Consider the following 138625-nt stretch of genomic DNA (forward strand, 5'->3'; position numbering starts at 1 on the left):
TGGCATTCATTCTAAGTGTAACAGCACTTCTGTGCTACCCTCATTCCCATTTAGGGCCTGATCCAAAACCTGGTGGAGTTAATGGAAATGTGGACTTGAGCACAGTACAAACCAATGTTCATTAGGGTCTTTTCTAGCATGTCTGTTCTCACAGCTCGTAAATATGCAAGAGTTCTGGTTTCCAGCCACCACTGGCTGAATAAAGATGTAGCCTCGAGACAGAGGAGAGATAGGGAGATACGCTCACACTCCTCCCTGAGCTGGTAGGTCTAATTTTAGGTTTATCAGCCTTGATGAAGCCCTTTAAAGGACTGACCCAGGAGGGAAAAGCTAACTATGCAGCTGTGTGGAGGCCACATACAAGGATCACAAGCCTCTTTGATTCCCCTGGCCTTCAGCTTTGTAATCCAGAGATTGCTACGGCAGCCTCAGAAGGGAAACTTGAGATAGATACAAGGTTGATAGGTCTCCCTGGATTAAGGTCACTTGTTTTAAAAATTACTTATTTCCACATTTAACATTTTATATCTAAGTGGCTGGGAGTCACTGCCGTCATCTCAAGGGAAACTGGGGCAGAAAAACATATTCTCTAGGGACATGAATCCTGAAAGACAGCCTTTGTGCTGCCAGATATATAACAAATTATAGTTCCAATTTATGCCATTTTGTATCCTTCTATATTATTTAACTGACTCGGACCATAAGTCCAAGCGCTTTGAAATCCATTTGAAATTATGTGAGCTGCAGAAGGAACTTAGCATTAGAGCATTGCCGTGAATAGTGCTCTATGAGAGACATCACTCTGTTTCAAAGGCAAGATCCAAAACCTTACAGTAGATTATTATAGGAGATTCCTTGTGTATCCATAAGCAGTCTGCTTGTGGAATGACACACGGGACTGTATTTTCCCAATTCTTTTCCTGTGCCTGACAAAAAGTCTCTGCACAACCAAGATGGAAAAAAAGCTACTGCTCCAGCACTGCTACCTCTGTAACGTGTGGGAGTTTTGCGTTTGCCATGGGCATGATCAAGGCTATTGATGGAGGTAGAACAGAGCTACTCAAATCTCCAGAAGAAAAACTAAAATGCACTGCTAGTGAACTCCACCCTGTGTTGCTGCATTACTGCTCGAGAAGCTATGTGCCTTTTCCCTCATTCTATGTTTGTCATATATTTGGTGGGCAGTGTGCTGCTTGGTGCTAGCTTGTGTGATAGAGCAAGGGCTCCAGCCTTTGCCTGTGGGCAAAGGCAATCCTAGGGTTGTGCTGAGTGCAGATGCACGTTCCCACTGTCCGTGCAGGGCTGCTATTTGTCTCCAACTTGTGAGCCCTGTGCCAGACACAAGCAACCCACTGCTTGCTCTTCCCGGTGTACGGGACCATGGCACAGAAGGAAACCCCACTGGAAACCTAAGCCATGGCCATAGGGTCTATAATGGAAGATATCAGTATTTAGCAGGTCGCTGGGAGAGCTGTATCATCTGGCAAATGCTCCACTGAAACTTACAGGCATGTTCTAGCCTGGGCTGAGACCGAGCAACTCTCCACAGCCTTCCCTAAAGCACCATGGGGGCTACCTGCTGCTGTCCCAGGAAAGGTGATGTGAGGGCAGACAGACACAGCAGCTTCTGCCCAGGTTTGTGGCAGCTCTGAGAACAGGAAACTCTCTAGACAATTGTTCAGAGAGGTGTAGGCAGGGAACCATTTGTGGGCAGAGACTGAAAAGCAAATCTTTTCCAGTCCAAAGTGACCCTGAACCCTTTTCATTGTGCACAAGGTATCTACCTTCTCTCTGACTTGAACGATGCTTCTTTTTCACAGGAAGACTTATTTGGGTACTCAGTTGTGAAAATCAAGTACTCATACAGTGACGAAGCCACATACTCAAAAGGCAGGAAATGCTGCTGAGAAAGATGTTCGCTGAGTCTATTCGGACATTTATGTGCCCTTGTGTGACAATGTTTTCTACTATATGACTATACACAGTTTTCCTCGTAGGGCTCCTGTCTCTTTCCATGTACAAACTTGCCTAGTGAACCATTATTCAACCTCCTGTTCTTCCTTGTTGTGCAATGTGTGGTCCCGTGCCTTATTTACTGCGCACTAGTCAAATCCTGCTATGAAGACAGGATTATTCATTTCCTTATGAGCTCTCTCAGGGCACTGATGACAAGCGTTAGCAAATTCATTTTTCACCGTTCACCTGTGAGATGTAGGGGTTGTGTTATCCTTGGTTTCTAGATGACACTTGAGGCAGAGAGAAATCAAGTTCAGAAGCATTCCCTAATTCTGTTTCTAGGCATGATTCATCTGCGATCATACTCACACGCACCACTGCAGCTTCTCAAAGCCCAGCTGTCTACAGATCCAGTCAGGAACTTTAGGATGAGAGGAAATGGCCTCAAGTTGCACCAGGGGAGGTTTAGATTAGATATTAGGAAAAATTTGTTTACCGAAAGAGTGATGAAGTGTTGGAAGAGGCTGCCCAGTGATGGAGTCTCCATCCCTGGAGTGGTTCAAAAAAACATATAGATGAGGCACTTCAGGACATGGTTTAGGAGGATGTTCGTGGTTGAACATCATGATCTTAGAAGTCTTTTCCAACCCTAACAATTCTATGATTCTGTAAATGAAGAATGTATATTTAGTGACAATCTGGGAATATTTTGCTTAAGTTACTTGTCTAATTCTGCCCAACATTTCAGTGGCAGAGGCAAGGATTTTACAGACATTTTTTCTAGGTCAGTTTTCAGCTGCATTAACTAATTCTCTTTCTAATTTCCTCCTTAATTAATTACCTGCTTCCTGTCTCCTGCAACAAATGGAGCAGGGGCCCATCAGGTTATAGCCTCCATCACCTTGCAGTCCTAATTCATCCTTTAAGAGGGTCTTGCCTGTATGCTCATAGAAAATAAGGACATGCTAATGTAATTTATAATAAATGGTTTTGTTGGGGCCACAGTAGGATGGCACACACAGATCATCAAGTCTGTGTCTTCTCTGATTCTTCCCACAACTCCTGCTCATTTCCAGTTCTCTCTCGTCATTCCCCTTCTGCATGTATCTCCTTTTCCATCTTCTAATGCACAGCTAAGATTTCTGCCCTCTCTTCTCTCCTGCACTGGCATCCATTCAGCGTTTCATTGACAAAACTTTCCAGCTCCTCTCCATGTGCAGCGCACAAAGCTGTTGGGCCTCGCTGCTGACAGCACCTGCAAGCTGCAGTGGCAAAACCAGGTCTGCTGAGCCTCCCTGAGTGCTGGGCTAGTGCCTGCTTTGCCTAACCAAGCCACCCACGGAGCACAAGATGACATCCAGCAGGTCCCTTCTGAGCACTTCCAAACTGCGGTTCTTTGTACTCTTGTAACTTGGGCAACCTTGAGTTTTTTTTACCCGAAAATACTCCCCATCCTTTGCCAAATTTCAGGATTCTCTTCTGGGCAGTAAGGATGTTTCTCAGAGGAAAAGTCAACAGAGTTATTGTGAAAAAGGCAAAATAACCTATTTTATTCTGTCCTCATTTCAGAAAGGGCTGAATGGTTTCACTTGATTTAATTTAAATAAAAAGAGCAAATAAAACCTCAAGGCAAACCAGACCAAGGCAGGCCTTTGACATGAAATTTTCCAGTCAAGCGATGAGAGTTTAGCCAAGATTTCAGCCAGTCTTAGCATCAAGGCAGAGCTATAGCATCAACTGGAATAGCTGTGTTTTATTCAAGGAGATTGTAGTGACCTCATACAGTTTTGCAACTAAGGAAACTGAGACAAGACAGTGATATTAAAGGTATTAAGTCATTAAAGACTGCAGAGAGGGGTAATCTGGTTCAAAGAGTTTGAAGGTTCTTGTGCTGCCAGGCAGAGATGGTGGGAGGTAGGGCTGAGGGCTGCATCCATCAGCAGGGACACCACCATACCCGGTACAGGAGCTGTGCTGAGATTCCCAGAGAGGAAGCTGGACCAAGTCTTTGTAGCTCTTTCATTTCCTATGATGGATTTCTAGGCATGGAAAATACTTTATAACAAAACCTGAATCATTCCTATCTATCTTTTAAAACTAAAAAAGCTTTAAAGGGAAAAGCTCTTCTTTTGCAAAAGAAGGGCTGACAAGTCAAGGACCCATGTGATGTGATCACTGAAGCAAGGGGTTAGTAAAGGAAATGCAGAACAAGTTCTGTCTTGAAAAAGGCAACGGAAGTCAGGGAAGAGGGTACATTTTATACAAAGTTTAACCTGGTGTATGGAGCCATGGCAAGGAGAGCATTCCAATAAAGTAAGATTTATCTGGCTCAGCCAGGAGACCATTTCTGAAATGAGTCTTAGACATCCGGAGGGGAGGGGTGCTTGCCTTCCTCAAAACTCTCATAGTGACCTGCTTGCTGGTTAAAAGACTGCCAGCAACGCGCTATATGCTCCTACATGAACCGGAGATCAACTGGGAAGCAAAAATGAGGTGTGATAAGCAGGCAAACAGTCTCTAGCTTCAGGATTTATTGGCATGGGTCTAAATTCATTACAAAGGGCAAAAACAATGGTTCTGTTTCTGGTGGCAGATACCAATCACAGAAGTACTGGCTCCTGCAGGGTCAAAAAGAATGCAATAAACCTCTCAAGGCTATTCTGTCCTCTCCTTTTGACGCTGCTTTGTTCAGCTTCACACCAGCACAATTCTTCCACCATGCACATACTTGGTACAGGTAACGTTAGCGCCCAGCAATTGTTTTTAGTTACTATGTGGTTAAGGATGTTTTCACAAGCAGGTGCATATTTCTCATAAACTTTTCCTCTAAAAAGTCTTCTGTTTGGAGAACAGAGTAACAACCATCCACTGATATAATATATTTAAACATCATGATAAAAATCCTTTCTGGAGAATCTGACAACACACTATTCCACCAACATTATAATGGATGGTTTTCTTCTTTTAAATGCCTTGCCATTAAAATTTAACAAGCAACACTTACTTTCATTCGAAACTTATTTTTCTCCTTGACAGATTGGATACTTAGTTTGGATTTGTTAACACAGCTAGTCATAAAAATGTCTGCTTCAAAGAAACTGATAGATACTGTCTTCAGGAAATTGGGCTTTGATGCCTTATTTGATTTCCACGGTAAAATAAGTTCATATTTTCTTGTTTGGAAGAAATGAACATGGAGTGCTGTACAGAGCGAGTTAATAAGCTCCTGTCCCTTTTTATTTGCCTAGAATTTAGGTTTCTATGAAGCATAACAGAGCGTGTAACTCAGAAATGTCCTAACTCAGGACTGTCCTTTTAGCACCAAGGGGGATCATTTGTGGAATTTTTGATCTAGCTTTAAATGTTTGCAGGACTTTCCACCTTCTAATCCTTTATTTTAAAAATATGCAGTGGTACAAGGAGTAACCAGAAATGAAACTGTGACTAAGGCTCGCACCTTTGTGTAGAGGTTATTTATGGCATCACACATCTTCACCAAGTGTCTGATAAATGTCCTTTGTAGTGTTTCCAGTTCTCACAGTTTTACTTTGAATATCACAATACAAATATCTCTCTCAACCTTTCAGTTTCCTCCCAAAAATTATTCCTGTCCTTAAATTTGGAAAGGGAAGACTGAACATGTGAATTCTCATCCTTCAAGACAAGTATACATTTTTTTTGAACCATAAATAAAAAGAAGCTTCAAGGAAGGAGGAATGGGCCTGACTCATGATTTTTCTTACATTCAATTTGTCCTTCCTCTGATATACTCGGGCTCTCTAAGAATAGGCTCTGTGATCTTGCCAAGCTTTGTGCTTCAAGAACAAACACTTAAGGAGAATCTCCTTGACCCCCTTCAGGCTGCAGTGCCTAATGGGTTAGTCTGTTGTTAAGAGTTACAGCAGAGAAACAGAGTGGTTCAAAGACTTGCTAGATATATTCACAGGGAAAATAGTGCTGAGCAAGGACATTCAGAGTTTCTTTAACATCATTTCCTTACAACAGCTGCTGTTGTTACCCTCCGCCCCAAAGCTGAGCTACAGCACCTACTGATGAGCCTTTTCCTAGCTCAGACGAGGCAACGGGCAACCGCTTGATATTTGAAGACACTAAGATCCACTGGAAAAGAAAAAAGCAGACCACAAATAGGTGGTAGAAACCCATAGAACATCACAGCAAACATTTCCTAATTTACTGCAATGCCAGAAGATGATTCACCCCAGTGTTCCTGTTGCATAATCTTAGCGACAGCTCAGGAGAGTGAAACTAGAAAACCAAAGGTCTCATTGGGCTTTCGGTGACATTTGTGTTTAGACTGAACTTTCAGTTAGGAAAGTGTGAGTTTTTTCTGATGACAAAGGAGGGGAACTGATATAGTAAGGTGTTGTTTCAGAATATATAAACTACTGAGTGTACCAGATTGTTGTCTCACTTGGCCCAACATAAACCCTGAACCAGACCACAGGCTTCATTTGCCCCTCCTGGCTTTCACATGGGTCTCGTTGCAATGATGTTCTGTCCCATTCAGTCTGCCAGGTCTCAGCTGGACCCTGGGAGCTGTGAAGCCCCTTCAGATAAACCATCCCAGGGTCCCTCAAGGCTTGGTTATTGGGATGGAAGGCACAATAGGGGCTCCCCACACATGACCTTTCAGCAGGGGAAGATCTGAAAACACCAGGCACTTTTAGTCTGCCTAAGCATCATGCACATGGTAGGGCCAATGCTTTCCAGAGGCACCAGGCTCCCTGCATGCCTGCAGGATCTCCCAGGCATGCAGGGAGATCCAGGCATAAGCACAGCTGCCAAACTGCCTGTGTAGTCACCATAGAAGTTCTACCCAGGCAGCCACTTGCCAGAGAGAGCGGGGAGAAGGGAGTAGGAAAGCAGCACCAGTCAGCAAGGTGAGCCTCTGAAAGGTGTCATATATATACATATATATAAAAAACCAAGCATTTTAGGGGTCCAATCGACTATTTCATTCCTTAAAATCAAATCAAGTGAATTCATGAACGTTGCACACCTCCAAAGGAATGTCCAGCTGAAAACTACATTCTTGTTTGGCTGAATTATGTTGGGTTGGTGATTGGTGCCAGGCATTTTTCTGTGCTGATTTGGTGAATGCTGTTTCAGAAGAGCCTATGTGAGCAGCACACGAATCCTTCACACCTCAGCAACTTTCTGCTCTCGTTACACCAGAGTGAACCAGGTTAGTTCCTCCTTTAGGGCAGCATTACTACAGGCAGTGTAATTTCTTACACTCTCCATTGAGAGTATAAAACTGTCCTTTATTCAGAGAAGAAAAAAAAGCTAAATGTTCTGAGGGTAGCTTTGTTTTCCTCAGTGTCTGTTTCTGTGGGATTTCCAGTGTTTCTGTATTTCACGTCCCCTCCTTCCAGCTGATATGCAGCATCATCTAAATGAGCTGCCACCTGGCAGTCTGTGGGACAGATGAGACATTTGCTGGGCAGTTGTCTCAAATAAATGCTTTTTTGGGTAGGGATGGGTGCTCTTCAGCTGAGCCTTGGCTCTGCAGGTGCGTGGCCATGACTCATGAGGCAGAGCTGTCTCTATCCTGCAGCAGGGAAATTTTCCTGCTGGCTCTGTGCCCCGTGCTCTGCCCTCTCGCCAGGTCTGGATGTGCTGTCTGCATCTGAGGCTGTACCAAAAGCATACATGGGCCTCAAGGGGGGAAGTGGGTGATCCCCAGATGATCAGCAACAGCTGCTGTCAAAAGCTATAGGGAGTCCTGAAACTAAAGAGGCTTTAGGCTTTGAAAACAAAAGGACGGACTGAGAGCAACCTCAGTCAAATGGAGAACACCGTAAGCCTTGTGTTAAGGTTAGTGAAATGAAGGTTCCTCGTCTTTTGCCAGTGGAGACCACAAACCCAACAGGCAGCTGCCTGTGGGTGAGAAAGGGCTGCCTGACTCACCACCTCTGAACACTTCTTCATGCCACCATGGGATGAGAGCGGAGAGCTGAAGTAGAGCTTTATCCCTGTGAGTTAGCGTGAAGCTGAAAGGGAACAGAAAGGGAACAAAAAATCATCAACTCAACCACAGCTGCGGCTAGAGAAAGGAAGATGGGGTTTCACAGCCTCTCTTCTCTCACATGAGGACTGCATGCCACAGGGAAGGAAGGCTAACCCATATTGCTCCCACCCAAGCACCATCTCTCCGTGGCTTGGAGAGAGAGTCTTGCATCATGATTCCCCCATCCCACTACAATCGCTGCCCTTAGCAATAATGTAGCCAAATAGTTGCATCATTTGGATGAGGATGCGATGAAGAGCCCTGCCAGAAGGCAAAGACATCAAGGTGTAGGTGCCTCCTAGCATCCCTAAAACTGTTACATTAAAAGGAAAGCCATCTGTGAGTGGTAAGAAGAAAAAGAACAAACTGGGAGCATTGGTGGAAATGCAGGTCTTAGCTGATAGGCTGAACAGAGAGAGAAAAAGCTGGGCCTGTGTTGGTTAAGATGATGCTAAGAGAGCACACAGGGCTTACAGATCACACTGAGCTCCTGAGGTGCATGACAGAGCAAGAGGGAAAATACAAATATTCACATATTTAGAAGCTACTTGAGAGGCCATAACTCATACCATGAATGACTCGTCACCTGAAGAGTGCAGCTTTCCCTTGCACTCAGGAGCGGGGTAGTGTCACAGTTCACTCACAGATATGAAGTTGTTTTCAAATGATGACAATACCTACAAAAAGGAAAACTTATAAATCATAGATACTCTGTATTAAAATACTTGTGGAATTTTCAAGACTCAGGAGAAGGGAAATACCTTCAGAATTGCTGAAGGACTGATAATTTTTGATGCCAAGTCTCAGCTTGAAGCAAGTATTTGTAGCCGAGTCATTAAATGGTGTCTGTAAGGTTTCTAATGGAAAGGCTGGCACCACCTTAACTGTAGTTAACTCTGGAAGGGGCTGCTATGACTCTGATACCAACATCAGCTGTGGCTACAGAAATGGGAAACGGTCTCTTGTTTCTTCCTCATTCTGAAGCAAGAGGGGCATGTGTGCCTCTCGTGCAGAACCCCTTCTTCCTCTTGTATCCTCCAGGCTATAATCTTTAATATCTTGTTTTAACTGGAAGTTAAATTTTAGCTTCATAATGCAGCCCCCACCCTAGGAGTATGTATGCAACTGAAGCATGGCATTGGCTGCACGTTAAGTTCAAAGTCCTGCAAAACAAATACGTGTTTAAGTATTCACTTAAATCCATTTGAAATCAGGAGAAAAATATAAAGATCATAGAATGGATTGGGTTGGGACAGACCTTAAAGCCCATCCAGTTCCAACAACTCTGCCAGGGGCAGGGACACCTCCCACTGGATCAGGCCGCTCAAAGCCCCATCCAACCTGGTCTTGAACATCTCCAGGGATGGGGCAGCCATGACGTCCCCGGGCAACCTGTGCCAGGGCCTCCTCACCCTCATCATGAAGAATGTCCTCATGAAGAATTTCATCATGAAGAATGCCTAATCTAAATCTTCCCCCTTCCAATTTAAAGCCATTCCCCCTCATTCTGTCACTCCATGCCCTTGTAAAAAGTCCCTTCTCAGCTTTCCTGTAGTCCCTTTCCATACTGGGAGCTGCTCTGAGGTCTCCTCTGAGCCCTCTGTTCTCTTCTCTAGGCTGAACAACCCCCACCCCATTCATTACAGGGTAGACTTTGTCTCTCCCGTTAATGCAGAACCATCCCTTCACATTGAGCTGAAAACAGCTAGAAGTAAAAATCTAATTTAACTCTTAAAATGAAAAGACTGTTTGGAAGTATCCGTTACCACAGCGAGTAGGCTCTGCAGTGCTTGTTTTCTATTTTAGCTGTTAACTGCAGTAGCATTCAGGCCTGTGACACACATTGTTCACTGGAAGTGAAATCGCACACTGTCATAACAGTCTATTAACAGCACTGAGTTTCTGCAGAACTTTACCTCTTTTTCTAGAAGATAACATCTCTCTTTCCTTCCAAGGATAAAATAGCTTCCTTTCTTGCAGCGGTACATATAATGGTGCTATTGCTTGATGGGGATGTCACGTTTGCTTGACTATTAGGGAGAGAGGAAATGTCTTTGTTACACATTTCTGTTCTCCTTTTATCCTCTTCAGAGAGGCCCCCAGCTCAATCTAAACAAAATAAAGCCGGGGTATCATTTAAAACCAAAACCATTTTGAAAACTCTTTGATCTCCCTAACTTCCTGTTAAATATACAACCAACTGTTTCTCTACATCCTTGACCACTACAGATCTGATTTTCTCTACGGTTTATATTGTCCTTGGCACTAGACACCATTAACATAGCATTGGCTATAAATCTCTTAAAGGCAAAGAAATCCAGCCTCTCTTCAGCTTCACCTTTGCCTTTCTGTGTCATCTCCTGTTCAGCCCTGCCACCCACCTTTCTGCTGATGAACAAGGAACCTTCAGTTGGTCTGTCTATTTTGTTGAACTCCTATTTTTCCAACTTTTCTGTCAGTCCATCTTCCTCTTTCCCCTGTCCAGTGAAGATCCCTTATACATGCTAGCCCTGGAAAAACCTCAGGACCTCTTCACTCACTATCTCTTTTCCTTTTGTGTCTACACACAGGTTGTTCCCTGAGAAGCTTCTCCTGCCCTGCTCCACCAGCTCTTCTACCGGCTCACTGTTGACTTTGGTCTTCTCCACCGTGGTGACTTTCTTCTCCACTCCTGCCCAAGGCTTGCACCATCCTCTGGGTGGGGAAGAGCATCGTTTACCCCTCCCCATGCCTCACCACCAGACCTGCACAGTAAGGCCTTGACTTCCTTTGTCCTTCCCTTTCTCCTCACCTCTTACTCTTTGTGTAGCTCAGCATTTAGCTGTGTCTCAGCCTTGCCATTCCAAATTTTTAAGTTTTAAAGTTTTCAAGTCTATTGATGATGATGCTTGTTCTCTCTCAAATAATTTATACCTTCATCCTCTCTCCACTGTAATTGGAATAATTGCCTTTTTTCTTTTATTATTCTTTTTTATTTTTCTTTTGAGGGGGTAAGAATGGGTGGATGGGAATGAGACAGTTCACTCTCTCAACTTTCTACTCCCTAAGCTTAACTTTAAATTGTCCAGTGTCCATCAGTTCTGGTGTATTAATGACTCAGGCAATATATATTAATTATTTAGGGTGAGAGGGGAGTTATATCTGATATAGATGAGTACATAATAAGGTATTCAGGTCTTACTGTATTTGTGCAAAGCAGCGCACATAATTTATTGGGCTATACAAGTAGCTACAGGATTCTAATCCTCTATACTAGCAAACTGTTGATCTGGTCTCTTCCAGATTTTAATTACTTTTAAGTAAAACAAGACATTGTCACTTTAAGGACTAACTGCTCCATTAAGTGCAACATTTTAAGCAAGAGAAATGTTCACAGACAATGGAAAGACACATAATGTTGCTCCATGCGCAAATCAGATAGATTGTTCTCTAGCTTCAGTGACAGCAGAGACAAAAGACTCTGTCTCCCACATCACAGCAACATCTGGCCTTCAAATTTCTTGCCTTACTTAAGGGCTCTCTGTGCTCAAATAGCAGGAGGGAAGAACATTGCTTCACATACCTCAGGTAGCATCAAAATCATCCAAGGCCTGAAACAGGCTGTGAAAGCATGATGGATGCAAGTTTTAACACGACAGTGCAAAAGCAGGAATTGAGTTTGCATGTATCATGAGGAGATTTGCTGTCAGAAAAATAGATCTCATGGGGCTTTGAGTGCTGATCAGAGAATTATTGTGCAACTTGCTTGGTTTCCCTTCTTGCCTCAGAGGTATTTTATAAAATTAAGCCAATATTTCATAAAATAAAGGGACCGGAGTATCCAAACAAATTGTATGTAGCCCAGTCACACAGGTTACCAAGTACCAACCAAATATTGAGCGAAGGCCAAATTCTCAGCTTCCCTAAATCCATTTAAATTCTGCCTCGCACTGTGACAGCTTTGTGTTCATCCCGCCTTGCAGAGCTCTCATAATCCCAGTAGCAATGACCCTTTTCAGTATTTTTCTCCCACAGAAACACAAACCAATGATGAAGAAATGGCATTGATATTGGAGTGTCTTCCTCCCTGCTCACGTAGCCTCCTTCCCTTGCTCTCTACCCCTCATTTCAATAGCCAATGGGAACTATTGGCAACCGGGCACCATGGAAAAGCTATTGTCCACACTATGCCAGGCTCCAGACACAAGAAATTCCCAGGTTACTCAATACTCTTTGAGGATAACTCATAATTCTCAGAATTGTCAGAAGAAATAAAAAAAATGAGCTGACTAATTTCAAATGTGCATCAATCTCCACTTTAGCAATCGTGGTTAAGTTTGTAAAAAAACAAGCCAAAAAAAGACAAGCAAAACCAAACCCAGAAATTAGAGTTGAAAAAGACCATCTTTGTACCCTTTCATTGTAAATTTATCTTCTAGCCTGGCTTCCTTGCTTTTAGGAATCATGCATCTCTTTGGATGCAATCAGTTCTGTGAACCTTTGTACCTCTGGTTTGTCATTACCACATCTGGTCAGAAAGAATGATGGTACAGGAGGGGAGTTAACCATTTCTCATTTACTGAGTCAGCTTCACTAAAAGGAAGGTCAGCCAGGAGGTCAGGCCCTATGGACTGGAGAAGAGATATAGGCCCATTTACTAAACATATGCTTTACCCAGCAGCACATTCAATATCCTGAAAGCATACAACATAGCAAAATATCTGCCTAAAGTGATTGTTACTAATATTTTCTGTACGCTCTTGTTACAAAAATATTCTTGCTTTCAGCAGTTTGCCTACATGACTAAAGATCAAATACTCTGGGCTTTGGCCATGGCAATTTATTTATGCAGTATTACAAGAGATACTGAAATGTGTATGCATTTTTTGTGTCAATGTGTATGAGAAAGCAAGGAATCAACAGACATTTAATAACCGAGTTATAACATTCTGGCTTTTTTAAACCAGGACTCTTCAAACTCTTTACAAACCCTGATTTCTTGCCTGTGATGGGTTTTGAATCAGGGCCCCCCAAAATAAAAACGCCAGTTCTCTTTTACCCAGCTCCTTCCTTGCACTGTAGGCGTAAATTCCATGTTACTTTCTCTAAGTGGGGAGCTGCAAACAACTCTGGGGTAGGCGGGGAAAAGAAGTACGGCTGATTCTAAATAAAAGTCACTTGTCAGATCAACCTTGATAGCAGAGATAATGAGGGTGATCACATAAGAATATAGATTCAGGGTTTAGTTTAATCATCATTCTGTATCAGCTGCACTGATCCAGTTCTGCATGACTAAGTCAAATAAATGTTAGGTAACTGAAATTATCTGTAGACTCTTTACTTTTTGCTCCCCCCTCCAGTACCCACAGGATTTGTTTCAGTGACTTTAAAATATGTAAGTTTAAAAAGGACATATATAAGTGCCATATAAGTAAAGAGAGGACAGAGTTTTCATGAAGAGGTAACTGAAGTTAGGCTATGAAAGAGATTTCTAAAGGCAAAAAGTACTACTAAAGTCATAAAAATCACATGTGCCTTCGGAAACCTCCATCAAGGCTTTAGCCAGGTGCCTAAATTGGCTTCCATTAACTTCACAAGGACTCTAAGTGCTGAAGCATGTGATTTTCAACTCTACTCCCAGCTCCAGGGTCAGGGAAAAATTGTTCTTTGATACATTACAGAAAGCCTTGTAACTAGTTATGTGGTATTACCAGAAAAGAAAATTCCCTAAACATCATATCAAAACCAACAAGGAGCCTTATGTAGGCAGCTTTGGTTTGAAATCTTGATACAGATCCAAGTTATACCAGTTAGTTCATCCTAAAAGAAAGAACGAATAGTGAATGATCCCAATGTGCTACAATAAAGCAGCGTTTGAGGTTTCCTTAATTTGTTCAGTATCTCAGGTAAATCTACAATTAATTGCATTTTCTCCACAGCTCTGGTTTCTTTTGCCCAGCCTCTACTCTCACAGGTTTATTGCGAGCCTCACATGGGTGATGTTTCTTAAAGCCCCTTAGCTCCTTGAAACCTATAATTGTATCAGAACCTCAGCCTTCAGTTCATTTCATCTCATATCTTACATGGGCCGAGACGTGGTAGAAACCATGAACCCTTTGAGATGCAGAAAAATGAATATAATGTTATTATTTTAATTAAATTGCTACAATTTCAAGTGCATTTGACGATATGCTAGGGCCTTGACTTGGGAGTTTTGAATGCTTGAGTTGGTAATTCTGCCTTTAGCCTCCATGTCAAGCACTACGCTGTGTGCTTAAGTTGAATTTGATTTGAGTTTAGTTTTAATCTAGGGCAGCCTGCCCAGACTGCCTTCCCCTCTTCTGACAGACTTGGCAATGCTGTGAGCCTTTCAGCTTCACTAGCAAAGAGCCCTCACACAAAGCACTGTATTTCCCCCCCAGAACAAATAAACAAGGAGTAAACATCCCTCCTCTCACACACGCAGATCAGGAGCAGTTCTTTGTGATTCTCTTCCCCTTCTGTGCTGTTTCCAGGGCCCAAGTAGGACTTGAGGTTTATGAAAAAGCAGAGCTACATTTTTGTGGTAGTGAGCACTCAGAAGAAGACTAAAGAAAAAGGTAAACCCCAGGTTTACGTACATGTAAAGCCTGTGGACTCGCTCAGGTTTGGCTGCATTTGAGGATCTCTATATTAATGTGACTGTGCTCTCTTCAAACTATAGTGAAATCCCCAGCAGAAAAGGAGAGTAGGCAGATTGTAGTGGTTGGATTTTACTTTTTTTACACTCTTTTTTTCTTTTTCTTTTTTTTTTGATGCTAAAGAATGCACTTTCTTGGGTTACACATTAAACTGTCAGGAGGCAAAATCAACACTTGGAACTCTACACAGAGCTTGAAAAGTTACTCCACAAAGCGTGGCCATAGAGAGCTTCTCTCATAAATCTTCAAGTTGTTTTTCTTATCTAAGCAAGCCATGTATAAATATTAACATATTATTCATGGACAAATAATTCCATGCCACTCCTTACTGCTGCTGCCTTAACAAAGGTTCTTGATTCAGATGAGGATGGCGGTCCCTTTGTGGGTCCTGAACCGCATTTCAGGTTAAAAGAAATAAAACAAAAAAAGAGGGTAATGGCACTTCTTAATTAAGTAAACCTCAAAAATGAAAAAGCACTAACCTTTAACCATCGGTTTTAATATAGAGGAGCCACCACATAAAAACTAGTGGCTAAACTCTATAGTAATTTAAATTAGTGAACTCACACTTGACTTTGGTGAGGTAGGGCTGAGATCCAAAGCATTTGTTCTCTGGTGTGTTTGTATGTATGCTACAAGCAGCACCAAGCTCTGCCCAGATTAAATACAAATGCTACAGCAGGCAGACGGTGTCTGAGCTGCACAGTTTGAATCTGGATCAGGATATGCTTGTGGCGCTGAGCGAGTCAGTTCCAGCACATTGGCCAGGGTGGTTTCTGCTACCCAGGACTGCAGTGCAATAGTGGGATTTCCTCATGCAGCACAGGTGATGTTTTTTTCATTTAAAATGTCTTTGAGAATCTCCCTTGTGCACAACGAGGAGAAGTGTATTCCTCCAGAAGTGTATTCTTCCAGTAGAGGGTTGACATGTCAGCAGTTGTGGACAAGAGGCCATTGCAAGTGGAACATGTGAAAACAGGAGCCTATTCATAAAAGTAATATATTTATATTTACTTGTTAAAGGCCTTTGCTCAGGATCTTTTTAAAAGTCCAGCTGGATATAAAATGCCCACTTCAAAAGCCAAAATGAAGACTTTAACAGATGTGCCCTGGCAAAGAAAAGGGTTTAGACACAGCAAGGAATTCAGAAGGGACAGACAGTCATATATGGACATAGGAAAAGAATCTCAAATAAAATGCTTGTGGCTGGGAGCTGGAGGTTTTGCCTTACCTGTAATGAGCCTCTGTGTTTGGGGCCTGGCCTATTCCTTTCTTTTTTCCTGGCTGCATCTTTTTTACTGGTGCTTTTTGTGCCACAAGAGACTATTTGTGTCATTTTACATGGACGTCCGGTCATTCTAGCAACCAGAGGAGGGAAATGTCTTATAAGAGAAACTTCCCTATAACAGAGAGCTTGGGTCTTATTTGAACCACATGGCATACTTTAAAAAGTATGAAATTTCAGGTTGCAAGACTTGGAAGGGGTAAGCATTTGTGTTTGTATGTGTGTGTATGTGTGCAATTGCACCAGGAACAGCCTGACAGCAGCTACTTGTATGCAAAGTCTTGGCAGTGCTGAGCGTTTGCAGGTGCTGCTACGTCACCGAGCCGAGTGTTGAAAATAGTCCGCTCCCTGCCATCAGGATATCTGCGTGGCCTAGTGGATGTCTGTACTAGTAGACGGTTTTATCTCTAGGTTAATTGAAAGCATATTAATTTCAGGCTGTTAACACATTTGTAAAGATTAGATCAGGCCTTATCCAAGTGATTGTGGTTCAACCCAGGGCTCAGCCTCAGGCGGCTTTTGTGTCCCTGCATGCACCTCTCCTGTCCTTCAAGAGCTGTGCAGGGAAAGATGCTGTGGTGTCCCCGGCAAAATGATTTATTGTTTCTCATGAAACAAAAGAATATCAAACCAAAGAACTATTCTCTACACTATTGGCTGCCATTTCCTGTCACTGGACACACGTAAAGCATGTTGAGAATTATCCTATCGGGTATATTAAGATATCGAAGCTAAGCCTTCAATGACTAGGGAAAAACAGAATTGGGATTGACATTTTCAGAACTGTTAGATGTGTGTTTTTAAGGAGGTCCATCAGGACCCTGACCACCAGCACGTCCCGCTTTACTGAAGCAGAGCTCTCAGCAGCGTCCCTTGCAGCTGTGTGCCCTGCTGCAGACCAGTCACCCGAGCAGCAGCCACACCTCCCAAGAGTGAGATGTTTACAATAAACCCACACCATTTTGGTTGAAGTTGCCTCATATCACACAGGAATGGTGCCACAGAAGGGAAAACTCCATTTTCCCAGGAAAGCACTCACCTGCCCTAACCACAGCATTGCCCTTTCTCCTCCTGGATGCTCAACCAGTACTGCCCAGTTTGTAAAATAAGTACTGAAGAAATCTTACAGCCAACATATTTTTATTGGACAATTTCAATCTTTAAAATAGCTCTACGCTGTATCCCAGATGGGATCTGGTGAAGGCCACGTGCATATTTAAGTTGGAAGCAGAGAGGTCTTTGTAGGAATGGCCTATTTGGGCTCCCTGGAGAGTTCAGCTCCGGTGCAGGAGTGAACAAATAATTGCCAAAAATTGGGAGAGCAATTTAGGAGAAGGGTCACTCTGGACATGCTGCTGCCTTGTATTTTTTCCTTAGGCAGAAGGTACTTTTGTAGTCACAGACCGGGTTCTGGCTTAACCGGACCGTTGGTCAAAGGTGGTTATGTGACTTTTACACTACCGAGCCTCTTGGAACATGCAGGTGAATTAACCTGTGTGGACAACGTTTTATGAATTTCCAACTTCTTATTGTATATGTTTTCTCCTATGTAGAGAATAATAACTGCTGTACCCTGAAAGGATTTGTGTAAGCTGTTTCACAACGTTGAAGTTAACTCTGAAGAAATTAACTTAGAATGACCTTGCTTTTTTTTCATGACTCACCTCAAAAGTTATTTTCCTGTAGGTTTGTTCTGAGTGATTAAGATGCATTTGCTTGCATATGAACGCTGTTATATATATATATATATTACCTTAACCAAGGAAAGCTCCCACACTTTCCCTTGTTTATGCATATTATATGTGACATAGATTCAAAGTTAAATGTCATAGCCCTCATTTACAAGTTAGCATACGAATATAACCCAATTTAAAACTCTCTTCACATTTTCACAGCTGCCTATCTAGCCCGTCAGTGTGGCTGCTACTTAGGTAACGTGGAGCAAATGGAGTTGAGGAGGTCATGGCTCTCTTAGGTGCTCTAGTAAATCCCCGTCTCCTCTGAACTTCACAGGTTGTCTGCTTACTTCTCAGCAGTTTTAGTCAGTGCCACTGTAAAATTCCCTTCCACATACAGGTAATGCCCACATAGGAAATTATATTTAATATTTCAGACAGTGAGTGAAAGAGAGATGGGGGCAGTACATTAGAAGCTGATTTTCAGGCACTCCTCAATTTTCAAACTAGCCACAACTGCATGTTAAGACAACCTGGGAGCTGTTTCAGCAGGCACCAGGCTCCCCTAAGAACTGTCTCTGGGCTGAGCGCAGCCAGAGAACAGTGTGCTCTGGCCATGCTTCCTCCAACCAGCCTGTTCCAGCACGCCGCTGCACATGGGGTGCTGGGGAGAGCAGTGGGAGCTGATGGAACTGGCTTCATGTCTGCCCAAAAATCTCTCCTTTCTTACTACTTGAAGGATATAAAGTGAAGATGGAGCAAAGCACAGAAGCTATTCTTCAGCCTCAGAAGCTGTTAAAAATATTCCTTATAAAGGCACATATGCATGTGCGTGAGCTTCAGAGGACACCTCCTTATTTCTCATGCTAATTTTATATTGTTCCTGAAACAAAGCCCAATTTTTCTCTTTGTGAAAGTGAAGTTTAAACTCTTCCTAGTCATTGATTGATCCTATTAATGAAGAAGGTATGTAGAGATTAGTTCTCAGTAGTTCTTAAGGCGCTAGCATATTATTAAAAACTTAAGAAACACAACATAGCCTTAAAGGGCATGGCTCTTATCTTCAAGTGTATGAACCAAGTATATGGTTTTGTCATATTATGGTAGACTATATATATGTGTGTGTCTAAATCTATATATTTATTTTTCAGTAAGAGCAAACTGCAGTAAGTGAAGTCCCTGAACCTGTACTATGCCACAAACATACAAAGATAATGATTTTTAAAAAGCAAAGAAAAAAATGTATCACAAATGAAGGCACAAACTTCTCCTGCCTAGTGGTGGCTTCCAAGAGCTCAGACATTTTGTAAACCAGCAAATGGATCCAGCCCATGCAAAACTGGGATTGTCCCTTCTTTCCCTGCTTATTTTTTCCATAGCGAGAGTGTCCAAAACTCCCTGAAATAAAGGATTACTGTCTAGAGCTTCAGAAAGTCATATTTTCATAGAACAGTTCATTCTGACAGCAGTCACACAAGCTGCTCCATAAAATGTCATGTCTCCCATCTTAAAAATTAATTTCACATGCCAAAACCAAATGTTTATTTGTTTTCAGTAGTGTTCAGGGTAGTACTGTGGCTCAACGTTTAGATCAGTGATTTAACTGCCTACACCTCATTGATGATACTGTAAGCAAGTGAGAACTGGTTGAGTTCAGTGTTTAGCAAATTCTATTCACCCTTTTACTACTAAATCACTGTACAAGTGTGAACAAACCGCTCTGCTCTTTCTCTCCTTCCCCATATTCAAATTTACCAAGTCAATCACTTGCAATTTGACTGTAATAAGTGAAAATTAGCTCATGAATATGTACAGAAAATTCTGGAAGCCCTGCTGAACTAAGGTCACAGCACAAATTCTGTGTGTAGAGTTATTGCAAACTTTCTGGATGAATAAGTACGGAATACGGAACACTTCCCTCAGTTTTCTAGCCAGAAGAGCCAGAAAGAAACTGATATGGTCCCCAGCAGAAATCTGCACTGACATCACCCTCAGATTTGCCAGATCTGAGATGGGTCCTTCAGGCTCAGTATTCTTCTGGGCTGCTTCTAGTTGCAAAATGTGCTGGGCCAAGAACTAGGAAAACAGAAAAAGTTTACTTTAAGCTTCACTGCTTTAAAAATTGTAATAAGTGTTTATTTTGACATCAAAAATGTATCTAACTTCACCACCTGTCTTTCATTTGGTTCACATCTTCAAGTTACTCTCTAAAGTTGTGGAAAAAAAAATTTAATGAAAGTTCAGGTTCTCAACTACTCACCAGCTTTCAGGAACTAGACATTTTCAGAAAATGACAAATAAGCAGCAAGCCAGTAGCACTAGCATCAGTCAGAAATTGAGGTATCCTGCTTTTTGTGTAATTAGCATCAAATATTTTTGCATTGCTTCAGAGGTATTGAGGAACTATTTCCTCAAATTATGTTGGGATCACCTACTGGGGTTCCACATCTTTGTACTTCAGGCATCTCAACCAAGGCAGCCAAAAACTGGGTCAGGGCAACGTGCCAAAATTTTAGTGGTGAGCCTCCAAAATTCAAGACACTTGGGGAATGCATGTTGGGGAATAATATGAGAATGCTGGAAGGAAAAAAAAAAGATAAAGGAGTATTTAATTTGTATCCAATATTGATATTCCAAAATTTGGTACTAGTGATTTGGACTAAAATACATTGTTTGTTTTAAACTCCTGTGAAAACCACGCCAGTTGCATCTGAGCCTCAGATATTATTGCCTGAGCCGATAGGTTCCTAACTTGCCACAAAGCAATCTGTATGGCTGGCTGCTTCAGATCTGCAGGCATGGGAAGTTTTTGGATGCTGCCTTTCAAGGAGTCCTCCCATGGGGTTGCACTGGAACCTGGAAGATGAGAATGTGGGTTAGCAAGAACCTGTGTGTCCATAAGCTGCTGAGCAGCCCCAGAGGCTTCCCAAATTTGGGCTCACCATCATCCCTTCTGACAGGATGGAGAGAACTGGGAAGCAGATCTTAGCTTGAAACCTCAGAATTTGCGAGTCGGGTCCCCTGAAACTTTTAATCCTGGGTCCTGGGCAGCTGTTGCAGGGAACTTTGAAGCAGCTGGTGTCCTGAAACGTGGATGAGCCTCAGTGGAGGCACCTGGTGACTCTGCAGGTGGCTCCCAGCCTCCTTGCTGCTTGCCAGGCTGCCATGCATGCCACTCAGCACTGTTTCAGGGTGGTTTATCAGAGAACTGAAGAGGTATGGTTTGTGTTTACATGGTTTTTAGGGCCTTGGCTCCCTTTTGGTGTGGAGGGGACTAGGGAGTGTGACAGGCCAGTCTGCTCAGCAGTGGAAAGTGAGAAACTGGAAATTTACCTGGATGTCACCCTGAGTCAGCCGGACCCAAAGCATCTCTACAAAACACCTAGGTCTGAACAAACTGCCGTCCTCTGACAAAAAGATTCCGTCTGAGTATTTCTGACCAGGTCTGGTAGTAAACGTCTGCAGGGTGTCATTTGTGCCTGATACAGGGCAAAAATTATTTGGGTACCTGGTATTTGGAATGGAAAGATGAGGGAATGGAACAGTAAATTAAAAGGGTTTGAAACAAAACCTGCTGATTGTCTGAGCACAACTGACCACGTTGTGTTTAACTATCTCTGTGTGGAAACACACCTTTCCACAGAGGAAACAGTCTTGGCTGGAGCTTCATCCACCCCACACTGCCTGAGGATCCTCCACCCCTTCCCCTCACCGAGGGGGAATTTTGTTGCTTGTGTTTATTTTTGTTGTCTCCCCTCGATGTGATTTGTCCCAGGCACTGCTCTTAGCTTGTTCCTGAGCTCTTGTGAGCTAAAGGAGCCATGGGGAGACTGAGGGAACGCGGCTCTAGTAGGCAGAGCCCCAGTGCGGGGTGGTGGGGCTCCTTCCCACCCTGCACTCTCAGGAGGATCCATGGGTTTCCGTGCAGGGTGAGAGGGCTTTGAGGGTCTCAGCGTGGAGTGAGGTGGCTCTGTGGTGGCTCCGTGGGTCTCAGTGAGGTGTACGGGGGCTCTGTGAGTCTCAGTGCAGGGTAAGGGTGCTCTGCAGGGCTCAGTGAGGTGGGGAGGGGTCTCTGTGGGTCTCAGAGCAGGGTCAAGGGTCTCTGTGGGTCTCGGTGCAGGGTGAATTATCTCTGTGGGTCTCAGCGCAGGGTCAAGGGTCTCTGTGGGTCTTGGTGCAGAGTAAGAGGAGGGTCTGTGGGTCTCAGTGCAGGGTTAAAGGTCTCCTCTGTGGGTGTCGGTGCAGAGTGAGAGGAGGCTCAGTGGGTCTCGGTGCAGGGTGAGTGGTCTCTGTGGGTCTCAGTGCACGGTGAGAGGAGGCACTGTGGGTCTCAGTGTAGGGTGAATGGTCTCCTCTGTGGGTCTCCGTGCAGGGTCAAAGGTCTCTGTGGGTCTCAGCGTGGGGGCTCCGGGTGTCAGCGCGGGGTGAGGGGTCTCTGAGGGTCTCGGTGCGGGGCTCCTTGCCCCCCTCTCGGTGGGGCTGAGGCTGATCCCCGGGGGAAGCTCGGGGGCTGCCGGCAAGGAGGAAAGGGGGGAGCGGAGCTGCCCGCGGGCTGCCCGCCTCCCCGCCCTCCCTTTGCGGCGTAAGTGAGCGTGTTTGGGAGGGAAGGAGGGGGTGGAAGCCGGGCCGGGGCGGCCAGCGAGCGATTTGCATGAGAGACAGACTGGGAATGAGCTGGAGTGGGCGCCTCTCCGCGCGCACAGAGAGGGGGTGGAGGAGGAGGAGGAGGGAGCTGCCGCCGCCGGCGAGGAGCGGCGAACTCCGGGCAAAGTTTGGTGCCGAGGTCCCGAGGAGCTGAAGGAAGCGGTGGGGAAGAGCCCGGGGCCGGGCTTTGTGCTGTGAGAGCGGGGGGCGAGCGCGGAGCCGGGGCGAGCCAGCATGTCCTCCATCCTGCCCTTCACTCCTCCCATCGTCAAGCGGCTGCTGGGCTGGAAGAAAGGGGAGCAGAACGGGCAGGAGGAGAAATGGTGCGAGAAGGCGGTGAAGAGCCTGGTGAAGAAGCTGAAGAAGACGGGGCAGCTGGACGAGCTGGAGAAAGCCATCACCACGCAGAACATCAACACCAAGTGCATCACCATCCCCAGGTAGCGCGGGGCGAGGAGAGAGGCAAGGCGGGGTTCCTCCCTCCCCAAGTTTGGATGCTCGTGGGGGTCCCCCCACCTTCTCGGGGGTGCCCGGTGGCCCCATCGGAGGCCCTGGTGGCCCCGCAGGAGGCTCTGCTCGCCCCGGGGACCCGGCGTGCTCGGCAGGGCTCGAGTTGGCTGCGGGGCGGTGTTTGTCCTCGCTGCGCGCTCCGACCTGGCTCTGCGGGTAGCTGAAAAAACAAACAAAAACACACACAAAAACGACGGCAGAAGGGGGTTAGTGCCTCGTAAGGAGAAGGGAAGAAAGTCTTGGGCATCCTGGTCTAGTGGGACGTGTCCCTGCCCATCGCAGGGGGGTGGAACTGGATGATCCTTAAGGTCCCTTCCAACCCAAACTATTCTATGATTCGAAAGTCGTGGGGGATGGAGGGGAGAAAATATCTTCAGCCGAGATTAAAAAAAGAAAGAAAAAAAAAAAAGTTGGAAGCGCTCTGGAGTGCAGTTATTGAGGATACTCGCATGGCCAAAAGTTTCAGCGTGTTCCTCAGTACTGTTACATTCAGATTTTCATTTGATTAATGTACCAGGAGAATGGGTTTGTTTGGGTTACTGAGGTTCTCCCGTGTTAGCTGGGCTGGTAGGGCTCTGAAGAGGGGATTTAGAGCCCTGCTGTGCCTGTGTTTTCAAATTACTTTTTAAATCGGGAATGCAAATGGCATAGCTGAAGGGGATTGTTTGGAGTGCAGAAAAAGCACGTGAGGGTGAATAGAACTGTTCTTTTCCCCCATTTTTTTGAATTAACAGATTTTATTTTTATCCTCCATTCTTAGATCAATCCATGAGATCACTACAAATAATACAGGATATATATACACAAGTAACCCATCTTAAGAAAAATTTTCCAAAGGATGTGTATATAAGTAATCCATCTAAGAAAATTTTGAAGTAACTTTCAAATAGCTGACCACAAGCAGTGTTTTCTTGCTGGAGATCTGTTGATTTCTGCGAGCTCAGCCAGATGACTGCTGGTTCTGTTACTGATTGTTGTTTGAGGGTACTTTTTTTTTTTAGCAAAGGCCAAAGTTCATCCCAAATATTTGAATGCTGCATAATTGTATGCTTCTGCGTGAGAAGATATCTGTGTGTGTGTATTCATGCTTCTCTCGCGCGCAAACAAATGTATGCTTTCTTGGTTGTCAGAATGATTTAATATGCAGTAGCTAATACAAAGCAGCATCTGTTGCATGAAAAAGTGAAGCAACTAGCTTAGAAATGTGGGCATTTGGAACTCCTAAAATTTTCTTCCAACAATCATAGTGTTTTCTTTAAAGGAAAAATAAAGTCCTTATCTTTTTGTTTTTGAGTGATCGTGGCTAAGACTTTGGCCAGCAATGCAAATAGATCTCTCAGCCTTTGTTAGAGTTACTCTGGCATCGCCTAGTTGAAGCAGAAATCAAAACCTGTAGAGCTGCCACCTGATACAAATGCTTTAAACCGTATATTTTCAATTTCTTGGTAAACAGAGTGCTTTCCACACAGATAATACCCTGTTTAAACCACTTCCATTAAAACTTTACGATTTCAAAAGAAGAAAATTACTTGAGCAGCCCTGCTGATGTGACCCAGGTATTGTGTCTAGCTGAGGCTGACCTGTTAGGGAGCAGAACGTGAAGCCTCTTGATACTTCTTTTACTACTAACAAAGTGGTTTAGCTAAGGGAGGAACGTTTTGATATTTTATGATTTAATGGAACCAAATAAATGGATGAAGTACTTAAATTTAGAGAGATAATTTTGAAGCTTGAAAATAAGCAACAACACAAGGAGATGTCACAAGTCATAAATATTATCACCTCCAGAGATTGTCCTGGCTGTTCCTACTGTGCCAAAGTGAATGTCTGTTTCTCCTAGACCTTATTCTGTTAAAGGAAATCTGTGCAGAAATTAAAACACTTTGTTCATTTATGACACAGAACCTGGATGCTGCAGGTCTTAAACCTTGTTATGGGGGTAGTGTCAGCATGTTTTGATGATATCTCCTTACGCCTCTGCACTCATTTCTAAACATGACACTTCATATGTACTTTTATTATTATTTAGCGTGTATCTTACAGAGCCCCAAATGAAGGTGGTTAGGTTGGTCTGTGCTGGGCCCCCTGCAGCAGCATACTGAGAGGTTAATATCCATGTATCAGAGACTGGGGAATGGCGAGGAAATGTGAAACGGCTTGTGTAGAAGTCAGTGGCAGAGCTTGAACTATGGCCACACCTTGTGATTTTGAAAGCTGTATCTTCTCTGGACTCTGTTTTTTGTCTGGATGTATCTGGTAATCTGATTATTCTGTCATTTGAAATTAGCATTTGCAAGACAATTTTGGTATGGTTTAGTTTGGTTTTTTTTGTTTTAAATAAGTCTACATATATCTTTTTACTGTTTAGACAAATAAGTGTATTGAGGAGAAAAAACATCATTAAGGATTAAATCTTGTCATGCATTGACTGTAATGCATCAGGAGACTGAATTACAGTGGAGCTATGCCAGTGATGACTCTGGCCCAGCAGGAGTAGGGTAAGTCCAAAATTAGCTATTGTATCCATGAGACGAAGCAAGTTTCAGATGTAAAAGTGTTTGAGCTTTGCAGAAACATTGCTCACAGGAGTCAGGGCAACACAACAAATTGCTGTAATGATCAGGTGGGATTGGTTTAAGAAAGAACAAGAAGAAAATAATTTTTGCTGTAGGGCTAATACCAAGTTTGTTCCTGCTGTCATCTTTATCGACTTGGAACTGGAGATACACATAGTACATTCTATCTCCTGGCAGATTATTAAACAATCAATAGTTTATTTGCTTGTGTGTTTGTTCAGCATGTATTACTTTTCCTCGTGACAGACACCTCAGGCCCCAGGTTTTCTATTGGGGTGACCTGTGGTGGACAGCAAAAGGCTGGAGAGACTTTAAAGGATTTCAGTGTAATATTCTGCTGGCAGGAGTTTTCCTTCTTGTTTTTTCTGCTGAAGCAGGAAGTAATTTCCACCTGAAACACCTACCAGTCTCAGACCATCTGATTGCTGCTTGTGCTGTGGTTATGGGTGCTCGGATGCTTGACTGAATGGCTGTTGAGAGAAGCAACCTTCCGCCCTCTTTGCCTGGCATGTTGCTGCCAAAGGCCACTCTCCTCCAGAAGGAAGCTGTGTTTAAACCTATTTGACCGTGCTGGTGGGCTTTGGTGTCAGGAGCTGACCTAGTAAGTGGTAGCAAGCTGGATCTGCATGGCAGTTTCCACACGCTGTTGGGTGATAAAGCTGAAGACATACATTCTTTTGACATTAAAATGTGTCCTTTGCAGTAGCGACATTGATGAAAGCCCAACTTTCAGGATGGGCATTTTTATCCCTTTTCAGACAAGCTTGACATAGTGTGCTGTTCACACATACTATGACACAGCCACGTGGTTGACTTTGCAGCCTCTCTGCTTTGCTCTGGGAGCAAACTTGGGTCTGTTCCAACTGCTACCAGAATTTTTGCATTTTTGATGGCTCTTTGCTTTAGAGACGAAGGAGTACAGTAAGCATGGAATCTGATGGCAGTGAAGTCTTCAGCTGGCATCGGTACGTTCTTCATCCATGAGTGAAGAGCAGTGAGTTTCTTGTGCTGTTCCTGTTCTGAAGAGGGATCATACTGTGCACCTGACAAACCATCAGCATTTTGCCTTGGAAGTAAAGCGCGTTAGGCTGAACCATAATGAGCATTTAACTCTTAACCTATAGAGGGGTCTGAACTGCACAAACACATGATGGGCACTTAGTGATTTCTAAAAGCGGTACAGTATGTATAGTCTTGCTGATATGGGGTGAGATAGTAAAAGCTTTGTTTTGAGAGCTTTAGAGGTACTACACATAGCAAGACATAACTCTTATGACATTTTGTGATATATTTGCATATGCTTATTTTTTTTTTAAACCTGTTACTGTGTTAATGTGTTTTTTGTATCACCAGTGGTTTTAGGGGAGCCAGGATTCTTGTACGTAAGGAACACCTTCTTTTAAGTGGTGTTTTTTTTTAATTTAGAGAATAGTTTTGTAGAGAGGTGGGTGTTATTTCTTGTGGAACTTATCAGATAAGGAGAGACTGTGCCCACTGAAATGGAGACCTGGCACATTTGCTGTTTAAAAGCAGCAGAACAAGGTGTTCTGTAAGTTATTTCCATTTTGGTGGGGAAAACCAGGAATAAGATGTAAGTGATTTTTAGGAACATCTTGGGTGTGAGTGATGAGCCAAAGCAGACGGGGGCTAGGGAGACATGAGCATACATTTCTGTTGTTTTGGTAGTTTACCACACAATGTTTACAAGAATTGCCCATGTTCTTAAGATTGCCCTGTTACCAGGAAAATATAAAACCTGTACATACAATAAGCGGCAGAGGCTGTCTGCAAGACTGTGAGGTATGTTCTTTGGAGACAGGTGCCCAGCTAGCTTCAGTAGTAAGGAAAGGGCCAGTCAGTTTTGTGTGTCCATGTGCAAGTGTGTATATTTTTTTAATGCCAATTTTAAACCACCTTCTTTTTGATTTGGCCTGTCCCTGTAGTCAGGAGCTTTAATATTGCAGAGACTTGTTTAAGAGTGTCTGAACTTCAGATGAGATAGGAGTAATTTTCCTGCTACAAAACTATGTGTAGTGACCTGTGCACTGACGTAGCTTTGTGGGCAGCTTTTACAGCCCTGTCCCAACCTTTGCGCTGCCCCAGCTGTGCTGCTGGCAGTGCCCGCATGAGCTAGCTTGTCCATGGTGGTGGAGCTGCAGGGCGGGCACTGCTCTCCCAGTCTGCTTGCAGCTAGTTTGTGTGGCATTCCTGTGACTTTGCAGATCAGGTCTGCAGGTGAAAATGCAATAAGTAAGTCGGCACAGGCCTTTCACCAGGTATAGTTTCTGCCCACAGAAAGCACTTGCCCTACTTGTCCATTAACACCTTTCTCATCTCCCCAAAGGTCAGCCCCCCCCCTCCAGGCACAGAGGTTTCTGCCCCTCCAGCTTTTCCTGCCCTTGCATCAGAGTTACTGCCTCTGGTACTAGCCTGGATAACAGCGCGTGCAGTTGACTTCTAGCCCACACTATACCATTCTAAAAACCAAAATGCTCCTGTTAAGCTAAAGCGGCAATGTTGATACAACTAGTTAGGGAGCAACTCTGCATTCAGTTGTGTTGTCCGAGACGAAGAAATTGGGGAAAGGAGGGTGGTAAGAGGAGAAAGCATTGTCCAGCATTGCAGTCCTTCCCCCCAGGTAGTTGCTGCTGGAACAGCATGTCAGACCCAGCCTTTAGTAAGGCATTTTAAATTCATAACCTCTCTGTCAACAGCCAATGCAATTCAAACCCTTTTGTCAATATACGTATATATTTTTTTTCCCCCTGAGATGTGCAGGCTAACAAACATTTTGTCTGGTAAAACTCTGACTTGAAAGACGACACAGCAGTGCTTATATAGAACACTGATAGGCTAATGGGAAAGAATGTATTTTGTTATTTGTTGAGATATTTTCAGATATTAGTATCGCTGCCTTCTTTTCTTCCCATCTTTCTCAAGAGACTAAAATAGCTCCTGAAAGGACTCATAAGATTCTCATTATATTGTGTAGTAAGTGTTGAATCTTGGTGAAATAAAACGTTTAAAATGGTTGCTTAACTTCTATAGTATTAGGAAAGGACCCTGAACATTGCAGTCATTTAAATATAATGAGAAATAAATGCAAAAAATTGATGAAATCAAGAAATGCACACTGTATGGGATTATCACATCAGGGATCCAATTAAAATGAGCTCTTCTAATAAATATTGGTTTAATAATGTAAACTTGCGATCACTATGTTGTTGCAACAAAAATAAAATTAACAAGATTTAATGGACTGAGCAGCCATTAATTTTCACTTGTTAATTTATTAGGAGCTTCTAATGCTGTTAGATGCACAATAATGCTATCATCCTGCATGGACTACTTTTTGAAATAAGTAGGGCCAAACGGTGCTTAAATTAAATTGAAATCAGATTTTATTCCCAAATTATCTTTCTCTGTTTTTTTATTGTTTTATTATTATTTTTTTTTCTGGCTTTCCTCTGTTGAGTGCAATTAAATTTTCAGAGATGGGATGCAGCACTCTCTTCCAGTAAGGTTTATGAATAGTCCTAATTAACTTTTGTCCTTGTCTGCCTCGATGTGCTGTGTAAAAAGCTTTTTCCAGTCCAAAGCTGATTGGCAGTGAAGAGACCAGGCAGAAGTGAGGGGGATAAAGACAGGGCAAAGGTTCTTGTCCAGACACTCTGGTTCTAGTAGGATGACTCCACCAAGTTTAGCAAATGTTTGCTAATTGCATTTTGTTACACGTGACTTGAGTCCAAACATAAAGACAAGGAAGTTGTTAATAACTGGGCTCCTGTCCTTATCGCTGGTGGCATAACTTTCTGCATAACTGACGGTATAATATGTCAATTGTTGCAGTCAGTACTGCTTTTAAAGATGTTTTGAAGCCTTTTACACCTGATCCTTGGGCAAGCAGGAAGGTTTGATTCCTGCTGGTAGTGACTGTAGAAACGGAATATAAAGCCAGAGCTCACTCTGTGTTCAGGTTTGATCCTTCAGAAGCATAGGTCACAAATGTGAGCAGGATGGATTTCTTGTGTGTAGAACTAGGAGCCCTGTTTAAAAAAAAAAAGAAAAAAGGGGTAACCCTTTTCATCAGAAGAGCCCAGCCAGGTAAGAACTAGTAACACCCTGCTTTTTAGAGGGTCACCCAGGAATAATGTGAGCTCCAGAATAGGAAATCTTTGTTGCCCATTAAACCTAAGCTGCTGTAGCTACACTATTTCAAGTATCTGAATTTGCTCATGTAGCGACAAAGTATGTTTCTCTGTCCTATATGGCTGTGTGGTGCAGACAGACTTTAGGCTATTCTAAACGAGTAGATCAGGAAATCTGTGGGATTGTGTCCCTCAGCAGTTGCTCCAAGTATTGAACCATCGTTTCTTTCTCTGCAGTGGAGAATGTCCACGTGAGCAGCCTTTGCTCAGCATGAGCAATAATTGCTGAGACTGGCCTTGCTTACATCGAGAACACACTTGTGAAGCAGCAGTTGACGGTAGATAGGAGCAGCACTGGGGAAAGGACTTGGGGAAACACAGGGAGAAAGTGGTAGTTGTTCCTTGTGCATGTGGTTCTTCAACCTGCTTGTGTTCAGAATCATGCTATTCCATGAGGTTTGATTGCATTTTTTAAGTATTAGGAGCTGCAGTTTATGTGGACAACATGATGAAATTATGAATCTTAATTGGTGGACCTCGTGAAAGAATTTACTTAACAATCCAGTAAAACCTACCTGTTAGAAATGTAACCTGTGTAAGCCTAGGAAAGGTGAATAGGTGATCTTGATAACTTTTTTTTTGCTAGAAATACCTTTGCAGCTTGCTTGCTGTTCAGCGCTGAGGTGATGAGGGTAAAAAAGTTGCATGTTTCAGGTAGTTGTGTGGCTGGGGTTTGTGTGTGCCCGCCTTGTCCTTGGGCACCTGCATGCTCACTGCAGATGGGCTACATGCCTGACCCTGTGAATGGGAGCAACTGCTTTTCGATCTCCAGAGGAATGTGCATCAGTTTATGGAAGGTGAGATCTGGGAATCCTGGAGACATGACTGAAGGGGACAAGGTGTTAGGTGAGTCTGTCTGTCTGGGGCCCTTAATTCCTCCAGGCTTTCTTGGGGCCTTGGGAAGGAGAGTCTCGGGGATGAGGTATTAGGTGGACCATCCTTTGCTTACTTCATAATTTGTAGTTATCTAATCTGAAAATTTCATTAAACATAAGTTTATAAGTTGTGTCGTAGGAAAGGTTGGAGATTAGCTTTGAACTGGTGATGTTCATTAACCATAACACAATCATTTGAGAAAAGGAAGTTGAAACAGAAATTTCCTCCTTTGTGGTGAAGTTGCAGCCAGCAGTGGTTCAGTGATGGATGCTGATACTGACTCTGCTTTTTCACAATAAAAGGGGAAAAACTTTGTCCTTCCTGTTCTTTTTGTTGCAACGTGAAAAGAGAAATTCTCTTACTTGTCACAGATGTAGAACAGTTAAAGTTCACAAAAATAGTGAGCTGAGGAGAAGACATCTATGGAACATGAGAATGTGTCTCATTTTTGTGTTGGATGTGTAACTGTTTTTGCTTTATCTACTTAACAGCTAGGGAACACTTTTTTCCCCAATTTCCTTTCCTCCATAACTGGATTTTAAGTGTTGCTGTGTGGGAAGACCCAAATATAAGCACCTTTAATTTTGTTGTACTCAGAAAGACCAGATGTGGGTTTTTTCCAAGAGATACAAAGTGTGTGGTTTCCATACATGTGGAACTGTACAGAAACATCCTTTTCTTCATATTATTTGTTGAACAAATTGTTGTTCCCAATGAGTTGGATTCATAGCCTATTTGTAGCATGTGTGTAACAGCATCTGAAAAATTGTATCGATGTTTTAAAAGCAGTCCTTGCCTAAAAGAAAGGTTAATAAGCTGCTGGAGTCTGAGGCTACCCCACGCATTTGCATTTGTGTAATTACCTAGATTCCGGTAAATCTACTTCTGATTTACATGCAAGTGAAAGGAGAGTCAGGCTAGCACAAGAAAGCAGTGGACTAAAAATGGAGGATAGGGGTGTCTGCATGTTGAGTATCATCTATTTTTCCCTTTTAAATTCAGGGCTTTGGGGGCCTTTGTGGGTTCTTTGCAGAACTTGAAGCTTGCCTAGCAGAGCTTGTGAGACCCAAGGGCTCCAGTCTCATGAAGGCTGGACTTAGCCCTGGGCTGCAGAATTGGCAGGAAGCCAGGCAGGATTTAGCTGGAAGTTTGTTAAAAATGAGGCTTCTTTGCAAAAGGCATTTCATTTTCAGAGGAGCTCTTGCTCATGTTTCATTGAGGGTTTTCTGGTGGGCACTAGTGTGGCTTGGCAGAGGTCCTTTGTGCTTTGTAGCCAAGATATCACTGACAGTGGGCTTGGCATTGGCAGTGGCCAACCCTCTGCCTGTGCAGAAGGCAGCAGTTGCCTGTTCTCATTGTGAGTTGTCTTTTTCTTTTATTTTTTTTTAGCCATTTTTAACCAGCTTGCATGGAAGCACTTAAAATGTTCTTGTCCGAGCGCTCCTTTCCACCTCCTATGCCACACAGCCATACTGCTACAGGTAGGAGTAGAGGTTTCCTCTGGCATGGCTGGATAAAGCCCACCTGTAATTACAGGTCTTGAACTCAGAAGAGCACAAGGTCTGCTAGTAATGTCTGTCCTTTCTTTCTTCTCCGTGGTCAGCAGCCTGTTGGAGGGAAGGTGTAGAACAGTTATTGATCTTGGCCTGGAACCTTAAAGCAAAACTCCGGTGAGCTCTGGAGATCTCTCATTAGTTACCTTTTAAGAGTTTCACTGGCTTGGAATGGTGAAACTTGCATACAGTTTTGCTAATCTTTCTCTATATCTGCTTCTTGGGCCTAAATTTACCTGACGTACTGAATATAAGCTTCCCCAGGAGTCCAAGCTGTTTTGCTGGCCTCACTCATTACCAATTTCTGTTCAAAACATTTTGATTTTTTTTTTTTTTATGTCCAGTGGAGTCTTTTCAGAAGATGGGTGTTAGAATGGTGAAAAGTGGAATCCAGCTGTTTGGAACCACTGCATTAGAAACAAGCTTTACAAAATTAATACACGTAAATTTGAAAAAAGATATAGATAATCACTGTCTGACTATCAAAGCTAATGCTACTTTGCAGTTGGTTTCTCTCACCAGTAAAAGTCTACTGGCATTCTGCAAACTGTTTTGAGCTTTGCTCTGTATTAGATGCCATATGTAACTTGGGTTGAAGCTTTTTCCCAAAGCTGGTTTTGCTTGTTTGGTAGAACTCTAGGGTGAAAGTTGACGTGTAGAGTTGCAATTGCATATTTGTTTTTCCCAGTCATAACTGAATTAAGATAGGTTTTCAGTTGTGGATTACTGCGTAATGAATGTACATTGTGGTTAGGGAAGACTGAAAACATCCCTTTTTGTTCTGTACTGTGTAACATTAAGTAAGATGTTTAACCTACTTGTACCTCGCTCTTAACTACCTAGCAAATACAATACTTGCCTTACAAGAAAGTCAGAGAATTTAATAACAGTTGGGAAGAGCGCTTAATATCTGAAGAGGCAGCTGTTTCAAACTCCAATACCCTGCTGCTCGGAAAGCTTTCTGTGGCTGTTCAGCATCTCATTCCTCAGTTTGAATGTTCATTGGAAACTTTCTGTGAAAACACGTAGGTGCTACGTCAGAGGGAATATTAGAATTCCATAGATGTTTAGTGGTAAACCTTAACTGGGTTTGCATAATGTTTATCTATTCATCTTTGTGCTGGTACCTCCTGCACACACGGAATGTTTTGACTGGTTGATACACATCATACCACAGTGGTCTGCTGCCGAGCTGAAGTTTGAAGTCTGTTAGCGCAAGTCCAGGGGAAACACTATACGTGCAGCCTCGTGTTTTCATTTAAGTGATTGTATATAAACATATGTGAATTTAATGCCATCCAAACGCAGAATGTTAAATGGAATAAATGCCTGTCTGTCACACAATTGTGCTGTTGCTAGTAGACCTTTAAAGCCATGACTCAGTGCAACACGAGCTGCAAAACCTAACCATTTCTATACCTATCACTGTGTGTTTTACGTCTTTTACTGAATGTTTTGGCAGAGACTGAGAGTACTGGGCAATCACATCTATTTGCTTTAAAACTCCTTTGCATTTGAAGACTTCTGGTGAATTGTTCCAAGAGACATGACTGAAAACTAATAGCTGGCCATCTGGCTGGAAACAACATTATTAATTAAGCTTTCTCTTTTAAATAATTCACAAGTTTGATATAAATGCTCTTTTCAAAGGTATTGAAGCAAGCTGCATTTGCTGTCTTGCTGGGGAAACAGTGTATTTAATGTATCTCTTCACTAACATTATGGTTGGACTAGTAACACTTGATATCAGGGTTACTTGGATTTCCTAAGAGCAAATCAACTTCTGGATTAGTCCATACGTGTTTTAAAAGGCTGTATTCTATGAAGAGCAGCATTTAAGCTCAGATGCTGTCAGCTACTCCCATTTAAAAATAACAAAAATCTTTCCTATGCAATATTCATTGAGTCCTTTTAAAGACCTTTTCATTATGGCCATTCCACAATCTGTTGAAGGGCCTATGCCCTGTAGAAAGGAAAGTGTTTGTGACTTCTCAAAGTCCTTTATAGCAGAAGAATTTTTACTCCCTTTTGCTGGTGAGGACAATGAAGTCCTGAGGACTTGGTTTAATTACTCGAAGTTCATGGAGGGCAGGGGCAAAGCAGCATTTAGGGTGCAACTATCCTTAGGCTTGCTGCAGTGCTCTATATACATGAAGACAGAAGGGACGTTGCTCCTGAGAGTGTATTCACATGCTCAGGGCGAAAAACAGGAGGCAATATGAAAAGTGCTCTTTCTACATTATACCAAGAATTCATAGCCTATTGTTAATAACATTTTCGTTGATAATTATTTTCATGAAACTACATTTCACTACAGAAGGAACTCTCAAGCATTTTAGAATTACAACGGTTTGGATGGGAAGGGACTCCAGTCTAGCTCCTGACATGGTCAGGGCCAGCTTTCACTGAATCAGGTTACTCAGAGCACTGTCCAGCCTGACTTTGAACACTTCCAATGATGTGGCATTCAGAACTTCCCTGGGCAACCTACACACAGAGAAGGTGTGAGAGTGCTGAGGATACACCTCTTTGGATCCTCAAGAGATGGTGTTTTGTTATGCTGGAGTATTTTCTGGACTTATGGTGGGTGCAGCTCCTTATTGTCTTGATCTTTCAGTACCTTAAGCATAGGTAGCAATTCTTATTGATGTGTTTGAGGGCCAGAAGAATAAGCTCTGATTAAAATCTGTATGTAAGTATTGTAGTTCCTGATGATTGCACTTGGAAAGTATGTATCTTAGGATATTGGAAGAACTGTATAGCTATTTAGATATGTGGTGTGGGGTACAGTCATGGAGGGAGAACCCTTAAGTAGTCTTCTGCGTTGAAAGAGCAGTTTCACTTAAGCATCCCCCAGTTCCCTCCCTTTAGTTCTCCAGTTTTTGCTAATGGTGTCTATGCTGTGAAATGCTGGTGTGCCAGACACAACTGAACCCATGTTAGCAAGCGGAGGCCTTGGAAATTATGGCTGGGCATTGAGTTTTGTAAGTCACTGCTTTGTATACCAGGCTCTACTGGTTTGAAAGCTCTGTTGAGATCGCTGCTTCTGAACAGGAATAAAAATAGAGATTTGCATGTTCTGATACTAGGGAAAAAAAACCCCGCACTTATTGGCTGCTGACTGAAGCTGGAGACAGTTTTGTATTACAGAGCTGCTCACTCTTCTTATTCTCTCAGTTCCCGTTCTCCCCACCACCACTTTTTTTTTTTCTCTTTTCTTGCTTTCTATTTTTAGGATGGCATTTCAGAGTTTCTGCTGCTGGCAAGCTAGCTATTCCAGAAGAAAAAGAAAGAGGAAAGATGGGAAGTAGAGCTAATGAGCACTAATAACCTGTTATTGATGCACTAATAGTCTGTTACTAGTTTGGCTTTTGAGTTCTTAAGTTCAGAGTTTATAATTTCAAATTTATCTTATGAAGATCTGCTTGCACTTGAAGCCATTCATTACTTGAAGCCAGTGCACTTTAGTAAAAGAGAGGTACAGTAGAAGTTTGTGACTGGAGAGAGGCTGTTAGAAGTTTTAGGGCAATTCTTTGTGCATTTTATTTTTTATTAATCTATGTGTGAAGAAATATTATTTGTTTTAATATGTGTATATAAATAAATCAAGATTTATGTCCAGTAGAATTAGATTCAAGTAGAAACTAGTACTTTAATTAACCATTCTGTGGAGACAAAAAGAAGAAAGTATTGTAGCTTAATTAAAAATATGTTAATGGTCCATTAACATTTGAACTAAATATGAGTAGCCCTTGTTTTGTGTGTCCTTGTGTCTATGTAAATGAAATGATGAGACAATAGTTTTCCCGTCAGCTCTAATGCTGATCAGAGCTTTGAGTTACTTCAAGAACATAAGAGCAGGGAGAGGGAATTCCACAGGGATGGAGTAGTTAGTGCATATGGATGAAAAATTCCTCCATCCCTCCTGGGGAAGGGGTTGTAATGCTGTGTGGCCCTGCTAAAAACCCTTTTGGGAGATGCAGCTGACCAGACTCGCCACTAATTTGTGTCTGTGTGACTTGCATTCTCCTGTGAGTGCTTGTGGTTTTGCTTGTTTAGAGGCTGGGTTGTATTTTTTTTTTGTTTGTTTAAATATTATTTTTCTTCCCTGTGCGATGTCTGACAACCATTTACAACAAGGAAAGGTGGTTAGTTGGAGGACAAGGAAATGAAGAAAAATGTTCTTTGTTTTGAAAGTAAAAGGCATTACTTAGTGGACAGTGTGTAAAACAGTCCAGGCTTAGGTGCCTTGGTTTTGGAGACTCAGTGGGATTTGGGTTTTGTTATTAGTTCCGTAAGTCACATGTTTTTTAATCTGTGTGACTTCAGGGCTGTCATTTTTGCATGTGCAGAGCAACTCTAAATTTACATCACTGTGAGAGAAAACTGAGGAAGCATAAAAAGCTTTGTTGCATGTTTGCTTTAGAGTCACATCCTGATTTTACACATCATATTGTATTTCATCCCTAATTCTGGTTTGCGGTCACTGTGCTACTTGGAGGTATAAGGAATATTTTTCTAGGTTCATTTGAGGACTGAGTGTTGTCAAAAGCTGGCTGAGGGTTGGTCCAGCGAGACTGCATATGTAATGTATTGCTATAAATTAAATCACTGAAGAATTATTTTTAGAAGACAAGGATTATTTCAAAACACTGACTATAACTTTTCTACCAGTGATCCAGTAATTTATTCCTGTCAGTTAAAAATAGCACCTTGTGTCGAGTTGGATCCAATGCAACAAGCTTGTATTTGCTTACAAGAAGTGAGGTTGTAATTGGCCTCTTTAGAATAAAATGTCTTTAGAGTAAACAGGAGGCAAACACATCTCTTGGTTCACAAATCCGATATGCATAGTGTGTTTTGTAGCTATTGTGGGGACTGAGGTCTGCTTCTTAATCTGAAGTTGGTGATCCCTTGGGAATGCGATGTACAGGCTTTCTTATAGGGTAACCCTTCTCCGGTTCCAATTCTGGTTTATCGTCTGGCACAAAAGCCCAGAAGAAGAGTAAGCAAATGAAGTATTAAGATTTGCATCTGTGTGTACCTGCTGCATTAGTTTTCAGGGGCAGAAAAGAAGGTGACTGAGAAGCTGTGCCTATGTGTGCGATGTAGCAGTCTGCATGGGTGAAACTGCTCATGCAGGCTCTGCTTTGGGTAGTTTTAAGTAGACTGAAGAAGCTGAAAGCCAATGTGGACACAGGCAGTTGGCTGGCAGTTGCATCCAAGCCAGCTCGTCATAGTAAGCAGCACGACGTTGGAGGAAGGTGTGATAACAATAACCCCCTCACGTGTTTGTCAATAATTTTTTGTCTTGTATTTTAACCCCAAATATTTTCATAATATGCCAGCAAATGGCAGAGTGGATTTGGACAGAGTAGACACCTCGAGATGTGCTTCTGTGTCCTGTTGTCATTGTTTGGAAGCCAAATAAATTTTAACAGGAATGACAACTCTGAATTCTCTTATTTCCACGCACTTATATATTGTCATATCTTTACATATTGTGATAATGATACATCAGTACCATAACATTATTTATGGTTTCCATTTCTACAAGCATAGTTCTTGTTACCTACAAACCACTGCAGAAATATTACTCACTGGGCAAACTGCTTGACTTTGAAGAACGTGAGTATGATGAAGCATTTTGTTTTCTCACATCCTATGCCAATGAGTGGTAGTTTCTTGTCACTTTTGCTGCCAGGGACCGTTCAATACACGTTTGTGGCTTTCCTAGCAAGTAAGTACGTTGAGATTCTTCGGTGAACAGGCATCTAATCACATGCAAAGCCTTCTCAGTTGGCCATTTGGTAGCTGTCCTTACAAAGTGCCTCGGAAGTGACTAGCAGGGAAGACGCAGCCTCCTTTATGCCTTTTGATGTCTCCTTCAAAGAAAAGACTGAATGATGCCTCATTGTGTAAGGTAAGTAACATGTTAGTGGTCATGTTAGTGGTCATGTCCTCCAATGAAGAAGTTGAGCCCTTGAGATATCCTCAGTGTAGCACTTTTCATCAGGGTTGAAAGCATTTTGCATGCTGGACCAAAGTGCTACAACAAAGTTAAACCTGAGTGCAAAACTGTCTGTGTGTTGCTGGACTCTGCAGGGATTTGGTGTGTGGAACGTGAGTGGCCCTTGTGCAACAAGTAAATGAGAAGCCTCTGAAATACGCCTCCATCTGCTTACCCGAGTCTGGCTCTCTGCAATTCCAGCGTTTGTTAGCACACAGATAAGTGAATTGTACAAGAAGGAACATTACCTGGCAATTACCTCATCTTCCTATGTGCAATAATCTGCTGCCCAGATATCTTGGATAATGCAGGTGTGAAGCTTTATAACTTTATGGGACTCTTTTCTTCATGCACCTCAGCTAGCTCACCACTCTGCATTTTGTCAGAGAGGAGAATATTTCCAAACAGGAATGCGTAACTGTCATTGGCAGGAATTGTGCCTGGAGAGTACTGAATGAAAATGTGCCTCTTAAAATCTTTTCCCTTTAACTTCATCAAAAGAACCTTGTATAATTTTAACGTATTGTTACCATCAAGTAGTGGTGTTCATATGCATCTCTAACCAATGCAGTATTAGTTTCCTTGTCTTTTTGCCTTCATTGAAGCCTTTTATGAGATGATTTCAGCTAAAACCACGTTCTCTGGCATTTGGTCTTTTCCTCTGCAGTGCATTAGCAGTATTTAAAGTGATAGATCAGCACCCAATAAAAGTGGGATTATCTCTCAACTGAAAATCAGTAGAAAGCTTACAGTGGAAATGACAGGTTTTGCTGGTCATTACTGGTTCATTTTGTAATATTTGTACTAACTTTCAGGGCAGTAGTCAGCAAGGTGAGGGTCTTCAGAGGACTTTGTCACTGTTTTTTACTACTTACAAACTATTTAGACTTTGCCTGTTCAGATGATCTCTCCCCAGTCATGCAAATATCACAAGCTGTTCAACTTGTTCATTTATTCTGTTGGAGAGGTAGAGGGGAAAAACAGTCTTGACTTGCACCCTGGAGGGACACTGTGCAAAACCAGTCTAAGGCTTCTGGAGTGGGAGCTGCAGAGTTTTCTATTCTTTTGTTTATTATACTTTGCTTTCTGTAATCTCTTAGCAAATAATGAATAACAGTAATAGTATGCTGCGAGACATGAAATCTGGAAGTGCTTATTACAGTGTGTGTGAACCAGTCATCACCAGAACTGACTTTCTCACAGACTGTTCTAGTAACTGCCCGCGGGAAGCAGCTCACAGCTATCTTGGTAATAAGGTCTCTGGGATGCTGGTATTTCTGCTTCCCAGGTTCCCCGTACAGAGCAATTACTGTCCACTCTACAATCAAGACCTGTCTGTAATTGCCATTAGTAATGAAGGGCTCTGCCTGCCAGAGAAAACCCTGTGCTGTTTGTGTGTAGCGCACTTTGCTTTTGCAGTCATGGGATGAGAAACACCACAAAAGCAGATAAAAGCGAAGTAAAGCAGTTGCTGCATTAGGCCTAAAACAAACATAAAAATTGGTGAGGTTTTTCCTTCCTTCCTTCCCTTGGTGGTTTGTTTGCGCCTTTATTTTTTATATGGGGGAGGGGTGCGAGTGGGGAAGATTTATCTCTAAGCGTGAACACTGAAATTTTGTTGGGGTTTGTGCACACAGTTTGGTTGGGTTTTTAATCACTTTCTCCTCCTTCAAGAGATGCTTTTGTTAAATTGAGATTTTCCTGATCTCAGTTGTGCAGGGAGCTTCCCGTGGTCAGCCCTGTGTCCATGCAGAGAGCTGTAGGAGGCCCTTTTGCCCTGTGAATGCTGAGGATGAGTAATAGTGGTCCCACCAAATTCACACATGTTTGAAGACGAACATGTTAGGAAGAGTCAGACTGAGTCTCATAGAAGTCAGTGGAACTAATCACATGTCTAAATCCAACCATATGATGGGTCTTCCTAAAATCTGCAGCTGCTGGAGCATGGCTATGATATTGCCTGAGGTGTTGTCGGTTGTCTCTGTGTCTCAGGGAGCTGTTTTGCCTGCAGGAATAGTGCTTTAACGTTATTGTTTTACTTTTCATAGCAGATCAGTTTAACAGTAGGATTGCTGCCTCTTTGCACTCAAAAGCATTTTGGAGAGAATTGCTTGTAAAGTGATTTTTTTCATCTTGCAATGACTGCAGCCTGTTAACTAAATACATATTTGATATTATTTGTGGTTTTGAGGTAAATGGAACATCAGATAATTAGTTTAGATATTTGTTTCTAGAAATTGCGTATCTACTGGCAAGCCCGTGGAAAATGAGAGATTCTTGGACTGAGTAAGGATGCAGCTTCGTGTTACTCCTCTGCTTTAGTCTCATAGTAGATTGCCATTAGAAGACGTAATCCCATTTCTGTCTCTCTGCTTGTGCAGAGTTTGCTGTAGTTCTCAGTGTCTTTTTATCTTTATGGTGACAAGATCACCCAGTCTGATATCTTGTAAATTGTACACTTTTAAATCAGACTTGCGGGAGGAGTTTTGACCTCTGTATTGAAATTGTTAAACTGTACAGGTGTGTCTTCCTGAAATGCATCCTGTCTTCATTTAAAGATACTAAGACAAAGTTTCTGCTATATTTTCTGTTTTTTAAACAGCTAATAATCTCACATTAAAAAAAAGGTACCATATTTCACTTGCAGTGGGCCTGGTGTCAGCTTACAGCGTTGCTTCCTGATAGCTCTCTTGGCTGGGCTGAGGAGTCCAGTGTTCACTTTCTTCCCTCCAGTAAACAACTCCTGCATTGCTATGATTCAGTCCTTGTTCAGTTATTGTCTTAAGAAAAACAGTCGATTTAAATGCTTCTATCTTTGTTTTAATGCATTTTCTTTATCCCTAAGCTGGTGTTGTGGATTTATTTTTACCAAGCTGTACACAGCCGATTGCTTTGCAGAAGTCTAAATGTACTGTGTCTAGAAAATTACCTTTTCTCAACCAAATTTCTCCTCTGATAAGGGAACAAAACTACATTTGATAAGACCTTAAAATCAGATTGCCAAGAGTTGTGATGATCTAATTCTGCTGAGATAAGATTTACCCTGTGCCTACCTCTACAAATCCCCCACCCCTCAGATGATGTTAAATTTTGTCTCACGATGTTGGGGGTTTTTTTTAATGTTTTTTTTTTTGTGTGCCCTTGTAGCCTGTGCACAGGAGCTTTCTGAAGAGCGTTTGTCCCCAGAAGCACAGCTTTTGGATCTGCTAGCTCCAAGAGAGCAGACACTTAAGCTGATTTATTCTGAATTAAAATCTGTGGTTTGCCTTGTGATTCGAGAGCGATGGGAGAGAGTGTGCTGGAACATGGGTGTCCCTATGGCCTGACATTGACTCTGTGGAAACAAAGCTTCATTGATTCCTCTGTGGAGGCAGCAGGAGGTGAGACAGCTTGCCGTGGGCTTGACATCTGACTCCAGAGGTTTGATTCTTTCCACCTGGAGAAGTCTTGTGGTTATTTGTAGTACTTCTGATTTCGCTTACAAATAGTTTTGAAGAGTATGGACTGCTTTAGGAAGGTGAGCAGACTGCCCAGGAAGGTGTCTGCAAAGGTTTTGTTAAATAAAAAATCACCTGTGTTAGTGTAGAAGAACAACCAGGTGGTGAATAAGCTCATGTGTGCTACACTTGTGAGCAGCAATAATGCAACTTGGGATTTGGATTTGAGTGTAATTTCCATAATTTCATGAAAAATGGAAATTTAAGGTCTCCTGTATTCTTTCTGATTTATCATTGTTTTTATTTAAGATGCTAGTATTATTACCGTTCCAGGAGGAGTGTGGGAAAGGCATATATTAACAGTACTTCAATTATTTCTTCTATGGGTAAACTCAGGACAAAAGAGTATCTTGTTGTTTCAAGCTGCACTTAGCATTTCTGCCCTGAGGAGAAGAATATGATTACACAGTGTATAAGGCTTGTTTGGACAAGTTGTAATGAATGTTAAGTAACTGTTTGGTAGTAGCACACGTGCTTTTAACTTAATAAATATATGTGTTAATGTTAGAGAAGACCTCAGGATTATAATTATTTGAAATATGCTTTACAAGTGCTTAGCAAAGCAAGCTAGTTTGTTGTCACAGTCAGGAGCACATACTCTAAGGAGACACAAGGAATTGCCCTTCACTCCATGTCGCTGAAAGCAGCAGAAGACATCTGCCTCTCTTTTGTCAGTGAGCTGCTCTGCAAAGGCTATGCATTGCACATTGCAGTTATAGTTCCTCAAACTGGGACTTGTGATGGCAGACTGGTCTTCAAGTGGCCTGGGACTCCAGAGTTGCTGAGCTTCCTGGGTCTGAAAAACTGCAACTCCAGGGGATGAGCAGAAAGAAGCATTTTAACCGATTGATGCCCTTGCAAAGCTTAGAAACGTGGTGAGGTGAATGGGTGGTGCAGGGGAGCTGTTTGTGTGTGAGCAAAGGTTGGGTAATTTAGCATTCACCTGGGCTGTTCGGAGGTTCAAACGGGCACAAGAAGCTTCTTTATTTCTGTAGCTTTTATGAAGACTAGAGGGTCCCTCTCCAGTGTTACCAGTTTGGTTAGAGAAAAAGGGCTCTTACTACTGAGCTCTGCAATAAAGGATGATTCCCATTTTGTGGAAGTTTCTCTTTGCCTCATTCTTGTCCAGAACGAACTTTTGGAGAATTAAAGTAAATAGGATTATGAACGTTGTGGTGGAAACTGTCAAAAGATGATTAATACTAGGAGGTCATCTTTTTTTTCTGATTGTGTGAGCAGTCTTCATAGTAAAGCTGTGCTGTTAGCTGTCATGCTGCAAACTCTGTAGGTAAAGCTTAAAGCTGATGTATTTCTGTTCGGATTTCTTGGAAGGAAAGTATTATCACACACACAAGTAAGTGTGCAGTTTTGGCAGGGTGCTAGACCCATTGTGTTGGGCTGCCTGCATGGTCTTGCAGTGTGTGAATTAACTCCGCAAAGTGTGCGGGAGCTGAGATTCCTCCTCAAAGTGTCAGGCTGGCTGCACGCACTCGCAGTTTGGCTGTGCACACGCAATGGACGTCTCTGGACTTGCTGGACCTACTGCAACCTATAGCTTTGACCAGGCTTCAGTAGGCCTGGAAAACATGAAGAAATGTAGAAAATCTTCAGGCTCTGCCTGAAGACCTTTTTTTCAGTTGATGTGCCTGGGGAAACTTGGAAACACATTAGCTGGAGGAAAGCTGTTTAAAATGGCAGTGGGATTAATTTCCACTTCATTTCTTTAGCTGGAGTCAATACTTGGACAAGAGTTGCACCCTGGAAACCAAGCATTCAGATGCAGGCTGAGAAGAAAGGGGATTGCTTGCCTAGCTTTTGGTTGTTTCTGCCCAAAATAGCACATACAAATGGAAATGGCTGCCCACCTTCTGCTAGATGGGCCCTGTTCTTTCTCTCAGTGCTGGGCAATTGTTAAGTGTTCCTAACTAAACCTGTGGTGTGATTTGCCTTTAGTTATCTCTCATTTCTCTAGGGAAGTTTTAGAGTTGTGTTCTTTCCATTTCCGGTCCATCAACAGAAATGAGTGCACATCCAGGGTATGACACGTGAGCGATGGGGAAGAGCTCAAGTATTTTCTGAAGCACTGAATTTCCTTGGTGTACATATGTAGTAGCTTGTGGTAGCTCCAGTGCTTTGTGGGAGCATATTTCTTCCTATTAATTCTCTGTACAGCACATGAGCTCGTTTCCTGTCGGCAGCCTGTTACCCACAGAGAAAAGATGTGGTTTAAAAGCAGCTTGCGACTGCATTCCAGGGCAGTATTCTGCCAGCTCCTAGCTGCCCTCTTCCCCAGACGCTCTTCAGATCTAAGCAGGGGCTAGGGTGCAAACTGGAGGAATTGCTTTTGTGGTAGCAATAGGCAATTTCCAGCCACCATCTTTCCTAGAGAAAGTTTGCCCTCGGCAGCATGAAAGGGAAGGAGGGTGGTGAGGATGGGGCCGGTTGGCTCTTGGTGGAGCAGCCCTGGGTGGGTGGCTCCATGTATGTGTGTTAATGTCCTCCTCAAGAAAGTGTCCAGACTCATGTGCTGTCGCCACAGTTACAGGACACTCAGATGTGCAGGTTTTTTGGGTTTTGAAAGAAGGATCAGCTTGCAAAATGTTAGATGTTGATGCCAGATGTATTTGGATGTGGTTTGCTTTGTTCTTAAACAATAGATGGTTTTAAAGAAAGAGGAATATTTCTTGTGCCCATATGTCCCATTGTTTCCAACATGGGTATAATCCTGGCTGCAGAGTTCAGCATTATCATGCTGATTCTGTTTGTAGCAACTTGTGGAACATTTGTCATCCAGTTTGTTGAATCTTTGATCTCTTTGTTTCTTTGCTGATCAAATCCCGTGCTGTAGTAACTGCATGGTTTTGTGAAGCAGTTCTGAAGGAGTAAATTCCATTGCTGCACACCTACCACATGCTTGAACTTCGCATTTAGTTAGTTCTGTATCATCACTGGTTTTCATGGCCCTAGGTTTTACCAGGAGTCATTTCAAAGGGAAATATTCTGCAGATTAAATAAAATACATTTTTATAACGGACCAACAGCATACATTTAAAATGAATATTCTGACTACTCTGTTAAAAAAGAATCAAGAATACTCTATTAAAAAAGAATCCCCAGTGACGCTTGCTTTTACTGTAAGCTAGGCATCTTTTTCTTCCATAGCTAGAAAGTATTTGGAACATGATAGGAAGCATTCAGGAGATCGTGTAGATGAGGATCTTTTCAGCTTTTATTTATTTGGAATTCTCAGATCTTAATTAATTTACCTAAGCTATCAATGAGTATCTTCCCTTTCTCTCTGACATGCAGGGCTGATAGCTGAAATTAAATAAACAGAGTCCATAACACCATTCCCTGGCTATGTAAGCGAAACTTGAAAAACTTAAGAGTGATGAAACTATAATTGGATTAAATGTATTTATTTACCCGTTGGGAATATGGATACAATTTCTGTCTTTCAGGAGCTCTGCTTTGACCATGCCAGTTAAAGATCAGAGGCTGATGGCTTGTGTTACCATGAATAGAAGATGGCCACTATGGAAGTGTAAATTAGCTCGCAGCTGACATTGCTTGGAGATCTATTGATTGTGTGGGTACCATTATAGAAGTGCTAGAAACTCAGTCAATCAATACAGGGAGAATAGAGCTTACTTGGAATAATTTCATCAGTTCGTTCTTCTGTCCAGTTACACAACAAAACTATTTTCTGTTTTTTCCCTCAATATAACTGGTTGCTTTGAAACTCAGACTCTAATTCTTTATGAAGAAAGATTCATAGGCTTTACAGTAGCAAAGACTTTTATTTGTATTTTAAACTATTTTGTGCTTATTTCCTGGACTGTTCACCTTCAGACACATGAAGGTGAGGGGAAGAAGAGGAGTGGGCCAAACATTCCTATCAGAAGAGCCTGTGGTAATCTGGTTCTCTTGAGCAATTTCTTGCTGACTTTGGAATGGTGGTGACAAGTTTTGCAGAAAGTAACATCCGCTTTCCTTGCCTAAAAGGGTACAGAATGTGATTCAAGGTTTTTCAGGGAAACAATGGATTTAGAAATGCAGGATTATCATATTGTCTCACCAGCTTGGGTACCTGCTTTGGATCATAGCTGGCATGTGATGCATCATAGGAGTTTCCAGTCCTTCCTGTAAAGATCTTGGCAGAGCTAGTGGCCAAAGAAAATAAAGTCTGTGTGCCTCGATACAGCACAGGATGATCGACTGTCTTCAACAGCAAAAAAATTACTTGTTTTTTACAGTTTTACTCAGCTACTGAGAATGACTCCCATTTTAAAATCTGTCTTTAGTATTTGATTTGTTGGGTTTCTTTTTTGCCTCACTCAAAGAATTATAAAACTTCAGTCAAGGTAAGGGATAACATGAATGAAATGAGTACAGCAGGAAACCCAAAGCACTGGTCTCTTTCCTCAGCCTAATAAATAAATAGACATGCAGCTTGTGGTACAGCCGTGTTTGGATGGTGATGCTTTACTCCATGACTGTTCCATAGCACGGAAATGTTACATTAACACCAGAGAAAAGGAGAATACAGGACTTAAGTTCAAGAGAGAGATCTGTCTGCCTGTTAAAGAGCTTCAGATCCAGCTGCTGCCAGATAGGTGACCAACCTGGGAATTACTGTTGTGTGGTGCAGAACTTCTCTACCAGGTGCTCCCTCTTCAACCTTAGGAAGTGTAGAGGGTGAGTGTTGTGTAGAGGGTGAGTGTTGTGTAGAAGATCAGCATTTACAGTACATGGAGGTGAGGCTTTTGTTACTGTCCCCATCCCTTGTCATGGGTTTGGCTGTCACACGGCTTGGCTTGCAGCCAAATGGAACGAATGGAAGTTGAGAACAGCTCTGAACTTCATGTCAGACGAAGAAGTGATTTTAAACACAAGCAATTTATCTGTGTATAGTTGAGAATTTATTTATGGCCTGATTTCATCGTTTGGAAACATTTCTGGTTGTGCTCTGGGGGGACTGGTTCCTGGGGGTGCTTTGCTTTCTTTGGTTCCATTGTCCAGAATCACTCCTGCAGCTGCCAGAGGCCGTGTGAGCTTTCTGCACTCCCCAGCCAGAGACGCTATTCCCTTCTCAGGACATTTCTCCAGTTTGAGCCTGGAGCAGCTGTGTGTGCCGCCTCCATTCCCTAGAGCCGTGTTATAGCCAGAAATGCATGGAGATCTCACTGGGGTAGATGGGCAAAGCAGGGAAAATGGGATCAGGAGCGCAGGTCCCGTGCCCTCCTGCACACAGAGCAGGGGTCCAAGCCTGGAACAGCAGACTGAGGTTTCTCCTGGGATGGCAGCCCAGAGCCAGCCCGTCCAGGGCTCGCACACTCTCTAGTATAAGGTGCCTTCTTCCTCCTGGGTGAAGAATGGAGTTCTGGGTAGGTCTGTCACTCTTTGACCAGACTAATTTTGTGTTTAACTTTTGTGTCTGAATCAGTGAGGATGTGTGTACAGCTTTGGCATAATTTTGGAACAAAATCACCCAGGAATTTATCTCAGACCTCTTTTTACTTTCAGGGATGCTGAAACAGAGCCTGGGACACAGGTGAGGGACTTGTCCTTTCATTCTGTATTTCTTCAATTTAAAAAAAAAAATAAATCGACACTTCTTTCCCCTTCTTTTAAAGTAAGAAAGCGGGGGGGCATCATGTTTTGAAGCTACAGTTAGCAAGAGCTCACACTGAATGCTTGAGGTGAGACACCAGCTACCCTTCCAGCATTGATCCTGCAGTAGTGGAAGGCCTCTCTTAAGGCTTTGAGCAGTAAGAAAGCAGAGCATGGGCTCAAAGAGGCTCCTGTTATTCAGCGCTCAGGAATGCAGCGGCGTGCTCCAGCCGGGTGTGGGCGGCTGTTTGGTTTGCGGTTCTTGCTCGGGGGTGGGTGATTTCTCAAAGCACTTGCTGAATTCGCATTTGGTTGAATAATGGCTACTTTATATACAAATGATAAATGTTAGTCACAGCGGAGCAAAAGGAGTTTCTTCTGTTGGTCATGGATTTGGCATATCAAAAAAGGGAGGGAGGGGGAAAGAAAAAAAGAGAGCAAGCCTGGGGTTTTGCTGCTTCAGAAACTGCAAAGTTAAACAGAGCTGGGTTTATGTTATGTGACATCTTTAAGCCTTTGGCTCTCTCCACTTAATGCCAGATATCTAATTTGGAAATATTTATTGTAACTGGCGTATCTTTTAGAAGCCTGTCATCATAGAAAAACTGTCATCAGACTGTCCTTGCTAGCTCCTTTCTGTTAAGTGACTTTGTTTTCAGTGCTTCAGCGTTAGATGAATAATTTCTGCTTTCCTATGGCAAGTGGTGGCTGCTACAGAAAAGCTTGCAGGATCTGAACTGGGTTTATGTGGTTGGTCGTGGTTGTTTCTTTTTTTCTTTTTCATTCCAGAGTCAAAGACTCCGTAAAATTTGATGCCTTAAGCTGTATTTTTAGATTTTTGTAAGCAACTCCCTGACTGAGCACCTTGATATTTACTTATGCCCCCAAGTGCTGGAGGCTCTCTTTGAGCCCCTCTTTGAGTCAAACTTTGCTGACCTGATTTTTAGTGCATTGTTATGGAATGAGGATGGAATGCTACATGAAAAAAGAACAGGTTAGGCATAAAACTTGCTTGAGAATGGAATTTTATTTTCCAGCTGACTTTTGTTTGTCAACACTTTATTCACTTATTTGCTATTGTGGCTTATTTTGAGAAAGCAAAGCTCAACGCTCCCCATTTGGCTGAGGTTAATCTCGGAGAGGGGGCCACTGTGATAATTCCTGAGAAATGGCGTTCTGGGTCCTATAGTTCTGCATCCCTCTGTGTTGGCCCTGTTCTCAGCCAGGTGCCTGCATTTTCCAGCTGTGGTGCCTGGTGGATCTGGTGTCAGATCCCTAAAAAAAGGTACCACACAGCAGATCCAAGGATGTAGAATCCCATAATGGACCTTGCCTTTAGGAAGAAAGTAGGCTCGAAACAAACATCCTTACAGCAACTCCCAGAAGGGTGTTTAGGTGGGTACAGATGATGTCAATTTAAAGCAGAATGTTGCAAAGCTTTGGCAGCCTGGTTTGTCCCTGCTCTGCTCCTGAGGTTAACATTGAGATGTGTTTAAAACGCTTCTTTGCTTTGCTTATTTTGAACTACTGTGTGTAATTTAAAGCACTGAGACTCGGAACCAAAAGGAACCAATTTAAAACACTCTTGATGAAGCTGAATGCTGGCTTCGTGCTCTGCTAAACTGCAAAGCCCTTCCTGGGAAGAGTGGATTATAGAAATCCTGGTTGCACTGAAGGAGAAAGGATGTCTTCTATTGACTTCTGTGCAGCGACTGGAGAGGATTGCTGAGGCAAGTTTTTAATTAATGGAGGGGGGAGGGATCCGCACATATTTCCACGCTGTCTGAAAGATGAAAAGGGAACTGTGTATCACTTTTAACGTCAATAATGTTAATAATGCAAAGCCACAAAAAGGAAATTAAACTTTTAAAAACCATGTTAAAATAACACTGAGGATTTGACTATAGCCCACAGAGGCAAGAGAGTTCAAAGGGAAGGCTGAACTTTATCTGACCCTGATATGCCTAGGAATTGCAACACAATTTCTCTGTAATACTATCCAATTTTTAGAGGCTTTACCAGAGCTGGAAGAGGAAGGTCAGTGGCACCCTTTGTAAACTTCAAGTTGTTCCCTGGGCAGTTCCTACAACACTGAAAAGAAAGACTTTAAAACTGTAGACTTCCATGCACCCAGGCTATCGGTGATTATAGATGTGTGTCTTTTTGTATGGTGCCTATCAGAAAAGTAGAACTCTCCTTAAGCATACTAATTTTCTGAGTTTTGGGTGGGTTTTTTTGGTTTTGTTTGTTTGTTTGTTTGTTTTTCTTTTTTTTCCCAGAGAAAGTATATGAGCAAAATGTCTTCCCTTTGGGATTAATACTCTGTTCTTCCTCTACACTTTTAGACTTTTAAGTTGTAAATCCCTTCACTTGATATGTGCTTCTCATTAAAAACCATTGAACTTTTGTGCTGTATCTTCCTGGCTGGTGGTTTCTTGGTTTTTGTGGTGCTACAAGAACTGCACATGCATGGGAGCTTTTTATGTCTTTTTTTTTTTGCTAGTTTGGAGCTTTGTTACTAAAGTTAGTGGGTTTTGCCCCTGCACTTGAAATACTCTCAAGAAATGTAACACTTAACAAGCTGGGAAATTCTTGTGTTAATTAGTGCTGCCTTTCTTACAGGTGTTATGACTGTTTCACTTCTGGCTTCCAGAGGAGTTTTTAATCAGAGGTTTGAGTGTTTGCTTGTGCCTTGGCAGCCCCCAGAAGTGATGTGTGCCAGCTACCTTCTTCATAACATGCTGATACAAACTGTTATTGCAAAGGGAAGATTAACTTTATGCCCTTACTACAGTTAGGGTCTAATAGGATGAGGCCGTTTGAACTAATGGTAGCAGCTGGCCCTCCATTCTTTGTTGTATTCCCCTTTGAGCTCTGAGCAGAGGTCCTGCGTCCCCACCAGAGCCTGTTTTCTGTGCCAGCAGCTTGACATCTCCTTTGTTCAGCCCGTCAGGCCAAAAGCTTCATGTCACCTTCCCTGCTGTAATTGTGTCTGCCCTGTCTGCCTCTGGAGCTCTCTGCAATTCTCTTTTGGCTAGTTTTGTCCCTCACCAGTGAGTCCATCTCTGATCTCCATTTCTTGGTTCAGCATGCCAGACACTCGGAGTGACATCCTCCTTGCCCACTGGAGGGCCAGCATTTACCTCTGCCTCATTATTTTAAACTTTTACTTTTCCATTCCACTTTGAGGGTACCATGTATTGGACGTGTAGACAGTCACTGTGTGTAAATGTTTCACTGACGTGGTGCCATGCTGTTACCTTGCACTGTGATCTGCAGATCGTTACAGATCTCCTTTAAGCTGCTGGCAAGACGCCTTCTGCTTTTGGTATCTCCTGTCGCTTACAGTGAGTATTTTGGTTTTCACCAGAATTGATAGGGGTTTCACACTAATGCTCTGAAAAGTTATGGTATGACAGCACAAGGCTTTATAGAGAAAAGCCAGCAGGTTGTGTGTACAGTTTTATGTGCTTGGCTGACTAAAAACACTCAAACCCAAGAGTAACCCGAAAGATGAGCTTCTGGAGGTGTTTGTGGCCTAGGATGAAATTTGCAAATGAGTAATATGGTGTGCAAAAGCAGTGAGAAGCTGCTCTTATGGACCCCTGACGTTATGGTTGGGTAGCTTAGAGTAACTGAATCTGAGAGGAGGGAAGTCCCCAGAAGATCCCCACTGGGGAAGCCGTGGTGAGAGAAAGTGCGGCGCAGAGCCTCACCGTCTGCCAGCTGGGTATCTGCCCAGCTGCATTCGAAGACTCGGAGTGAGGGACTCTGCTCAGGTGGGGTGAAAAGGTTGGCAAGTAGAGGTTTTTCCCTAGTCTGTCTGCTTTAATGTTGGCTGTGCAGATCTGTGAACTCCTCAGTTTCAGCAATACTATTTGGAGTGGTTTGTTAAAGCATTGTGGTTTTACTGTGTGAGTACTTCGCATGTGTGTTTTATTGATTCCTTAGAGAGTGAATTTTGTTGTCAGTGGGAGGAGGAGGGTTTTTTGGTGAAGTGAGAAGTCTGCAACGTGGGTGCTTGAATTCGGTTTTGTATTTACTTTCCTGGAGAAGCTCCAGTGAAGCTCTTCTCCTCTGAGCAACTCCGGAGGCCTCCTGCACAGACTGAGCAATGGAATTCCCACAAGAGACACTCCAAAAAAATTTTTTTTTAAATAACAGCCAATTAATAAAAGATTGCTGCTGTGTGTACTCACTCCATAGTCATCCAAAATGGATCTGATTATGCCAAACCACATAGTGTAGCTGGGACAAAGGCATTGTAATTTGCAAGGGGGGGCGCGATATTTCATTTTTACAGTGACCTGTGAGAAACCCAGAGAGGCTGACTGGTACAGGGCAATCCGCGGAATTCACAACTGAAGCAACATGGGAATGATGATGTGTAAGCCCTGGACTGTGAGAAAATGACTTTTTTTAAGGTTATGCTAAGCAAATACATCTGCAGTCACAACTGGCCTGGTCCAAGGCCCATCTGTATTGCACAGACTGCTGAGCTTTGGATTAAGTCCTAAGTCTCTGGAGAGGAACAAGGGAATTGCTTGCTGGGGTTGCATGTGTCTGTCTTTCCTGGGCTCTGATGGAGCGCGGTGACTGTTCTGTAAAGAAGAAGATGGCAAGGAGGGTGTGCGTGATAGCGAAGAGGGTGGCATAGTCGCTTCCGCCTCTACATACAGAAGCTTTTGGAAGTTTTTAGGCAGGAGGACTGTCACTAGCAGGGAAGCTATTAGAAATGTCTGTGTTAGAATCGTTTATGTAGAGTAAAGTTACTCTTTACTGTTGAAAATTATAATGAAGAATTTCCTGCCTTGACTCTGTGAGATATGATTTCTTGTTCCAGTTATTTTTACAAAAAATATTTACACACATAGGTGTATGGAAACATCATTAAACATGAGGCATAACAGAAAACTGATGGACTTGCAGTCCTCATTGTAACTTCAGACCAGTTTGTCTCCGTTTGCCTCTGCTTCCTTTGTTCAAAACAGAGCAAACAATTCTTTTGGGCACCGAGACAAGCATGAAAAAGTGTGTCAGGGGCTCAGATGCTATGGTAATGGGGGCCACATAGTTGCATCATTACATATAAAATGCAGTTTTCTTTTTCAGGTTATCATAAACACTTTGTTGTGTAATGATGTAAGGAGGGGCAACTTGATGCTCTTGAAAAACGTCATGTAGAATTTCAGCTTCTTGAGTAATGTTTCTGCTTGGGGATAGAGTGTGGTGTAAAGGCTGCACTGCAGCATCCTTTTATAATGAGTAAAGACAATCAGTGCAGTCCTCAGGTTTTGCCCCAGGGCTGCAAGGGAGGACAGAAGGTAGCAGGCAAGCAGCAAAGTATGACGCTTTGTAACCTTGGCCTGCTCTGTGACCACAGCCAGGAAAGGAAATCAAGTTGCCTACTCAAACTGCTGTGCGTGAAATGTGGCTGATGTAGCCCACAAATATCCTTTCTGGGGACTTCTGAGCTCTGCAGGGCAGTAGACGCAGTCATCTTCTCCACTTGCTCTTTCTCATAGCTTTGCTTTTTTAGGGTAAGGGAGCATGTAGTCTGGGCAGCCCTAACTCCTTATTCAACGGCAGTTGTGCTTGAACTAGATTTCTGTGACGAGGTAAGGCACTCTTGAAAGCTGTCATGTATCCCCTGCATCCTTTCCTGCCTTCTCTAGGGGGATAACAAAACAGATCCCTGCCTCACTTAGGCATGAGGCGGAGTGGACCGCATAATTCATAAACAAAGCTGACATAAAACCTAATCGGGTTCTTAAAGTGCCTAGGTTAGAATTGTTCTGGTGCAAAATATCTCCTGACGCCATACGGAGTCATGATGGGCCAGCATGTGCTAGCTGTCAGAAAAGCATTAGGTACCTTGCAGGTCACACGAGGACAATGAAGCAAGATTTTTGACTTGAGCTTCTAAATTACAGATTTTTTTTAAAAAAAAGAAACCATCACCTGTTTTCGAGAGAAATGAAATCAACACTTGACTTGTCAAGAGTCATGAGCAGATCAGTAAGAGGAAAAGAGCAGCAAGTAAACATCTTCATGGGGTAAGGTATTTTTAAGGCAAATACATGCGGCCGATGAGTTATGTTTTGGAATCGTGACTACTTCTTAAATGTTATTAGTGAAACATTTGGTCTCTCAGTGACTTCATTCAGATAATTTTGGGCAATTATTTTGTATAACTCTCTCTCCTGGGAGTGTCCCTCTCAGTACAGAGGATCTTGTATCAGTATGTATCCTGATGTGCCACTGAATTTTGTGAGAGTTTCAACAGAGGCGTGTGCAGCAAAGACATTTTGACTCTGCATCTCCTGCTAGTGAAGATCTGCCATTTCAGATGGCTTTTTGTCTTGCATACATAGATAGAGCAACACTGTGACAGCAAAAGGTGATGGAACATGGTAGTGTTTAAAAAAGAGGATCTTGGTAAATTTCAGCATTTTGCAGCCCTTCCTGGGGTGTTTTCTTCCTTGAGGTGACAATGACTGCAAAAGAGGCTCAAAATGTCTCTGCAGCCATACTGAGTGCTGGGCTGGTGGAGAAACCAGAGAGTCCTCACTCCTTGCAGAGCCAGGGTCTCCAACAGAAGCCTTGCTCTTAGTCGCTTTTCCCTCAATCAGACGGGTGAACTAGAGAAGGAAGTTCATTAACAGGACAAAGAATACGATTTTAAGGTGAAAGGGAGATTTAGATGAGTATGAAGAAATTGTTTACTGTGAGGGTGAGGCACTAGCACAGGTTGCTCAGAGAAGTTGTGGCTGCCCCATCCCTGGAGGTGTTCAAGGCCAGATTGGATGGGGCTTTGTGCAGCCTGATCCAGTGGGAAGTGTTCCTGCCTGTGGCAGGGGGCTATAACTGAATGGGCTTTAAGGTCTTTTCCAACTCAAACCATTCCATGACTCTAGGATTGGGAGATAGGTGACAGGAGAAGAGATGCTCTTGCGCAGCAGTCTGTAAGAGAGAAGTTCAATATCTGGCCTTGATTGCACTACTGTTCACACTAGGTCTCAATCCCTACTGAAAAGGATATTAATGGAAGCAAGGATGTTACCTACAAAGCTACTTATGTCCTGCCTTAGTCTTGCTTCCATGCAACAGAACAATCCAACCAACCTGAAGAATTTAGCAGAGGTTGGAAATCATGCATTTCACAAAAAAGCCTAAGTTGTACTGTGTAGTACTGTGCCTTAGTACTATTCTGCAAGGGAGCCCGTCAGTCTGCCGGTAGAATTTTATATCAGTTATAAATGTTAAATAAGTTGTAATGGTAAAAAAAAAAAAAAAAAAGAAGATGTCTCTTAGTGAGACCTCTGCATCAATAGTAGGGCTTTTGGTGAATTACAAGAATCACACTTTAATTTATCTTGCTGTGCTAGTGAAGATTTCAGACCTGGCTTGGTGAAACCAAAAGATAAAGTAGGTGAGGTTTCCCATTGAGTTTTCATCTATGAGTTAGAGCTGTGCAAAACCAGGCTGGAGCAAAACAGAACTGCAATGAGATGTTCTACCACGTGCAGGGCTGAAATGTGTCTGTGTCTGTGCCTCATCAGCAGAAACACCTTACTGGAGGGAAAAAGAAAGTCACAAAGTTGTGTAAGGGATGACTGCCAATTTGAAATACCATTTTGTGCTTGCCTGCCTACCAGCGTACAACATGAAGCCCATATGTTGGTTAGAGCTGTAGTGAGGTCATAGTTAAAAGAGAAGGGACTTCATTGCATGAACAGAATCAAAACATGGGTAACAACTGGTGGTGGAAAGAACAAGGAGAGTAAAAAAAATGCCTTCCTAAATTGTTTTAACCAGTAACACCCCACATGAAGGAGGGCTTATTCTTTGGGAATGCAGTCCCACAAGGAGTGGTGAATACATGCAGCCCACAAATTTGATGAGGTCAAACCATTGATTTTTAGCATGGCTTACTCTTTTTTTTAATTGTTTTAGGGGCTTGGGGTGTTTTTTTGGTTTTTGGCAATACAAGTTGCTTTTACTCTGTGACATTTGGGGTGACCTTTGGGCATCGTTACTGGGAAGTGTGCATTTTTCATCAACAAAGAACCTACACTTCGATATTTTTGATGTTGTACCACTTATTTGTACCAGTTCAGCTAATGGTGATTGTGACCTTCATTTATCATCTTTCATACTGTGTCATTAAGATTTTCATTGTCTGGTAATTGATCATAAAATACCATTAAAAATCTTTTCATAATGTAAATGAAACAAACAGAGCCAGCAAGGGTTATTTAAGTGTGCTGTCTTACTGTATAGTGTGTGGAAAATCTTCCCATGGAAGAATGTTAGACATTAGCTGGAAAAATAAGGAAAATTTTTAAAGAGAATCAACAGATAGAAAATAGGGTGTGAAATGACAGCAGAGTCAAGTTGGACGCAGATGCCTCCTGCATTTGTGGAGTGACAAGCTGTCATTTTTTTCTCTGATGGCATAGGAACATTGCAGCCTCTCCCTCTGGCGCCTCTGGAGTGCCCACTGCTGCTGCACCGTTGTGCTGTCCTGGTTGCCTATGCACTTCCTCAGTATCGATTCATCTCTCCATATTGAAGAACATGGAGATAAGAATCTGTGGCTGGACAACAGAGTATTTGGGGGTTTAACTTTGCTGTATCATGTCACTCTTGGTGTAAATAATCTACTAAGAGGCAAAAATGGTCTTTATCAACTCATGGAGAAGTATTTCATTCTTTGTAAGGATGAGGCTTCCAGGTCTGACCAGAGCCTGTTGCCTTTGGTGCTCTTGATAGAAACCAAAACACTGATTTGAGGGACTTTTTTCAGTATAGCAGCGAGCATAACTGTTTGTTTTATGAAGCCTGATTATTGCTGTGTTCTGGAAGGTGGGTTCTGGACAACCATACTGCTAAAATAAACACACGGCTGAAGGAAATCAGCTTGTGGTTAATTAGCAGCACAGAGAATGAATATGTATCAGTGTTCAGATGTTTGATTTGGAAGTTCTTTGTAGGCTTGGATGCACAAGCTTTTTTTTCAAATGCTAAAAAGCCGCTGAAAATGTATTTTTAAAAGCTTCTTTGAAGGCAGCTTTCTGTATTAAGTTGATTGAACTGAAAGTTGGTGATGTCATTTCCCTCAAACTTGCTGCAGAGCTCTCCTATAAAAGCATAATGTTAGGAAAACCACAGCAAAATGAGAGAAGTGAAGCCATGTGCCCAAGGAATAATGCCATCAAAGGTGGAGTAACGGCACCACTCTTGCACCACCGCCTGGGAAGGGCCCAGGTGGCATTTCTCTAAGGAGAGGTTTGTAAACCTCTCTTCCTTCTTAAAGCCTGTTTGTGCAATGCTGACACTTTGCAGGAAGGCTGTCTTGAGAATTCCTGTGATCCTGACAAGAAGCAAACAGCCTTGTTGTAAAACAGCCTTTTAAAACAAAATGCTCCATCGAGAGCAAGTGAGCGGCACCATTGTTTGCTTGCTTTGAAGTGTCTGCTGGCTCAAAGTAAGGCATTTCTGATTTGCCTTCTCTGTGAGCTCCTTTGGTATATTTACTGTCTTTCTTGTCATCCCTTGGTGTTTTTTTCAGGTGTGTGTTCTCAGACTGGGCTTGGAGCAATGCAGGGAGCTTAATGTGCTCACTTCAGATGCATTAAGACCTGCCAGGAATGCCGTTCTTAAGTAGTAGTGCATATGGAAAGTCCTGGCATTTGTACTGTGAAAGGAAGCTTATGTATAGAATAACTCACGCTCTGGGGGCGGGTGGGGAAAGTAATCAAGTATAAAAAATGTATCTCACTAAATTTGCCCACACATTTTGTAAACATTCTGTGTAAAATGTAAGTCAAAGTGGTTTAATGTTGCAACAAATGCAAAATAGAACAAAATAATCTTACCGAAGAAATACAATTAATCTTTCCATGTAGCAGCCTCCGGTCCTCTGTTCCCTTCTCGGAATATCAAGCAGACCATTTTTAGAGTGATGTGGTAGAAATACCCTTGTGCATTTCCTGCAGCCTGCTGTGCAAAATTCTGGGCAGCATACGCTCTGGGATTTCATTAGTGAAGCTGAAGTGCAAATCCAGATGGGTTTGGGAAGCTTGGGCCAGGATTGCACTTAAATAGGTGTGCAATCAGATTAAGTCTGTTGAAGCATGAGAATAAGTGGCCTGATGGAGTTTTTTCCGCTCCCACAGCGTGCAACAGGCTCGATGTTCTCTTACTGTAGAGATTTTGCAGTGATTCCCACTACCAGAGCAGGGATCTGTGCTCACCCAGCAGCTGTGTTTCAGCCCTACTCTTGCACTGACTGGCCCAGACCCTCAGCTGTGGAGAAAACACCAAGATGATGCAGTGCTCAGAGCAGCGCTGCAGTCCCTACGCGGGCTGGAGGTGATTGCTGAGAGCTTTCCAGAGCTGCTCCGGGCTGTAGACAGGCCTCTTCTAATTACCCTTGCGCTCAGATGTGTCCTCTGCGCTGTTGAGAGGGGACTGGCACAGGGCTGGCTGCCTGTCCTTGGGAAATGCCAGGTAGAGGAATTGTTGGCTTTACCTTCCTGACCTTTTCCTCTCCTGCTGGCTGCACTGTGTGAAAGTGCAGGATGGGGCTGGGCATCTCATCTGCTTTAAGTGCTGCCTGGGCAGTACAAAGCCAAGTGAGCTCTCGCTGGCTTCACGTTGTTGGGTTTGGCCCCTACAGAAAGAGCCTTTTGGACAAAGGAAAAAACAGGAGACTACTGGCTAAGAAATCCTTTATAGAGCTCAGTAAACTGGAGTAATGTTAACACTATATCACTGCGAGTACCAGAAGTGGTCCTTCGTATAGGCCAGGGTAACTTCATCGTTTATTTGTAGGGGAAAGACTTTCGAAGTTACCTTTTCCACTCAGTGAAGTTTGGCTTTAAATTTTTTTTAGCTGTCCCAAGAAAGAAAATTAAATGTTGACTTTAAGCACCTCAGCTAAAGACTCCAAAGCTGTGAAAGATTTCAGAGGGGAAAGTTCTGTTTTTAATGCAGTAGGTTGCATTTATATGAAAGATAAACCTAGTCTGAAGTAACATTTCTCTAAGTGTTTTCTGGTAGAATTTGCTCAGTGGTTGAAGCAACTGTAACTGATTCCAGGAACACTTCAAAGCAGGCACTGCTCATTGGCTGTTTGTAAAATCACCTTCTGAGGCTGTGGCTCTGGAAATGCATTTATTCACAGGATATGCCTTGCGTTAGTCCCCAGTTGGCCCGCAAAATTATCTAAGGCATGTCTGAGGCAGCTCCTAAAAAGAAACTTAAAAGGCATTTCTGTTCCAGTGCAGATGATGCAATGCACTTGTGCTATTATCAGTCTCAAGGTAAAATTAAATCCATTCAAATGAACTCATTCTAAAGGGATTTGATTAATGTAGAGCTTTAAAGAAAAGTACCTTTGAGTAGAGGCCCACCCTTCTTCATTTATTGTGCGTGAAAGCTTAGGCAAAAGGCAAGTGCCTTCACCCGCCCCCATCGCTTATCCCAGGTTTGCATGCGATGAAAAGGGAGTGACACGTGATATTCCATGTTATTTTTCCTCATCTCACAGACAAGGCCTACAATTGTTAATTTTTAGAGCAGGAAGCAAAATGCTAAGTATGTTGGGTTCTGTTTCGGTAGAAGTTTAGAACAGAGTGGGAGTGAATACTCTCTTGAAATAAGCATGCGTTGTTGTTGCTGTGAGGTACATCAGACAGGTTTGCTTGCTGGGGTTGATATAAAAGCTGCTTGCAAAAGAAAGCATTGAAGGCCTTTATTTTTAGTTTTTTAAACACTATTATCCAAGAGAACAGCGGTGTTTTAAGATTTCCAAGTCTCTCTCGTCCCCACTGAGCCAAGCATTGAAGCTTCTTCAGTCCACCTTCTTTCTGCAGACCCCTCTGTGCGTGTAGATCTAAGCAGCTGAATAAATGGAGCCAAAGCACAAAGTCTAGCAAATGCTTAAATGTGGTATTGATGGGGTGTTCCTGGATTGCCAGCTTGGGTAATGAGGAATTGTTTGCCGGGGACTACACTTGGGGCTTTCTAAACACATCAGCAGGTGAGAATGGTGTAGACACAGAGGGGAAGCAGGTGGCTGGTTTGCTCTAAACCCGCTCCTGACAAATGGCATGCTGTCTTCCAAATTCCTGGCTTCACAGCCCTCTGGAGAATGTGTCATGGCTGTCAGAAAACAATTAAGAAGCCATTAGGAGGGAATGCTTTTGCCAATCCCGCACCTGACACAGCCACCGGATGCACCTTAGCTGATGAGTCAGGAATGCGCCAGCCCCAGCAGCCTGGGTCATGGAAGGATTCCCCTGCTCCTGGTATGCACCCTGGCCCTCCTCCAGCCCTCGCCTTCTCTTGGATTGCTTTATTGTTTTGAACATCTGAAGGATTTGGCTCGAGAGAACCCAATGCCAGCTTTTTGCAGGGTGTCCATATTATTGCTATTTGTTGAGAAATAAATGCCACTATGCAATTCTTCCTGCTTAAACTGTGTGTGTTTGCAGTGCTGCAGTCTCAGGTGCTGGTCCTGCCCACTCAGACACACGCTGCGCTCCCGTTCCTCCTGCCTGTGGCACAGTTACCGGGGTGTTGTATAAGCGACGGTGCTGTGTGGCGTGGAGGCACAGTGCTCAGCCCTCGGTGGCTGCTGGGGACAAGGTGTTCAGCGGTTACAGTTTTGTCTTCTCTATGGGTCACAGTGTCTGTCACAGGGCTCCGTGATAGCTTTTTATTGCACCAGAGCTACTAAGTAGTAGCCGGCTGAGCAGCCAGAGCTTTTATAGCAGTGAAATTCCTCTGTGTGGGAGTGTGCAGCCCTTGTTGAAGTTTCAAAAGCAAAGACAACCTTATCTTCCCTAAGAAGAGGAGTGATAATAAAAAACAGATTTAAAAAATCCCTGAGAGAGTCATGATAATTTATCAAGGGTGATCTGCAGAGGAGAGCAGAGTTGGTGCTCTCTGCTTTACTGATGGACGTATTTCACTGCAGCCTCCTCTCCCTGATGCCACTCTGTGATTGTCGGAAAAGATGTGTATTTTTAGTTTCCTGCGTGCCTTTTCTCCTTTTTCCTTCCCTTGTATGTAAAAAAGAAAAAAAAAATGCTTTCCAGATTTGTCCACCTGGACTTTAGTGCACAGGTTTTGAAAGTAAACACTGATTAATTGCTGGAAGAAAAATGTGGTAGTGCTTTTAATTTCTTTTCCCCACGAAACTACTTCACACTTCTAGTATATAATCACTGCTCCTGTGATAACTGCTCCTTCCTGTTTGTCCGTCTCATTTACCTGTTGCATCCTGTTGTAAATGGAAATCACAGTCTCTGTGGGTCAGGGACTTTCTCTTTCATGCTAGTTGTGTATTAGCCTCGATATTTGATTGGGGATTAGTGGGTAGTACCATAAAACAATTAGCATCCTCAAAAGTCAGTGATCTGGAGATCTGGAATGGAATTTACTGAATTCACCTCATGTGCAAATGAGCCCACACTGTTCAGCTGGAGGGCTCTGCTCATTCCCTTCCTGGCAGGTAACTAACCTTGCAGGTTTTGAGAACCTGTTTTTGTTTGCTTTGCTGAATACTCTCTTACATCTCAGAACTTTACTTACTCTGGGCAGGCTGGAGGTTCTGAGGAAAGATTAGACTGTCTGAGTGATTATGTGTATTGTTATACCCAAGGACTGTTTATAGCTCTTTGTTTTAGGGACTGTTATGCATAGCTGCATTCACTGCTTTTCGAGTTTGACCTCTATTCTCGTGGTATCGACACTGGAGTGTGTTCAGTGTCCTTCCATACTTCCAGAAGAGGGGCCCATCACGTGTTTTTTAGAGAAAAGCGGTGGAGCCAATGAGGATGACTTTGATGAAAGACCTAAAAGGAATCTGAGGGTTTTGAGAATGTTTTCTAATCCACCCAAATGTTGCCAAACTGCATCTACTAGAACAAGAAATGAATCTTACTTCCCTGTGCTGGAGAGCTGTGCCCCCAGTGCTTCACTTTTTTCACAGGTATGGCTGTTACCATTCTTGTGTTTATGCTAAATAAAAGTTTCTCCTTCGAGCCCAAATTTTGCAAAAGGGAACAAGGAATGCAAATTATAATGCCTTCTAGTTACCAAAGTACTTCTGCTTTTCCTTTGATTTTTGCACAGAGAAAGGAGATAGCAGCCCTTCACATGCAGGGAAGAGAGGGAATGTTTTTAGAAGATTTAAAACCCACTGTCAGCTGCAAGGAACCTTGCTGCTCTGAGTCAGCACATCTCAAGGCTGGGGTTCCTGCTGTGGCCAGGACACAGTGCTCGTACAGGTGCTGGCCTTATCAGAAAACGGACAGTAACAAGATTTCCTCCTCCCACACCTCTTCTCTGTGCCCCCAGCAGCAGGCGTGTGCCGCTCAGCTGCCGGAGAGATGGGCAGTCTGCCCGTGCTGGGGGCTGGCACAGCCCAGCCCTGCTGCCACCAGCTTTCTTGTGCTTCCAGTATAGAGTGAGATGCCTGGGACAAGAAGCGCAGCGGCTCTGGGATGAAGGCTGCAGTTTATTACAAACTCCTGTCCTAGTTTTCATATGGGCAGCCTGATTTGTACCCTAGTGCCAGTTTGTATTGTGGTGTGTACAGAGCACAGACAGGATGTGTGCTGGCCTGTCTCAGCGCATTATGTGCTTGTGTTATATTTTTAGGCCCTTGCTTCCATGACAAAATATTCAGTGACAGTATATTTGCCTACAAGCCTTTGAAGGTCTGTTTTCGCTTCATGTCAGGAGTTCCCATTGTTTGGGATTCAGCCAGCATCTAAGCAGTTACACTACGTTTTACCTGTCATCTCCATTGTGGTTCTAGAAAAAAATGTGTTGCTTTCAATAAAGCCACAGGTCCTGCCTTAAAGAGGTTGAGTTTGTGGCAAGTTGACTGCTGATGGGGTCTTCATGCCAAAGAAATTGTGGGGAGCATTATGACAGCAATAGGGTGCAGTGCTGATAATTGTAATCAACATAACGGCAGGGGGAGTGGCTGCTCCCAGCAGCTGCTCCTCAAGCTCTTCTTACAAGAAAGCCCATATTCCTAGCAGCGGCAAGACCTACCCAGTGACCCCCAGTTTTTCCAGCAAAACACGAGCAAGGATTGTTGTTGGAAGTACTGGAGCTGAAATGTGAGTGCTTGGAGGAGGAGGAGAGAGAGTTCTAGTGTAGAAGAGAAGAGTTGGGTCAGAGCTGTGGAACTTTCCACCGGCAGGGAGAGAGCTGGATACCCAGGCTCGGCGTATTCAAATGCAAAACTCATCTTTTCCTTGAGTATTTTTTTTTTCAGAAGCTGACAATGGATAAAAATAAAATCATAAGAACTAATCCAGTTAAGGTTTTTCTTGTCGGCTGAGAAGAAAGAGAGACAGAAAGAACAATAAATGCTTTGTTTCTCTTTTGCAATATCTGGTCAGTGGTCTGATACAACCAGGGTAAAGAGGTCACATAAACACAGATAATTTGGAGCTCAATGTGCTGCGTTACTGGCCTGGGTGGGAGACTGAGACTCTGGCGGGGCTGGAACCAGGACAAAGCCGTGTGGGCGCGATGACTTAGATGACTGAAGAAGAAAAATCCTCTCTTTTGGGCTCATCTATAAATCAATTACCATTTGTTCCTTATTAATAATTTAGCTGCCAAGAATGTGCTTATTGCTTTAGAAGGGGGAATAAATACAGACTGTCCCTGTGCTGAATAGCTGGCAGTCTAAAAGATGTGAGACAGTACTCATGGGAATATGCAGAGAAAACTATAACCATGGACTATATTAATTATTTTAATATTTTTGCACCATCTCCTCCTACAAACCCATTTTGTCTGCTTATATCATGTTGATGGTATATGCTCCACTCAGTTTAACTGCTAAAGGAATGAGACAGCGAAGGATCATCCTTCCCTCTCATCAGGGCTGGAAGGTTTTTCTATGCCCTGGTGTAGCGCTGAAAGCTGCACAAGGCAGAGAGGAGGGAAGGAAGAGAGAAGCCAAGGGGAAGCCTGTGGTGGGTGTCCAGTCTGGGCAAAGAATTTGTTAGGAGTGGGGAGAAGTTACACTTGGGATGAATGCTCAGATATAATGGGGACTGGAGTGCCTTGAGGACAAGGCTCCACGCTATTTGAACTTAATGCCTCAGAGAAAATAGTGGACAGATTAAGAGAGGAGTGTGATCGACAGTCAGAACAATAATTTTAGCAGCTCTGGTTTTTGACAGGTTGGAGGAACAAGATATTTATCTAATGTGCCAGAGAGGAGGAAGAGATTAGATGAAATGACATAAGGACAGGCAAGTTGTTTTGGTTGCTAAGAGGAAAAAGAAAGGGTAGATCTTATTTTGTGGTTTTTTGGGGTTGGGGTTTTGGGGTTGCTTGTTTTTTTTCTTAAATTTTGTGCAGGAAAATGTACCAAGGCACAAGTAGCGAACTAACCAGAAAACGACTAGGGAGGCTACTAGAGGTGGTGTGGAGCAGTGGGTGCATATGGTGAGTAGATTCCTAGAGTGAGGTTTGACGTCATCGTTACGCAGCAGGTCTGTGGCAGGATGGGGATGAAATCTGGGTCGTCTGCCTCCAGTTGCAGGCAGTGTCCTTGCTGTTACACCAGCAGCGCTCAGCCAGCGCGGCAGCAGAGCATTAAAGGTAAGGCATGGCACAAAGCCTAAGTTAATACATTCAGTGGGATGTTGGGAGCCAGCAAGGCGTGGAGTGCTGCCAGTGCTCTCCTTTAGCAAAAGGCAGGAACCTCTGTGGCACAGCCCAATGCTCTGGCTTCCTTGCCATGTTTTGAGTGCTGGTTTGGGATCAATTCTGGTCCATGGCACACTGGGCACTGCAGTGTCCTTTTCCTGGAAGCAGCTAGGAGTGATTTCAGAAAGTTTTTCTGGGCAAATGATGTTGTCTGCACAGTCGGAGGTTTGGGGATGGCATGAGGAAAATGGAGAGGAGTTGGACTTGCCGGTGTTTAATGTCTCATTGGGAGAGGGAGTTGGATCCTGTTCCATACAAAGCAGACAGTTGGTGCAGACTCTTAGTAAATAGACTGAGTACTGTGAGGAGGAGGTGTGATTGGTCATTGCCTTTGTGTATTTTAGAGCAATCAAATTTGTTTCATGGAGTTGTTTTTTGAGGATGGAGTGGGTGTGTGGACCAAAGGCTTAGTCACAAGGGGAGGGGAAAGAAAGCTGTCTTGACTTGTGAAATCAAACATTGTGACTTATCCCATTGTTTCCTGGTCTTCGTGAAGATTATGCCCATATTCGCACACTGTAGGAGTGAGCAGCACTGCTACATCTGTGTGGGGTTTGTATTTCTTTTCACAGCACTTGGGTATTCAGAGAGGATTGCCTGCTCTTTTGCACCCTTGCTCATGTACTCATACTCTCTCACTCTCACTCATGCCTTGGACAGCCAGAAAGTATTTAGGGAAGGTGTAGGTAGTGAGACATCTCCCAACCAACAAAACCTGGAGGGTGCTTAAAAATGTGTGCATGATTCACTGGAAGGCCCTCTGTTCTCTGAGTCACCGCTGACCCAGGGGCCTAGCAAGTGTGTTAGGCAGTTAAAGAGGAGACATAAAAAGAAGGCCATAATTGACTCTTATCTCTATATGCCTCATCGTGTTGTTTTAGAAAAGCTGGGTGGTGTTCCTGGGTCTCCTGTCTGCATTTTATTTTGAGTGGTTGTTATGGTTTGCTTGTAAAGTTTCCCTCAGGCTTTGATTTGGAGTAAATGGTTGTGGTCTTCACATTGACCATGAAGGCACTATAGCGTTGCCGCGACCTCTCTCCAATATCTAACAGGGTTTTAGTGTTACTCTCATCTTGGCTGTACCACAAAGATAGACACATCTATTTGTACACTTGTATAGTTTTGGAAACCCTTTAGGTTTTGAAGAACAGAAAATTGTTTTGCCTTCTGTGGGTTCCCCTTTCAGGTCACAGCAGAGGGATGATGCTTTGCTGCTGGCGGCAGGAAGGGCTCTCTCCTGTGGCTTTAAAGAGCTTCCGATCTTTACCAAGCATTATTGCCCAGGCCAGTATTCATGAAGGTTGCCAGATGGCGAGGTGGTAGAGCCTGTGTGGTCATGGGAGCAGAGAGGAGAGTTGTGCTCCCAAACAGCACTCCTTGCCCCTTTTCTGAGTGCCAAAACCACACACAACAGTCCAACCAGACTCCTCTGTGGCTGGCATTAAAGGCACCAACCAAGAGGGGCCAAAAAGAAAATAAGAGAAACGTCCCTTGTTTCTGGAATTCTGCTGATCATTTTCCGTAATTTGTCTGATGATGGCTGGCAGTGTCGCTGTCTCCCTGGACCAGCTACCAAAGACACTAGGCACTGGTTCCCCTGGTGTCACCCTGCCCTACCAACACTGGACAGAGGACGATGTGAAGCTGGCATGAAAATCAAAAGGAGCTTTAAAAAGTACTTTGGCATTTTCAAATACAAACTAATATTTACCTGTGAGTGTGTTCCCCTCCTTGTTCCCCTCTCCTTGGCAAGCCCTAGATCGGCTCCTCATTTAGGCTAAATGTTTAAGATTTTATGCAGCAAGGTTCCCAGCATGCAAATGTTAAATATTCTTTTTAGTTAGGAGAGGGGGAAGGGGGAGATGAAAACAGGAAAGGTACTTGAAATGTCTCTTTGCTTAAAGGTGAGTTTTGATGCAGTTGATATTTTCAGCTGTTCGTTGTGGACACTTCATGGAAAACTTTTGGAAAACATCTCATTTGGGAACAGCTCTGTCTCCTGTGGTGGTTGAAGGGTGACTTGTTTTCATTTTGGCTTTTTCTAGAATGTTGTTTAATCACTTCTCGCTTCAAGTTTTTATTACTACTGACATTTACATGAAGAGAAGGTATTTGTTTGTGTTGATTTCAGCTATTTGCTTTTTCCTGCTTCTTTTTATGTCATACCGGCTGGATTTCCACACAAGTAATAATAATGATAAAACCTTTACAGGAAAGGTACTATGCACGCACATGCTTGAGATCCTGTTTGGATGATAAGAATGACTTAGCGTGACACTAGTACGTGCTTTATAGAGCTGTTATTCATGCCACTGTGCTGCTCTCCCACACATCCTGCATTAGTCAGAGTTCAGCATTGAAATTATACATCCTTGCTCCTAGCTGTATCGCCAGTGCAAGGCTGGTGCAGTTTAGGGCAGGGGAGAATGAAGGACAGAGAGAAAACATCAGCGCTTGTGTTACTGCTGCTTCCCTTCAAACAGAGAGAGAGTGCTGCAGATCTTGGTGGGGAAATGGTGCGTCCTGGTAGAGGGAGCAACAATGCAAAGTCTGGTTTTTGGTGAGCAAGGAGATTCCTCATGCCTTGAGCATTGGGAAAATACTCTTCCCCCTGCTTTTCTCAAAGCTATTCAGTGTTGGGTTTTTTTAACATAATCTGTAAGTTAGGAAAGCAGAATTGGGCTCCCATGACTATGATAACTATCTTGTCCAGAGGGAGTGACTCTCGCTTGCTGCGTGGCATGCCAGCTGTGCTGTTGGGCTGTGAGTGGTAGCCTGACAAAAAGACTTGCAGCTGATCTGTTGATTTACTAGAAGAAAGGAAGCTTTCAGGTAGGATATGCATACAGCTTCCTTTTCTGCTGTTAGGAGTTTTTGGTGGAGGGAAAAAAGTACTTCACCTGAAGCATGTTCCACCTCTCTGGTACAAGTAACCCTCTTCTCTGATTGTAGAGAAACAGGCCCCCAAATTAAAACTAATAAACCAAGAGCCCATAACACCACCTCCTCTCTTCCCTCACCCTCCTCAGATGTGTTGTAAAACCTGATTATGAGACACAGAAGTTTACAAAGTTGTGCCTCCAAATGCACATGAACTCTTGCAGAGTCGTCAGCCTCTGATTTCACCAGTAATTACAGACAGAAGAGACTGTAAAAATACTAACTTTTGTGGGCTTTTAATGAGGCGTTTCGTCTTAAATCTGCAGTGTTCCCCTAAGACATTACCCTCGTTTAGGTTTACTTTTTAAGCTGGATTTCTCCTGCATTGCTGGTGACTCATAATTAAGGAAGTCAGAGTTGTAAAATTAACACAGCCTTCTTCCACTACCCTTTTCACCTCTCAGATGGCACACACCTTCTCTTAACTCCTTGTGGAACCTTCCAGGCTTTTTTTCGTAGTGGAGGCAGCTCTTTGTCATCGGGACCAAGGAGGAAAGTCTGTGAGAATCTGCTCTGTGATGAAACACGCAGTCTGCACATGGGAAATGATTCATGCAGAACTGATTCATTAACAACTCGCAGGATGCCAGAGTGGGTCGGAGGCTGGGAAAGCTCGATTGGAAAAGAGAGGTGGTTATTGTTTGGAGGAAAGGGAGAGATTGAAGGCTAAGGAACCCAGACTAAAGTTTTTGTAAGCAAGCTGCATTTTGTTTAAAGTTGATCAGCCTTAATGAAGAACAGGTCATCATCACAGAGCCATCTGAACACATGTGTAGCTCTGCTGTTGAATGAATCCCAAAGGACGGCCCTGCGGAGGGGATTGGGGTGGGGGAGGATGAACGGAAGTGTGAGTGTTTTTGGGACTGGGCCCCCTTGTTTGTGGTATGCTGTTAATTAGTAGTGGTAGTGCAATAATTATATATCTGAACTGCTGTTAAACCAGCTTGAGATGCAATATAATGTAGAGCCAGTGGAATTAATGGAAGACTTAAAAGGCCTGCAGAATCCAAGGAAAGGATCGATCTGTGTCTTAAGTTACCGAGTTGCTTTTGAAGATGGTAGATGGGCACTCTGGAAAATTTCACCATGGATCTTGTTATCCATGCGGGGGAGGTACAAACACAGATGTCAGATCTTGAAATAGCTGCTTTTCAAATTACAGGAAAAGCAGAAACATTTTTACTGTATAATAAAGAAAATAACAGCAATGAACCTCGAGTAGCCTCAAACTATTCCAAACAAGATAATTGGAGGCTGTAGCACAGCGTATTTTTAGCCATATCTGCTATAAAGTAAACATATTCTTTGCCTGGGACCACCAAAAATGTTTCCATAAGAAATGTTGGCTTTGTCCCAACTTGATAGAATGCACAAACATTTGTCTGAGAAGTCAGTTCCGACTGCTGGTATTTATATGGAGTTTCTGTTGGAGGCACTGGCAATGTATATATTATGAAAGAGAATCCAGCGTCTTAAAACTGTCATTTTTCAACAGTCACTCTGATAATCAGTTTTGCTTTTGTTAGCAGATGTATATATTTGGGGCAGCAGTTCTTGGTGTGAGACTTTTATCTAAACATTGTGCAGTACGTTTGTTACTTCTTTAGCAATTAAGAAGCGTGTTCTTTTTTTGGTTCTTTTGCTCTGGTTTTATTTGTGCTATTTCAACTGCTGATCCAAATTTGCAAAGCTCTCCTGACTTCAGTGAAAATAGGGAGTTTTTTTTTTTCCCCTACAGTTACAACAAGATGCATGTTGAAGGTAAATATTAAATGTAAATCAGTGTAAGTACCATGGAAGCTACAGAATAACTGAGTTCTAGCAGGACCAGGTGCTCCCGTTATTCAGTCTTTCTTTAAACACTTTTGTTCTGAATACACTGTGTGTGACAGAAGATCATCTGAATCTGTTTGGCATTTCCATGCATCCATTTTCTCCTTATGAAACTCTGCTGAACATACAAATACACAGGCCTGTGAGTATGCCTGGAATCTCCTTGGCGAGAGGAAGTTGCTGGTTCAGTTGGATGAGAATGTGTTGGGGTTTGGATTTCATGACTGGAGTTAAACGTGGGATTCTGGGAAGAAGTGACGAGCTCATATGATAAATGACTTTTCAAAAAGGCACGCTCCTTTTGAGTGCTGAGCTCCTTACTGTGTCTGTTTCTTCCACTCCCGGTCCCCTTAAGGCTCAGGCACAAATAAATTTAGATGAGTCTGACACAGATTTGGGCAAATAAACTTTGCTGGAATAAATAAAAGGACTGGAACTGCTTACAAAAACTGGATTTAAAATTTAGAGGGGTTATAAAAATCATACAAAAAGTTACCTTTGCTCCACAAAAGGTAGCTGGGAAAGGACTTGGATGTGATGCCTTTGGAAACACTTCTGGCCCTAGATTCCATTGACATTCTTTATTCTCTACTGATTTCTATTCATGGTAAATTTGTAGTAGTGAATTGTAACATTCTTACCAGAATAAAGCTCACCCTCCCCACCTCTTGCAGAAATAACCAGAATAGTGAGGATTTTTTTAACCTTGCTTTGCTGAGAGCCGTGGGCTTCCCCAGGGGAGAGGGGCACCATTGGAGACACTTCAGCTGTGTGATTTCTGCTGCAGCTATTGGAAATGGTCTGTCTTCAACTTTGTGCCCTGCTGGGGAATTCTTGGCTTTCCTTTGAAATGTCAGTATTGGAAGAGCATGCCTTTCATCCACCGTGCAGGTGCAAAATGCAACAGGACAAGTGTAAATGGCAGAAATATTGGGATGTATGTTAAGAAGTTAAGAACTGGATTTATGATTAAGCCCTAATTAAGCATTAGGATACGTTATGTCCATTCTGGGGTAGAAGGGTGAAGGACATTCATGCTTGGGCCTCTGAAGTTACTATCTTCTGTTCTGCTCGCTATCAGAAAAGGGAGGAGGTGAAAGAGAATGTAGGGGCATATCATTACAAAATGGCTAAAAATAGAGGAAAGGGAGCTGGGTTTGCCAGTAGCCAATATCCTGTGGCTGTGGCGTAAGCAGAAGTGGTGTAAATAACAGAGATTAGTAAAACGTACAGAGGATGAATAGTTAGGTCATGATACAAGATCTGTCTGTAGCTTTAAAGAAATCTAAATTAAACTAAGCTGTTATTTGCATGCCAGCAGGGAGTAGAAGTGAGCACAGCTTGGAGAAGAGACCTGTGGAGTACAGGACAGGCAGAAGGCGGCTTTAGAGAAGCAACAATGGACAGACAGTTTATGGTAAACCAATAAAGTGTACTTATGTCTGAATCTGAAATTAGACTCTGAAAAATATGGTCTCAAGGCACCTGCTAAAGAGCTTAGTATTACTGGAATCTTAATAAATGACTCATGCTGTCATAATCTGATCCTGACATCAACTCGCTGTGCTGTATTTCTCCAGCTTTCAAGTGGGGGAAGGGGAAGTCTACAAAGGCTTAGTAAAGACTGAGAGATGTAAATAGGCAGTAGGAACCCACATGAGATATGTTGGTAATTTCTGTATTGTCAGCTTCTTTTCAAACCCAGAACAAATGAGACTTGAATACAAGGATCATGCAGCGTTAAAAGAAATGGGAATCGCTCTTTACCTTTAAAGTCTTTACATGATGCTGCAGGCAGTAGAGTGTAGCTGTCTGTGATCAAAACTTCATGGCCATCGGATGTGTGGAGCTGTGCCACCCACTGGCTGGGATCCTGTGCTTACCTGTAAGTACCCAAGCAGCGCTTCAGACAAGGCTGCGACTGCCTTTGCACATGTTCCCATGCTTTGCCCATTGCTTCCTCCTCATGCCTTTGCAGCATTGCTTCTGTTCCTGTTGACAGCTCCTTGCAAAGGTCAGAAGCATCCGAGGTCAGCTGCCATCTGCAGATGTATGTGTTTTTCTTCTAAATCCAAAGGAGGGCTTTAATGGGAAGAAGAGTTACCAGAACATATCTTCGGTAGCATTGAGGGGGTGATGAGCTTCTCATTCCTGGTGTTGGCTCTGACAAAGACTTCTGTTTTGCTTTGGGAGAATCATTTGAATCGTTGCCTGGGGGGCAGTAAAACCCTACCCTCTCCATAGAGAGATGTTGCAAATTAGATGTTTGCTAATTCTTTTCGTCGTCATCTATACATTCAAGTGCTAAGCAGAAGTATTAATTATTAGTTTCCTCAGTGTGATTATGTGCATTGCAAACCTCAGTACAACACAGTTACTTCTATTTCTAGAACTTGAATGACAATTCTGTTAAAGCTGCACCACAAAATGGAAAATTTAGTGATGCTGAGCAAATCGAGGGGAAAGAGATGGCAAGGGATCAGCTTTTGAATTACAAATGTGCTGCATGGGTCATTTTTTTTATTCAGTGTTGTTCGTTTGGCCGGTGTTCAGGGAAAGTTGAGATTTTATCCAACTTTTCAGTGGAGCCCTGTGGGTGTTGCAGGGTTCTGCACACAAAAGCCAGATCCTGCTACAAGAATAAATGCTCGCTTTCCTGGTGTAGACCAGATGCAGGGCCAGTAAGGAACTACTTATCACGTTTTGTGCTTACGAGAAAATCACAGCCCGTAGCCATAGTTCTTGGTGCAGTTTAGAGCATACTGGCAACTTAGATGTCACAGATCTAAAAACCAGCTTCTGCTTGTGGTTTTTAATAAAAAGCCCTTGGAAATATGTAACTTGAACTTTTTCTTCCTGCTTGTTTTTCTCCTTTCGTTACCCATTTTGCACATGTTGGTGTTACTGGATACTTCAGCTCTCAGGCATTTTGCTCTCTTGAAAGATTAATTACAGGGCTATAGAACTGATTGGTTTTGCAAACAGGAGTGTATGTGTGTGAACGATAAGGGGAGGGAATGGGTCTCTGGCAGAGTAAATCTGAACCTTGACAACCCTCCCGTAATACCTTATTGCTTGTATCACTTGGCTTCATTTGCACTACTGCATTCCACTCATTTCAGCTTTACTTTTAGAGAGGGAGAATGGGTGCAAGGAAGAGTTTCATTACCCATCTAGAGTTATGATAGTGTCAAAGTGCTTAAAGAGGAAAGTACGAAATAACGAGTACATCTTTTAAAGTGTGAGGTTTGTTTTTTTCTTTCCTGAGTCAGGATCTTACGAATTAAATCAGGGTTAAAAAACAAAAACAAAACCAACAACACCCCACATACACACCCCAAACCCAACAGAAAAACAACCACAAAACAACAAAAATACCCCAATCAAATCCTGTTGGGCAATGTAATGTTCTCCTGTTGACTCCTCATTTTTTTTCTGGTAGTTATAGAGGAATGTGTTTTTAAAAAAGAAAAAAGCTTCAGCATTTCTGTCATTCTTTTTCATACCTCCTCTGTTTTCGCTATTAGGAGTCACTATTGCCCTTTGTTCTTTGAGCAGCAGTAATCTGGGCAGTTTCATGAGTTTCACTTCCCTAGTAAATGGCTTGTTGTATCAACACATAGGAATGGATCAGTCCTAAAGGTGTTCAGCCTAAGAGGACATTTGTTTCTCGTGGACATTGCAATGTTGTCCTGACCGTGCTTGATGCTGTTATCCAAGTGATTGAATTACCTGACTGTATTCCTGGAGTCTTGGTCTCTCTTTCCTCATGCAGTGTTATTTTATCTCTGGTTATAACTGGCCGAGGTGCAGGGTAACCTTTCCACTAGACACGTGTAGAATCAGGTTTAGGTTGGAAGGGACCTTAAAGATCACCCAGTTCTAACCCCCCCTGCCACCTGCACCATATTATATCCCTCAACCCTTGCCTAACTTCTCCTTGGGCATCTTTTACCAAGCACAGAGCCTTCTGGGCTGTATCCTACCTTTGGGGTATGGATGGACAGTCATCATCGTCATTGCTAGCATCCATGGGATGGCACAGCTGGGACAAACCTGCTGTGAGGCGCTAGCTTGCTCTGCCACCCCAGCACAGCCACTCAGCAGGTCTGCTGGCCATGTAGTTGTCATCTGGGGGGCAAAGCACTGGTCCCTGCTTTTCTTCTCAGGGGCCTGATCCTTGACATTGCTGCACTGCTATCTTCCTCTTCTCTTCTTTGCCTTGTCATATCAGGACTTTGTTTTTCTGAATCATTGTTGAATTTGGTTCTTTGTTATTAACCCGTACTAACTGCTATCAGTTCAGCAATCTCCCCATGTTCTGGCCTTGTTTTGTATCTTGCAGACTCCCATAACCTACATGCTCTCACAGTCACAGGCGCTGATAACTACAGCTCATCCTATTTCCCTTGCTAAAACAGGCTTGTGGATCACAGTATTTTCTCATTCTTGCCCTGCAAGTTCAGAATCTGTGCTGATTACAGAAGATGCACTACAACACCCTCTGGCAGTGAGAGTCTGCAACACCCACTCAGTCTGAACATTGACACTGTGAAAAAAAGAGCTTTTACAACCTTTTCTATTTAATCCTGCTGTAGAAAGACTTAGAAGACATAGTGTCCCACCAAAATAAATGTTGCTGCTTTTGGAGAGAACTATCCAATACTGAATTTTCGGCCAAAGAAGTTTTGGTGTTTTTAGAAGAAATCCTGTTAGGTGATATTGAAAAAAAATGAATTGTTAGTTGTACACGGAGATCAACTCAACAGGCTGGTTCAAAGAAAGGTAAATGGGAGGAGCAGTTCAGTAACCCGATGGAAATTTTGGTCCACTTGTCACTTAGCCACGTTCTTCCCAAGAACATACAGACATTGTTGTTTTGTCCCAAGACTGTTAGAGCCTGAGGAGAGATTTCACAATCATAGAAATGTAATTAGCCCCCAGGGCTTTGGGGAAATAGAATGTCTTTTACCTTATCTTCTTATTGAGGGGAGAGGGGAAAGGGGGAGGTTATTATATTTGAAAATAAAACATATGGCTCTGTCTAAAAGGTAAGATTATAGAGAATTCTTTCTCTTCTGCCTTACAGATGACATTCAGACCACGAGCAGTGGTAGATAGTGAGCATGATAGCAGTGACATGATGTTTCTCTCCGCTGTCTTCTGTGAGCACTTTGTCAGCAGAAGAGCTCAGTTAACCTGGATGGTGCACCACTGCCTCCAGAGAGTGAGTCAGGCTTGTGGATGCACTGCTCATCTTTTGTAAAGGCTTCACAGCTTTCACCAAGAACACCAGGGTGATGGGAAGGAGAGCACTTTACCCTCCAGCTGACTGGGAGGTTCGTTGTAGGTATCAACAGTTTCTTTTGTCCTGGGAAATGTAAGGAGAGAACCATCCTTCAAGTAATCCTGAAGCTGTACATAGTTGTTAGTCCCCCAGTCTCGGCTGCCAGACTCAATGCACACTGGTCTGTTCTGCTGTTATGTCCATCTGTCTGTGTTGCTGATGGTGACTGGAAACAGTAAGAGCACTTGCCACAGGTGTGTCTTCTGTGGGATACTTGGAATCACCTCTCTGAGTCTTCTTTTTTCTGCGTTACCCTCACTCAGATGCAAGATATCCTTCCAAGCAGGCAAAGACATTTGAAAGGAGTACAGAAAAGCAGTCCTGTTTTGTTCCTTGCTTCAGCCTACTGTGGTTTTGTTAAATTTAGTGAATATTTTCACACTTTTGGTATACATTTCTAGACGGTTTTCCAGACTGACGAGTTTTAGGGGTCACGTAAAGTCAAGTCTTGGCCCCATTGAAATCAATACCAAGATTCCTACCTTCCACAGAACAGTTCTGGACATTGATGCCCTCCTTGTGAGTCTTCCACCTGGGAATCGTGCTTTCTGCTTTCCTGTCCTCCGAAGGAGCGTGGCATAAGAACACACTTGGAAAACGCGCCTGATACTCAGCTGATTGGTCACCCTGTCACAGAGAATGCGTGACCCATAAATAACAGGCACAGTATGAAGAAATACATACTGTAAATATGTCCTATAAATAATAACTGTGGGCATTGTGTATTTTTCAGGCCTGTAATATATTTGCAGATTTTAGATGTTTTGTAACCTGTACCAGCGAGTCTCTCGGGGACGGCATAGCCACTTTATATATTTTGTACCTATCAGTTACGTAGTGTGTTTTTCTGCTCCCCTAAAGCAAGTGCTTGTTGATAATGGCTCAAATTGGTTGTGTTTGCCTTCCTCACTGTTGCAGCGGTGTTTACAGGAGCTGTGTATATTACCAAGCTCTGCCAGAGAGCTTTTGGGAAAACTCTCTCACGGCAGCCAAACCAGCGCAACCCGTGTTAGAAGAATTGTTTGTGTGTTTTGGTGTGGGTTTGTTTTGTTTTTCTGGATGGGCTGCCAACACAAAGAACCACGGGGAATAATTCTGAGTAAAATTTCAATTTTCTTCTTTTTTTTTCTTTCCTTGACAAATTAAAAAATAGAAATATTTCATTTTGCCAAACCCCCAAAGTGTTTTATTTCAGTCATTAAGAAAAGCAAGGGAAATGAAGGGTTAGACTTCAAAGAAGGCGCCTGGGGGCAGTTCCCGTTTAGTGGCTCAGGGAGAGGAGCCCTTATTCAGGATGGAGGAGACCCTGCTCCAACTCTTTCCTCTGCTGGAAAGGGATTGAACATGCTTGTCTTGCTTACCAGGGAGGTTTGCTAGGAACAGGCTATTATGGGGTGAGGACAGGATTAGGTGAAAGATGAGTTGGAGGAGGCACAGGTCAGATGTAAAAACAAAAGTAAGCAGTGGTGAAAACAACCTAATTTTTGCTTTCGAGGTGCTGTTTGGAAAATTAAATTGCAAGCCTTGCTTGTTTGTAATGTTCATGAACACTATTTAAAGAAAAAGTACCACTTCACATGATTTTGTCACAATGGAAATTCACGTGTCTCTGTGTTTTAATGGTTTATTTTTAATAGTACATATTTGAAGATACAATACCTTTACGTGCGTGGCATAAATTGATGAGAGCTATGCAAGTGGCTTGTTCGTTAGGACACATATAAATGCTTAAGAAGTACCACTAATTGATGTATTCTTGCTTGCTGTAGGTCTTGTATCTGCCTCCAAATTAACCTCTTTTCAGAAAAGAGCAGGGCTGTTACATAAACCAAACATTTTACAGGTTTCAGAGATGCACTCCTTGGCCTGGGACCAGGTGCCTCCCTGCTGCGCTGTCTGAGTGGGTCTTTGGGCCTTGTGTTGGGGTATTGAGCTGTCTGGGCAGCCTGCGCTTTGAGCCTCCTGCCCAGGCCTGCAGACTTCTCATTGGGTTCCCCTTTGCGGTGTTGGAAGGGGTGTGGTCAGTACATGTATTGATTGCCGACTAAATTGCTGTCATCTTTCTGTTCTGACTGCAGGTCGTTGGATGGCCGGCTGCAAGTATCCCACCGGAAGGGTCTTCCCCATGTGATCTACTGCCGGCTGTGGCGGTGGCCAGACCTTCATAGCCACCATGAGCTGCGGGCCATGGAGATGTGCGAGTATGCCTTTAACATGAAGAAGGATGAAGTCTGCGTGAATCCTTACCATTACCAAAGAGTGGAAACCCCAGGTACTGCTGGCCCTGTGTGCAGAAACCTCAGCTTCTTGGTACTGGCAAAAGGGATTTATAAGTGCACTTCAAAACTGGATAAAGCAGCAGGCACAGGGTTTTAAAACCAAAGTGTATCTATTATTGATGATAATCTCTTACTGTACACAGTAGAATAATTTATGAATCTGCGCTCGAGGGGGAAATACCATTTAAAATCGATAAACTCCAAGCTGAGCAGGTTGCATTGTTGCCAGGTTCCTAAAGTGGCATTGTGTGCATGTAAACAACTCACACGCATAGTGCATACAAGTATGAACTGTGGCAGTGTTCTGTGTGTCCCTAATTGTTGGTATTATATCAAGGATAAACTTACTGTTAAGTTGAAGTGGAGCTAAGAATAACTCCCAACCCAACTGAACTTCCTGTTCTGGAGTCTCCTCCTGCCTCCAAACGAGCCTTTCATCTGGAACTGCAGATAGTTCTGCTGCGTGTCAGTGCAGATCTGCAGAACCCGTCTGGATGTTTATGCTAATCCTACCTTGTGGTTTCACTTGATGTGAAATTTATTCCTTTTGAATCATGTGGTATAACTTCTCTTAAAGCGTTTTTCAAGAAGACCTGTTTCTGTGCCTTAGAAGGGGCAGACAGACGAGGTGTGTTCAGATAAGCACGTATCCCAGCCCCGGCTGAGATAGGTTAAGAATAGCATCTTTAACTGCTGCTGTTATTTCAGAACCAAGTATCAAATTGTGTCCCTTAATTAGCGACTTCAGTGTTGCATGTATTTAAGGGTGTTACTCCAAACTGGTTTCTCTTCATTTTTTAGGGTTTCAGTCATTTTATTTTAAGGCTATTAACATTGCAGTTCTCTTTATTTTTTTACCTTTCTGTTTGTGCAGTGTTACCTCCGGTGCTGGTGCCTCGGCACACAGAGATCCCAGCTGAGTTCCCGCCGCTAGATGATTATAGTCATTCTATTCCAGAGAACACTAACTTCCCAGCAGGTATCGAGCCACAGAGCAACTACATTCCAGGTACTGTATATCTTCCATACAGCGAGTGGAGGGAAGGGGGTCGTATTGCACAGTGAATCGTGTCTGTGTATGCCAAGCTGCATGACTGGAAAGTCTTTCTTTCCATCATTGCTGTGAAGCTAAGGAGTGGGAACTTACACAGAAATAGATGAAAGCTGTAAATGTAGACACACAACAGTGCTGTTTATAGTTTTGTTTTCTTTAAACTCACCTCTTCCTTTCAGTAGTACATGCTCAGTTTATGGTGGAATCTAAAGCTGAATGTTCCCTTAACAAGTTTAGATTTGAATGAAGTTCAGCCATTTTGAGTAAAATTCTCTAAGTTTCTGATGGAATTGAGCTCTTCTATTTATGTATCTCTTTTACAAGCAATTTACACCTTATTTGCATGGAAAAGCTGTGCAGCTGCACACCAGGAAGGGAAAAATAAGTGGACAGAAAACTGTCTGTGTGGCTTAAGTTTTGTGGGACTGAAAATCTGGATTTATTTTGTTTCCCCTTCCTCTGCTATTTACAAATATGCTTTGTGAATAACAAAGGAAATGCTTTTTGGTGTCTAAAATCCAGACTTTGCATCCTGTTACAATGACAGTATGGTCATTTTATGCCTCTAGAGACACCTCCTCCAGGCTATTTGAGTGAGGATGGAGAAACCAGTGACCACCAGATGAACCCCAGCATGGATGCAGGTAAGTCATCTTTTGTCAGTTGCTGCAGCTTTCTAGGTCATCTCAGAGACTCCATTAAAGTTTTTCTTTGGGCTACTGAAGATCAAATGGTGGTTTGAGGTATTTTATCCCTGTAGGAGTGCAAATGTAGCCTGACATTTCATGTAAACCACAGGGCTGTATGTTTGAAAGCTGCTGGTGAAAAGTACAGCGTGTTCCTGTTCTCCCCAACATCCATTATTATTACTAAGCAGGAGCCTGAAACAGTGGATGATAGTTTGTGTTGTGTTTGCATCTGTACATCTGGATGCACAGCAGAATTTTGCACGTAGCTGGCACTTCCTTGCAGAGGCATTTTTCTGATAGTTTGGTTGTTTGCGTACTGAAATATCCAATTTAACTGTATTTGAAATGATCCCTAGGAGGTTTGGTTTGAAATAGGTTTATAATTTAGTGGATAGATCCCAAAGAAAATTGGAAGACTGGGTTCTCTCTCTTTGCAAGAAAACAAGTTAACAGGGTTTCAAATGAGCAGCCTTAGTGTTCATGCTAACTTGTATCAACCCTTTAAAATTAAACATGCACGTCTGGTCTTTCTGGGAGTAACTGTCTAAGGCGTCCTGTTAATCAGCATTCGTGCAAATGCTTTTCTGTTTGCAGATGCCTTACTAATAATTAAAATGTCTTGATTTTCAGGTTCTCCAAACTTATCGCCAAACCCTATGTCTCCGGCCCACAATAATCTGGGTAAGCACGTAGCCTTGAGAATCGTGTGTAATTACAGCCAAGTTAGTGACATTTTAATGATGAAGTTATTTCTTGAGGTTGTGTGCGTTTGATGAGTTTGTGATCACTTTTGGTGCTCCTTTCTGCTCATCCTCCTTACAGTGATGACAGTGGTTCGTGGTAACTCTATATGAAATAAAGAAAGCTGAACTTAGATCAGAGAGTTAAATAGAACCATGAAAAATGTTGGCAGACAAATACCAGAAAGAATGAGTGAAAGAGTGCTGCAAAAATACACTTTTTTGAATACAAGAGTTTGCGATGAATATGTGTGTGTCTGTTTTGCTGGTGGCTTTGTGTTTGTATGCTTTTAAGGGACGCAGCTTGGGGTTAAGGTGTGTCTCCCGGAAGTTTACTGCGTAAATTTGGACTGCTTACTGGTCTCTTTTACAGTGTTCCAGAGTGCCTTGTGTTTTTATATGTTTATTAACCATTATAGGGCAAATGGTGCTGTCCACATAATGTGGACAGGGCTGAGGTTGAGAGCAACAGATTTGCCTGCGCTGCTTCATCGGCTCTGGCTATCATCTGCTTGGCTGAAGGAGAGCAAATGCGCTAAATCCTCACATAAACCCAGCTCAGGAGCAAAATTGTGGCCCCACAAAGCGAGCGAGTGGTTACACAGCATTGAGAGGCAGGGTCTAGAGGGTCTGGGTGGCGGTGGCTGGGGACTCCCAACAAAACTTGGAGCACTGGGATGGTGTCAGCCAGGGGGTACCTCTATCTGAATGGCATCCCTGGACTGTACAGCAATAAAGTAGCTCTGAGCCCACATGTCCCAGTGCCCTAAACCACAGGCACAACTGATGGCACTGGTGTGTAAGGTGTTATAGTACAAAACTGAGCGCAGACTGATGTGGAGGAGGGCAGTTGGTTGGTGCTCAAGTGGAGCATAGTCCAGTCCTAGCAGGCCACTGCTGTCACTGCTTCGCTCCATAACCTGTAAACAGCAAAGAGGAGGAAAGCTGAAGAAGGAGTAGCAGTTGGACAGGGCCTTTATGTTTGAGATACTATTAGAGGATTTATGGCTATCTCTGAACCTCTGTTATCTTCTCAAATGGCCCTGCCCTTTATTTCCATACCTACAGACATGAAAGTCTGGTGTTCATCAGGCTGAGCTCTTACCCTATTTGAAATTGCTCTCAACGGTCTGTCATAAAAAGCACGCGTAGCTCTGGCAAGCTGCAGGATCACTTCTCTAAATGGTCATTAAGCCCACAGACAGAGGCCACTGGAGATTACTCGTGAATAACCATAGCCATAAAGTTTACATATGCTTTTAATCCTGGCACAAGGTCCTTTGACACCGCTCCAGAATTTGTCAGTCATTGGCTGACTTGTGGATATCATGGGGCTGCTAAAGGGGGGGGGTCTCTTTTCTCTTCTTCCCCTTCCACCCTCCCCCCCCTTTTTTTTTGTCTAAAGCATGGAATATATTGCCATGGTGCTACTAAATTTTTATTTGCTTTAACTCTTAAAGCCTAAGAAGATAATACATGGCTGAATTATTTTATTTCTCTTATTTTGTTTGAATCCACTATGCCCCAGTGTGCTGCCTTGGATTTGTTGAGAATTTCTAGCTTTTCATTTTTCAACCTAAAGATAAAAAGCCAATTATGTGTAACAAAACCAACCTGGCAAGTTGGCTGTGGCATCTGCCTTACATAAGGAAGAAAGGAGTTTCTAGGAAAGAGGCCCCGGTGCACATCCTTTCTAAGAAGGGTGCTGGTTTTTAGCAGATGCTGCTCAGCTGATGACCCTGTCAAATTCGCTGTGCTTTCTGGTGACAAGAACTAAGTAGGAGCAGGTGAAGCTGGTTAACCACAAGGAATCTCTTTGTAGTCTAAGGAGCAGACATCAGAAAACCATTTTAACTTACCAACATTAAAAGATGACTTTTAAGTTTTGCAAACCAACTGTTTGTTGCTTTTAGACAAGGACTTCTACAAGTCTAAGAATTTACTGTCTCTTTCAATAGAATTTATTGTAAATTCTTGCATGTGAAGAAGCTACAAAATAATAAAAGAAATGGCACATGGCTGAGCAATGCTTAACAACTGTGAAATGAAAAACTGGTTGTCATCTGCGCCTTGTAGAGGGCGTATTTGAAGTAAGGACTTGCTTACAGCAGCATAGGTGAAACCACCAGCAGCCTGCCTAGTCTCTGCAGTTGCATAGGCTGAGAGAGCAGAACCTTTTCTCAGTGTTATAGATTCTCCCTCCTGTTATGCAGAAGTTCCTTGGTGGCCTGATGGTCTGCAGTGCTCCTGCTTTTGCTCTGCTGTAGAATTCTGTGGGTAAGGAGAACACTCCGGTGTCTAGGGGTGTACTTTGATCTGCAGAAGTTTAATCAGGCTCTCATTGTGTGTTTGTTAAGAGAACTGCATAGAAATCTAAAAAACACAGCTGTGTGCTTTGAGGAAAACTATCAGCAAATAGAATGGATTGGAGTCTTGTCCTTCTGCCATTAAAAGATAATGCCACACTATTAATGTCTGTTTATTTGAACAGAACTACCTGAAGCTTGTAAGACAGTTTACTTTGTGTGAGCTGAACTTTGGGCTTAAATCCCATGGCCACGCTCCAGATAATCACAAAGGCAATAACCTGGCATGGGGCAAACCAAGTGGGGTAATAGAAGCCAGGTTTGTTTGGGGTGCAGTATGTGGATTTCAGCATAAAGCTATAAGGCTGGAATATAGGGTTGAAGGAATGTAGGGAGTTGCATCTTTTGATACACAGGCACGGAAGTGGTGCAAGGTAACAGACGGGGGGGATTTGTTGTTTTTCTCCATTTGTTTGATTTAGTAGCATTTGAGTTTGGGTCCATATTTTCAGTTGTCAAACATAAGCTTTAAGTGGAAGTTACGGGTACCCAGTGATCTCTCCTGTGTTACTGAAACACGAACTGGAGAAAATAGAGAAAACAGCCACAAACGAAAGGAACATTGCCAGCATTCTGTGGACATTCAGAATGAAGTCAGGGAGTTTACACTGGCCAAGGGCCAGGCCTGAGGTTGCATGCATATTGTTATTTTGGAGTGAGGCAGTCCCTTGGTGTACAGGAAATCCATTGTCAGAGTGTGCTCCGCAGAAGAGTTGACGCAAAAGCTTTAAGTGAAATAAGCACATACCTTACACTGAAATTCATCACTAACGTAAGCCTCTGTTACTCGCTGTGGTGAAACACCATTTCCCAAAGCAGTGCAAAGACAGCCCTTCTAGCGTACAGAGCCGGCGGGAGTGTGCGCTCCTATTTATCCTCTCATTGTTGAGGAGGGAGTTGGGATTAATGTGGCTGCACATAATACAGTTGGATAATGTATCAGGAACTTCTGACATGCATCATGTACCAAATGCTTTGACTGAAAGTGGGATAACGACCGCTTTTCTGCATAGAGCACACATTATAGAGTGTGCAAAGCAGCCAGCAGAGATTTTTTCCTCTGCAGCTGAACGGATAGTACTTTCATCTCATAGGGGAGATGCGATATGGGCAGCATCCCAATACTCTGTGGATGCTTGTGGAAGCAATGCTATGGTGAGTCATGGCTGAAGTTGTATGGGGACCATTCACACAGGATTTGCTTGGGCTTAATGCATCATGTTGAGTTGATTGTGTACCCCCTCAGGGTTCTTTGGCTTTAGCAGAGCTACGTTCTCCTCCTTTCCCCAAACAGTGAATCCGTCAGTTGAAAATGAATATTCAGGACAGCTCTAACACGAGGAAACTCACCCATCCCTTGACAGCTTAAGCTGAAGCCTAAGACCACAAATCATGGGAGAAAGCAGCATCATTAAGAGCTTGGTTTCATTTTTTTAGCTTTTTAGAGACAAGATATGATTTTTCCATACACCCTTCAGTGGGGAATCCACAGTTCCCTTGAGTCGCAACCAAGCGGAGGTGGTTTCTGAAGGAAAGCACCGCAAAACCATAGAGAGCAACACAGACTTCAGTGTTTTTCTAACTTGAATAGCAGTAATCTGAAGATGTTACTTAAGGATCAATGAAGGTCAGTTTGGTTTTTCTGGATCTGAGCAGCCTTTCAATTAGAAATGGGCTTGCAGTGCAGTCGTGTGTAACACAATCTGTTTCCTTAAGTGAGTGGACGCACCTTAGAGACTGCAATTAGAGCTGGCATTTGCTGTACCTCCATGGGGATCACTCTGGAGTCACATGAAGCTCCGAGTCAGCGAGGCTCTGCGCAGGTAACTGCTGCAGAGCATGGCTGCTGACAGATGGACTGGGCCTGGTGTGGGAGTAACATACCTGATATGACAGCTTCCGGTGGGATAACCAAATGTATCACAGTCAGAGACTGGAGGGCTGGAGCACCTCTGCTGTGAGGACAGGCTGAGAGAGTTGGGGTTGTTCAGCCTGGAGAAGAGAAGGCTGTGGGGAGACCTTAGAGCAGCTTCCATTACTTAAAGGGGCTCCAGATAAGCTGGGGAGGGGCTCTTGATCAGGGAGTGCAGGGATAGGATGAAGGGGAACGGGTTTCAGCTAAAAGAGGAGAAATTTAGATGAGATCTTAGGAAGAAATGTTTTCCTGTGAGGGTGGGGAGGCACTGGCACAGGTTGACCTGAGAACTTGTGGCTGTGCCATCTCTGAAAGTGTTCAAGGCCAGGTTGGATGGGGCTTTGAGCAGCCTGATCCAGTGGGAGGTGTCCCTGCCCATGGCAGGGGGTTGGAACTGGATGGGCTTTAAAGTCCCTTCCAGCCTGAACCATTCCATGACTCTATGACAGTAAACTTGTGTGGCTCCTGGGTATGTTCAATATCATCTGAGCATGTCGGGACAGGGGCTTGTTTTTTAAAACTGTTTAAAATGTGAAGAAGCGGCAGGTACACTTACCAGATCTCTTAAATAGCTGTAGGGACTCCTGTTCCATTGAACTGCCTTCTGTTCACTTTCGCTTTGAGCATTATGTCCTTTTCTGAAAGAGAAAGATCTGCTTTTTGTTTTTGTGGGCGTAAAGTGTGGAGGAGAGCAGGAACATTGGGTTTTGATTGTGATAGAGCATTTTTCTTTCAGATGATACAATTAAGGGAAGAGAGAGACTGTGAAAGAAGCTAGGAAACGATCTGAGCTCCAAAATTCACAGACTTTGGAGATCTGCTAAGGATGACAGTTTCCCGGATGCACTTTTATTTAGTTCCTTATTTGCTGTCAGCAAAGCTTGTAACAAAGCAGAAACCAAAGGGTTTTTTTCTGATTATTAGGTACTTTGGGAACTCACACAGCACAGTTATGGAGAGGAAACTAGTGTGTCTTTTTGGCTGAAGCCAGGCTGCTTCTAGCTGTTCCTAAAGGTTACAGATTGAGAGCAGGTACCAGATCAGAAATGAATCTCAAATCTCTGTAGAGATGCTCTCTTTAGTGTCAGAGGAGGCTGGGATGGCAAAAATCTGTCTTTGATTTTTCAGAGCTGATCTCTTAAGCCCCAGATTCACTTAAGCCTTGCAGAAGCAACAGATGGGAAAGCCTATGGAAAAGGCTCAGGTTTGCTGCTTGATGTTAACTCCTTAGCCAGATGGGAAGCTGTTCCGTTCTGCTTTAAGCACCATTTGTATGGGGATGAAGTGATAAACTGGAGGGGTGGACTTGAGGGAATTATTCTCTTGGGGTTTTTTTCTTGCATTGAATGTGGAGAATAGAGCACTTATCCATTAGCTTAGTCTGCTTCCCATGTCCTCTGCACAGCCATTCTCAGTTTGCAGCAGGACTGGGCACCATCTAGTGCAGGATCTCAAAGAATGTTTGGCTTGAGCCTTTCTCTGCTGAAATCTCATTGGCTTCGGTGGAAGCAATAAAATCATTTGATGCTGTTTGAATGTCCTACCTCTCATGCATGTGAAGTATTGTCTTCCTGAGACTGCTTCCACCTCGGTCTGCTCATGAGCTTCAGTCCTGTCACTGCGGTCCACAGGCTAAATCAAACTATAACACCAATAAAAGAGATGGGCCATCATCTGTTAGGGGAATGGGTTATCTTTTGACTATTTGAGTGTGCTGGAATAAAGTATCTAATTTTTAAACCACTTTGATGCCAGTTTTACATACAGTTTGGTGTGTATTGCAGACAACACTACTGGTTCCATCAGTGCTAGAGAGATTGTAACAGGGTCAGTAAGAACGAAAGCTGGACTTGCTGGCTGCTTGGTGTCAGTGCACAGCCTTTGGGTCCTGGAGACCTGTTACTGACAGCAGTTTGTGGTCTTTGGTTTGTGGTCTGCTTGGAGGTTTTCTGTTTCTTCCTTCTCTCTCCTTTTCCTTTCTCCTTTATGGTACTGATTATCTAAAAGTGATCTCACATCTCCTAGTAAAGCTGACTTAGGCATAAAGAAAGTTTAAAAACTAGAAGACAGCTAAGTGACACCCCACATGCTAAGTGACGAACATCTTTGACTATCTGTGATTGTTCCACCTGCCAAAAGCTTCAGGGGTGATGTAACTTTTTTGCTGCGGTCCATTAAAATCTGTCAAGTAATTAAAGTTTGGTGGTTAAAGTGGACCCAAGGAATGAAGCAGAACAGTATTTCAAAACAATCTCTGTTTTTCATCCCCTCTTTCCCCTCCTGAAAGTCCATGACTCATTTTGCTTTTTATTCTGCGCAGATCTGCAGCCTGTTACCTACTGCGAGCCAGCTTTCTGGTGCTCCATATCCTACTATGAACTCAACCAGCGAGTGGGAGAGACTTTCCACGCCTCTCAGCCCTCTATGACCGTGGATGGTTTCACTGACCCATCAAATTCTGAACGCTTCTGCCTTGGTTTGCTGTCAAACGTGAACAGAAACGCAGCAGTGGAGCTCACAAGACGGCACATTGGTAATTTTTCTCTTCCTGTTTTATCAGTGTCCTTCAAGGTGGAAGGTGGAGATGTGCATGGAAAGCTTTTTATTTAGGTAACTGTCATGCAGCTCAGACAGTCCTAGAATTCCGATGGTAATCTTCATTAAAGGAACACTTACTGTATTTCATCATAAAAGTATAATAACAAATACACTGAGGAACACTAAAATTGCTGCATGTAATAGAGGCAGATTTTAAACTTTTACATGCACTCTTTTGTATTTGGATGGTGTTAGTGATAAACTTGTGTATTCCTTTTCCCTCCTGCACTATTTTATTTTCTAACCGACTGTTCTTTTATAAATAGAAACTTAGTTCCTTGATTTTCATCTCAGTTCCAACTTTTCCTGCTTATACTCTAAGCTAACATTCAGTTTGGTTTTCAGTTAAACTTAGGTTAAGTAGAATATCCTAGATTTCTGCAGATTTATAGAGGGAAAAATTCCTTATGCTTTGCTGTGCTTTCTGCTGACTTCTATCAAAAATGAACCTGCTTTTTGTCCTGATTTTGCTCCCCTTTATACCTTTTCCTAAGGGGTTAACTTCCTTGCAGGAGGATCTGCATTTGTTTCTAATACGATCTCTAGCACCAAAAAAAGCCTAGGTCCCAAAAACCTCACCAAGATTCAGAAATCAATCTTAAAATTCAGCCTTGTGCTCTATGGAAGAACGAAAGCGAGAAAAGAAAGGCAATGATTTGAAAACATTGTGTAAGTTAATTCCAAATCACTGAGTAAATAAACAAACAATTGTATCCAACTGTGATGGCTTTCAGAAAAAGTTGAAAAACATATGGTAACTGATAGAACATTTATATGGAAAGTATCAATGACAGATATTTGGAGTGAGCAGGCTGTGAGGTGGTAAATGTCTGCATCCAAACTGTGACTGACAGTGGGGCCGGAGAGTGCAAGTCTGACTTTATAAACTGCTCCTCTTGCCTTCCTTAGCTTAACTCACAGAGCAGATTTATTGCACCCTAATGGGGAGCCCAAAGAAGTGGTTTTCATTGTCCATCATTCAGAGTTTAGCTGCTTTCTGAGAGCCGTCTCGCACAGCGGTTGTCTTGTCTGCACTAGCTCTTGCAGGTTTTGCAGATGAATGTTCTAAGCTAAACCAAAACTGTACCATCTGTTTCTTAGGAAGAGGAGTGAGACTCTACTACATCGGTGGGGAGGTGTTTGCCGAGTGCCTTAGCGACAGTGCCATTTTTGTCCAGTCTCCCAACTGCAACCAACGCTATGGCTGGCACCCAGCAACAGTTTGCAAGATTCCACCAGGTAAGGGAAGTGTGCCTGAACCGTCACCCTGCACAGGCTTCACCTCTTGCAAACAGGGACTTGCTATGGAAAGCAAGTAGGTAGGCTGGGCTTTGGCGACCTCCATTCTTGACAATAATCAGAAACACATACGCTACTATAAGCAACAGCTTGAGCAGGGCATTTTTTAGACCATATAGGATGAAGGTGCTGATAAAAGAGACTCCTGTGTGTACTCTGACAATTGCTTGCACATTCATACAAGTAGGAAGAAACAGCACTTCAGGAACTAAGTAGAACTAAGAGCAGAATCTGCCACTTCTTCCATGCCATGCTTTATAGAATCATGGAATTGTTTGGATTGGAAGGGAACTTCAAGCACATCCAGTTCCAAGACCCCGCCACGGGCAGGGACACCTCCCACTGGATCAGATTGCTCAAAGCCCCATCCAACTTGGCCTTGAACACCTCCAGGGATGAGGCAGCCACAACTTCTCAGAGCAACCTGTGCCAGGGCTTCACCACCCTCACAGGAAAACATTTCTTCCTCTTCAACTCAGTCTCCCCTCTTTCAGTTTCAAACCATTATCCCTCGTCCTATCCCTGCACTCCCTGATTAAGAGCCCTTCCCTGGCTTTCCTATAGGCTCCTTTAAATACTGTAAGTACAGCCCATTATTGCACGGTAACTGTGTGACAGTCATGTTTATAATTTTGTTTGTACTCTTAAGTGAAAAAAATGTAAAGATTTTTTCTTAATTTAGATTCACCCACAATAGATTTAAATTGTTACTTTTTTCTATTTTGTAGTAAAACTTTCCCCCTGCTTTGTGAGTTGGTTCTGGTTACAGCAAACATTTCTCTAAAGTGTGCTGAAAGATTACAAGAGGATTTATTACATCTGTCTAGGAAGAAAATGTTTTGTTAGATACATGTGAAAGAGCTGGGATGAGAGGATACTGTTTAAAAGGGAATTCAGCTATTTAGCAAGGCTTCCAAAAGCTGATTTTTTTTTTTACAGTTAAAAGTATGTATATATTCAGAAAACAAATTTTTTTTGTTTAGATATATTTGAAAAAAGATTGTCTTTCTTTTAAGAAGAGATCCATACATGGCAAGCTCTGGCCTGTCTTAACGGGTTTCCTTTCTCAGATGCTTAGCAAGCAGCTGCCAGTGTTGCAAACATGACTTAATTCTTCAGCCACATCACAAGAGTCCACCCCAGCTGGAGTCAACATCTGAAGACATAAACAACCCACATTTCCGCTCTGGATTCATCTGAGGCACATTTTTTGGACTCCAGCCCTCTCCACTTTTGCCACAGTCTTTGGCCGCCTTCTGAGACTCATCTTCCAGTCTTTGCTGGGTCTGAAGCAGTTTCTTCGTTCCCTTGTTGACCAGATCAAGTCATACCCACTCCTCCAAAGCACAGTTGTGGAGAGACCTGTTCCCATCCAGTCCTGAAGTCTGAACAGCTTGATGCTGATCAAGTTTTATTGCTTTCTTTGTTGTAGCTCTTTCTCTGTGCTCAAACTGGCCTTGATCATAGAATCATAGAATTGGTTGGTTGGAAAAGACCTTTGAGTCTAACTGTACCAGTCCACTCCTAAACCAGATCCCTGAGCACCTTGTTTATGTGGCTTTTAAACACCTCCAGGGATGGTGACTCTACCACATCCTTGGGCAGCCTCTGCCAGTGCCTGAGAACCCTTTTGTTGAAGAGATTTTTTCAGACGTCTAATCTGAACCTCCACTGGTGCAACTTGAGGCCATTTCCTCTCATCCTATCACTTGACACCTGGGAGAAGAGACCAGCCTTCTCCTTGCTACAGCCTCCATTCAGGGAGCTGTAGACAGTGATGAGGTCTCCTCTCAGCCTCCTTTTCTCCAGAATAAACAGCCCCAGTTCCTCAGCTGCCTCTCATAAAGCTTGTGCTCCAGCCCTTTCCCAAGCTCTGTTCCCCTCCTCTGGACATGCTCCAGCCCCTCAATGTCCTTCTTGTAGTGAGGGGCCCAAAACTGAACGCAGTAACACAGTATTCAAGGTGCAGCCTCACCAATGCTGAGTACAGGGGTACAATCACTTCAATCTTACCTTTTTTCTTTTTTCCTGCCTTGGGCTGCAATGTGCCTGACAGCCTCCCTTTGTGAGATCCATGGCATTTGGGATGGGCTCTTTTATGGTCACAAATATGGGCAGATGTTCCTGCAGATGCTGAGCTGTTGCATGCGGTTACGCTTTGCTCTATGCAGTTCGACCCAAAACAGATGACAGCATGAGTCCAGCCCAAGAGAGGAGGCTGAGAAGTTATGTTAGAAAAATACAATTCATCACAGTCCAAATAGTTGTTTTTCAGACTTGGCCCATATGTAATCCCAAATGAGCATGAGTTGCGTGCCAAGTTTCAGAGTTTGACTTAGTTCTGGTTATCTAGAAGAGAACAGCATAGCAACACACTTTTTTTTTTTTTTTTTTTTAAGAGTTCTGTATTTATTTGAACTATGAATGATGTCCTTATATTTCACCTTTATCACCTAAAACCAGTTGAATAAGTTGTTCTCAGTCTTTTAGCTGGGGCTAAACCTTCGGAGGAAACTCCAGTGTTAAAGGAAAAGTCTTTGATACATCGTAGTTACAGCTAAGAGGCCACTAGAGCAGAATCAGCTGGGCTACCAGCCCTTTTAGCTCTGATAACTGGTTTCTGGCTTGCCAGGGCGATTTGGCTTCAGAAGTTCTTCTGCTGACTGACACCATGTAAACCCAACACTGATGAGTTTCTGGGTTTAGCCAGTGCGTTCCTTCCTTTCAGGCCCTGTAGCAATTGCTGTTGTTAAGTGTTATGGTCATACTCAGTCCTTTAAATAACAATATGAGGGGAATGATTGTAAAGGAGATAGGAAGAGGTTCCACAAGAGGATCCCAGAGGATCTAGTCTCATGGATCCCAATCTGCTGTGTGGGCACTAGCATCTGTCATTCTCCATACTGTAATGTGTTTTTTCCCTTTTCACCCTACAAAATGTGGAAACATGACAAGCTTGATTCTTTTTCTGAAATGCTATGTTTATCAGTCTGTATGATATCACATGGTCTGAGGACAGGGGAAAGCAACATCCTCAGAAAGCAGTGAATTTCTTAATCAAGTTCAGCTAATACCCTCTTCTTGTCATGTTCTTTTTTCACAGGATGTAACCTGAAGATTTTTAACAACCAGGAATTCGCTGCTCTCTTGGCTCAGTCTGTAAATCAGGGCTTCGAAGCCGTGTATCAGCTGACCAGAATGTGCACAATCCGAATGAGCTTTGTCAAGGGATGGGGAGCGGAGTACAGGTCAGACCTCTGCACTGAAACTTTGCGATATGCTTGTGCTTGCCATTGCCCTTCCTGCATTTCACAGCCTAGGACAGCGTTCTGCAAAGCTGCTTTAGTCAACTTTTAAGATGAGGGGAATTAGCAATGTCTTTTCTGTAATGCAGATAGGTTGTAGTTGTTGAGAATGTGTTGATCTGCCCTCTTGGTTTTCCTATCCTATTTGTGTAAAATATGGATCATGGTATCCCTGGAGCACTGTGTGTATTTGGTCAGTGTTCTACGAACCACGAGCTGCACCTGAAGCACAGCAGATGAATCCACATGGTCTGTGTAGGAACCATTACATTTTTTTCTATAAATTAGAAGCACATTTGATAGTTTCTTTTATGACTACATTGTCATCAGGACATGATCAGTGCAGGTACTTCCATATAGATATGGGATATGGGTTGGGTTTGATGCTTCTTTTATCAGGGACTAGTGGGATTAAGATAAGAGCTGATTGGCTTCAAAATTTGCATTTGGAAGAACTGTTTGAGTTGCTGCAAAATGAAAGTTAAATTACCTCATCCTTTCCTTCGGGATTGTCATAGGGCAGGTGCTTAAACATGACTGGTGGCAGTGGGAGAAGGACTTGTTTTTCCAAGTGAATATTGAAGATAGAAAAGGAGAAACAGTAGGGTCTGGTGTTTGGGATTGTTGATGTGTTTTTTCTGACAACACGGCGACAGTGGAGACAGTGTGGAGAACAGAGTTCTGCATATCTTGCATCGCTGCTACGCTGCCAAGCAAGTGTCCTGAAGTAGCAAGGGGAGTGAAACCAGCATTTAATTTCATCCTACAGTAGGGATGAAATTCTTGAGAAAATGCGTGTTGTTTTATGGGAGAGAAAGCTGGCGAGGATTTCAGCCCAATGTGATTTTGAAACACTGAATTTACTGTGTACCCTTGAGATCTGTGTCCTTATTTGAATACCTGGGTGCAATCCCTGCCTGCCGGAGCAGCAGAGCTGTCTGTGACGTTGCCCTCGCGCAGCTGCCTGCTGCAGACGGGGAGATGCTCTAGCATCAGCTGCAGCCTGAGCCCTCTGCGTTACTCTCCCGCTTTCTTCATTTCTCCAGATGTTTGGAGTCCATTTTGTTTTGAAATTGTCCTGTGCCCAGGCCAGAGCGTTTCAGCCCTGGCTTGCAGCCATGGCTCGTAATGAAATCCAGATGTGCGTGACTTACGGAAAGTCAACTATCTCATTAGAGTATTGTAATCAGTGAAACTCTACGCTCACGCTGACCGCGCCGAAGCTGCTCGCCTGCTCCTTGATTCTTTGCCACAAAATACTCCGTCTGATTGCCTTTGTCAGAGCACGTTCATTGTGAACCGATTCTTATATGAAAACGTTGCTGTGGGAGCTGCACCCAGAGCCCCACTCCAGTGATTTCTGGTTCACTGGTTCAGCGCTGGAGCAGTCTGACTGGTGGGGTGCTCAGTGCTTGTGCGCCAGGGGGTTGGCAGAGGGAAGGGGGAGAAGCCAATTGCAGAAGCAGCCTGGGATAAGGAGGTTCTCCTCCATCCAGCAAGAGACTTGTGGAGCAAGCTGGAGTCACAGAGAGCTTTTGAGGGTTTGCTTTCTTAAAGGCTGGAGCTGATGTGCTGGGTTTCTAGGTGGGGTGGCAGAACGTGATGGATTTGCAGAGGGCAGAAGTGGGGCAGCCCCAGAGTTAGTGGTTTTCTGGACGGTGCTACCGTGACAGTTGTTGGATTGCTCAGTGTCGCCCTGGTTTCAGGCAGCAAAGAGGAATGCTCTGTGTTAAGGTAGACTGTATTTTTTCATGGAACCAGAGCGGTTTGTGTGCATCGCTGAGGAGTTCTGCTCTCCCTGTCCTGCCCAAACAGCTCATGAGACACCCTTTAATGCCAACACTGGCCATCCAGTCGCTATGTAGGACAAGGCCTGCCCACCGCCCACTCTCAGGGCATCACCTGCCCTGCCAGCTCCCGCCAGCCCCGCCTGAGCTGGGAATGGGTGGGGTGCCTTCGGGGAGCTGCTTCCATTTTCAGCTCAAGGGATGAGAGATGCAGATTCATCAGCAGAACGGGTTCCAGCCCTCAGCCAGGCCTTGCAGAGCCCTACCCGGAGCCCTGTTCCTCTGTCCTGCCGGGAAGGCGCAGGGTTGGCCTGGGAAGCGCAAGACAGCCCCATGGAGCAGAGGGACCATGCCCTCAGGGAAGGGTCCCCTTGTCAGCAGCGGTTTCTCCCTGGGCCTCACAGACTTTGGCTTCTCCCTCCCACAAACAGATTCCAAGGACAGCTTCTGTGGGAAACAGGGGTGTAAAACAAGGCTGTTTCCAGGCTATTTCTCTGTCTTCCTAATCCTCCTCCTCCACAGCAGCTGTCCCTGCCTTTCTGCCTGGAACAAGACTCCTGCCATCCCTCTGCAGAGGAGGGAGAGCCCCTTGCCCTGTGCCTTGGCCTCCCTTCCCTTCCCTTCCTCCTCATCTCTTCCTGCCATCTAGAGACACTCCATGGGGTCCGGCCTTGGGGAGAGAACAGGGGGGCAGATAGGAGAGAGGGACCATTTGCTGTCCAAGGGAAAGCAAAAGCACTGTGTGCACTGACCCAATCCCCCTCCACTCTGCCCACTTTTGAAGGATTTTAAAACACATGCTTTAACCCTGTGTTTCTGCCTGTCTGATTGGTTTTGCAACTTTTCACACTCTGCAGCGTTTCTGCTGCTTCTGAGGCAGCTGACCAAAGGCAAACGGGCTGGAGGGGTATGGTGCAGGGCCCCATCCTCCACGCAGCCTCCCGGGCTGGGCAAAAAGGATGCTCGAGGGCAACTCTGGCTGCATGAGAGGGCTCTGTGGGGCTGTGGGAGGGAGTCTGAGTGGCTGGGTGGTGACCTCTCTCCATTCCTTCCACACCCTGCTAAAACCCAAAGATCTGGTGAAAAGAGAGTAGCCTGGTCTTACAGAGAAATGTGACGTCTTTGGCGAACTGCTCCAGTGCTGTCGATTCAGGAGAGGCAAGGTCTGCAAAATAAAACTGAGGAATTTTGCTTAGATAAACACCTTCTTTTTTTTTCAGGGACTCAGCTGCTGCCTGGTTTCAGGAATCTGAGCTCTAAATAGGTTCCATAGCAAGTTGCCCCTTTGGGATTGTTAGAAATGTAAAGAGAAAAGGTAGGAGTTTAAGAGAAGCTGGCAGCAGAGGCCAGAAGGGCGTTACAGAGCAGAGAGACGTCCCTTTGGCCCCACATGCAAGACTATTGTCTAAGCAGGAAGGAATGCTGCAGTAGCTGTAAAACCTTCTCACGTTTTAAAGTTTTGTGAGTCGCATTGATGTTCTTTTTTTTGTCTCTCCCCCCACCCCTTGGTTCTTGCAGGCGGCAGACGGTGACCAGCACTCCCTGCTGGATCGAACTGCATCTCAACGGTCCTTTGCAGTGGCTGGACAAGGTCCTGACACAAATGGGCTCGCCGAGCATTCGTTGTTCCAGTGTCTCCTAAGCAAGACCCACTCCTGGGGGTGGGTAGGGGAAACAAAGACTCTGGGAAATGGAATTGGCTTAACCCTTAGCAAAATGCATTGTAACCAAATCCCAGTTACTGAAGTGATGAGGAAAATAATCTGCTAAAAAAAAAGACGTGGGTTTTCTTTGTTTTGTTTTGTTTTTCAAATGAAATACCCATTTCAGCCACTTCCCCAGAATCTGTCAGCACTTTGGGTACAATGCTATGGGCCATTGCAGTTTGAATTCCAAGCTGAAGTTGATCATGATAAATAACTGGACTTTGTTCCAGTGAAGAGAAGCCAGCGCTCTGCCCCCAGCCGTGTCACGCCTGTCCAGCTGCTCGCTCTGCACTGTTGGGGGCACGCAGGGGCCACTGGGAGCTCGAACAAAACTTCCCGTTTGCCTCACACCATCCCAGCCTCATGCTATGTGGCATCTCTGAAAAGCTGTGGGACTTTGGGACGACTCTTGCTCTTGCATTCCTGTCGCCATTCACCTGATCCACAGCTGCCCTCCCTGGGATTGCAGCAGTGGGGGAAAAGGAAGCATTTAAAGGACACACAAGAACTGATTCCCCCAATAACGTTCCCAAGAGGAATTACTTTCCCACACTGGACTTCTAACAAGAAGGCAGAGTCTTGCTTTGTGCCCAGGGGATGCAGCTTCTTTCCTAATGTTCTCAGACTGGGCTGACATGGAGCAAAAGGCCGAACTTAAGGCTTCTGCTGGTATTGCTGCAGCAACTCGACACGCACTACTCACAGACAGACATTTGTCATGTGGGGAGCTCTGCCTGGATAAGTTAAACCTTCCTTATTGTGCAGCCTATTTGCGTTAACTACAGAAAGTTTGTATTCTCTTTTCTCAGTATGTTGAACAGCATCTGCCACTGCTGAAGGGTGAGGAGCTCTGTGAATTTGACACCCAGGTCTGCTCCAGGGCTGGGAGCGAACAGGCCCTCGCTGCCACTTTCAGAATATGCAATTTCTTATTTATCCCATGCTGTCATATGTGACTGCGCATGAACCAGGACACAAACCCCTCTGTTTAACACTTATTTCAGCTGGTTAAAATGCTCCGAGAGGGGTTTTGCCTGGAGAAATTGGGATAGTGTGTATTTACTTGTATTATAAAATGTTCATTTTAAATATACATGTTCCAGACTGTTAAATATTTTTTTCCTGCAGCAACTGTCACGGCAAACAACTTCCACAACTGGAAAAAAACCTTAGCACTTGTTTTTATGGTTCAAATTTGCCAAATAAGTCTCATTCCTTTGTCAGTGCTCTCCAGTTACCTGTTTCTTTAGCTCTGCATTAAATATATACATTTGTGCTAAAATATTGCAAGGGGGAGGGAGAAAGCGATCATCAATTTCCCATGGAAATTCTCATATAAGAAAGACAAACACATGACCTGGCTCTGGGAAGGGCAATTCGGATGGACTTGATGATGGTTTGTGCCAAGGCTGAGTTTATCCCGCAGACGTTTGTGTTCCCAGATGCGAGCGTGAGCGGCCCTGCTGAGTTCAGGGGAGGTTTTCATCATGGTCCTGTAACAGGGTACTGACTTGAAATAGCATTTCAAACACCCATCAGGAATTTCCTGCCCGTTGGTAGAGAGGCTTTTCCAATGTGCTTGCTTCTTCGAGACCACTCTTTATCAGCCGCACCTCCTGGTTTGCAGAAACCCAGCCCTTTTGGACCTGAGGCACTGGCCAGAAGTGTCCGTGTGCCCCTTGTTTAGTGAGCACAGGAGCAGAGGATCCAAGAGGCTCATTCCTGGTGTGTGTTTTATCAGGCATGGGAAGGGGTGCTTTAGAGTTTGCTTCCAGAACCAAAAAATGGAATTTTGTATATGGCATTTAAATCCTGAGGAAGCATTTCAGTGGTGGTTGTACTCTGAATGCTACAGGTGCTTCCAAGTATCCTCTGAGTGTCTCACTGGGCAGTTTGGCTGTACCAAAGTGCTGGAGGTTTCTAGGATTCTTTCTGAGTGTTTGCGACGTGTCTGATTTCAGTTACATGGATTTGTAACATGCAAGCTTACGTGCTTGCATGGACTTGTGCAATAAGAGCACCTGTGTAAACCAGTAGTTTCTAGCCCCATCAAAGCAGGCCTCTTGCTGTGAATTGATTTGTATTTCAGATACAGGTTTCTAACAGTTGGAAATGAAAATTTGCCTTTTGTGGAAGTATTTGGCTTGCTATTTTAGTGAGAGAGGCAGAAAAATCTGATGTAGAATGGCCCCAGGCTTCCTCCCTGAGTCCTTAAGTCATCTTTGCTTATTGGAGTGAGCAAACTGTTTTCATTGTCCACGTAATCCTGGAGGAAGTTGGACTCTGGGGTGTCTTGTGCATTAGTAATGAAAATGGCAGCTTAAATTCCAGTATCTGAGCATTTGTTACCCAGGTTGGTGTGGACAGGAGCCTGGCCTGTCCCAGTGCCATGCGCTGGACTAAACCCTAACTTTAATACAAAGTTAATGCACAAGGAATCACCGCCTCAGCCAAACCAGAGCTGGACCTGGCTTTCTCCTATGAACCAGACATACATCTTCTACTCAATAAAGGACATTGAATTGCCAACTGTTATTAATAGATCCTTTCTGAAACACAGGACTCAGATGATGCATAAAAACTTGAGTTAATCTCACCTCATCATCTCTTAAGTAAAATGACTTTGAGTGGAAAATGTAAGCTGGTCCAGCAGGGCAGTCAGATAAAATGGAGGAGATTATCTCCACTAAAGTATTCATTTCCTCTCCTCCCCTTTGTTTGCCTTCTCACTAATTCATAACAGCTTTCTGGTTTCTAAAGTTACCTTATAAAGGCAAATGGAAAGCCCTGTACCGTGCAACAGGTGAAAAGGTCGCGGTTGGGAAGGGGTGTGATCCAAGGGACGCGACGGCTGCATTTCCTTTTATGTTGCGCAGTTGTGGTGGATCATAGGGATGAAAGCCAACTCGGATTGGAAACCTGCATCACCATGCCATCCATGCAGACACGAACGGAAGGGAAGAGGTAGCGATCGGCTGCAGGTCATTGTAGGCAGCGGTGCCCCAGAGGTGCGCGTGGCTGCTGCTTGCTTTGACTTTTATCTAAACTTTATTAAAGTAGCTTTGATATGTAGCACGAATGTATGCGATCGGCCCTGGCCTCGCTTTGATTCCACCTCTACTGGAAATCTTCTTGCGTCATGGTAGTTTCGGCTTGTTCTACCAGGATTTCATACATTTTTGTTACTAGTTGAGAGTCACTAGCAGGAACTTTGACTCTTTAACCGGTGTAGCTGTACACAAGGGCCTGGCTGCTGGCAGATGATTTTGATGGCCTTGTGGTTTTAAATGACTGTGGTGATTGGTTTTTTTTTTTTTTATTATTATTATTAATGTATTGAACTGAATTGCAGTTTGTCCTTTGTGTTAAGCTTGTCATAGAAGTTATCCAGTGCTGCCCATTTGATTTAATCGCTGGGAATCATCATGTGTGTGTACAGAGATGGAGAAGTCTCGTCGGGACAGATTTCCCCAGAGCTCTGTCTGCTCACATACACCACAAAAAGCCTGGGGTCACCTGTGAGAGGGAGCTCAGGTAGTCTCCTCTCCCCTTAAGGATCAACATACTTTGAGCCATGCAGAGGCCTCCTTTGTGGGGAGAAGAATATTCAGGTCTTCGTCTCAAGCAGCAAGTATTGACATTTGTGCTTTGTGCTGCTGGCTGGAAAATGCCCAGCGAGCAAGAACACAGCTCTGTGCAGGACTTCAGCCATGTCACAGACCATCCGGGAGCCTTCCCAGCTCCCTAAAGTCCTGGATAGGTAGGAGGAATAGGATTTCACAAATCAGCTGGTAAGCTAGAATGAGGAATAATTAGTCCCTATATAGTAGCTGATTGAGCAGTTATGGTTAAGAAATTCAGTCTATGTGTTCTATTATGTACATGCTTTTGTATTTATGTTTCCTTTCTTGAATATTCAGATGAATTGAGTATTTAATTCTTAACAGAAAGGGCAAGTAAAGATTCAGAGGATGAAATCTTTGCTATGTTCCATTCTGGTGGTTGCTAGAAACCAGGCAGTTATTGATGTGAGAACAAGCATCTCACCTCAGAACTGAGCAACAAACCTGGGCAGATGAAACCGAACTTCTCCAGCAGGAGCCTTCGCCTGAGTTGCTGCTTTATCTTTTAGCAGCAAGTCAGGTTCCCAGACAGGCCCTGGAATTGTGCTCTTTTGAGATATATGAGGCTTTAAAGAGACAATGAGGTATTTTCTCTCCCTAAATGTTTTGATTCATCTTCTGTTTCCTCCAGTACGTGGATCGGAGGGAGCATAGTCTGCCCCAGTGTCTGCTGCCGAGAAGCCTCTCATTTGCTCTCCCAGTGGAGGCAGCCCACTTTCCTCCTGCTGGGTTGAACTGTTCCCCCTTTGATAGCGATGTATGAGCATGTTTGCGTTAGCGTTTAGCTTTTCTTAACCTGAGATCGTATGTTAACGGATGGCGCTGTCACCGACCCGCTTGAGCTTGTTAAGCATTATTTGCCTGTTGTGTTACTAAAGGCCTGTACCGTATATGCCCTCTTCTTTCCTAAGTGAAACTGTAAGTTCTATTTTTGACATTTTAATAAACTTCGATTTGAAAACTGAGGCTCATGAGAAAATAAGGGTATTGTAAAAATATATTTAAGGACACAAGCTGAGAGTATTTGGAGTTCTGAAACCACAGGTAATTCAGGGCCAGCAACATCTTTAACCATGGATCATGAGGGCTCTTCCCAGTGTTTCACAGGAGATCTCAGTTACAGGCAAGTTCTCCATCTTTTTTTACATTTTTGGGCAGTCTTGATCAAGGATTTAAAGCCAGATATAAAAAATAATTTCAAAATTGCAACTAGTTGTTTTAAATTACAAAAGCTGAGGGAAGTGGGGCACTGTGGCTCAAAGGATTTATGGTCAAACTGCTGGAAAAGCCTGGCATAGCTGAACATTCTCTCTTTGCCCAGAGTACAGAACTGTAGCTGTACCTTCACCTTACAGCTGTGAATTAGGAAACCTCATTATCACAAGTACAGGAGTGGCTGTGGAGGATGTACTGCCTTGTCCTCAGCATCTTGTCATGAGGCAGTGCCTAAAATACCTCTGTGCCTCTGCTGAGGAGCTGAAGTCCCGTGCTGAAGCTGAGAGTTTGGCCTCTCCATTGTTCACTTCCTCAGAACAGGCAGGTAGATGGGCATAAAGGTGGTGTCCAGTCAGAGCACTGGTCATTACGGGTTATGATGCTGCTTGTGGAATGGCACGGGTTCTGCTCCAGCTCAGCAGCTCACAACCAATCCATGTGTTGCCTTACAGAGAAACGTGGCTTCTCTCAGATCTGTTCCATCAAGTCCGAGGTGATGGCTGGAAGAGACTACTGGAGGGCTCTAGGCCAACCTTGTGCTCCATCCAGGACTGTTGCCAACACCAGATCAGGTCAGCTGGGCTTTGGTCCAGATCAAGCTTAAAGAAAAGAGAACAGTGATCCTACCCACCTCCTCCCCAGATAAGCCGTTCCATGGCTGCTTTCTGTTCCTAGTGGAAAAGTTTTCCTATCTTAATCTCCCAGGCTGTATTTTTGGCCCCTTGTTATGGTGGGTTTCTCGAGGCTGTCTCTCTGCAGCGAGGACACTGCTCCTCCCGGCTGTTTGCAGAGTCAAGTCAGAAACTGAGCACCATCCAAGCTTGAGCAGTGGTGACTGCAGGGTGGGGGAGTCCTTCACCCGCAGCTGCTCCGCGATGGAGAACAGGATGCCATGGATGTGTCCCTGTGGTTGTTGTCCTTCCTGGGACTGCACCGAGAGGACTCTGGGCCAGGAGATGCCCAGCAAAGCAGCCGTTTCTGCTGAAGGCAGGTATGGTCAGAGGCTGCACCGGGGCAAAAATACACCCACGCTGGTGTTCGGCTGGCCTGGGAGAGGGCAACCCCAAACGGCATCGCAAAGCCAAGGCACACTGCGACTGAACGTGGTGAACTCCTAACGTTCCTCCTAGGGTTTCGCTGAAATTCAGGGGGTTTTGGTTGTTTTTCCTGACACAGGTTTAACGAGAATAGTTTTTCCACTCAGTTTTCCAACAATGTGGTAATAAAAGAGTCTCATCCAGGTTTTGCGCTGGGGTTGGCAGAACTCGAGTGCAATGCAGTAAATCAGCTCTGAGCCGAGTTCTGCTCACTGCCACCTGAATGTATCATGGATTTCAGTATCAGAATCTCCTCATCTGCACTGAAAACGGGAAGCTGAAGTGAAAGCTGGGTTCGATAAATGAAAAATCTCAAAAGAAAAAGAAAAGAGGAATTAATATTCCATGATTTCAGCTCAGGCAGGAGCTGGGTAACAAGCAGCTTGTCTGTATCAGCAGGGATTTCCTGGGGCCTTAAGCAGCCTGATCTCGTGGGACGTGTCCCTGCCCATGGCATGGGGGTTGGAACTCGATGATCTTTAAGTCCCTTCCAACCCTAACTATTCTATGATTCTATGATACCGCTCAGCCTTCAGCAAGCCTGCAGCCTGGCTGGTACAGCAACACCTTCTGTGCAGGTCACAACAAGGAATGCCCCACCAGCAACTGGTTGCTCTGAAACTGGGAGAGCTGGGAGTCTCTAGTTTTATCCTTGAGATGTGTGGGACTGGATTGAGGTTTCAGCCCTGCCTCTATGCTTTCTCCTGGCCAACAGGAGGTGGTTCTCCTCCCCAGGTGGTGCAGGAAGCTCCCCTGCACCAGGCAGCTGGAAGGGGCTGGCTCCGGAGGGAGGGACTCTCGGGCCTGCTTCCTACCACACCATCCTCCTGGTTCTTCTGATCATACCACGCTTGCTTGTCCCATCTATGCATGCTCCACGCTTTCAAAGACTTGTCCTCATCACCGTCTCCACCAAGAGTTGTGACTCTCTCCAGGAGCTATTTCCTACAACAAAAATTCCCTCCTCCAATTTTTAGCTGGAGAAGTGCATTCCCCAATTGGTAATTCCTGAGACAAGGCATCACCTATGCCTTATCCCTATGTTATGGGATTCAGCTGCTGCTACCTTGTAAAAAGGCAGCAAAGAACTTGATTTTAACTTGTATCGTTTTATTAAATATAAATAAACCATCCCACGTAGATCATGTGTAATGATAGCACACGTATAAAGAACTGGTTTTATAAATTATTCAAGTGCATTATGTTCTTCACAGCATTCAATTAATTTACTCTGCGCTTTTGCCGTTTATCACCATTGTACAACAAATACTTAGAAAAAATTCTTGAGCTACCGAGAAGCAAACATGGAAAACTGTTCCCTACTTGGAAGAATTCTTGACTACAGCTCCCTGTGCCAGAGAAAAAGAAGGAAAGAACGGGAGGAGATGGCAAAGTCATGGCAAGGCCTGGCAGCTGGTATGTACCATTCTGTTTGGAAGAGGTGGCCCTGGCAGATGTGGTTCCCAAAATGCTTCCCTGCGAAAGGAACATTTCCTCTTAAAAATATGTATTTCACTGCATTGGAGCTACTGCTCAGTCTTTGTATGAGAAATGCTTTTTACTCTACAAACAAGGCTTCAATTCTATTTCTTCAGAGCAGAAAATGCTGCCTTTTTTGCCCAGGCAATGATTTACAGCATTCCAAGAAGCCTGTTATTTTAGCTTTGCTTAATCTAAAAAGGCAATGACTGTCAGGAACCACTGAGAAAGTGCTTTCAAAATTTAAAGCTGTCAAATAATTTATGGAAAGCCGCTGTCTCCAGCCTCACCAAATTTATTGACACAAAAAAGCAGACATTGGAAAAGTTAATTTCAAAATTTCTAAATGAGATTGCTTAACTTAGTGTGGTTTCAGATTGGTAAGGAAATGCTCTTGGGGAAAACACATGCCATTTCCTCGGGAACGTCAGACAAGCACCAGAGAGGGCCTGATTCTTCAGCAGGGCACCTGCCGTCCGCGTCTTCCCTCTGACCTGCTGGCTGTATCTGACAAAGCAAAGGTGATAAGATGCATTTACTCATCCTCCTTGCTCTCCCTCAGCAGCCTCTGCCTTCTTTTTTTCCTAGTGCCTCGCGTTTTTATGCTCTCCCATGAGTCCGTGACCGTGTGCCTGTGCAGAAGGGGACAATAAACCTAAGGACTAAACCTAAGGACACAGGACTGTTTTCTGACCCCAGATACCACGAGGCAGCAACATGAGACTGGCTCTGTGGTGCCTTCTAACGAACACACGAGCATCGGTTTGCAATCTAACACCAGGTGACAGCGTGGGGTTTTGAAATCACAGCTTTTCTCTGGGTATTTAGGACAGAATTCACCAGCAGAAGGTCTAAGCATTCTTGGAAGCCAAGGACTGCAGAAGGGGCAGGGAATTTCACCCCGGAAGAGCAGCAAAAACCTGCTTTGAATTTAATCTTAAATGTAGTTTCTGATGGAAACCCAGGGAGCATGGCACCACCTGACTCGCCAGGGACAATTCAAAGCCTGTGGGCCATTTTTAATAGCTTTGGCATTCAGCAGGATTAACCTTGTAGCCTTGGCACAGCATCCCTAACAGGGTACAATTCAGCAACTTTCTCTTCATGGCTCATATAAATCTGGTTTGTTTTAAATGGTAAAGTCAGCTATAAAGCTACATAAAAACATCAAATAGGCCTACATCGAAAACATGGAGCTTGGAATTAAGTAGTCATTTAACAACCACCCGCCATATGTGGAAAGATAACTGGTAGTAAATTTGTTTATTTAAACTCCAAAGAGGAAACAATAAAAATGTTAATTTGAAAAATGTAAACTCATTATTATTTCCTCTAAGTGCGTGCACTGCCTTCCAAAATTCTCTGAGAGGAAATAAAATTGCCAACCATATCCTGGGCTGCATCAAAAGAAGCACGGCCAGCACAGTGAGGGAGGGGTTTCTGACCCTCTGCTCCACTCTCATGAGACCCCTCCTGGAGTCTTGAAACTCCCAACATAGGAAGGCTGTGAAACTGCTGGAACAGGTCCAGAGGAGGCCACAGAGATGACGCGAGGGCTGGAGCACCTCTGCTATGAGGACAGGCTGAAAGAGTTGGGGTTGTTCAGCCTGGAGAAGAGAAGGCTCTGGGGCGACCTTAGAGCAGCTTCCAGTACAGAAAGAGGCTCCAGGAAAGCTGGGGAGGGACTTTTTACAAGGGCATGGAGTGATAGGAAGAGGGGGAATGGGTTTATATCGGTAGGGAAAGATTTACACTAGACATTAGGAAGAAACTTTTCACTATGAGGCTAGTGAGGCCCTGGCCCAAGTTGCCCAGAGAAGTGGTGGCTGCCCCATCCCTGGAGGTGTTCAAGGCCAGGTTGGATGGGGCTTGGAGTAACCTGATCCAGTAGGAGGTGTCCCTGCTCATGGCAGGGGGGTTGTACTGATGGACGGTAAGGACCCTTCTGACCCAAACCATTCTGTGATTCCAAATGAAGAGTCAGACAAAATCACTCTACCCATTAGGTGTTGTGGAATGCGTTACTTACTACAATGATGTGGAGAATCCCTTAACCAAAGAAAGCATCTACCGCTAAATGGGGCTTTTCACAACAAATGCTCATTGCTGGAGAAGATCTGCTCTTTTAGGCTTACTCTGTCGCTTACAGCTACAGAAGAACTTAGTTTTCTTCATCAGAAGAGAGGCCTTCAATTTCATCTCTGTCTCCACCAATTGCCATCCAGAACGCTTTGGCCACCTAACAATGGAGATAAAACAGACGGGAAAGAGGAAAAAATATCCCTTCTAATGACTGAAGACTTGGCATTTACCACCCAAAGACAGAAACGAAGCAGCACCCAAATCTAGCAACCATGTTCCCAGGCACAATGCCAATTCTCTCGGAAGTTAAGAAATTTCAGCACCATAGAGGCAACAATTTAGAACTCATGGGAGGTGAGCGTGATACAAAACTTGTGCTAATTGAGGCATGATTAAATTTTCCTTCCGATCAAGGCTCTTCCATTGATTTCAGTGGAAGCTGGCTTGCACCCTGAGTGACTGCAGAGCTTTCAGAAATTTTGGGAGAGGAAAAGCCTTTCCTGGTGTTTCAGAACTCCAGGTTTGTTATTCAGTTCTTGGGAGATACCAGGACTGGTATCTTCGCAGGACTGTGCAATTCGTCCTTTCTACCCTTAATATAGGAACCCTACAAGAGCAGTAACTGTGGCTTAGAAAGGAAAATCCCATTTCTGATGATTTCAACGCTAATTTCAAACTCTCACCTTTTCGGCGTGTAGTTTTCTTTGCTCATGAGGTAACATTGCAGCTTTATCTGTGGAAAAGAACGTGACAAGTTGTCAACCTCAGGAGTGAGCAGGGAGGGAAATGCCTATTACAGCTGTTTTAGGAGACTACTAAGAAACTAGTTTAAGATCATTAAAAAGGAATCTCATTTAGGAAGGGCAATTGCATTTCCCAAACACCAGAAAGCCAACGCTTCTGAGCACAGCGGATTTCATCTCAAGCACTTGAAGCTTTAAACTGCAAGACTGGCACGCAGTTGTGGGACTGAAAATAAAGGTTTGTTTATAGAATGAACTGTGTAGCATTAGTTCAGGGTGGACAAAATCAATATGATCGCATTCAGCTGAGTGACTTCTACCTCTTTCAAAAGCACTATCAAGATGAAGCGCAAATAAATGGAAAGATCAGCTACTTGTAAAAAACCTCAGATGGGAGAAGAGGAATTTTTACAATCTTCCCATCTCACATGCTGGCTTTCATGCCTTAGAGTGATTACAATAGGTGATAAAACTCCATATGTCTCTCCTGGGTACATCACCTTTCATTTTTTTCAGCTTTGAAAACAGCCTTTCGAAGTTCTCCAGGTCACCATCTCTTGTGGTCAGGCTGGCCAACTCTTGAATGTCCATATCTAACATGGGATCTGGAAGAAACACATAGAGATTGGGGTAAGGTAAATTATTCTGTTTGTCAGCAGGCATGAAAGCCTTTCTGGTAAAAACAGTATTTTAACATCTGCAAATTCTGTTTGTCCCCTCCAAGCGAGGGAAAGAAACATTTAATTTACTCGTTGTTCATACAGACAACTCATGGTACTGTTACAGTGGTAATTAATTTTGGTGCTTAACATTGCCAGAGTGGTTTTCAGTTCATTCAATATTTAAGGTGTCTTGCTTAATATAAAATGATCTGTCTAGGAACAGGCACAGAGTAAATTAAAGAGTAATGAGACGATACTTGGACCACAATTAACAACACCCAACGTTTAGAAGATCTCCTCATACGGCCTGTAAGAAAGTCCCATCTCCTGGAACAGTGTAATTACTTAGGGACCTGTAGCTTAAAACTCCTGGAGCTCCTAGGACGGTCCTAAGCAGAATGTGCCTCAATTACCTCCAGCTGGTTCTAAATGTAATGGGTTTTTATCTGAGAGAAGACCTCATCGCTCTCTACACCTGCCTAAAAGGAGGTTGTAGCGAGGTGGGGGCTGGTCTCTTCACTGTGGTACCTCATGACAGGACAAGGGGAAATGGCCTCAAGATGGGCCAGGGCAGGTTTAGGTTGGACATCAGGAGGAATTTTTCTACTGAAAGGGTTGTTAAGCATTGTAAGAGGCTGCCCAGGGAGGTGGTTTCAAAAGATGAGTACATGCTGTACTTGGGGTGGTGGTGGACTTAGCAGGGCTGGATCAATGGTTGGACTCAATGATCTTAAAGGTCTTTTCTAACCGAAACCATTCTCTGATCCACAGCTGTAAAGATTCAAGCTTTACTCCTACAGAGATGTTTCTAGAGATACATAATACACAAAATCAGCTCTGAATGTTCCCAGCTTGCAGTACTGCCCGGGCTCTGTCCTATCCAAACCTGGGTCCATTTTTTCAAGCACACCTGAAGTCCAAGCCCTTAGTCTCTACTGGCTTTGACAAGCACATTTATGCCACACTTTTCAATGAGAAGAAGCCAGTGGCTTTCTGGGACCATCCCAGCCAGGGCTGCCTGCTCCACCATATCTGCCTGACAGGAAAAAGCTTACCTGCAATGCTGTCGATCTGCAGGGCGGTCGTGCTAGCTCCATCATCTCTGTTGTCTACATGGGATTCTCCTCTGCCTGCTGCTGATGGATTGGACTGTTAGGAAACAAACAGATATCTCTAGAGTATCCAGTAACGCATCTGAAAAGCATCATCAAAAAATCAGGTGCTTCCTGTTTTGACTTCAAAAACATCAACTCTTTATCTTAAACCCTTCCTGCAAAACCTGCACCACATGTATTATGAAAAGCTACTTTTGCAACAGTATAAATAGGTACTACGTGAAGGTTTTCTATGATCAGTCTGCTTTGTTTTCTAAATAACTCATATCAAGTGACAGGGGTTTTTTGGCACAAAATACTGCTCTTGGATATGAAGGAAAAACAACCTCTTGAGTGGAGCATTAAATAATGTTTCCTTGGCTCCTGTGGGTTGTCTGGGGTAAAACATTTACACAGTGTAGAAGTCGATACTGAGCACACCATTGGACATCTCCAGGTAAAATGATGAGTTCTGAGGCAACAGCCTGAAAAACAGCCATGAGGAGACAGCTCACAGGAACGACTGCCCCAGGAGGGCTTGTAAGAAAAACGCAGATAGCTTTTCAGAGTTCAGAAATATTGCCTTTAAAATATATTCCAACAGGCTGTGAAGCATCCCTTGAGGAAGGAGGAAAACAAAAGAAAGCCACCGCCACCATCCCCCAAAGTGTGACAACAGGAAAGAGCAACACGAGAAACAGTATGAGCAAAGAGCAAGAAATAGGAATTACTGTTTACTTCTGTGTCTTGGTTCTCTTCTGAGCCAACGATACAGTTGGCACCTGCTAACGTACCGAGGCGACCGAAGCCCTGGGTCCTGTCTGAAAACAAACCAGCTGTTAGTTTGACAGAAGATGCAATGTTATTACAAACAGGTGGAACTGATGGGATAGCGGGAAGTGTCCCTGCCTATGGCAGGAGGTCAGAACTGGATGATCTTGAAGGTCCCTTCCAACCCAAACCATTTCATGATTCTGTGATACACAGCACCCTGTAAAACTGTGTCAGTGCACTTCAAAATGTACTTTAAGCAGAATTTTTTCATATTCTCTTGATCTTTTTCAACTATATTAACAATATTTACCGTTAACTATTACCAGCAGGGAACAGATCTGTAAGCCATGAGATGAGAACTCTTTTTTCTCCATATCTGAAGTCATTGCTCTGTTAGGATTTGGTCTGGCAAATATCTGCTGATTCCAAACAAGGCAGTTGTCAAAAACACAGAAGCAGCATTTGCTGTTACTGGGTCTCAGCGGACCAGGTTTCACCGTCCGTGGGAAATAGCACTGTGTTTGTGGTTAAATACAGGAAATACAACAAGGGCTTTTACCTACACACACATTGTCTAAAGAGGTTGAGCACTACAGTAATGGCAAAGTTAACTATAAAATATCTAATTCAGAATTCATGGAAGGACCCAGCCATCAAATCCAATTTTTCTTCACCCTGCCAGGTGCTTTGGGCTTTCCACAGCTGCTGTTCTCCTGTGCATTGCAATGGTAATTTAAAATCCAAACTAAAAAAGTTAATTTCAATTTAAAACTAAGCAATACTCTAAAATAACAGCTGCAGTGTTTTTAAATTAAGCTAACTGTAATTTTAAAGCTTTATTTTTCTAAATAAAAATGTATGCAGAACAGGTTATGTTATGGGTTGGGTCCTTCTAAGCCATGTTTTGTGCTGGCCTTGCATGGAGTGGTAAATATTTGCAGTGACGCAAGGGAAGCAGAAGATTTGTCTGGAAATCTCAGGATTTTATTCAACTAAAAAAGAAATATTGTGAAGTTATTGTACTACAAATAGCCAGGAAACAATGATTTGTGCCAGAAAAATAGATTAAGATTACTTTTTTAAAGAAATGTGTTTTAAATTACCATTACACTAATGACTAAGATCTAGACTCAGATGTTGAGATGATGTCATTTTTATACACTGTCCAAATTTACTTTCCATTTATACAAATATTCATTTTGAAGGGTTGAATGTGTAACTAAAATTGTCAGCTCTCTAGAAAACGTCGACATGTCTCCATTAGAGGATTACTAAGACCTCCTTTCCTGTTTAACAATCTCCACTGTGCACTTCAGCTGAGCTGTGCCCTCTTCCCATCCCCTTTCATGCTCCCCCCACCCCAGCAGGTATTTTTTTCAACCAGCTCCATTTTATACAGCTTTACTGCTTTAACAGATCACTCGCCAAAGGTCTGGGAAGAAGTGAATCAGTCTTGCTGAGTGAATCGCCTTAAAACTGTTCAGTTGCAAGACGTGAAAGCCCGTGAAGTCCGCCAGCTAAATTAACAGGCAGTTGAGCGATAAAAGATCAGGACTCACAAGCCAAAACAAAATAGCTTCTCCTTAGCAGCCTGAGCAAAGAGCTGTCTTTTGGGAAACTGTGAAGATCAACACTTAGCCAATCTCTGAGTCATCTGAAGCTAGATTGGACATCGCAGTCCAGGACGTACTGGAAAGAGAACATTCTCACCCTGGCAGAGGGATGGATGAAGTGATCTAATCATGTACCTCTTTCCTATCTGTTAAAGAGAGTTCATCCCGTACAGAAAAATGGCAGTAGCTCCATCCCACCACCGCATATACATACCCTCAGGCAGCCTAACCACAAACTGTTGTCCCAGCTAGAAAAACCTGGAATCTACAGCAGGGACCTCCAAAAAGCATCTATTTGTTTCTGCATCTGTGTTTAGGGAGGTGGCAGACTTAACGCTTGCTTGCAGGCACGCCCTTAAAAAAGCCTTCCTATAAACTCTTTTTATTGGATGTAAAAGTTGTTTCAGCTCCCGGGTGCAATTCAGAAAGTGGATGATGCCTTATGCAGCATTCTTACAGCATCGAACCCCAAAATTATCTCACTCCACTTATCCTAACAGCTGGTGGCTCCATCATGATGAATTCTAGATAGTTTTACAGGTGTCACTCATCAAGATTCATAGGTGCTTATTTCATACCAAAATGTTTTTCACTCTCCTTATCTACTATTGCTCCACAGTCTGTCTGTCTGTAGTTGACACGCGGTAACCCCCATTTCCATACAAAATTGGATGTAAAAAATCAAAACTCAGAGTTTGTTTAAATAACCAAGTTTAAATAGTTTACATAGAACCAAGCTTGTTCTTCGTACAGAAAGACAGGCTGATTACTGGCCCCACCCTAGGTAACCAGCTTCAGCTGGGATCACTGAACACATATTTAAGCAGGAAAGCAGCCAAGTTGTCCCTTTCAGAGAAGAGTGAAGTTGTTTTTCTTCTTGATATCTAGACCAACTAGCTCTGCTCTTGAAGGGCCACCTATAGATAGCAGAGGTGCACTACTTTAAAGGCTCAGCTTGACAGGGTGCTGGGCCATCTCATTTAAATCATACATCATCTAAAAAGGTTACACCAGATGATCTTTGTGGTCCTTTCCAACCTGGTGCTCTGTGAGACTATGTTAGCTGAAAAGCCACTTACACTCTTCTGCTCAAAGGGAAGAAAACCACCTTGTTCTCAAACTGAAGAGAGGTCTGAGGCAACAACGTCATACCAACTACAAAACAGAACTGTCCTCTGGAGACTCTCAGGTGAGTCTGCTTGGTTTTCTTTCACAATTCTGCTTTATTTACTCACAAAGCATTTTACACAATGTAAAAATGTTTATAATTCAGTTGCTTTATATTTAATACCTCTTTTATGAATTGGTGTGAGAATGATAGTGTTTACCAGTTAGAAGAAATCAAAAGGTCCAGAATTTTATTAACAGGTGTGTGAAAAAGCTACTTTACAACTTGGGAAGAACTGTGTTTGGGTTAAAGATAAAACCTTTTAAATAAATTGGGTTTAATGCTCATACTTGAAAAAAGTCACTCCTGCTCTGTAAACTGAAATTCTCTTGCAAACGGAAAGCTGAAGTAAGGCAGTGCTGTAACATTAGCTTTTTGGATGGCTACACTTAACAGTGCATTTACTATTACACCAGTATCTCACGCTTATGAAAAATCTTCATGTGAAGTATGACCGAACAGTTTCTAAATGGCCAGCAGTTACAAGTAATTCAGTAGAAAAGCTGAGGTTTGATTTACACACAGTCAGTTTCCAGGATCAGGAGGAAGCTGAAAACAAAAGATATGTTACAGGTTGTAAAAAGTTTTATTTTAAGGAGAATGAGCTCAACAATTTCCCTTTGAAGGCACAGGCAGGCTGCCACAGCTTCCAAATATAGCTCACTTCCTGAGGGGTTTGTAGAAATGTGTATCAACCCTGTGCAGTTTCTGTACTGTGAGAACCTGGATTTTCAAGGAGCCTGACCTTTACAGAATGCACTAATGATGTACAGGAATTTCCCTCGTGAACTGAACATGTGACTAAGTTCTGCTCTTCTGTAATGTGGCATCTGTGAAATGCAGGAAATGTGGTGTTAAGAAAACTGTTTCAGCACTAGTGACTTAACTTTACACCATCTCAAATGGCTACCTGTTTATCTATAGTGGTTATGTTAAGTTAGAACCAAGCCTAAGCTTGTTCTGATGTGGTATAAGAAACACTCAAAACTCACTGTTTTTTAACCTTAAAAACAGTGTTGAAAAGAATATTGGTTTAGCAGTTCTCATCCTAGTTCTACTGAGTCCTAATAACCATCCTGCAGTCATAGGAGCCAGCAGAAGCTTCTCGGCACTTGAAATCATTACACAGTTAAAAGACTTGGGAAGGAAAAAGCAGCAATGGTGGAAAACTGTACAACAGGGAGACACTGGAAGGTTGCTGTTAGGATGAGACTGTGAAAGAAAGAATGTAGGGCCAAGCACTCCACGAGAGTTTAATCTTCCTACATTTCCTGCAACAGCTTGTGTTATCATCAAGGTCATTAAAGGATTTCAAGTAAATTGGAACTATCTACATGTGCAATAACTCTGGGCAAGCCACAGCATTTCCTTTCCTAATGAGTCTAATACTAATGAGATTTTTTTCTAAGACTCAAGTTCCACCTGATAATCAGAAATTATCTGGATTCGGTTGGGGATTGTACTGCTTTCAAACTTCTGAGGTTTCCATGGACTCATGTGGGGTTTTCTGTAGGGAAGACAGTCCTTGCAATGCACTCGGTACGCCCTTAATAGAGAGATCACTTCTTTGCTCAATCTCATCTCCATGCTTGCTATTCTCATCCCTCTCTCAAAAATTGTTTTTCAAAAGCCTATAACAAATGCAGAATTTAACACTTACTACTTCTATGCTAAACCATGTATCAGATTTTAGACCAAGCTGATAGTGACTACCTATTTGCTGCTAGATTTGGTGGAACAAGCATTCATTTATCATTGAAATTTGAAGAGTCGGTGGAATATTGAATTCAGGATAGTGATAGGGAGCAAGTTTAAAGTACAGTTGGAACTGGAACAAATGCTGAAACAGGAATAAATCTTGCCCATCACCTGTGTGATTCTCTGTGCATCAAGGTGCACTGAAAGCAATACCTGAAACACTACTATTGCATGTAGAAGGTTGAAGAGCACTTCAGTTCTCTCTACTGCAGTGGCAGGAGCACTGTAGCTGCTCAGTTTAAACTTTGGCTAAAAGTACTACACCCACGAGGCCTTGCGTCCTCCAGAATCTATATGAGGCACCCGGGTTACATACCGCTCTTCATGACTACGTTGGACCACACGTTGGCATTCAATGCTTGTACAATTCGTTTCACTCCGGTGGACTCTGGAAAATCATCTAAACCAAAAGACAAAGACATTTCACTCCTAACAATTGAACCAAAACCCATTACATGTCCAAAAGTAAGCAGGTGTATGTCTGAATGCTTGTCCTACCTTACCACAATCAATTTCAGTAACTATTTTTGTTAGGAAACACACATCTTACCTTTGCTTCTTGAGAGGCCAAACAAATCTGAATTAATGCCTCACTTCTTGGCCTAGGCTTCCAGGTATTATGAACTGTGAGCGCTCAGCCTTTCGTAGAGAGATCTGAATTCTGTGTGGGGTTTTGTTAAATATTTAGCACAGGGCCTACATTGTTAATTACCATAAGTAAATTTAGATGTAATACACAAGCTTTAAGTTGCTGTTAAAAGCAAGGCAACTTTTACCCCAAGATCTTTCAGAATGCTGTATGGAATAAAACAGATGTTAGAATTACTTTTATTTCCTTTAGAAAGTAAAGAACTTCAGGCAACCACTTAAAAAAGGTGTCATGCTTGTTAAAAACGAAAATTATCATTGCGAAGCTATCTCCACAACATCTAACTTCAAATGTGCCAGTAATCCTGTGAATCACAGTCCCTTGAAATACTAGGGAAAGCATTGTTTGGACTTCAACTTATTTACTGAACAGATCTGACACCACTTTGTATCAAGTCAGGTTTCCCATTTCCTCAGTTTTTTCAGCTTCCCATGTTTGTGCAGGTCTCACAAAGCAACAGGGGAAATAAAAAAAATAACCCTTTTGGATATAAACCATAACTGCTTAAGCATCAAACTCTTCTAGGATGACTCGGGGACAGGTGCAGTAATTGAAACTGCCTTTAAAAATTGATTTAAAGCTTTCTGTGACCCCTCAGATCAAATATTTTGCCCTCCATGACACTGTTGCTTGGTTTTGTATCAGAGTCATTATCACAAGTCTCAGTTTAGAGTTCTTGTCCTTACTGCACAAACAACTGACTGTGTAGTCATAGCAAGAGCTCCAATTCAGTCGTGATGAGCTGCCAGAAAGTCATAATTTTTGAACAGTTACTGGCTCAGTATGTTTACTGCATCCATTGTAACTTTTGTAACTCTTACAGCATGTTTACAGGGTAAATATTTCAATGGAACATGTTTCCTGCTATGTGTGAGTCACAGTAAGGCAACTACCACATTAAAAATCTAAGAAAGAACAAATACCTTAATACTCCAAAAGTTAACATCCTGAGTTGTTATTATTCCCATCATTTATATTCTTTAACTGTTAGATAACTTGCTTCTTACAACAATTATTCAACAGAAAAATAACTGGACTTTATATTACTAGTATTTCCTTTTAAAGCACGTCATAAGAAAACTCAGTCTATGGGATACCCACATCTGATTTCTCTGGTTTATATAAATCGGAAGCACGTGTATCCCTCCCTCCCTAACCAAGTGCCCAAAAGAAAATCACCTTTGAAGTCATGGCAGGGGGAGAAGGGCTTTCTTAGCTACTCTGGATACAATTTTCCCTGCCTTTAAATAGGGGGAATGGGTGGGACTTGAACTCCAGCTTAGGACTTTATACTGAATTATTTTTGGTGACAGCTATGTACTTGGTGAATGTGAAACAGAGCAAATGTTAGTGATTAATTCCACTCGAGCCTGGAAACAGAGCCACTTATCTCATTTTGGCTCTATAGAGGTAAGACGTAAACACTTTTTTTTGAATCACTGAAACGAGGAGATAAGGCTGTCAGGAAGTGCACAGTCACTTTTCAAGAGTGGAACATCACACATCACACTTCTGACTTTGCTTGATGGGTTTTTTCAAGTTATAAACACGCAGTAAGCCAGTGATTTTGAAACTAGTTTATTTCCTGTGTAACAGTGCATGCTATTCTAAAATGTTTTTAACAATCTCTCCTTTTCAGCCTATCACATCACCATCTGAATAACGTCTGTCCTCTTCTATTTTAAAGTCTTTTCTAAAAAGACAAAGTTCTCTCACCCCTGTGCATCTCTGGTTCTTGGTTTAGATTCATTTCCACAATGGAATATAAATACTTCAAACCAATCTCTACAGTCCTAGGATTTGTGCCAGAAAAAGGAGTAGATATTATTTTCATGTAGGTGCTTCCTAAACAGCAGCTGTATTTGGGAGGAGACAAATGGAATTTCTAAGAGGAAATAACCTCTCCTTGCTCCTAACCCTTTATAGCTCAGACTAAGCCTCACCAACTGTAAGCATTCCATGCTGTAATCGTGTAGCAAATAGTTATGTCCCTGGCAATTGTTTAGAGATATTTTGGTGTGTTGTTTCATTCTAAAAACTAAAACAGAAGTAGCAGTCCTACCATCTTCATCAGGCAGTTCCTCAGGGTTAAGTTCGACCAGTTCAAAGCCATGCTTGATGCACCATTCTTGAGCTTTCTGTCTGTTAACACCTAAAGTGGGGAAAGAAAAATGCGTACTAAACATATACATCTCAGACTAATATTAGCAGTTGAATCTTCAGCCACACTTTGTTCCCTCAAAGTTGTTTGCTTATTCTGGATTGTATGGAGGAAAAGTGTACAGTAGCTGGTGCGGGTCAATTCACTTTGAATTTGGTTCCAAAACCTCCAGAGTTACACTCCTCCTTTGAAATATTTTTTTCCCAAACACCATAAAATCGAATGGCTTTGCAGTATGTACTCAAAGGGAAGTAGAAGTGAAGTGCCACAGAGAATGAAGACTTGTATCAACTCTAGATTTGACTCTGAATTAAGTCACAAGGACTTATCTGCACCTTACAGCTTGCTGTTCTATTGTAAATATTAATCTAGAACCAAAACAGACATGTATTTAATGGCCAAACGGTCAAAGATGAATATACTTTCCACCACAGCTAGGCAACCAACAGTCACCCTTGTTCTTCGCCAGAGGCTCATGAATATCCAACAACATGAATGCTTTTCCAGCTACCTTGCAGCGTGTGCTGGTATACCAGGAACAGGATACACAGAGCTCAGTTAAAGCAAGCTTGTAAAAACCTGATTCAGTTTTAACCAGAATTAGCTTAAGATGCTTCTGTCCCTGGTTGTGAGAATAACCTGGCTCTTCTCACTAACTCTTAAGCCGAGACTCACACAGATATCTTAAGAAACAATTATGTTGATTTAACTTCAAAACAAATTATTAGGCAAGGTCAGTAACTTTAAGTCAGTTTGGAACTTCTTTGGGTTTCGTACCAGTTTCAGACACTCTGTTACAAACCAGGATCATGACTTCTGGTAACCACTCTTCGGTCAGGGGCAGCCATTCTGAGACACTATCAAGTCCATATTCCTAAAGAGGGAGGAAAAAAAGGTTCTTTGGAATACATCCTCAAACACTTTAGTTTTAAAACTAATTTTAAATCATTAACAGTATTAGAATACAAAACAATGAAGTAAGGAAATGTGTTAGGCTGTGCATCCAGTATGTTTATGAAACTTGTGTTCCCATTGGAGAAGCTGACATACACAAGTTCCTTCTGATTCTTGAGTTCCCTTACAGATTATTTAATCCTAGTGCCTTGGACCCATTCATGGTTAATATCAATTACGCAATCCTAGTGTAGATTAGCAAAGATTTTTTTTTTACTTAAGGCTAATCGTGAGTATTTCATCTTAATGTGCAGCTACTCCATTTTTCCATTCTAAAGTGGATGTTATAGGGGCTGGTGAACTACTCCCACTGCTCCAGTTTATTTGGAGACAGCCCTGAGATGTCTGGGCTAAAGGTATTTTTGCAGAATGTGTGCTATGCACCCTTTCCCATCTGTGCTGAACAACAGTTCCTTATTTAGAATACTTTTTTGTCTCAGAATCTTTCTGGCTCTTACTAAACCACTGCTTTTGCCATAGTAGAAATGACTTCAGGAAAATGAAAGCAGTGAACCTTAGTTTAGCTCCCTCATTCTTGGCTGTCCTAAGGCAGCCTCTCTGAACAAGCACCAGCTAGGAGTAAAGTTGGAGGTGATGGGATGGAGGAGGATTTGCCTAAATTTTAGTAGTGTGTTTGCATTCTGAAAACCTCTCTTCCAGCTGGAGTATAATAGTAAAAGGGAAGGAAACTGCTTCTATTGTTAGCAGGCATAGTCTAACATTTATTTACTAAGAGTAGAACAGCCTAAAAGGAATTGGTGGCATTAGATGAAGAGAATATAATTTGGTGTTATCAATGTGATAAAGCAACTATATCATACAAATAAAGTAAAGCAGAAGTCTTACTATTGTGCTGTCGAAGTACACAACAAATGCTTGCACAGATTCAGCAATGTCTTCAGTAACAAGAAATGTGTTTGGTACTACACAGAGGTGAATATCTGCAGAGTAGTACTTATTATCTATTGTCCAGGGGTAAAAAGTTACTTTTCCAGTTGTAATTGCACCCACAGTAATGTCATCTTTTCCTGTGATACCTGTGTAAAAGAAAACGAACAACACAGGTGATAAAACTGAAAGTAATTTGTCATATAATCTTAGTACAATGCCAATACAGAGCCATCTTTCCTCACTATAATGAAACAGGATCTATTTTGGATATCAAAAAATTCAAACTTACTGTTATTCTGCCCCAGAGTTTCTTATTTAGTTTTTATGGTACAGAAGCTCTTTAGAAAGCAAGCCTTTTTTTCCTGGAAATGCCTTGTAAAGTGTTAGCCTCAAAATCTGTACCTGTAAACAGGATGTATGGAGAGGACACCTAGACTTTATTACAGTGAAACAAACCTTGTGTGTTCATTCAAATATAAAGAACTGTTTGACTGTGACTGAAACCTGAAGGTAACTAATGAGAAAATAAACCAAGTCACTACAATTCAGTTGCAATTCTCATTAAATTCCATGTAGGAGTTAAACAACTAAAATCCAGGGCAGTACTTTGATAATGTTATGTTGAACAGTGCCCACCGTGTGCTGTTAGCAACCTTCACAGAACGCTTATAGCATGACAGCCACCTGGTGGAGCTGAATTATAGTTAGTGGCACAGCATCCCATCCATGCCTCGCTGGAAAGGGCAGCATCGCTGGTTAAAGCTGGGCAAATGTATGGATGCTTTAAAACACAGGTTAATTATACATTAAATTGACTAAGTCATCTAGAATGTCCTTGGGTGTCAGAAGAGTTAAAAAGAAGTAAAATAAATATATGGGATTTTAGAGATCTTAAGGGTGTTTTAAAGACAGCGTCTGGAGATGCCCGAGCAGGCTGTACCCGGAATGGTCTGGACATCAATTTGAAATTATCTGTTACTTATCAATAAAAAGGCAGGAAAATCCTTCTACCAGGGTTGCCATAGAAAGGTTCAATGATTTCCACAACTAAATGCTAAGTCTAAACTCGGGGGGGAGAATGGTGCACAAGACAGCACATAGAAAAGCTCTGAACCACAGTATCCATTTAGGAAAGCCAAAGCCCAGGGAGAATTAAATCTGGCCAAGGATTTCAAGGACCACAGGAAAAGCGTTTATAGGTATGTCGGTGATAAAAGAAAGACCAGGGTTAATGATTTAAATAGATATTGGGGCCCATGAAAGTAGCTTTCACTCTGCTTGGATATAACCCGATTTAATTCCAGCAACTGGGAGAAGAAACAGGTTAGGCAAACAATGCCACTGTGCATCTAAAACACAGGGATGCCTTTTCTTTCCAGAATTATCAGTTGCCTAGCTTTTAAAATGCAGACATAATCTTAATTTTCTGCCCTGGAAACCAGATGTTTTGTTTGGAGTTTTTGACTGCTACATAAAATAGGCTATACATTTCTTTGCTAGTGTTTTGACAGTTAAAAACAATCACTAAACAAAAATCAGGTCTAAGCTAACAGCCTTGCAAGTCAATGCTACAAGAAACTGAGAATAAAGGAACCCATAGAAATGATAGAAACCTAGAAAACTGGCAGAAAGCCTTAGAAAGCCAAAGGAAGTCGGCTCAAAAGTCAGTCGGTGAAGGTAGCTGTCCTAGCAAGAACAGAAAAGGGAAATAAGACTTTCAAAAGCTGATACGAAAGCACCTTCACATTTCTTGGTAAGTAATTTTTTTCCTTATGCACGACTTCATGTACAAATTTAGTCCTTAAAGCCTGCCAGAAGAATGAGGACACATCTCATTTCTGATTACATGCTTCTATTCCTGGATTTTAAGCAGTTGTCTTTCACCCCACTGTGCTTCTCATTACCCATCATCTATCCAAAGAGATTTTGCCAATCCCCTGTGAAATTTCTCTCCCAGTAAAAATTGACGATGTCCAGGAACACTCTGAAAGGGTTCAGACATAGCAAATCTCAGCCTGTGTGTATGGTTGTAACAAATGACTGCAAAACAGCCTGATTACTCACGGCAGGAAAATAAATGCCATTTGGGTATCTTGTGAACAGTTCTCTTTGCTTCCACAGAAGTCACTTAGACCAATCAGGTTTTGGCCTTTAGCGTAAAGAAGCAGAAATTGCAAAAGTATACACTGCAACTCCAACTGAGTCCTCAAGGATATATTCCACATTGGAACTAGCCTTAACGATTACATTTGCCACCTATGGATTCAAGGAATTTCTTTGCAAGACAGCCTGTATTTTAATCAAAAAAAAAAAAAAACACCAAAAAAAACAAAACCAAAAAAAACAACAACAAAAAAAGCACATTCATCCAGAACAGTTTAATCTCTACTTTAGAGATTAAATAGAATAAACCCCATTAAGTCTTATTTGGTTATAGAATAAATTTCTACAAATTAATATGGCAGACGGAGGGAGCTTGTCAAGCTTCTCTCTAGGGAGTCACTCATTTTTAATTTCGAACTCCTCAGTCACTGAAAGTGCCAGTGGTTTGCCAGTCAAAGAGCCTGGAAAACCAACTGAGTCACTCTTTGACCACAGCAGCAGACAGGGCCACTGGGCTGACTTAATTAGCTGGCCTCTTTGTAGAGGAGAATGGCTCATTTGGAGGACAGGAATGCAAACAGACTCCAAATGCATCACCATGAGACAGTGCTAAAAAACACATATGGAGAAGTTCATGCCATGAAAGAATGCTGCTTAGTGTCACTTCAAATCATGATTTAGAGTTCAAGGTCTTCTAAGAAATACCGCAAATCCGAATGTGGGACACTTATTTCAGTAAAATTACTTTTACAGTCTTTCCAATAACTGCTAAATACTAATTAAGACATGATGTATTTCAGTGTCCCACACTGGTGTATAAAAGCACCGTGGAGCAAGAGAAGCATCCTCACCAATAGTGAATTATTGGTGGCTAAGGACTGACCAGACCACCTCTAAGCCACCTCTGGTATCACCCTCCGGTCTCTGCCTCCTCTGTGCACTCACTCTGTAGGCTCCAATTCTGCTGTACTAACACCCACCAATGGTAAGATCACCATGATTGCGGGGCAGGACAGCTCTCTTCCTCCAGTTAATCCCAGTTCATGACTCGCTTTGTCTGTTTTCCATCAGAAAACCATACAAGAACATAACAGCACTGACACATGAGATAGTTACTGCACTGAGCCAGGGATCAGGTAGGGACTGATATCTTATAGGTCAAAAACCTTTGAATCTGTCCAGAGGAAGAAGTTTTTTTACTTCTAGGCAGTCAGTAACTTATGGTTTTGAGGAAATTAATTGGTTGTCTACTTTCTTTATTCACAAGTATCTATAATTGTTAATAAATTAAACATAATTCTGACCAGAAGTGGTGGAAATTAACTTCTAGATATCCAATTACATACATCTTTGCTCATTTAAATTTGTAGACTTTTAATTCCATGAGCTTACACACAGAAAAGGCAAATTACACAGTGGTTCAGAAGACAAGGAAGAGAACACTGCAAAACTGCAACACCCAACATCCATGCCCCCTCTGTATTTAGAGGCTTAGTAAGGATTCTGTAAGCACAGGGTAGCAAATACTTTTTCAAAAGAAGAACTGGAGGCCAGAAATAACTTTTCAGAGACTAGCTGAACAATAATCAAAGAACCAGATGCAGATCTCTTGTCTTTTGCTGTAGCATTTGCTGTTCTCTACACCTGATTGATATTTAAGCATTTCTACTATATCCTGTAATAGCAATATTTTTTATTACAACTCCTCTTTGCAACTTTCCAAAGGCAATAAGATACCGATCACTCTTCCTAGTGTTTTTCAGATTGCATACATGTTGTAAGAACATAATTCTGGTTCCTACAATGTCCTGTGTGGTCCAAAGTCCTCCCAGTTGGTAGGTACACCAAGTAGTTCTGGGCCTTGAGAGCCACCTGGTGGAATAGACCATAAAAATACTCCTGTGAATGACACAAGGAGTGAAGACAACTCAGAAACAAGGATTCAATTTAGATATTTTGCTATGGGGGAGGAGCAGAGAGGTAAACCATCAAAACAAGGGAGAGAACCAAAACAGAAGGTATTTTTGTTGGCCAGTATTTTTAAAAACTAAACTAATCTTATGTGCTGTTTTAATTTCTGATAAATACATCTGAAAGAAGAGCCAATCCTATTTAGGCCTTTTAAATAGCTTTGTTTTGCCACAGCACCTGATGAAATAAAGCATTTGGGATATCCCACAGGAACTCAAAAGATAAAAATACCGCAAGTGTGTCAATACTCTCCTCATCCTCAAGCCTTTTTGTACTTAGCAGGATGAGAACACTTGAAAAAGCCTTGTAATTAGCCAGGGAAGTTGTGCAGCACGAGAAACTTGTTCTCACACACCTCCTAAGAGTGAATACTCTAAGCAGCTTCCTTCTGCTTATATAACAGGCTTTCCTAGAAAAAGCACATAAAAATCCAGCACCACAAGCAGCGATGATACTGCTAAGGGCTTTATTTCATATTTGTTGTGGACTCAAACCCCAGCTGCTGTATGGATCCTACCAACCAACACCATACTTCACATCTTATTTAACCGCACATGTTGTATCTCAAAACCTGTGTTGTCCAAGAGGTGCCTTGTTCTCAGCACTGAGATAAATCATTATTGCATAAAGGCTCTAGCCTGCTGCAATGCTTTCAGATTGTAAACACGCAAGTTCTGAGAATTGCACCCTCATTTTGTCTCAACCCACCAAACCCCTCCAGCCCAGACAACAGTAGTCAGTCACAACTGCCCTCTCCTTGAATGTTTTATAATGTTTGTTCTGCTTATGCTCCTGGATTGATATAACTTTCCTTGCACAAAGCAGGAACTTAAAATCCTCATGGTGTTTAACTTTGTAAATGATCATGTTTCTTTCAGAGATTTTAATGGTTGAATATGAGCCAGCAGCTGCCCAAGTGGACAAGAAGGCCAATGGCATCTTGGCTTGGATCAGTCCTGGTACGGCCATCAGGAGCAGGGAAGCGACTGGGCCCCTGTACTCAACACTGGTGATGCTGTACCTTGAATCTTGCGTTCAATTTTGCTCCCCTCACTACAAGAAAGACATCGAGGGGCTTGAGCACGTCCAGAGACAGGGAACAGGGCTGGGGAACAAGCCTTATGAGGAGCGTCTGAGCCTTATCAGGCTGCCTGAAAGGGGGTTGTAGCGACGTGGGTGCTGGACTCTCCTCCCAAGTGACAGGCAACAGGATGAGAGGGAACGGCCTCAAGTTGCACCAGGGGGGTGTCAGACTGGATACGAGAGAACGCTACTCCACTGGGAGGGCTCTGAGGCACTGGCAGAAGCTGCCCAAGGAGGGGGTGGAGTCCCCATCCCTCTAAGTGTTTAAAAGCCGGGCAGCTGAGGCGCTCTGGTTCAGGAGCGCCCAGGTACGGCTGCTCTGCCGCTCCTCTGGAGGCGCTCCAGCCCCTCAAGGCTCTTGTAGCGAGGGGCCCAAAACCGAACCCGGGATCCGAGGGGCGGCCGGGCCTCGGGCCACGATCGCTGTGTCAGGCCACGGCGCCGCTGCTGGCTCGCATTCAGCCGCTGTCGACCGGCCCCCCGGGGCCTTCTGCGCCAGGTCCCTTCCGCCCCAGGCCGCTGTGCCCGGGCAGGGCTGACAGAGGCCCCGGCCGCCACCACTCACGTCTGACGAGCTCCTCGCCCGCGCACCCGGCGCCGCAGCTGGTGACGAGCGCCAGCGGGCCCTCCGCCGCCATGGCGCGCGCCGCTTCCGGCCCCGCCGCTACCACCCGCCTAGGCGGGGGGAGGAGAGGAGGCGGATGGGCCCGCCCATTCGTGTGGAGGGGAGGAGCGGAACGCACCTTCCTCCTCTCACCCCCATCGCGGGGAGGCGGGTGGTGCGGCCCGCGCAGCGCGTGGCCGTTGTCAGGGGCGACCTCGCAGCCGCCATGGCCGCGGCCGGGAGGGAGGCGGCGGCGGCGGCCCTAGGGCAGGTGGGTCCGGGCCCCGCTGCTGAGGGGGCTCGGCGGAGCCTGGGCTCTGGGAGAGGCTTGAAAGTGGGACGGGGAAGATCTACATCAGACATTAGGAAGAAAGGCTGCATCTAAAGGTTGCCCAGAGCAGTGGTGACTGTCCCCTCCCTGAAGGTGTTCAAGGCCAGGTTGGATGGGGCTTGGAGCAACCTGGTCCAATGGAAGGTGTCCCTGCCCATGGCAGGGAGTTGGAACTGGATGGGCTTTGAGGTCCCTTCCAAACCAAACCGATTCGAGAACAGGCTGAGAGAGTTGGGGTGATTCAGCGTGGAGAAGAGAAGGCTCTGAGGAGACCTTATAGCAACCTTCGTGTACCTGAAGGCACTACAAGAAAGCTGGGGAGGGACTGTTTACAAAGGCTTGTAGGGATAGGATGAAGGGCAATGGCTATAAACTGGACAGGAGCAGATTTACACTAGACATAAGGAAGAATTTCTTCATTATGAGAGTGGTGGCGCACTGGCACAGGTTTCTCAGGGAAGTTGTGGCTGCCCCATCCCTGGAGATGTTCAAGGCCAGGCTGGATGGGCAGTCTGATCTAGTGGGAGGTGTCCCTGCCCCTGGCGGGGGGGTGAAACTGGATAATCTTTAAGGTCCCTTCCAACCCAAACTGTTTTATGTTTTCTGTGATTCCATGTTTCTCGTGGGGTACTGAGAGAAACTCAGCCTTAAGCAATTTGGGAAATGCTAGGTAAATATCAGGGGCTAATGTGATTGCCTCTGCTTCTGCCTCCCAGCCCCTCACTAACGCTTCTAATGTCTCTGTGGAGTGAAGTGATCTGTGCCAAGAGAGATGCTTGAAACATGAGGAAAGGTCATTCTTCAGTAAAGTTCTTCTGTCCTGGAGTTCACCGCCATTGCTTTGCGAGATTTGTTTTAAAATTGACTCTCTTCCAGGTTTTCTACAGTCAGTGGCTCTCACGGAATTATTTTAGATAGAATCATTGGAACATTGGATGGGCATTGAGGTCCCTTCCATCCCAAACCATTCTGTGATTCTATGATCTTCAACTCAATCAGGCTGCTCAGAGCCCCATCTAACCTGACCTTGAATGTTTCCAGGGGTGGGGCATCTACCACCTCTCTGGGCAACCTGTGCCAGTGTTTAACCATTCTCAGCATCAAAAAATTTCTTCCTAATATCTAGTCTAAGCTCTGTTTGAAACGTGTGGAAAGATCATTCTGCCGCGAAGTTCCTCAGTCCTTGGTATTTATTGACATTGCTTTGAGAGATTCGTTTAAAGATTGACTCTTTTCAGGTTTTCTACCACCATAGAATCCTTTAGATTGGAGAAGACCTTTAAGATCATTGAGTCCAACTGTAAATGGCTTTAAAGTCATTGGCTTTGTGTTTTCTTATTTGTAAAAAGTACAGAAATATGGGAAGTCACATGTATTTCTTTCCTGTATTTAGGAATTATTTAATTTGGAGTCAGTCCTTCTGCACAATCCCACAGGTTTTGGCTGTGGATGTGATTTTTTTCATAACTTGCTTCTTAGGTTCAAGAAGACCTTCACAAACTTAAAAGTAAATTGAAAAATATCATCTTGAAAGGAAATGTAGAAACGGTGGATGTTAGTGATCTGGGAGCAGCAAGTGAAAGAACCGAACCTGGGCTGAGAGTAAGTAAAATGGAGCAGATCCAGAAGACGATTTGGTTTTTGAGATCTCCATCAATAGTTCACTCTGAGTTCATGGGGTCCTGTATTTATCATCCCATACAATCACTTTCTGATTAACAAATGGTAGAATTCACCAGTAATTACAGTTCAGAACTATGGCTTTCTTCTTTAGGGTGTCAGATTAATTTATCTTGTTAGCCAAAATCTGATAATTTTCCAACAGAAGCACAAAGCCTACCAAATTTTCAGTCCAGTGAGGATCTGAATTGTTGAATTAACTGAGTTAAATAAATTTAACATCCCTCATACCTTTGTAATAGCTTAAACATTGTTTTTCCCCTCTAACAGAAACATGCTGAAAACTGTTTGAATGCTGTAAACACACAAGCGCTAACTGTTTCTTCTACTGGTAATAAAGAAGTACATTCAGAAGATCCCCTTAAGTGGTAAGTGAAACAGCTGGTTTGTTGCAGAGACTATGCAGATAGCAAGACAGAAAGACTGATATCAGAATCTTGTGAAGCAAGTGTGAATATTGGCCTAGATGAGGTTGCTTTGGTCATTTGCTATTTTGGTTCTGTTTTGTTTAAGCTAAAAAAACAGTGTAAAAGTAAATATAGATCTAAGTAGCTACAGCAACCTTCTGCTGCCTCCTGTGATTCTTTCACTAAATGCAAACTTAAATAAAAATACAGTCTTTTGGATTCAACCAGATGGAAGCAGTATAGGTTTAATAGGTGAAATCAGAGTAACTTCTAAAGACTTCACTGTTTGTTTCCTTCTAAATCAGGGGGCTTCACTTTGGTGCTTCTCAGAAACAGCTTATTTTACCACGAGTACCTGTTGAGCCCGTGACCGTCCAGGCATACAGCAAACGCGCACTACGCACTTCCCAAGGTTCACAGGTCTGAAATAACACGGTACTTATTCTGCCAGAGACCACAATAAATGAGTTTCTTGTAGCCTACCCATTGATGCCATAATGTTATGTTCTGACTCCACGTGAATTCACTGTTTAATACACTATCTATAACTGGAAGTGTTACGTCTTTGTAGAATGAGTGGGCTGGGAGATAGGAGCCTTCTCCCAGTCTCACCATCAAGGTAAAATCTAAGTTAGGAAGGAGTTTATTTCTCCCTCTCCACTGGTATGTTATTAAAAGAGTTCTGAAACCAAGTGTTTCTCCAGCTTTAAGGTTCTAGTCCTGCAGCAATATCTGAAAAGGTATCATTATCCGTAACTGTGAAGTGTGCAAGTTCAAATTTTTTGGTAAAAAAAACTTGCTTAACTGGATACACCTGAACTGATGCTTGTGCAGCTTCAGGGTTTCTTCTGTTTCATTTTCCTAAAAGCTGATACTTTCTGTGACCTTCTGAACACCCAGTAGAAGTTAACATTCTCTTATTGGTAATAGAATTAAAGAGGTTAATTTAAAAGTTGTTTCTAAGGGGCTCTAGAATATGCAAATAACAAATAGCTAGACATGAAAATAAGTTTAGCCACCAATAATATGTATTGTTTCTAAGGTTAATATAACATAGCACATTCATAAAGGAATTGGACTGTATTAGAAACCATGCGTCACATGCATCTGCGAAGCACATTTACAGTGAATCAGATTTGTTGACTTACTACATGATAAAAATGCCCTCCACCCTCAATTGACTTTTGTGTTGAAGAGCAACATTTGAATTGTTTAACTGTACATGTTGACCTGTTCTGTATGCTCCAATATGCTCCATGGTAGTAACGAAGAACCATAATTCTCATTGTATTAGTAATAATGCCCAATTTTGCGTGCTGTTTTCATCTTTTCCTTACTCCACATCAAGACGGTGCGAGAACTAAAGTCTTAAATTTAAGCTAACATGGATGGATAATACAGATGTAAGAGAACATGCTGCCCTCTGCTCCAGCTCCACCAAACATAGAGTTGTCACTTGCCATACATCTAAACTAGCAAAGTTAACTTTTGTCAGATTATTTTTATTAAGCATTTCAATTCTTCTTATCGTGTGTGGAATCTGCTACTCCAGCACTGATCATTTCACTATCTGAGTGGGGAATCGCCTTGTGAATCATCTGTTTTAATTGAGAAGGTACTCAATTTTCCCCCAGTTCTTGTTTAATAGCACAAGCAGTTTCCTTTCTATACAGTAGTGTGTTATAGTAATAAAATAAACACTACAAAATCACTGATGAGGTGAAAATTGAACTTTCTGTCTCTGTGCAGCCATGTGGGTAAGAGAGTAATTGGCTTGGATAATAACTTTTGTTCTTACAACCCCAAATCTAAATGAGCATCTCATTGATACACCTGCTTATAATTACTATCGAAAGAAGAGAATGTATTGTTCAGATAAAAAAATTAAACCATTTTTTCCCAAAGTAATACAATTGTTTAATAGTTCAAATATACCTCTAATGATTCTTACACTTTTTATGATATAATTTGTTTGTCAAAAAAACAGAATTCTCATAAATTTTTTGTTTATGCCATAAAAACATCAGTAGAGAGTTCTTGTGTATAAATATATTTAGTTGTATCTTACTATGTAAGGGAGCGTTTTATAGTCCTGTATTTATGTAATGAGAATTAAACATACTGTGCCAGGCCCCCAGCTCCTCTGAATTACCTTGGATCTGTGGACTTCTCTGGTGATACATCAGTTTCTGCCATTTGCAGATTCATCCTTATTCAGCATAGCTTGGTAAATAAATCTTGATGGATTCATTGTCTGGTTAGGAATGTTATTGAACTAAAAGTATTGGGAGATGGCACTAAAATTAATACAGATCCAGGTGTTATCTAAAGCCCCTATTAAGATGATACAAAATATTTTCAACTTTAGAAACTTCTCCTCTAGTAAAAATATATACCATGGGTTTTGGCTTATATAGAAAAAGTATTTGCTTTAGATACTTTTTATAACAAGAAGAAACCTTAAAAGTCTTTTTCTGTCCATTGGGATTTAAATCATAATGATTTTTATTAGCAAAGTAGTTGAATCAATTCTATGCAGATAACACGGTACCTTAAGAAACTATTACATTTTAATTCTTATTGCTGTGAAGAATTTATTTCCTTATTTACTTCTAAGCAAATGTTTTGTCTACACTGAGTCAGTGGGCCATACCGATCTAAAGAGGCTATTCTGGTCCGTCTGGTCAATGATTCCTGAACTGAAGACTTTGGCAAACGTGGCCAAGGTAGATTGGACTCTTGTTATCATCTATGGGAAGAATGCACATGTAACACCCTCCTAGCAGACAGGTTGTGTATAAAACTTTTGTTATAACACAGGTAAATAGTATTCACAGATGACTTACATTAATCAAATGAGTCAAACCTGATTCTTCTTTCCACTTTAACTCAAATGTACACAAATTTGGAAACTTCCAAGCTTGTAATGAAATTAGTTGAACAAATTTTGGCAAAAGCACTTAAATGGATATAGTTGTGTGCCTTGATAATTAGTCCCTCTCATCGACAGCCACGTCTTCATTGTTTGTCCCATTCTGTGCAGATATTCAAATAGCATGAATTTTTATAATCACTTGGTAGATTTATGAACATTAGCCTGCTTATAAACACTTCAGTCCTAGTGCAGTTATTTTAAGGCTGTGCATATTATATATTTCAGCATCAGGTGGAAATGGATATGAAAATAATGCTTGACCCAGAGAACATCAATGATAAAGCTGTTTTAAAACAGAATGATGAGACCAGGCTGCCACTTATAACAAAGAAAAAATCTGTGCTTGTAAGTAACTTCTATTAATTTATAGGCTTATTATGTGTGTCAGTTTTCACTATTAAAGTTAATACATATTGGACTTAAATTAAAAACAAATTTAAGTGAAAGTACCTCATAATTTTCTACTTTGACGTTATATGTAATGATCAAAGCATTTTGAGTGGCAATACTAGGCAAAAAACCTGTAGCATGGCGGGTTTAGGTAGCAAGACCCCAACCCAGTAAAAGTATAAGTAGGAAAGTGCATGGTGAGCAATCTTGGTAAAATCAGGGAGCATTCGTAAACAAACTGGAGTTTGTAGAGTTCAGGATGTGACCCAGAGATCAAGGAAGAAGCAAAAGAGGTTTTTCTGACAAGAATGGGCCAGAGAAGAACACATTCCATCTTCAACTGATAACAGGGTTATTAGGAATGGGTTAAAAATGCCTGTACTTCTTGATGCTCTTTTTAATTAATATGGGGTTCTTTTTTAAAAAAAGTATTACAGACACTGCCCACAAATCAGTGTCATAGAAGTACAAAAAATAAGAGTGATACTCCAAGCAAGTCAGACTCCTGGAGTGACTACCTGAGTCTAGGTGTCATTTACATCTTACTTTTCTGACATGGTTTGGGAGGAACTGTGGTATTTTGATTCTTAGCTCCATGCTGGGGGCACTTCTTTTGGAATGTGAGGGACAGATTTAGGTCCTCCTTTGAGATCCTCCATGTCTTGTAGATCCCTAGTGTCCTTGTTGTCAACCTACAAGAAATTCTGAATTGCAGCATTTCTTTTATTTCTAGTCAAGCTGTTTTCCTTAGTAGAACACAATTATCTACCTGAGCAGTTCCACAGCGCTCTTCTCCGAATACCCTGACTACTATCCATCAAATCACCCTTCTCTGTTGTTCTTTCTGGTCCGAGATTATTCGAGCTTTTATTTTTCCACTCTTGTGAGACCCCTACCTGGAGTCTTGTGTCCAGTTCTGGAATCCCCAACATAAGAAGGATATGGAACTTTTGGAATGGGTCCACAGGAGGCCGTGGAGGTGATCCAAGGGGTGGAGCACCTCTGCTATGAGGAGAGGCTGAGAGAGTTGAGGTTGTTCAACTTGGAGAAGGAAAGGCTTCATGGAGACCTTAGAGTGGCCTCTCACTGGAAGGGGCTACAGAAAAGCCGGGGAGGGACTTTTTACAAGGCTATGTAGTGATGGCATAAGGGGCGATGGCTTTAAATCAGAAGGGGAAGATTTAGATTAGACACTAGGAAGAAATTCTTCACACTGAAAGTGGTGAGGCACTTGCACAGATTGCTGTAAAGTCTCTTCCAGTCCAAACCATTCTATGATTCTAAATTGTGTAAGATTAAGTTTTGATTCTTCCAAATTTGTTCTGCAACTGTTGTTCCTTTTAAGCAAATGAACATGAAGATGACATTTTCTGCAATGTGTGCTTTTAAAAAAAAATTAACAGGCACAGGCGTCCCTCCAAAGATCAATTATGTTCACAAATTTAGTGCAGCACTGTGGTCCACATGAAAGAATATGCCCGACGGTCTCACACGAGGATGCTCTTCTACGATTTAATTTATGTAATAGAAGCATTATGCAGCAAGCCCAGTGCTGTAAGAGACATTCTAGGGTATTTGGTTTTAAACAACTAAACAGAGTCTATGAATGGCACAGTTGCAAACTGCCACTTATAAAAAATGGGTTTTGAAAGCTGTTGCCCGGACTAAGAGGTGATTTGTCTAACCCTGTGATATAGAGTTAATTAGAAAAAAACATCATGGCTAATAGCTTTTTAGAACCACTCTAAAACCCTCGCAGAGAGGAATATTATGCTACTGCAGAGAGCCATGTGTTTTACCACTCTCCCTGAAACATGCAGATCAGAGAAAACTTCTTAATGTTCACTTAAATTACAAACATTTAGTGTAAATTAGTCAAGCTCTCTGATACATATTTACAGTTGCTAAGGAACTGTTTATGACAGGGAGATGGGCTGAAAAAATGAGTAGGTATTTCCCATCTCTAATTTATTCTACATTGACTTCAGTGAATTCAAATTTTTTAATCCAGTGATGCAACCCATGTTTTAAAATGTTCCAGCTTTATTTGGGGTCAAATTTTGCAATTAGATTGTGCATTAAGGCAGTTTTGATAAATGTAATCTATCCTAGCACTTAGAGGAAATATAGTTATAGATCATCAATAGTAACTAAAATAAATCGATGTGTAGTTGCAGGTGTAAAGTTAAATGTTCTTTGATTTTGAGAAAAATACCAATTAAAGTAGCTACAAGAATTCAGTTAGGTGCTACCTATCCTGTTTTTACTAATCAGCCATTAGAGGGCAATATTTGTACGCACACATATGGGCACACACGCACGGATACCCGTGTAGATGCCCTACATATGTAGATAAGTTCAAAGATTATTTTTCCCAAAAAGTCAGTGGCAGAAGGCTGTTATTGTGGAAAATTAAAAACTAATTGCTTGCTTAACTGCCTTCAGTTTTTTTTTGCAAGAGTTGTCAGTCTGAGTTTTCAAGGAGACCTGAGCATTTAAAAATGTGATGAGATTAAAAGCACACTGGTTTTGAGGTGACTGGATAGGTCAAGCACAAATCTACACGGACTTTTTATTATCCTGCCATTTGAGTGGTTTGAAAAATTATTAGTAAGAATCTTATTGTTTCGTGACTTCTTTTCTTGCTCTTCTGGTATTATAAAGCTGCTGACATTGGATTTTATGACAGAAACTATGAACAATTAACTATTGCCCTTTTTTACTTCTTTGGGCATGATAAGCACTAAAGCTTCATCCTCCGCAAAGTTCTGTAGTTATCTTAAAATGAGGGTTATAATTCTGTTTGAAACACCATGGGCAGAGTGGGCATCTCTTTATTTTGTAGCCTAGATCTGGATAACAAATGACAAATGTTGAATAGATAATTATTAAATATGTATACTTCCCATGGAGCATCCAGCAAAACAAAGCGTAATCTGAATTTCAGGAAGAATAATTCTGACGAAGTACTGCAATGTAGGGAAGATTCACAACTATACTTTCCATTTTCAGAGGACTGCTGTTCTTTTATAGAATTATACTGGCACTTTTTGCTCCTTGTTTTCTTATAAATGTATATTATACTGTAAACTTAGGAACCTTTTTATTTATTCATGAGGTAGAATTTAATATGGTGATGATTTCTAGTCTTTATGAGTTGTGTCTTTTATAGTGTGGCTCTAATGGTGATGGTAGTGATTCTGTGTTGTGGTAGGTTTTTTCTTAAGCTAACTTATTTGAGCACAACCAGTCTAATCATATCCTCGGTTACTCATTCTTTATTCAGCATTTGTGTCATGCTAATCACTAACGCTTAGCACTGAAAGTCTGCTCATTTCCCAAATCATAAAGTAAGGCAAAGCAGGGCAATTCTTTTCATCTCAAGTGTCTAGAAGGAGTTGTAGAAGAAAAACAGTGTTTTCATCCTCAAAACCTGTTTGTGTTTTAAACTTAGGCATATGGCTATAATTACAGTCAAAGCATAATTTGGCAGTGGTAGCAGAATGAGACTTAAACAAATTGATGTTACACTACGGTAATTCAAAAGAAGCTTGTTGCATTTGTATTGTGGTGTGTAATCATAATAACTAGCACAGGGAATTAATAAAATCTTCTTGTCACTAAAAATAAAAAGGAAATAATTGGTGAGATAGAATTAACTTAACAGATGACTATATTCGGCATCCTTTCAACCTAGAAATGGGAATGTGAAGGTCACCCTCATCTCAGATGACAAACGTAGAACGCTTTGTTGGTAAACAAATTAATCTTTTTAAAGGTCACCATTTGTTTTAAGTTTTTATCCAGTTCTTGTCATCTGGAATTGGAAATTGACTGTCATTTTGCTAGGCAGGGGTGCAGCCAGAGCTACTGAAGCTGTTTCTGTAGATATCAGCATTCCTTGACAAAACTCAGCGCCTGATTGGGATGCTATGGGCTGCTGGTTTACAGCTGTCTCCGGACAAGAATGGAGGCCCACCCCTGAATTCCAATAAGTTAGTCCTGCATATTCTGCCTCGTGTAAGCTGGCCCTTTGCCCATGAGTAAAACATATTGTAGTTCAAGCCAGCAATTATCTTTCTTACTTCCTTCTGTGCTGCTTCTGTTGCCTTTTTCAAAAAGCAGATGTGGGATTCACCCAAGTTCTCCATCTATTCTCTCTCACACCTGCTATGGCAGAATTTTGAGAGGGGTCAATTTCTTGGAGAGATAGCAGTAAGCAATCAAAGTACCAAAGCTTTTCAAAGTACTTGGATGACTGTTCAGAGCTATCTCTGGTTACTTTAAGAGCTTAAAGTAGGTAAGAATAGCATATAAGACCTGTTGTTAAAGGTACCTGGTTGCTTGAAATTGAAGTTTTGATGTAGGACTTTCCGTTTAAATTGGACTTTTATTTTCTCTAGATAAACAAAATCTGAGGGAAATAATATGTATTAATATCTTAGTATTACAAATAAGGGAAGCTGTATTAAGCATTAGGTAGATAAAATGCCGGACTCTGTAAATCAGAATGACAAGGACAAATTTTAATTTCCTATATAGTTTTCCTACTCAGAAATTTTCTTGAATAAAAAGACAGTCATAAAAATTGTTCATATTTTAAATATCTTGCAGAGACTGTTATAAATTTGATTTTAGATTAGTTCCACTGACACCGGTGAGAATTTGTCCTTTACTTAGCATTCATTATTTCTGTACTGAATTCCATGTGCTGGTCCTTAGTCTCAAGGGGCCAAAATTAGGTTATTTGAAACCAGAGTTAAATGCTTGCTTTATTTACTTTTTCTCACTAAGATTATTTGGCTTCATTGACAGAACAAGATCCTTTTTTGCAGTAGAAGCTGATAGATGGAGCATGAGTGAAACTATTCTTCAATGCTGCATTCTTGCTTTGCTGCTTAGCTTGTATATCAACACAGAAAAATACCTCAATTTAGACTGTAAGGCTGTAAACAAAACCGAAGTTGACCTGATCTGTGGGTAGTAGCCTCGAGATTGGACTGCATATCCTACAGAGAGCCTACTAATGAATATTTCTGTCATTTCTGTGATTCTGTGAGAGCGAAGAGTGCGATTTGCTTAGTGCCTCTGCCTTTATGTCATTTGAGCTTTTTACAGTCCGAATCTTTTTTCTCCTGTTGCTGAAAAGTTTCCCCCTCCTCCATGAGCAGCAGGCTTTGTTGATCCATAACCACTTATGGGACAGATCCACTGAGGGCACTCAGTATCCTTCCATATGGATGTATGGCTTTGGTTCCATTGAATGTATAGGGATTATAACTGTGTACATCAAATCTTAATAGGAACTTCTTAATAAAAAATATGAAAGTAGTTGGCAATTTGGAGAAGATGGTAATGAATTATAGGTTACTGTTATGTGTCTTTCCCACCATTATTATCCAGCTCTATTGTTTTCTGATATTTACTTACAAATCTCATCGATCTAATCTTCCTGGTTGATAAACTGTATTTTTGATACATGACAGTACTCATTTTTTCTCTGTATTTAACAGTAGTCTCTATTAGTTTACTGGGGAGAAAAACATATTTATAAACATGCTTTAAAAAAGAAGTTGTTCTAGTTAAATATTGCTGTCTTGGTGAAAAGAAAACAAATAGAGAACTAATTGGAAAATCCCTATGGTGTTACAATGAGTGCCCTATTTAAAATGAAGCAAAAAGGAAAAAATCAAATGGGAGAGGTTTATCCACAGGAGAAAAACACTTTAGAAAGGGTAATAGAATTGTTTTTGTCGTGTCCCAGGTTAATTACACTCAGAAGCACTTGAAATGAAAAAAATAGTTTTTCAGCACATTCCAAGCATATTAGAAGGCAAGTAAACCTCAGTCCGCACTGCAGATTACAGGCTCCCTTCCAGCCCTACAAAACTGTACTTTAAAAGTACCCATGAGGAAGCAGGCTGTGTACTGACTCAGTCTTTGTAACAAACTTCACTAGAAGACATTCTTAATGCACGAAGATGCTTTTGAGGTTCCAGTCACCGATGCAGTTATGGTTGCCTGGGTTCTGGCAGAGAGGAAGCAGGTGAGGTGCCTACAGGTTAGCATTGTAGAAGGTGTGATCCTTTGCCATCCACACCAACTGGGATCTGCCTACACTGCAAACATTAAAATGCTAGTTAGGAGCTGCCAGTTCTGGAATATGTGGTATTAAGTTCACCAGGTTCTGTGTTTATACCATAAAAGCTGTAGGTGAGAGTAAAGGTTTTAAATTACACTGAGGTAAAGATGCAATCTTTTAGATATCTTTTTAAATTAAATCACTGTGTAATGGTAATAAAACAATACAGTAATTCTAAAAGTAAACTTTTTTATTGCAGTATTTTGATATTTTCAATATTTTTAAGGTCTTATTGTTGTAAGGTGGCTTAATTTCAGTGAAAATAACTGAAGGATGAAAGCATTTTGTCAAATTTGGCTTTGATATCTCACCAAAGTCTTCCAGAGGGTAGCCAGTGCAGCAATAGGATGCTGAAAGAACATGGAAGAAGGGTGTACAGGCTGGGTGGAGTTTTCGTAGGTAACTGCTTTGGGTCAGCTCCAGAGTTCCACTCTGTTGCCTGCACTGTGTAACAAAGTCAATCATAGTGGCACTGTACAGTGTAAATGAGAGCTTAAATTACATTACAGTTACATCTGTCCTTATTTTAGTGTGACTCTTGCTGTGGACTTTATAGAAATTAAAAGATGTGGCAAAGAAGAATTAAATATTTATTTCCAGTTTTAAAAAAAAAAAAAAAAGAACCCCTAGGCTGCCTTTGAACTCTACACTCCACCTGAACTGCTTTTCTTTGTAGCTTATTGCAGCTCTGTGAACACAAATGAAATACGTACGTTTCATAGTGTTGTTTATCATAACAAAACTCTTGGGATTAAAATTAGGGTAAAATTGAGGAGTAGTAAAATCAGTGCTGCTTTACTGGTAGAATAGCCTGAAAAAAAAAAGAGTCCCTGTTTAATTAAGTTTCTTTCTTTTTATTTTTTTTTGTTGTTGTTGTCCTCAACAAACTGCTGGGGTTGAAAATGAGTAGAAAAGTGTGGTTTATTATTCCCTTTTCTCAGTATCAAGCCACTTATATGCCAGATAGTATAAAGTTAATCTTTGTTATATGCTTATTGCTATTTTCTTGGAACACAAGGCCATGAAGATTCATACACCTAGATCCCTTCAAGCGTAATGCTTCCTAATGGCCACAACTAAAATAAGTGCTTATCATTTCTCTGAAAGATTCTGTATTATGATAAAGCAGATATGGTTTCTGTCTCCCTAATGTCTCTTGTGGACAGTGTTATTATACAAATTGGGAGGGAAAATTAGAATAGTTTATTTCGATTGATCTCATTTCCGTACTAGACTTATAAGCAGCTCTTTAGAATTGCGTGTCCTTTTCTAGAAAGGTGGCAGTTGAAGTTATTCACTAATTAGGACGCAACAGAGCTCAAAGATCCCAGTCGTGGCCTGGATCCTGTTGTACTAAAAGCTGTACACAAACACAATAATTAAAGCCTACTATTTTAAACCAAGTCCCCATGTGGGACTTCAGGAGGAAATTATTCATGAAGAGGGTGGTGAGGCACTGGCACAGGTTGCCCAGAGAAGTCATGGCTGGCCCCATCCTTGGAGCTGTTCAGGGCCAGTTTGGATAGGGCTCTGAGCAACCTGATCCCATGGGAGGTGTCGCTGCCCATGGCAGGGGGTTGGAACGGGATGGGTTTTTATGTCTCCTCCAACCCAAACTATTCTATCATTCTACATATTCTATAAGAGAGGGAAATGCCATTATTCCCACTTTGCAGATCTATCAATATTTTCTAGTTTTCTGATTTTATGTATTTAACATTCTTCTAAGTTAATTCACCATTCATAATGAAATAATTATTTTAAAAGCCATTAAAAAACATTTCCAGCACATGGCATTATCTTGTCTTCTGCATAGCTCACCAGTAAGGTTCGAACATTGCTATCCAGTGTAAGAATTCCTAACCATCAGACTAACGGAGTAATTGCTAACAGGTTGTCACCCACAAAAACATGGAATGGGTTTTTAATTGGACTTCACAGATATTTGCTGACTAAAGATGAGCCTGTGGCATCTTGAGATCCACTCCACATTGTGAGGTAGATGTGCTCTGCTGCACACATTGCTGTTTGCTTCATTTTCCCAGTCTGCCTCAGTTTTCCCTTTTTCCCATTATTATCTTGCCCCAGTGTCTCCGTTCCTTGCAGTTGTCGTCTGAGACTGCTTCCAGCATGTATGATTCTGCCTGATTCTGTCAGGCTCTTTGTCCAGCCTTGTCCTAATGTTCACCCTAACCCTGCTGTCCCCACGTCTTTTTCCTTGTCCAGACTACCTCCTGGCTTTCATATTTGCTCAGGCCCAGTATGTCCCTCCAACTACCTTTCTTCTTCTTGAGACTGATTATACATTCACACCTGTGTGTTTGCACTTATTTACCGAATTAATCCAAATTTCTTAGTCAGAAAGAAACTGAAAGTACTTGGGATACTGGAGAGAGAAAAAAATCTGAGGTGATAGCACAGATTTTTTTTGTAATTATTATACTGTAGTATGAGGTGGCAACATATTCTTTTCCGTCTGCAGTGCTCTGTGTCCAATAGTAAGTGTAGCTGTAAGACACACGGTATCACTGTCCCAAAGTGACGTGTGTCACTGCTTGAATTGCTGGCACTTAGAACCAGCAGGTTCCGACTTTTCAGGCAAGCACAGGTTAATTGGGGAAGTAGGGGAGCTTTAATCCCCACATTAGCACAGCCAGCGTGGCACATGTTTCCGCATCACATTATCAGGCTGTGTCATTCCCTGCTGTACTTGAGGAGCCCTGAAACCAGAAGTCTGTGATACTGTTCCCCGATTTGTGAGAAGTATTTTAATTCCATTGGTATTCTTCCTGAAAAAAAATCATTTACGTGTTGGACGTATTTCCTTTTCTTTGTGGTTCCTTGCCTTTGAGTGCATTTTATTTACCCAAAGGCTGTTCTGTCAAGAAATACTATGTTTACACTATGCTCATTAAAATTAAGCAAACTTCTTGTGATTCTTTTATTAACCAGTACACTGATTTTTGCATAGCAGAAGTCACAAGACATCAATTGGATTTAATTAACTTTATTTTAAATTACTAAAGTAATGATATTAGACAATACTGGAGCATGTTCATAGTGGGAAAAGCAGTGCTGTTACATTATTAAATCTTAATGAAACTATTCATAGCAGGAATTATATTTATTATTTATTATTGCGGGAGTAGAAATGTGCGTCTTTGCAAATCCAGGATTCTTCTTTGTTAAAAGGGGACTTCCTCTTCCTAGATCTGCAGTCAGAAGGTGGTGGAAGGTCATAGAGTTAACAGCCTTTCGGGTTTGCTTCCTTCTCACCACAAGGATTCTCCCTTACCACTGTTAGAAGAAGGTATAATGAAAGGTGAGTCCCAGAAGCCCACCTGGGTTTTGTTGTCACCAGATGTGTGCTACTTAAGCAGTGTTGTTTGTTTGCAGCGGGTATCTAGTATTCAAATTTTCTGGCACCTCAAAACATGTAAAAATTATGATCTCAAATGTTGCAAAGGGTAGAGACCAATTTTGGATTTACTCCATGTGGCAGCTAACTTAACACATGACATGTTCTGTTGAGCATCAATCCTCCCTGAGTCAGTTATCTTGTAATTCACAGAGTTCAGATGCCGCTGGAAAGAGGAGTTGTCTGTGATGGAGGGTTCTTTTATGACTGAATAACATGGTCAAAATAGACAGTTATGATTAATGTCTGGTTATGAATCATTCAATCTTAACCTGATCTACACTTGGGCTATTCTAGCAATTACTCCATATTTATGATTTCATGAATATATTGTGGTTTAAAAGAGTTGATTCTCACCATGCTGCATATTAATTTGCTATTGTACAAGTACACAGTTCCCTCTCAGAATCAGCACCATTACGATACATTTCATGTCTGTCGACTTTTGAATATGAAGTTCACCTGTCTTGAAGGTAAATTATTGAAATATAAGAATCTTTCAGTAAAAGAATACTACTGCTTTTCCAGTTTTGATTTGAAATTAGAAGAATTTGAGTCTACCTTTGTTTAGTTCTTTCTTTCACGGAATCACAGAATCATTTAGGTTTGAAAAGACCTTTAAGATCAAGTCCAGCCGTAAACCTCATACTGCCAACTCCACCACTAAACCATGTCCCTAAGCACCTCATCTCCACATCATTTAAATACCTCCAGGGACTGTGACTCCACCACTTCCCTGGACGGCCTCTTCCAATACTTGACGACCCTTTCTGTAAAGCAATATTTCTTAATATTCAGTTTAAACCTCCCCTGGCACAACTTGAGACGATTTCCTCTTATCCTCTCACTTGTTACTTGGGAGAAGAAAACAAAAACCACAAAGAGCTGTTAACAGGAGTAACTGTAAAGAGCAGTAAGGTCTCCCCTCAGCATCGTCTTCTTTGATGTAACTAATTCTCTTTCTTTCATAGCTGGAATATACAGGAGTTGTTCAGTGATGTCATCTTTTGTTAGGTATTCTGACTGAACAAAGGCTTATCCTTCCAGCAGCAAAGATAACTCTCCAGACATCTACTGTTGCATCCAAAACAGCGCCTTCCCATGAATTTCACAGGCAGCATAAGAAGTCAGCTCTACGTGAGTGCAAAGGATCGGTAACAACCATCAAGTGCATCTCCAGCTTCACTTTCAGACTCTTGTTTATCTCACCAGGGAACAGTCGTCTAATGAGCACTCAGCCAAATTCTTAAAAATACCGAGTGCACAAAGATGTACGCGAACACCCTGTCCCTTTTCTTAAGTCCTGGTAGATTCCTACCTGCGTGTTTCAAATTCTAAGTGTGTGAATCTGAAGATCTGACCACTGATGTTAGTGTAAAGCCAGTGCCCCTGTAAGTCATGACTTAAACCAGCTGACTGAGCATCTCTGTTGCCAGTGTGATTAAATGGATAACTCCTAATACATCAATATACACTGGGCAACGGGATTCTGGTCTATCATGCAGTGTACTCAAAACAGTTGTTGTTACAGCTGCTTGTGGCATGTAACATCAGTACGGAAAGGAGCATAAGCAAAATAAGCAGTGAGCTCATTGCTCCCATAAATTTGAGAAGGTCTCTGAACAAAAAGAGGTGGTTGAAAAGTAAAATTATGTATGGAATAACCTGCAGTATAAGTGCTAATATTTTATCATTGTTATCCTGGTTATACTGTTGGCTGGCATGTTATGAATTTTAGAACACTGTAGATTAAAACTGAAAACTCACTTGGACGTGAGAGCAGACTGGAAAGTACCAGTACCTAGTGGTAGGTGATAGAGTATCAATTTGATGCCATTGTTGCACTTCCTCTTATTGATGAAACCTGTGGTCCATTTTTTCTTTGGTA

At 42.6% G+C, this 138625-nt stretch overlaps 3 protein-coding genes across 10 annotated transcripts in view; 2 read left to right on the forward strand and 1 right to left on the reverse strand.

Annotated features, from left to right (window-relative positions):
* Nucleotides 1–22224: 22224 nt before the first annotated feature.
* Nucleotides 22225–98460, forward strand: SMAD3 (SMAD family member 3). 2 transcript variants are annotated; one of them, XM_009567602.2, is made up of 9 exons: nucleotides 22225–22691; nucleotides 76051–76244; nucleotides 77126–77260; nucleotides 77875–77949; nucleotides 78625–78675; nucleotides 85336–85548; nucleotides 86715–86852; nucleotides 90016–90160; nucleotides 93523–98460. In XM_009567602.2, exons 1-9 carry the CDS (start codon nucleotides 22486–22488, stop codon nucleotides 93644–93646), a joined length of 1281 nt encoding a protein of 426 aa, XP_009565897.1. In that variant the 5' UTR covers nucleotides 22225–22485; the 3' UTR covers nucleotides 93647–98460. The 2 variants fall into 2 exon arrangements, with proteins under 2 accessions (XP_009565897.1, XP_053933236.1); XM_054077261.1 differs by lacking the exon at nucleotides 22225–22691 and adding an exon at nucleotides 70489–70510.
* A 29-nt stretch (nucleotides 98461–98489) lies between these two features.
* On the reverse strand, nucleotides 98490–121521 carry AAGAB (alpha and gamma adaptin binding protein). 5 transcript variants are annotated; one of them, XM_054077266.1, is made up of 11 exons: nucleotides 121396–121521; nucleotides 115629–115819; nucleotides 114606–114702; nucleotides 113730–113819; nucleotides 111335–111418; nucleotides 106444–106526; nucleotides 105667–105760; nucleotides 104450–104554; nucleotides 103890–103939; nucleotides 103272–103363; nucleotides 98490–101631 (listed from the first exon to the last, which is right to left on the reverse strand). In XM_054077266.1, exons 1-10 carry the CDS (start codon nucleotides 121466–121468, stop codon nucleotides 103286–103288), a joined length of 945 nt encoding a protein of 314 aa, XP_053933241.1. In that variant the 5' UTR covers nucleotides 121469–121521; the 3' UTR covers nucleotides 98490–101631; nucleotides 103272–103285. The 5 variants fall into 5 exon arrangements, with proteins under 5 accessions (XP_053933241.1, XP_053933242.1, XP_053933239.1 ...); XM_054077267.1 differs by having other exon boundaries at nucleotides 98490–101121; nucleotides 103260–103363; XM_054077264.1 differs by having other exon boundaries at nucleotides 98490–101756; nucleotides 103260–103363.
* A 2201-nt stretch (nucleotides 121522–123722) lies between these two features.
* IQCH (IQ motif containing H) overlaps nucleotides 123723–138625 on the forward strand; it is a 63681-nt gene continuing 48778 nt past the window's right edge. For 2 of the 3 annotated variants that reach the window (XR_008451895.1, XM_054077872.1), the window contains exons 1-3: nucleotides 135216–135317; nucleotides 136530–136641; nucleotides 137752–137874. Coding sequence is in view for 2 of the 3 variants with exons in the window: in XM_054077872.1 (XP_053933847.1) it covers nucleotides 136635–136641; nucleotides 137752–137874 (130 nt within the window). In the remaining variant the exon portion in view is untranslated. Of the gene's footprint in view, nucleotides 123814–135215; nucleotides 135318–136529; nucleotides 136642–137751; nucleotides 137875–138625 lie in introns of those variants that run through there. The other variant, XM_054077873.1, reaches the window with a different exon arrangement.

Source organism: Cuculus canorus, chromosome 12 (assembly GCF_017976375.1).
Source record: "Cuculus canorus isolate bCucCan1 chromosome 12, bCucCan1.pri, whole genome shotgun sequence".
NCBI classification, from domain to species: domain Eukaryota; kingdom Metazoa; phylum Chordata; class Aves; order Cuculiformes; family Cuculidae; genus Cuculus; species Cuculus canorus.

Excerpts from the sequence above, each read along its gene's own strand:
- SMAD3 (XM_009567602.2), top strand. The coding sequence starts at position 22,486 with ATGTCCTCCATCCTGCCCTTCACTCCTCCCATCGTCAAGCGGCTGCTG. Across the intron at positions 77,950-78,624 it reads GAACCCCAGCATGGATGCAG|GTTCTCCAAACTTATCGCCA; the intron begins GTAAGTCATCTT and ends CTTGATTTTCAG. Across the intron at positions 85,549-86,714 it reads GCTCACAAGACGGCACATTG|GAAGAGGAGTGAGACTCTAC; the intron begins GTAATTTTTCTC and ends TCTGTTTCTTAG.
- AAGAB (XM_054077266.1), bottom strand. The coding sequence starts at position 121,468 with ATGGCGGCGGAGGGCCCGCTGGCGCTCGTCACCAGCTGCGGCGCCGGG. Across the intron at positions 111,419-113,729 it reads GGAACTGCCTGATGAAGATG|ATGATTTTCCAGAGTCCACC; the intron begins GTAGGACTGCTA and ends CTTTTGGTTTAG. Across the intron at positions 103,364-103,889 it reads GAAAACTACACGCCGAAAAG|GTGGCCAAAGCGTTCTGGAT; the intron begins GTGAGAGTTTGA and ends CTCCATTGTTAG.